The sequence below is a fragment of the Mus caroli genome, unplaced genomic scaffold (genome assembly GCF_978045245.1).
Source record: "Mus caroli unplaced genomic scaffold, Mus_caroli_1 scaffold_1, whole genome shotgun sequence".
NCBI classification, from domain to species: domain Eukaryota; kingdom Metazoa; phylum Chordata; class Mammalia; order Rodentia; family Muridae; genus Mus; species Mus caroli.
Genome location: NW_028227256.1, coordinates 140,951,580 through 141,095,758, shown reverse-complemented (window position 1 = coordinate 141,095,758; position 144,179 = coordinate 140,951,580). Strand labels below are relative to the sequence as shown.

At 39.4% G+C, this 144,179-nt stretch overlaps 3 protein-coding genes and 1 non-coding gene across 8 annotated transcripts; 1 reads left to right on the top strand and 3 right to left on the bottom strand.

Moving 5' to 3' along the window:
- Positions 1 to 69,251: 69,251 nt before the first annotated feature.
- Uchl5 (ubiquitin C-terminal hydrolase L5) lies at positions 69,252 to 104,380 on the bottom strand. Of its 4 annotated transcripts, XR_002377354.2 has the most exons (12): positions 104,164 to 104,380; positions 97,203 to 97,266; positions 94,756 to 94,861; positions 81,902 to 82,027; positions 81,760 to 81,821; positions 81,492 to 81,622; positions 79,457 to 79,520; positions 77,988 to 78,090; positions 76,431 to 76,544; positions 74,175 to 74,273; positions 73,330 to 73,479; positions 69,252 to 69,513 (listed from the first exon to the last, which is right to left on the bottom strand). XR_002377354.2 is itself a non-coding variant. In XM_021155763.3 (11 exons), exons 1-11 carry the CDS (start codon positions 104,237 to 104,239, stop codon positions 69,469 to 69,471), a joined length of 990 nt encoding a protein of 329 aa, XP_021011422.1. In that variant the 5' UTR covers positions 104,240 to 104,380; the 3' UTR covers positions 69,252 to 69,468. The 4 variants fall into 4 exon arrangements, 3 of the variants coding, with proteins under 3 accessions (XP_021011422.1, XP_021011429.1, XP_029336407.1); XM_021155763.3 differs by lacking the exon at positions 73,330 to 73,479; XM_021155770.3 differs by lacking the exon at positions 73,330 to 73,479 and having other exon boundaries at positions 76,431 to 76,541.
- On the bottom strand, positions 102,562 to 102,696 carry LOC115032540 (small nucleolar RNA U109). Its single transcript, XR_003838193.1, has one exon. It is a non-coding gene; the product is annotated as a small nucleolar RNA U109 (small nucleolar RNA).
- A 227-nt stretch (positions 104,381 to 104,607) lies between the features above and the next one.
- Positions 104,608 to 131,026, top strand: Ro60 (Ro60, Y RNA binding protein). Of its 2 annotated transcripts, none has more exons than XM_021161966.3 (9): positions 104,608 to 104,719; positions 110,605 to 111,205; positions 114,737 to 114,957; positions 115,622 to 115,768; positions 115,972 to 116,109; positions 120,125 to 120,241; positions 121,080 to 121,193; positions 121,457 to 121,603; positions 123,804 to 131,026. In XM_021161966.3, the coding sequence occupies exons 2-9, from the start codon at positions 110,626 to 110,628 to the stop codon at positions 123,954 to 123,956; spliced, it is 1,617 nt and encodes a 538-aa protein (XP_021017625.1). In that variant the 5' UTR covers positions 104,608 to 104,719; positions 110,605 to 110,625; the 3' UTR covers positions 123,957 to 131,026. The 2 variants fall into 2 exon arrangements, with proteins under 2 accessions (XP_021017625.1, XP_029335431.1); XM_029479571.2 differs by having other exon boundaries at positions 104,608 to 104,725.
- Positions 131,027 to 135,059: 4,033 nt separating this feature from the next.
- Glrx2 (glutaredoxin 2) lies at positions 135,060 to 142,994 on the bottom strand. The gene is given in 5 exon segments (XM_021162169.3): positions 135,060 to 135,222; positions 135,224 to 135,328; positions 136,624 to 136,800; positions 140,924 to 140,987; positions 142,767 to 142,994. Coding segments are annotated over 5 exon segments (474 nt in total). The 5' UTR covers positions 142,865 to 142,994; the 3' UTR covers positions 135,060 to 135,192.
- Between the last annotated feature and the right edge of the window lie 1,185 nt (positions 142,995 to 144,179).

Here is a 144,179-nt window from a genome sequence, read left to right as displayed (position 1 = left end):
TATCAAAGGGAATCTCGATTGTATAGTAAATTGGAGCCACCAAAACTGACACAGCTTGAGAATTTACTATTATTCAGTGAATTCTGCTGCAGAGGAAAGACATAGATATGTCTTTTTGGCATAAAGGGATCATTCAAGACTTTACCCATGTTATCATTACCTTCTATCCTTGAATTACTTCAGAATGATTACCTGAATTATGAACCCTCATAGGTTACCATAATTAAGTCAAGTACCAGAAATGACATAAAAGAAAGCAGTGCCTATACCTATGCAAGTTTGTAAGCTAGCAGTATAAAAGGAAGAATAAGAATATTGGTTGATTCAACTCAGGCAACCACGACATGAAAAAGCCAGACAATTATGCTTAGGTGACTTGGGACTTAGGTTTATGTGACTTCAAAGCCTATTCCTTCCTATGAATGTGCTACAGAACCTTTTGCCAACTCCATCACTGAATGGTTACCCATGAGATAACATCTAGTGAACAGAGCAAATTTGGCATGAGCTTTGTTGTATGACATTTCCTGGGAAGAAATTTCCAAAGAATCTACTCAAATAGAGAGTGCACCAACTGATTTAAAAAAGATTCTGCCCAAGTCCAGATTGGGAAGCCAATAAGATTTTTGAGCATGTGTAACTCAAAGGTAGAAGTCCCACCTCCTGCATGTCTGACTGATAGGGTGTTGCACTACTGAAGAGTTCTAGCTTCCTAGCAATCTTCCATTTCCTATGTAGTCTAGCATACTCCAAAACTCTGTGTCTCTGGAGAGTGATGAATGGAATCTCAGGGGAGGGTCTCCTGCCATTGCCACCTTCTTCCTCAAGGAAGTGCTAACAGCCTCAAGACTATGATCATAAGACATAGCCAATAGCTGTGATGTTTGCTTATTTCCTTGGGGTGACTTAGCTTCTGCGGATCACTGCAGCAACTCTGCTTCATGATTACAGAAGTCATGTCCTGCCTGCTTGGAGAAAGTAGCTGCATCACAGTTTTCATTTGAAGGCTGAGAAAAAGATGGCTTGTTTAGCAAGAGAACTCAGAAAACATCTGAGGAATGGGAAAGTAAGACGGAGACGGAAGCAAATGCACAGAGGCTGTGCTAATGCAAACTTACTTCTGTGGGCCAACAGGAACAAATCCCACTTTAACTTCTGGGAAAAGGTAGACCAAATTTCTCAGGGCAGTTCACTCAAAACAACCTATCCTCCATTCTTTTCTTTATTGGCTAAAGACTACATAGAAGGCTCCTGCTCCAGCCCCCTATGGACTTGGATGGGCCAAAAGAAGGCTCCAGACAGAACCTCTACTACTCAAGAGCCTTTGTTACCGATAATCAAGAGCCTTTATCACAGACAGCTAGTACGAGAACAGTGTGCACCAAGACAGTATGGACTGGGCAGGGACATCTCTATAGCCTTGAACAGACAAGATCAGTTTCGGCTACACTAGATGCTATATGCTTTATGGCTATGGACAAACAGAAATCCCAGCAAAGAACACACTTTGTGTTTGGTGATTATATCTGCCATATCTCTTCATCTAAAATACTCTCTCTTTTTCCTTCAGGAAAATTAATATTTGACTGACCTCAGGACCATTGCCTTAAAGAAGGTTGGATTTTAAATTTTGGCCCCCTTCATTTTTTGTTACATCATATTTCAGCAGGAGTCTCTGTTCCCCATATTTCCTGCCAGTTGTTTGTTGGATGTACAGACATGATTAGATCTACACTAAGTACTTTGGCGGGAATCCTTCAGAGGACAATTCTGTGCCTCACATTATGTTACATCAGGAAGCTTCCTGGAGCTGTAGCCATTAGTTAAGCTAAGATTCATCAGCGGAGTAAGGTGGTTACAGCCAGTTCTCGTTATTCATAATACAGAATAAAAATAGCTATACTGCTATGTTCCCAAGAGAACTAGAGGGTATATCCAAAGTACCTAATATGGCTCAAGAACACAATGCAGTGCATTAAAGGAAAGTCTGCTGCAGTAGAACAATGAGAGAGGGGAAGGGGGAACTCTGACCTTTAAAAAAAGAGACTATGGTTATTTTTAACAATATTTTAATTAACCTTTCAGGCTAGCATAAAAACCAATGAGTTCCATCATGATGTCTTCATATATGTGCACTGTTGTACTTTGTTCTCTTTTGTTCTCCTTCTCCATGTTCCCTCCCTTCCTCCTTCTGACTCCTTTCAATTCCTCAGTTGTTTCTTGCTTCCTCTCTCTTACTACATGCATTTTATTACTGTCTTGATTTTATACCTTCCCTAAAATCTCATCTTCCCCTCTCACGATCCTCTCTGTAGTTTCATAATGTACAAACACACATATATAAATGCACCTACACACACACACACACACACACATAACATTTTAAATCTTGTTCCATATTTGAGAGAAAAATGAAGTATCTGTCTTTATCAGTCAGGTTTGTTTCATTCAATAGTGACTGATAGTTGCACTTTTTTCCCTGAAAATGTTGTGTTTGTTTTGTTTTTTTTTTAATGACTCCATAAAATGCCATTGTGTGTATGCATGACATTTTGTTTATACATTGACAGACATCTAGGCTGGCTCCATTTCCTAGCTATTGTGACAAGTACAGCAATAAACATGGGTGTGCCCTATATGATATGTTCATTTAAAAGCTCCTTGTGTTTATGACCCAGAGTAGCTTAGCTCAGTCATGTTTCAGCTCTGTATTCAGTTTTGTGAGGAATCTCCTTCCTGATTTCTATAGAGGCTGTATAAAGTTTGCATTGACCCCAGGAGGGAATAATGGCTGCCCAGTCCCAAATCCTCATGTTTGTTGTCAAATGTTTTCTTGATGATGGCCAATCTAAGGTTGGATAGAATATTGTAATAGTTTGTATATGCTGGGTCCAGGGAGTAGCATTATTAGAGGATGTGGCCCTGTTGGGGTAGGTGTGGCATGTTGGAGTAGGTATGTCACTGTGGCGTGGGCTTTAAGACCCTCATCCTGGAAGTCAGTCTTCCACTAGCAGCTTTCAGATGAAGATGAAGAACTCTCTGCCTGTACCATGCCTGCCTAGATGCTGCCATGCTGCTACCTTGATGATAATCGACTAAACCTCTGAAAGTGGAAGCCAACCCCAATTAAATGTTGTCCTTCATAAGACTTGCCTTGGTCATGCTGTCTGTTCACAGCAGTAAAACTCTTAACTAAGACAAATATCAAACCAATTTTAATTTACATTTTCCTGATGGCTAAGGATGTCCTGAAGACTTTTTCATATATTTATGGCCATTTATATTTCTGCAAAAACTAAAGCATCCAAATAGTAAATGAGCTAATGCCCTGAAGAAATTATGCTCAAAGAGAACTATGATTTAGTGTGCCTTTTACCAAAAGAGAGAATTTTAAATGGAGTTGTAAAGATAGATGAGGTAGAATTGTTTACTGGCCTGAGTTACAAAAGAAAACAAATTTCATACAACATAGGTGGCAAAATATGCAAAAATCAAAACAGGATAGATGTGATGTGAGAAAATTGTATGAATATTTAAATATGTGTTATTGAATTTTATTTTTTCAATAATGAGAAGTCATCAAAGATGGAATTTTGTTTAGCTCCAACAATCATTTGAGTAAACCTCTCACTGGAGATGTTGATGAATATTAATGGTGGTCAAGATCTGAACCAGATATATCTGGGTCCTTGGCCTCTTATGCAAAGAATTTCAAACGAGGACTCACACAGATTCACAAAAGAAACAAGGTAACATTATAAGGAGCCAAGAAAGTGCAGATTGGAGAGAGAGGCACTGCCAGTGGGCCACAGGAATACGGCAACAGGAGGATTGTAGTGAGTCCACAGTCAACCTGGGCCTCAGGGGAAGACTTTGTTTAAATGAGCAGATAGGAAAGGAGAAGAAGGGGGGAAAGGGAGGGAAGGAGGGAGGGGGGAGGGGGGAGAGAAAGACAGAGACAGTGAGACAGAGACAGTGTGACAGAGAGAGGAGGGGAAGGAGGTAGGAGCGGGAGGAAGGAGGAAGAGGAATCATTTGGCTTGTGTTTGGGGAATATCCACAGCCCAGAGATCTTTCATTTGTCCTCTCACCTTTCTTCACTTGTTCCCTGCCCCTAAGAAGCTCTGATGATAGTCAAGTGTCATGCTTACACTTGCCATCCCAGCATACCAAAAGCAGGGCTGATGTAAACTCCAGGCCTCCCTGGCCCCTGTGCTACACAGTGAGTTGAAGGTCATCCTGGAACCATGTCTCTAAACAACAAAAAAGCTATTGTGCATGACCATACCAAGAAGTTTTCCCCCTATGGTGGCTGTGTAGATTAAACAAGTGGAGACTGCAGCAGCATCAGGAAGAAAGAAGAGTCAGGTGGGGACGCATTCCCCCAGGTCTTACCCTCCTGGGTCACTTCAGAATGACTCTGTCTCTCTCTCTCCAGTAAGTAGCTCTGGAAGCACGGTTTTCATGAATCCAAGATTATAAGAACAACTCCTTCCTTGATATATCTAGGGGCTGCCCTATTCCAGTAGTCTTCAGAATTCAGAAGCTATAGCCTGGCTCTTCTAGTCTTTGTGATAGTCTCTTTATTAATTGCTACTTGGATTACAACTGAGTTGGCATGTGTGCCCTGCTGCATCTATTATTAGTCTCCAAAGTGACCCCAGGAAACAAACACTCATATTAAGAGGCTGAGACTGATTTTTTATTTATTTGAGGATCTTAGAAGAATGGAAGTTTATGTTACCAGGAGAGAATCCCTGTCCAACTGCAGTACTGGCAAAAGGATAAAGAGACAGGAATAGAACATGTGGTAGAAAAAAGCACCCTGGGATGAGATGGGTGCTCAACTGGTAAAGTGTTGAGGGCCTGAGTTCATACTCAACAAAGCAAAGTATGGTGCTGCCCACTTATAATCCCGATCTAGAAACTGATGGAGCCCTGAGACTCATTGACCAGTGAGGGACTCTAAAGTAGGAGTGGGTAGGTTGGTGGGGTATAGGAGAGGAAACTAGGAAAGGGGATAGCATTTGAAATGTAAATGAAGAAAATATCTAATAAAAAAAATTTTTTTAAAGAAGTAGAAGGATACCCAAGACTGTTCTCTGACCTCCACATGCATGTCCACATAATTCATGTACACACTCAAGTGCACACACACACACACACACACACAAACCTGTTGGTCATCTTGTTCTGTGTCCACTTAATAGTAAGGGATTTCAGCTGCTACTTGTATTTTTTCCCTTTCTTTTGTTTCCTGCTACCTTACCAAGAGTCCCAGTGAGCACTCTCAGTTTCACATAAGGCATGGACATGAAAGAATTGGCATTGCCCCATCATGAATCAGTGGCTGGAGAGCTTTATATGTTCCTGTTGTAGACACAAGGATTTCCTGCAAACAGGAATGGATGCTGAGGACACAAAGGACTAATAGCACCAGATGTCATGTCTGCCCTCCAGAGTCCTGTTCTCTGTGAATTATACCAACTGAGCTGACTTCTCTGCCTCCTGCCAGCTGACTGGGGTTGTGCAGAGTGCCAGCAGGAGGTCTGAGGGATGGATGAGCCTGTGTTGAGAACACTTTCTCCTATTCCCATCCTCCAGGCTACCACTGATTGGCTCCTTTTATGTCCTGCCATGGAGCGTGTCTCTAAAAGCCCCTACTTTTTAAAATTCTTGTGATAGCTCAATCCCATCGAAGCCTTGGGTTTAAGAACAACACTGTGATATTCCTTTTCCTTCCTCTCACCCACAAGGACTCTCTAAAATTCCCTGTTTAAGTAACTCTGTCTTATTCACAAAACACATGAAACTCAAGAAGAAGGAAGACCAAAGTGTGGATACTTCGATCCTTCTTAGAAGGGGGAAAAATACCCATGGAATGAGTTACAGAGACAAAGTGTGGAGCAGAGACTGAAGGAATGCTCATCCAGAGACTGCCCCACCTGGGGATCCATCCTATAAACAACCACCAAAACCAGACACTATTGCAGATGCCAACATAATTTTTGCTGACAGGAGCCTGATATAAGTATCTCCTGTGAGGCTCTGCCAGTGCCTGGCAAATACAGAAGTGGATGCTCACAGTTATCCATTGGACGGAGCACAGGTTCCCCAAGGAAGGATCTAGAGAAAGGACCCAAGGAGCTGAAGGAGTTTGCAACCCCATAGGAGGAACAACAATATGAACTAACCAGTACCCCCAGAGCTCCCTGGGACTAAACCACCAATCAAAGAAAACACATGGTGAGACTCATGGCTCTAGCTGCATATGTAGCAGAGGATGGCCTAGTGGGTCATCAATGGGAGGAGAGGCCCTTGGTCCTGTGAAGGTTCTATGCCCCAGTATAGGAAAATGCCAGGGCCAGGAAGCGGGAGTGGGTGGGTTAATGAGCAGGGGGAGGGGGAGAGGGGGAAGGGATGGGGGGGGTTGGAAGGGAAACCAGAAAAAGGGATAACATTTGAAGTGTAAATAAAGAAAATATCTAATGAATTGATAAGAGATTGTTACACACAAGTGAAAGGAACTTAGCATAAAAAATAAGTGATGTGACTTATAGATGACCTGAAATGGTACAAATAACTTGAAGGGGGATTTATTAAAGTCATAAAGATAAATGGGCAGCAAATATATATTTTAAAAAGTAGTAACTGTCTTTATTTGTCTTACTTTAAGTGTGTCATCTTTTCCCTAATGTACCTTTACTGATTCAATGACTCCAGGATGGACTGGGGTTTATAGGGTTTTAGAACTCCAGAGGATTGACTGGAGTTCTCAAGAGAAGCCTGATACACCCACTCAGGGCTTCGACTACTGTCTTCCTCTTACATGCCACTCCTCCTCTACCCATGCTCATGGGTAAATGCACACTACAGAATTTCCTTAAGGGACTCCAAGTTGGCAGAAGAAAAGAAAGAGGAAGTGGGGGAAGAGAAGGAGGAAGAAGAGGAGAGATAAAATCTTTATCCTAAGGAGTGTATACCCTGCTATAGGAGGAGTCAATAGATTTATCATTTGCCAACACATAAAGCAAGTCCACTTCTGACTCTTGCCTGTACTGTTAAGGGAGTTTTGTGAGAAGGCATGGAATAGATGGGGTTGAAACTGGGTTTAAAAGGTTGGTCCAAGAGTTCTTGAGGAGATGACAGCATTGAAAAACTGGAATCAATCACACTCGTTACTGATGAAATATAAGAAATACAAAAAGAGAAAGGAATCGAAGATAATCCCCAGATGTCTACCTGAGGAACTTAGCAAAGAGCTTTGCGTATGGTAGATATGAAATAGGCCCATGTCCTCTGGCAGGGGTCCCAAACTCTGGATTTGTCTGCTTCTTTTGATAAGTAAATGTTACCAAAGCTTAGCATTCACATCTCTTTACTTTCTGCCTGGAGAAACTTCCCCAACAGCAAAGGTGAGTACTTACAACACACTACATGGACAGCTAAGCTCAAGTGGCCTTCTGCAGAAATTCTTTGTACTGATCCTTGGCACTAACATTGTATTTTGTAAGATCCTAAGGGTGGCCCATTCATTTTAGAAATGTTTAGAAGCTAAAATAATGATGCAGTGCCTTTCAATGAGTAGGAGACATATACATAGTCACACTTAATCAGCGTAAGAGAGATGGGTTAATTATCCCTCACCCTCAGATAGCCTTCTCTAGGAACTTCAATTAATAAACTCCATATCCACCTGGAGAGGTGGCCCAGTCAGTAAAGCGTCTGCCACGCAAGCATGAGGACTTCCTCTCAGATCTCTAGCACCCATGTAAGAATGCTATGCATGGTGATGAGCAATCACGTGTAAACCTACTGCTGGATACTTGAGGCAGAACACAGATCCCTAGAGCTTGTTGGCCAGCAGCCTAGACAAAGGCTGAGCTCCAGATTTCACTGAGAGACCCTGTCTAAAAAATAAAGGGGGCAAGTGATTAAGGAAGACACCTAACATCAACCTCTGACTTCTATATTTGAGCATGCAACACACACAAACACACACACACACACACACATGCACACAAAAACAGACACATGCACACCCACATGACCACCCACATGTATCTGCACGAACTTCTACACACCACACACTTAAAAGCAATAGAAGTAGAAGAAACGAGGGCAGGGAGGAAGCCAATGTCTATAATGAAAGGTACCAAGCAGCCAAGAACACTCCACCCCTCATCTCCAGATTTCTCTTTCTCAACCTGATGCTAGTTTTCAGGCGCCGCCCCCATTGCACTATTGGTTCTAACTGCTATTACCACATAATCCTCCCAATATCTACGTCAGAGATAATGATCGGAAACAGAGGATCCTCTCCCCACGTTCCACCTTGCTAGACCTCTGAAGACTATACCACTGTCTGCAGGCTCTGACGCTATGGAAACCATGAGCTTTCAGTCAAATGAGTCCAACAAGGGTGTCCCTTGCAAATTTATATGTCTGTTATGTTGTACCATCTACAAAGTAACTTGGTTGCAAAGCTGAATTAACATCAGCCCCAAGGACAAACTGCTGTTTAAAATAATGTATTTTATTTCAAAATAAGGCTGTGTCCACAAGATTATCCCCGCTCCTATTTTAAGATCTGAATCTAATAAACAGCATAGGCAGCCCGGCCAGTTTGCTTACCGCAGTGTTACTTCTTGTCTGTATCTTTTTTTGTGTTACTATTTTTAGCAATGCTTTTATCCACAAGAGTGAGTCTGAGAGCAGGCAGATGTAGATTTGGGATAGATCATGGTTTGAATTTATGCTCAAAGGATGAAAACCAAAACAGCCCTTTTGTTTTTAAAGGAGCATTCAGATGCGGTGAGCTAACTGCCAACTTGGGGCAACCTTTAAAAAACCGGTTTTAGCTACATTGTTCACGTTATAGGGCTTCATTTGTATAATCATGAGTTTATAAGCTTCACAGATGACCTCTGTGCAGAGATTAGGAGCTGCATGTAAAACACAGTATTCAGATATTAAATGATCTGCCATAAACTTCACCTCTACCCTTGCTGTTTATTCCACCCCAGACAAGGCACTTAACCTCTTGAGACTGAGATTCCTGTTTAGAAAATGAAGGGTCAGACTGAGTCAACAAAGCACTCTCTAGCACTGACAGCCTATGACTTGCTCTCTGTTCTAATTTAATCACTCGTTTTATGCCAGACACCAACATACACAAAGGCAGAATCCGACACGTGGTAATACAGATGAATTTAGAAACAGACACTTGCTAAGGGTTCAATAGTTTGCTTTGTATTAACTCCAAGCGTGGGGGCGGGGGTGTTTGTTTTCATGGTATGTGTGTGTGGTGTATGTATTATGTGTTTGTTGGGAGCACATGTAGGTGCATGTGAGTGTGTGATGCATGTGGTGTGTGTGTGTGTGTGTGTGTGGTGTGTGCTTTTTCTTCGATGTGAAGATCTCAAAATAATAGAAAACAATACCCATGGACCTGAATCTATCTTCATGTGAATTTTTACATCATCTTCCTAGAACTTCTGTCCTTGGGACAAGGAGAAACAGAACACACTCATTTCGTGAGCAAGAACTTGGGAGCTACAGCCACATGAGACCTGGGAACAGCTGATTCAGAACCTGAGAGCCTAAGCCACGGTGGGCTTTGTATTGACATTTGGATCTTAAGTCTTTCTCAAGTTTTCTTAGTAACAAATGGCTTACATACAAAGCTGGTGATTATCTGTCATTTTGTGTGTGTGTGTGTTTTCTTTAATTAAAAGCTATTTTCTTGGAGTCACTCACTGCTTTGTATAATGGCTTTATTGTGGCTTTGCTTTAATTTTACTGTGGAAATAAGATTATACCAATTTCCTTAACTTTAGAAGTCTTGAAGTGGAAAACTCTGTTGCAGGCACACATATTTGTTAAGTTTGAAAATAAGATTGTGCTTTTAAATAGCATAGGTCTCTATCACATGAATCACACTGTTAAGAAACAAAAACTTAGGAAAATGTGCTCAAAACAAAAATCAAAATTTCATCCAATGTCAAAGGCAGTTTGCAGCTTAATACTCAAAATGTAGAGTGTTTATTCAGAATACTTTGTTCCTGGATAAAATTAAAGTCAGAGTGTCACTGCACTGGAAGCAAATTATGTATTTTATAGATTAATTAGATGGACTGTGCCATATTCATAAAATGAAAGGCTATCTATCCCTGTATAGATAGGCTATCTTTATAGACCATCTATAAAGGTGTGCTTTATAGGTTTTTTGTTTTGTTTTGTTTTGGTTTGTTTTGGTTTGGTTTGGTTTGGTTTGGTTTGGTTTGGTTTGGTTTGGTTTGGTTTGGAGGGGAAGCTTGTAACAGATAAAAGTAAATGTTCTCACTGGTTAAAAAAAAGAAGTTACAAAACTGCTTGCACCCTATAGTTCCTATGTCCATGTGTATAAAATTCTAAAAATTAATCATATAACATTGTAGCACCAGGGACTGGAGAGATGCTTAGTGGATATAAGTGCTTGATACATAAGCATGAAGAACTGAGTTCAAATCCCACCAACCTCTGCATGGCCATCACCCTAGTACTGTTGGGGAGGAGACAAAATAATAGCTGGGGCTTGAGCCTGCAAGCAAGTTCAACAACAACAACAACAACAAAAACCCAACCCTGTTTTGGGGTAATAAGCCTAACAGTGATAGAGCAGGCCAGATAAAGTCCTTATCTAGCCTTCATAGGTGCAAACAGGCACACACACCCATTGTCGCACATATCCGTACACCACGCTTACCACACACCCCACACACAAAAGAAATATGGGATCAATTGTGAGCAAGTGTTTTCCTTTCCTTTTAATGCTGTCCTGCTGTTCTCACGAGAGGCCTTACAATCTGCAATGATTGCCTCTCATCTTCCGTACTTCCTTGCTTTAGCTCCACATTAGTCTTACCAAAACTCATAGGAAGCGGAAATTGCATTATTCCGTTTCTTTTTACACTTCATGTTTAAAAACTTCATCCTTGAATTGCAGTTAAAATTTGAGATCTATGAGGAAGTATGCTTGCCTGGTACTACTTAATAGAAACTGATTCAATATGAATCAACTTGCAAAATACCGTAAGTCATCGTCACTTCCATCGATAATGGGAAAATGGGAAGTCTACTCACACTTTGGCTAAAGTCCTAAATTCCTGGCCCTTAAGTATTTTGTGGGAGCACTCTGCCCCATCTAGGAGAGCCATCAGCTTATGGCAAGGAAAAGAAATGCCAAAGGTTTGGCTTCTGTGTGTAAAAACCATGAGAAGATTTTGTGATGGGCCCTGGCCCTGTTTTCTGGTGTGTGTGTGTGTGTGTGTGTGTGTGTGTGTGTGTGTGTGTGTGTGTAGGTCATAACGCTTGATCTGAACACAACTAGTCAGATAAAGAAAGTGCATAGCATTGAACTGCACAATAATAAATGCATCCATGTACTGAAATTATACTAGAGTCCATAGGGTACTTGCCTGGTGGTTCCATTAACTAAGTCCTAGCATTCACTGGCTTCTAGAACTACTGTCTGCCACAGGCTCATACCAGCTCCTCTTCTCCAAGCATTCTGCTGACTGGAGTCCAGCCTATAAGCTACTTCTCCCCTTTCTTCTCACCAGAGTCTACAACTCTTAGCTCTCACTGACTTCAAAAACTACCACCTCTTGCCTCAAGGAGGATCACTGCACCCTTTAAGGCCAATGTCCAGCCCCAATGCCTCACCCTCCTCCCCTGACTCAGGTCAGGCATAGAGCTCACAGACATGCAACTACAACCTTCCCAGCTCCGTTGTGATCTACCATAATTCTCCACCCCGGGGATTCCCTTCTCAGTAGACTGCAGGCAACTCTGCCTCTGGCACAGGCTTTGCTTCTAGAGAGATCATCGAAAGATGGATATTTGGTTTGGAGAGAATAATTGTATTTCCTATCTGAATCACACAGTATCTGAGAATGAATATTTGTCTTTGGGTCTGTGCATATCTGGAAGGCTGTCAGGTGAGGGTACAGGCAATTCAGCCCTTCTATTCTGCATGATTGAAGAGTCCAGGCCATGGAGTGCCACAGAGTCTGGCACACTGCCCACTCAAAAATGACTCTGATCACTGTGTTCCTACTGAGAAGGAAAAGCTCCCAAAGTATGACAAACTTAGTAGGAACGGGGTGTGAGTTCCTAAGAGAGACGGTGTTGGAATATTCTGTATACAGCTTCTGGGTCTGGCATCAAAATAGATAGTCTAGACTCTACTTAATTAACTAGTCTGCCTCTGAAAAGCATCCTTTATACACCTTCTCTGAGTTGTACCTATACCCTTCAGGGCTTGCTGTGCTCCCAATCTTCCATCCCTTAGATCATCCCAAACTCCCCTTGCCTCAGAAATCTCATCATCTCCCCCCAACTTCATACACCTGCGGTGGCTGAGATCATCTTTGAGCATCACCCTCTTGTTACAAGGCATTGTCCGTTATATCTTTAAATGTGTCCTTTCTCTCTAACGCCTGTCTCCTGGTGTCTGTGTGCCCCTTTGTTAACTCCTTTCCCCAGTGTCTGTACATATGTAACCCTTCTCTCTAAATTGTGTTCATGGCATCTTTATGTATGTGTCCCTTCCCTCTATCTCCTCTCTCCAGGGGTCTATATGTAAATGTCCCTACACTTTAACTCCCTTGGAAGGGGCTAAGCTTTACATAGAATCTGATCTCAACCTGTGGGTCATGATTTCTTTGGCAAACCTCTATCTCCAAAAATATTTACATTAGGATCCATAACAGTAGCAAAAATATAGTTATGAAGTAGCAATGGAAATAATTTTATGGTTGGGGGTCCCCACAACATGAGGAACTGTATTAAAGGGTCACAACATTAGGAACATTGGCAAGCACTGACACAGAATTTTGAGCAGCGCTCAGTGCAGAACAGAAATAATTATTAGCAAATGTTTATTAATGGTACTGACATTTATATTTATTGCATTTAAGCCTTCAAAATAGTCTATCTTAATATTAGTATCAGGATTTTTGTGAGAAGCTTCTAATTAGGATATTTTCTGCCTTGGAGGATTACCAAATGATTGCTGGAATTGCCAAGGAGCTAGTGTTTTCTTGAAAGAAGAAATATTACATTTAAGCTCAAGGAGGATTCAGCTCTTGTAGATAAAGCCCTGATTTTCCATTAGACACAACATGGGATGCTCCAAATCTGAGCCAAGTTCAAGAAGAGATTTGCTTTTGAAGTTCTGCTGTTACTATTGTTATTGCTTACAGAGCACTTTAGAGATTTATTTTTTTTATTTAGCTGTGCATGCATATATGCAACATGTAGGCAGGTACATGTGCAGGCCAGATGGTGCCAGGCCCCTGGAGTTGGAGTTACAGGTGGTTGTGAACTACCCAGTGTTGAATGATGGGAGCCAAAGTCCTGTCCTCTTCAAGAGCAGCAAACTCTTTAACCATTAAGCCAGCTCTCTGCTTTTGGAGTTCTTGAGGATCTCTGACATGGTGGTAGTAGCACCCCTACCTCTTGTGAGGAATTGCAGGCTGGTCTCCAGTTAAGCTGAGGTCTGAACCCCGAAGGATGATAATTCACCTTCATGACACAATAGGCGTTCCCTCATGCTCCTGGAACTCTGGCCCTTGCCTGAGTTACCGCCCCCCAAAACCCCCAAAAGAGAAGCATGGCTAGAAATCATGTAGGCAATAGCCCAAGCTTCTGACCTTCAGGCTAAACTCCTCCCCAGTTACCTAGCAACAGTAAAGACCATAAAACGGGCTGTTCAGCCCCTGCTTGCTCTCTTACTTGTCTCTCTTACCTCTCACTCCCTTACCTCTTACCCCTCACTCTCTCCCCCTCTCCTCTCTGTCTCCTCTCCTCTCCTCTCCTCTCCTCTCCTCTCCTCTCCTCTCCTCTCCTCTCCTCTCCTCTCCTCTCTCCTCTCTCCCTCTTACTCTTTTTCTTTCTAGCCTTTCCTCTCTCTCTCTCATTCTCTCTCTTTCTACCTTCTCTCTTTCTCCCTGCCTTTCTATAATAAAGCTCTAAAACCATAGACAGTCTATGTTCATCAAGGCTGCACTTAGTGTTGGGAACCTCTTCCCTAATTCCTCTCTCCCAAAACCCTGGTGGCTTTAGCAAAGTAGCTCCGGGAATCCCAGGTAGGGCTGTCCCTTTGCCAACCCCCGAAGAGTGGGTCAAAGGAATACCCACCTGGGGCTGAGTGAAAAGTGTATGGCAGCTCTCCCACGCCTGACAGACAAGAGAATAGGTAAAAACTCTGGCGAGGTGTGGGTCTTTCCTTCTCCTTCTGCCCCAGAGCCCCCTTTTTAGTTCCCACAACCTCTGACCAGATGTCCTCTGAATTATCAGTCTGCCACAGTTAAACTAGAGCATGATACAAAATTATCATAGAAGAGTAAGGTCAATCCCTGGCCAAGAGGACACAATGTGGAAGTTGCCAAAATTGCATCCACAAGTGGAGGCTTGGTTGGCCCACAGGTCATGCCTACTTCAGATGAGAAGTATGTGAAACTGTCAACTAGAGGGCAGCCAACGTGGTTGCCAGGCCCTGGGAAGGACTATGCTACCTAGGAGGGTTCTATGGGGTTCCATTCCTCAGCAGCAAGCCTGGGAAGGGACTCAGCCTTCCCACCCCACATCTATGGAACCAGAACAATTATGATCAACAACAGACAGCGAAGAGTACTCTCACATTGTTACCATGAGGCTGCCCCACCATTTTTTATCATCATTTAATGTTACAATCTCTGTATTAGGGGATAGTCAGGAGGAGTCGGTTGACTCTATTAGGTTCTAGGATTGCACGACATTTCCAGGTACCTGCTGCCCTTGGGCTCGGTAGCTCTCAGGTTCCCCCTTTCTGTGTACCCCAGGGTCCCCAGGGCACTGCAATCACAACATCAAGACACATTTCCACATCCCAGTGCAGTTGGCTAGGCATTGCTGGCACTGCTTGGGCAGGGCAGAGGCCATAGTCAAGAGGGCAATTATCTTCCCCTCTCTGCTCCTGCATTCTTACTAGATTTCTGATCCCAAGTCCACGTGTGTTCTTTACATTGTGTAGGATACAGAACTGAAGGCTAAATAAGGTGATACCTATAAATTGCATTTGTTCCTCTCAAAAAACCTAGACAGACTACTCCTGCCAGGACATAGTCTTCTAAACAGACTATGACTCAGTAATTTTCCTGAAGTGCAGATTGTCTGTCCTTAGGAGATAGTTTTTACCAGCAGTGCTCCGTGCTAAGATCCAATCTCATCCCACTTATATGGGAATATACTGTTTACCCATCAAAGCGGTTTGGGCTGGGGCCCAGAAGTTCTGAGACAGGCCAGTGAAGGCCCTTAAAAGGGCAAGAACAGAAAAGCCCAGGAGACAGATAAAAATCAAAATTCTAGCAAAGAAAACACTTTCAAAACGATTAGGAACACATACGGCAAGGTGCTATTATTTTCTAGATGTTTAATACTGCTTTTTAATATAAAAAAATTCTGAGTTCACCACAGGGTTATTATAAAAAGGCTTCTCTCTTTTTACTGTATAGACTATTCAAAGATTTTTCTTTTTTATCTGAAAGATGGTCTTACTAAGTTCAAGGATTTAAACCATAGTCTTTCAATTAAAGTTAGAAAAAGAAAACAAAACATCTGAACATGTGTGTTTAGACACGTGTTTCTAAAGCAAAGCTAAACACAATAATTTTAAGAGACTGAAGGGTCCTAGAAAAGGCTACAGTTCAAACCCATTATTCTCTAAGCATGGCTATTTAGTAAGATAAGTAATCTGCCCTGACTGCCACCTTGAAAAGGTGCATGACCACCACTCCCAAGGGTATCAGTCAATGTAGACAACTATTGGACACACAACCATTTAATGTGTACATATATACCTTTAAAGTTATGACTGTTCAACAATTACACATTCACAGTATTCACATATATCTTTTTATATGTGTTTTATATTGCCTGCACATGGCCCGAAAAAGCCATATAGAAAACCACATACACTGCATGCAGCTACTGATAATATAGATGTAGACATGCTAACTCATTAAGTATGTCCTGAATTACTTCTATATTTCCTACGGCACTTAGCAGAGCACTGTGTATGTATGTTGATCAGCTTTAAGGAATTGGTAAGCTAAAAGCAGTCACCCTTTAGGGTCCATGCGATGCCAGCACCCAGGAAGCAGCAATGGACATTCCAGTCTCCACAAGGGCTCTACTCCACCTCCATGTCTTCTGATGAGGAAATAGAAACGGAGCCACCTCCGGTGACAGCACATTAATGGAATTTCTGGAAGTACAATTTGTCATTCGGGACTTCTTACGTAAAGTGTACACTTGCTTATCTTTTTGTACGCAAGTATTATCTTCTCCAAATTGACTGTGACCTCTTTGAGGGCAGATGAAGTCATTTTTCTCTTGTACGGCTGCTTCCCATGCATACTCTTAGTATTTACTTACTTACTAACTTAACCATTGTATTAATTAGTTAAAAAAAATTATGAGGATTAGAGAACATAATGATCTTAAAGCCTTCCCAGAAAAGGGAGTCCAATTCACCACTGATGACAGGCAGTCTCGTAAGGCTCCAAAAGCAATGTGGCGTGCCTGCTGTGCCCAGGTTAGGAAGGGGACAGGGCACCCGCTCACACTCTCCCAGGATGCACGCTTTAGAAACTCCTCACAGACATGTGAGAAGTTTGGCTCCTGTGAACCTGCTGTACCAGAAAGACCACCTGTGGAGATGTCACAAAGCTAAAGAGAGACACACAAGATGCCCCACAGCCTAGGTCCTGGATGTTTTGAGTTTCTCCAACTCCAGCCCTCCAGTTTTAAGACCTTAACTTAGAGTGCCTCAGGGAAGTGGAGAGGAACTTTTTCTTCTGTGCCCCACTGAAATCACCACCTACAGAAACCAGAAAGAGAATGCGGATTTGTATCGTGTATTTGCTGTTTCGTGATATTTTGCTGCACAGCTTTAAGTAACCGAAACAAGCCATTAAGTGACTTTCCAAAATGACAGAGTAACAACATCAAAGCACTGGAATAATGCAAAAATGAAATGTTATTAAAATTAATCCACTCCTTTTCTTAAAACCAGAAGACATTTTATTAAACATAGTCTAAAGTCTTGGATTCTGCCTTAGTTTGACCATGATCTTTTAAATTAGTGGTTACTTACTTTGATCTAACTTTTGTGCTGAGCACTCAAACTATCTCAGGACAAAGTGACAAGAACTCCATGCAAACGTGTAAGAAGGACATGAGCATCAAAGGGTAATGATGCCCAGTAAAGCCTGATGTGACACCGACTTGCTTTTCAAAAGATTAAACTGAGCTATGGAGATCCGAAGGACCTTGAAGTCACAAATCAGAAAAAGGAACTAGATGAAGTTTTGTCTGAGTCTGCATCTGATACATGCTTCTCTCTGTGTCCGATGGCCAGCCAGTTGAGTTTTGTGAAGCTCAGCATGGTCCTTTATAAAGTAATTATAAATAAATACCCTGCCACAACATTGTAGTCTCAGAAGAACCAAATAGCAAGACAGATGGGCAATTCATCACCAACTCCTCTATAAATAGCACTTAAATTAGGATAAATTTAGAACTCTTTGAAAAGCTCTTCAAATTAATAAATATTTAACCTATTCTTAGTTTTGATTCATTGGTTACAGAACACTTCAAAATAAATTAAGAAGTGTATGCTGTGTTTATGTGAGTTCCAAATGACACTTTTGTAGCAAAATGCAACAGCGCCTTTGGTTTGCTGATTATGCTTAATTATTCAAACCCTCTACAGGCAAAAAGTAACCTGACCCCCCAGCTTTCAAACGTGGATCCTTGGAGACTAGCTTCTTCTCTAGACCTGCTCTCCTCATCTGTGTGTTTAATATCATTTACAGGAAGGAAGAGGATCATAGGTTCACTTGTTTGGGGGAAAGAAAACTGATACCTTTTAATAGATTCTCAAAAGAACCCAAGATTCAGAAAAGGTCAAGAGATTCTGTCCTAGAATATAAATAGAAACAGAACCAATGCGAAATGTCATCTTCCCCAGTCATCCAACTCAAAGTTAAGCCTGCCCAGAGTTTGCTACAATACCTCCAGAAATATTATGTGCCCGTCCCTTCACAGTTGATCCCCAGGGAAAATCTTTTTTTCCCCGCAATTTCATGCAGCCCTTGGGCTAAATTCCTGCACCTTACAAAATTGTTGCAAATGTTAACACTTTGTATTTACAAGTCTGAACTTGTGTCCCCATTTTCACCTTTAAGTCACCTGAAGACAATGTCATGCTCTCCCCTCTGCTTAGCTCATACAACCTGCTGAAAAAAGAGCCTCACAGAGCCCCAATGTCTGTAGATATTATCAGACCAGGTATAAACAGTGGTCACCAATGAACACAAATCACAGCTTAATTCCTTGTAACCAGTCTATGGATATGAATCTGACATTCTAGCATTTTGTGCCTATTAACAAGGAAATTCCACTGTATTCATTTAAAAATAAGAGATAGAAGGTTATTGAAGGGTCACGTTCATGGTCAGAAAGGAAAACAGGTTTCTTATAAGAACAAATAAACAAGAGATTTCCATGACTTGTTTTCCCAGTTATTAAATCTTTAAAAGAATTCCTCCACAGTACTTGGACACACACACACACAGGGGCTTTCACTTTAGATACCATCTATCACTAACATAATAGAAGACAATACCATACACCTTAAATTTATCCATTTCTGCAAGTTGACAAAATTATTGTAGGGCAACAATAGCAAATTATATATAAAATAAATAAACATCTGACAATAATAATGTCTGGAAATATATATATAAATAAATACTTAGATTCTTTTCAAACATATTTAATGATATTATATCATATTTTGCCTTCTGAAATCTTTCTCACTTCTCTAGTTTCCTGTTATCATAAGAATTTGAGAAGTATTTCAGTTTTTCAAACTTATTAGATTTCATATATCTCTGTCTTGCTTTTCTTAAACCTCATGCCAAAAAAAAAAAAGGTTTTAATGAGCAGTATTTCCCTTTGGAATTGCTTTACTAGTAAATTAAACTAGTCAGTTATATTACCACAACTACATCCCACCCATGAAACCTCTATGCCATTGTTTAGGAAGCAGAGAAATCTGAGGATACCACAATGTTCTGTGTCAAAAGCCAGCCAGGTCTACAGCTAAGATGATGACCAACCAAATGGTGACAGAAACTGCATTTTTATACTAGTCTGACATGACCCAATCAGCCCATTTCTGTGATGTGATCTTTATATGCTTTTATTGTAACACATTTCCTAATAGGTAATATATTGACAAGACTCTCTGCCTCTGTCTCTGTCTCTGTCTCTCTCTGTCTCTGTCTGTCTGTCTGTCTGTCTGTCTCTCTCTCTCTCTCTCTCTCTCTCTCTCTCTCTCTGTGTGTATATGTATGTATGTATGTATATGTGTGTATGTCTAACTTCTACTGCTCCAGTGCCTGTTTCCCACCATGATGATCACAGACTATTGTAATTTGAATGAAAATGGCTCGTTTAGGCTCATAGGAAGTGGCATTATTTGAAAGGATGTGTGGCCTTGTTGGAGTAGGAGTGGTTTTATTGGGGCAAGTGTGTCACTAGGAGTGGACTTTGAGATCTCAGAAGTTTAAGCCAGGCCTACTGGCTCACTCTCCCTACCTAAGGCCCATGAATCCAAATGTAGAATTCTCAGCTTCCTCTCCAGTACCATTTCTGCCTACATACTGCCATGCTTCCCACTGTGCTGATAATGGACCGAACCTCTGAACCTGTAAGAAAGTCCCAATTAAATGCTTTCCTTTATAAAAGTTTTCATGACTGTGGCATCTTTTCATAGTAATTACAACCCTAATAAAAACAACTATCCCTCTGATAAGCAAACCTTCCAATAAGATGCCTTCTTTTATAAGGGTTGCATTGGTGTTATGTGACAAACTATTCCCAGGAAGATGCTATACACATGTCTACTCAACCCAGATAAGGAACCTAGAACAGGCCAGACCTAGAACAGATGGTATTTGATGGTACAAATACCATCAAAGTCCAACTTGGTGAGTCAATGCATTGTATTGGGATTAATTATAAGCATATGGATGACAGGTTACAACAGACAGTTGTAAAGGGGGACAGAATGATGAATCCACTGGGTAGACTCATTAGAGGGATTTAAGAAGGAAAAATTATAGCAAGACTGTATGAAGTGAGGAAGAATTCATTACAGTAAGAGACTGAAGGATGGATGGTAAAATATATAAAATGATAATAACAGGACAGTTCACCTAGAGCAACAGCAGGGAGAGCAGGGTGTGTGGGCACAACACACACAAGAACAACAACAGAAGCAAGACAGGCTACATGTGGAGTCATCTGCCATTTGCTTCTACATCAGCACTCAAAAAAGCAGCACCAGAGGCGTAGGTGAGTTTGAAAGAAAAGTGCACATTTAGGGAGAGAAGAACAATTAAGCTGTGTTGCCAGAAGCTCTGAAGGATGAACTAAAGTTGATGGTAAGGAGTTTCAAGGGAGGTGAGTCAATGTGTTTGTGTGCATTTCTTTTTCTTTTTTTCTTTTCTTTTTTTTTTTTTTGGCTTTATCGAGACAGGGTTTCTCTGTGTAGCCCTGGCTGTCCTGGAACTCACTCTGTATCTGTAGACCAGGCTGGCCTCGAACTCAGAAATCCACCTGCCTCTGCCTCCCAAGTGCTGGGATTAAAGGCGTGCACCACCACAGCCCGGCTTTGTTTGTATTTCTTAACAAGATAGGTAGTTGGAAAGATAGATAGATAGATAGATAGATAGATAGATAGATAGACAGACTAATACATAGACATAGACATACATACATAGATACATAGATGATAAACACAAGTAATGGTAAACACTTCACTAATGGACAAAATATAATTGAAGTTTCTGGAGTTTGGGGGGAAGTATAAAACAGAGCACTAAACTCCTCCAGGACTTTATCTTCTGGCACACTTACCTTCCTCTATAATGGAGATAACCCCCGTAATGATGTTATGCATTGTGATGAGTATGCCTCTAATCTGAAGGAGGTGATTGCAGGTAGGCTTGACCCGATCAACCGAGTCAACGAGGACGGGTTAAGCTTTTCTTATGCTCAGCAATGCTTTACGGCTGGCCTTCTAGAAACAAATCAGTCTAAGCCTACAGATACAATCAATTCTGCTACCAACTCTATGATTCTAATCAATGCGATGGTGTAAAGCCGGAGTAGATTTAGCTAGGCAATGCTTGACATGCTGACCTTTGCCAGCTACACTGTAACACACAGGTTTATTTTAGAGGCAAAGGAGAGACTGTTGGAAAAACACCTATCATAACTAAAGATTGCAGAGAGAAGCTGAGTAAGGAAGAAGTGGGATGTGAGGAAAGTGGGGTACTGTGGATGAATGGGTTAAGATTTATCAATATTTAAAATGTGCTAGGCTCCATATGAGAAAGGGCTTCAAGGAAAACAGTGCTCTCTGCTTCGTAGAGGAAGAGCTGCATTACCGTGATGTTGGGGCAGTTCTTCCTGGCATGAACAGTGGCTGTCACAAAGCTGTGGTGATGTGGGCACCTCAGTGTGCTTTGGACCCCTCAGAGAGAGAAGCAGGTCTCACACCACAGTACTGTGCAGAATGTCTTCAGGTGTGCTGTCCTGTCTGAAAGGGCCCCAACTTAGTTCATAAAGTCTCAGAAATGTTTAGCTATTCATTTGATGCTGTGTACCTTGCAGCCACTTTGTGTAAGTGTGGCAGAGGAACACCCTTTCCAAAGAGCCTAAAGCAGAGAGCATGTGTACTGACTGGTTTTGTGTGTCAACTTGACACAGGCTGGAGTTATCACAGAGAAAGGAGCTTCAGTTGAGGAAATGCCTTCATGAGATCCACCTGTAAGTCATTTTCTCAATTAGTGATCAAGGCGGGAGGGCCCCTTGTGAGTGGGGCCATCCCTGGGCTGATAGTCTTGTGTTCTATAAGAGAGCAGGCTGAGCAAGCCAGGGGAAGCAAGCAAGCCAGTAAAGAACATCCCTCCATGGCCTCTGCATCAGCTCCTGCTTCCTGACCTGCTTGACTTCCAGTCCTGACATTTTTTGATGATGAACAGCAATGTGGAATTGTAAACTGAATAAACCCTTTCCTCCCCAACTTGCTTCTTGGTCATGATGTTTGTGCAGGAATAGAAACCCTGACTAAGATAGCATGTTTTCATGAAAACCTGATCGAATGCAAACACCAGAGGAAAGAGAGGAATCGGGTGATGGTGGGAAAAGAACCAAGAGCCTACTGTGGACTCTGAATTCAGAAAAAAAGAAGCTCAGTACAGACAGTCGTGTAGACGTAGCTCTGCCATAGAGCATGGCACTGTAAAACTCATGTTCCAGATGCCTTCATCAAAAGGCCAGGCTTCAAAGTGACTTTAAAATGACACCAATTCCTCAGAAATGTTCTCAAATTGAAAGAAATTACCAGCACCATTGCGCATTTGTTTTTCCTTTTGGCCCAGCTATTCCCTCGAGTGGTCTTACAGTGCTGCGTCTAGGACCAGGAACCTTCAGAAATGTGAGAAAGCTCAAAACAAAATTATATTTAATTCAAGTAGTCAAACTCTGCCATCACAGCCCTTTTGAGAAAGCGTGGAGTGCCACAGCTGACCAAAAACAAAAAGAACATCAAAAACCAGAGGCTGTTGTAACCCCGAAAAGGTTAGAAATCACTTGCTCAAATCTTTAGTGAATAAATACATAATGAAGTTTCCGACCTTATGCTTCCCAGCCATTTGTGTGCCAGCAGTGATCATCAGTTCATAACAGAAGAATACAGAGCTGACAGGCTATTTCAGTAAACAGTATTTTCCTAAATGCATCAAAGCACCATTGTTCATTAAGGCCTGGCTTTTGTCTTTCTAAAGCTGTTTGGGGCACTGGAGAATAGTCTGCTCAGTGTTTTTCCTGTTCTTTAGTTGCCCTTCACTGTCTATAGACTCCAAGAGAACACCTAGACACAAGAAAAGAAAATTCTAGAAGTAAGACAAAGGTAACTAACTGGACTTTTGTGATTCTGGCCTGTACCAAAATATTGTTTCTAAGTGATCGAAATGTGCATTAATTTGTCCATAATATGAAGTGCAACAGTCACCATGAGGTTTCTAATGCACCTTGACCTTTGAGTCTGCCTGATGACTATAAGCTGACACATATTGAAAGAGTTGTTTGACAAAGGTGATCTCAGCCTCATTCTCCAAGCACTCATCGTCTTCAGATTTCCACCTCTGAGGTTTCCTGCCCTCTGCTTCTGGCTTCTCCTCAGCCTGACTCACTAGGATGCAAGGTTATATACTTGGTACCTGCACCATGCATGGGTAAGCTTCTAACACCCTGTTCCTTCAATGCCACCATCATCTGAAAACTGCCGCATATCCAACCTCAACAACAATCCCAAATCCAAATTGGTGTGTGTGTGTGTGTGTGTGTGTGTTAATTTGAATGAAAATGGCTCCCACGGGCTCATAGAGAGTGGCACTATTAGGAGGTATGGTTTTGATAGAGTAGGTGTGTCCTGGTTGGAGGAAGTGTGTCACTCGGGGGTAGGCTCTCAGGTTTCAGAAGCCCAAGCCAGGCCTACCAACTCACACTCTCTCTCCCTGCTGCCTGTGGATCTAGATGTAGAGCTCTCAGTTTCCTCTCCAGCACCACGTCTGCCTGCAAGCCACCAGGCTTCCCAGTATCTTGATAATGGACTAAATCTCTGAACTGTAAACAAGACCCAATGAAATGTTTTTCTTTATAAGACTTGTTGTGGTCATGGTGTCTCTTCACAGCAATAATACCCTAACTATGGCAGTATATATGTATTTTGATATGTTTATATCATAAGATGGTGACCACCATTTCAAACTAGCTAATGAATCCATAGCTTCACATGGCTGTTGTTATTTTGGAGAAACACTGAAGATCTACTTCCTTAGTATATTTCAAGGGTACAGTGTGAACTGATATTGTGGTTAGAATTATTCCTTAAATAACAATCTAGTTGAGTTGTTTCTCTGCTTGGCGTTTTTAAAGCCTCTGGCTATATTTTGGATAAAATCCAAATGCCTCACAATGATGTTTTGGAGATCAGCTCAAGCTCTAGCTCCCTCATCTGCTGTACTTCAGGCACACTGGTACTTCTGAGCCATGTCCTGGCCTCTACGTGATGTTTCCCATCTCTGGGAAAGGAGCTTCCAGCATATCTTCTACCAATTGCTTCTTCCTACAGATATCTTCCTACAGATATCTGCAGCTTGGTATCCTCATCTATTATGGATCTGCTCATCATACTCTCTGGTTGCTTCCTCCACTTTCCTTTGTGACAGAATTCTATACTACTAAAAAATGACTTTTTTTACTTTTTTGTGTTCTCACATAAGCTCTATAATAGCCAGGGCATTCTTTAAGTACTATAACTGCCTGCCAAAAAATATTATCTGATACCATAGATATTCACTGTATAGTATTTATTTATAGCTTCTGGTGTGATGATTTCAACTGGTGATATTAGTAATACCCACAAACCTAGTCACTTAAAACATTTATTAGCAGAGTTAGGACTCTGACGGATACTTCAGGGGAAAAGCTTTGCCTGTTTCAGCTTCTTGCAATAACTTGGCTTCTGGCTGTTCCGTCATTCAAAGTATACCACTCCACACCCTGGGTCCAGGATCCCATCTCCTGATTTTTATTTTTCCTGTGTCTTATAAAGACCTAAACAATGACATTGTCTCCACTTGAATGATCTAGGGTACCATCACTCTCAGGGTCAACTATGTTAGTCAACTTTACAATGCAAAGCTTCTTTTGTCACATAAGGCGGCAAATTCACACATTTTGGGACATGAGTGTCATGGCATTAGGGGGACAACCTGTCATGGGAAATTTCATCAGTTAGCTCAACATCAAGTAGTGAGTAAGCAGCAAGGATTGGCCTTAATGCTAACCATTCCTTCGAGCTGTCATACAACTGCTACTGTTGATGGTTTCCTTTAAACTTAAGATGTACCACCACCCACCAAAAGTGAGGAAAGCTGAAGGGAAGACTGAGCACTGGGGCAGAGACATCCTTGGTTCTGCCTTATAAGTCCTCTTCTCTATCAGGCAATTTGACAGCCTATCACAGGCAATCCTCCTCATTCCAGAGAGGGGGTTAATGTACAGACTTGCTCTCCATATGCAAATAATGTACTAATGAGCGCATCACTGGCTTTGCCAGAAGCAATTGCTTATAGGATTAGGAACTATGTGAAAGAAGTGGTATGGGAGCCTCCGACATCTTCTAAACACTTGTTTTTCAGATTCACTCCCATGTTTATTATCTCTGTCATTTTTTTGATAAAGAGATTGATGTTATTCGTGTAGACTGAATTATCCACAAGTCCAAGTGAAGTAAAGAAAGGCCAAGTCTGATTCAGGTACCTGTAAAGACCACACCCTTTCCTGTATTCTCAAATTCCTGACAGAGCATAGGAGCAACTCGCTGCTGAATCTTTGTTCAATCCTAATAACTATGACAAGGAGGTGGGAGGGAGCGGGAAGAAAGCATGGAGCACTGGTAATTGCTTTCTTCACTTTTCCGTTAGGTATTTCAAAGGCCAGACAGTGACGTGGGCAGGTTTTGTCAATTAAGATCCTTGTAAGGGTTAGCTTAATACCTAGAATAATGTGAATAGTAAGTACATTTAGAAACAAATCTGCAACATTTTTCAGCGTATTATACATTATTCATTTCTTCAATGAGATTACATGGTATTAAGTTGAGGCAGAGAAGATAAGCCCAGGACAATACTAATAGCAGGATTCTGAAGGAGACCAGGGAAGCTTTGCTTGTCATCAGAGACTCCACGTTGTGGTGGGAATGATGGCTTTTGATGAAGTAGTTACTGGGTGGTAACCATTACTCAAGGCATCTACCAGGAATGGCTCAGAAGGCCTTTTTCCCCAATTTAATCACTGAACTCACCACTCTACTTACCTATCACCACCAATATATGAAATTTTCACATATACCTCATATATATTGAATCTTTACAATGAAATAAACTGTTGAATTCTGAAAGTGTGAGATTATTTAAAAAAAAACAGTTTTTGGCCTAAAAAAAGAAAAATATAATTATGATAAAATATGTAAAAATATTCAGGAAGGGTCTTTGTATATTTTCATTATTATAATGGGACCATTATAATGGTCATTCAGGGCAGGGTAGAAAACTCTGCCTCTGATGGGGAGAAGAGATGGAGTCAGGAAAAGACTTGAGGGAAAGTGGGCCTTTAAGGAACATTTAGATTCCTTAAAATTTGGCCTGAGGAGATGGGGAGACAAGCTTGGGTGTTCCCAGATCAGAGTACTAACATGAACAAAGGTGCAGAGATATGAAGAGAAAAAGAAAAAAAAGCCTGTACTATTTCCCTTGAGTCACCTACCACACACCCATCTCCACTCCATCACTCCCATGGAACATTCCAAGGAGCCACTGAGTGCCCGGCCGTCTTTTCTCACAAGAGCCAATCAGACCTAATTGAGGGAGTAGTGGAAAAATAAGCAGAGATATGATCCATCATTAAGTTAAAACAAAACAGTTTCCAGTTTTGTGTGTTTTTCCTATGTTCATAAGCCATAGGAATAAAACCGTGAGGTAGGTAATCAAGGGGTGAAATTCAAATTCTCACACTTTCATTTCCCCTCATTTTGTAGTAATTTATTTAATCTACAGTAAGAAAAAATCCATAATTGGGGAATCCCCTGAAAGATCACATCCACAGACAACTAAAAGTTAGACCTCTAAGACTGTTTTAGCTGCATGGCAAGCTTATCCAGGGATAAGTATCATGGAAATACAGTATTTCCAAGTCTAAATGTCAATGTGAGTGCAAAAATAGCTCACTGGAGTGTTTCCCTCAAGCAAAACAAATCTTTCTCCAAGGTCAAAATATCAGGGACATTCAGCGTTTTAAACGAGGACAGAAAACTCTGCCATAAATCCCAAAATATTGGCAGACCTATGAAAGATTTATAACTGGCCACCTAGTATGAGATTTTATTTTCAGTACATTCCTCCAAACAGCTGGACTCTGCATTAGCAATGAACGATCCTGGATAATCATCAGAAAGCTAATACCGTGGGTAAAGTTTCCAATAATAGAAATATAGTTAAGACACTAATCTTTTTTTTTTTAAGTTCACGGTACTTATATCTCACCACTTCCCACACTTATGATTTTCCTTTCTCTCCATTTCAATTCTCAACCTTTACATGCCACTAGGAAGTCCGGTTTCCCTTCCGCTTAGACCTCATTACTATACCGTAGAATCTGAGGGTCATTTGTAGTCATTCAATCCAAACCTTTAATCTCACACGTAGCCAGCTGTGTGGGGTACCTGCTGCAAGGTAAAGTGCCAGGGGCTGAGAAAGGAATGACTTAAAAAAAAAAAAAAAGGAAAATCGTGGCATGATTACTGCATTTCTGACTTAGAGAAATCTTAAACATTTCCTCGGAGATTGTTGATAATACATATAGAATAAAGCCAAGAGGGACAAAAGCGAAACTCCCTGTCCAGAGCAAGAGCTTTAATTCAGAGATTGCAGGAAATTATTTTGACTCCTAAACTGTAGTAAGGCTATTTCAGGTCATGGGTTTTCAAACAGACTGAGAATGTATGCACTTGCACTGCAAAAATGTACAATATAAAATTATGTTTGGTAGAGAGTGTTTGGAATAGTGTTAGTAAAAATTCATAAGGAGTAATATAAGAGTCTCTTGAAACTTGATTTGGGAGAATGAATAGGAGGAAGATCACTGGGGATTCCTGACGTCCTGACGGAGGCTAGCTAGCTATAGAGGTGCTCGGACTTCTAAAGGTGTTGAAACCCAAACTCAACAAACAAGGCCATTTTAGTGGCTTAGCAATCTCTCTGGTGAAACTTGGTTTTCCATTTTCCTATGCTCTACCACTCTTCAAACTTTGGGTTAAATCTCTTCAAGTCACAAAGTAGCCTCAGTCTCACCATCTCATTGGGTACCCCAGCATCCTATGTATAAAGAGGCCTTACGCTGCTTCAATCCTGGGTGTCCTTTTGTCGTAGGCTTACCCCACTCCCATTCCATCAAGGGAAGAAGGATTATCAAAACTCACGAGGCTTTTACTCTTGAGTCACAGCAGAAGTAAACATGGAAAGTCGGGGCTCGCTGACTTTTGACTATGCGGCTCAGCATTAAGTACCGTAGCGATTTCCTAAACCTTGTGGGAGAAGGTCAAATACAGACCCATTCTTTCTGCTCAGCCTGCAGCAAACAGTTGTGAGTTCCTCTTGGCCAAGACAGGTCTACCACGATAGACAGCAACTTGGGAGAGGGGCCTTAACAGCTTCATATCCTACTTAAATCCATCCGCTGTCAAGTGCATAAGGAGAAAGGCTGTGGGGTGGGGAAAATTGTAGGTGGTCTTTAAAGAAGTAAGGAAGTAGCCTTTTCTGCTTGTCCTCTGGTGTTGACAGGTGTGGTTCATAACCACAGTAAACAGTCTAGGGCACTCTTGAGGCTTAAATCTGCCCCAGATGCAGTTCTCTCGGCAGCCACTGAGTGCTTCACCTCTGTGTTTAAAGAATTTCTCAAATCAATTTATTGTTTTCTCAATTACTTTGTTTCATAACATGTCAGAATGTGAAAACCCCAGTGAAGGTAATGTTTGTGTTGAGGTCATGAGTGCCCTGCGTCATGAGGATGTAATCTGGATACCCTAAACAGCTTTCATAATTATATGTTCTTACCGTGTCCTTTTAGCGAGGAAATGATGATGATGTGTTGTGAAACCACATCTTCTTTTCTTTCTTATCCAGGCACTGTTTTTTACTTTATGATAAGAAAGAATTAAAGACAAAAACAAAATGAGTCACCCCATTGCTACGGCTCCCCTTTTGGTTCCCTTCCTGTTTTGCCCTTGGAAGTCGAAGGCCGTGGCTGCTCCACTCATTAAAGTCTCGAATCCGCCTCAGGGCAAAGCACTAAAGAGATGGTTCGCCCTCTCTTTCACAAATACTTATTACAGACAGTGCACGGGAAAGAAAAACACAAATCAGATATAGCTGTCCGGTGTCTCTAGGCAGCTATTAAGAATGATGAAAGAAAAGCATATTTATTGGCAGGAGAAGAGACTCTCCTTAAAGGAAAATACATGTGTCTAATAACTATTTACTTTTCAGTGTATGGAAATGGGGAGGGGGAGGTCCAAGTATGGCTTTCTTCATTATTCATATAGACAGGTACATACACAATGGGGATAAGATACATTACATTTAAAAGAAGACCATATTCTCTTCTAAGGGCTGATATTAAGATAGCAGAGACTGAACCAGAAAAGGGATGGAGCTAAAAAAGAAATTCACATAGGTAGGGTAGGTGGGGAGAGAGTTTTGTGTTACGTTCTTTTGCTAAGCACTAAGAATCTTGCCTCTGGTGCTAGCCTTTTATTAAAAGATGGTATTTTTGAAACCTAGGTGACCTCATTCCATTGATACACTTTATCTGCAGCAACATGCATTATTTACATAGGAGCACATAATGTTCTTCTAGCAGAGAATACATAAATGAAATATTAACATGCAGCATCATAGGGGGTGCTTCTGAAGACACTTCTATACATATTTATGAGAACACACAGAAGCACGATGTCTTTACCCAGAAGTCTCTCCAAGGAGGCTCTCCTCTGGGATTTGGTTTGTGGATTGGGTTTACAGGCAAAAACCTTCAGAAGGAATAGTGTTATGTCAAAGCACAAAGGAGCCCAACAACACAGGGGCTATCAAGAAAGGGTCCCTCACAGACTAGAGGGGAAAAGGCTGTGACTGTGGGTAGGGTCTGAATTAATAAAAATAGAAGCAGGCCTCATCCTACATAAAACCTCAATTTCCTTTAAATGTTTGCAGTTATAGAACAAAGGACATAGAAAACTGTGTTTATACATTGAAGCTAGATAGATTATTTCAGAAGTATATGAAAGGGACTCTCCAGGCTAGGATCCACCAGAAATCAATTTTTCACCAGCCTGGGAGGAATTATGAGAAATAATACAACAGACTGAATTTTGTATTTAATGATATTCTGAATTTTTATCTTTTATGTCTGTAGTCAAGAAAACAAAAAGAAAATCGGTCATCTTATGTTGCCATGCCCTGATTTATCTTCCTTTCTCAGCCAGGAAATCTTAAACCCAGGAATCCACTGGACTGTAATTGTCTCCTTTCACCAGTTACTCAAAATAGCCAGAGAAAGGAAACAGCACTAAGGGAAAACACAGGAAAAGTGGAATCAAAGTCAGAGGAAATTCCAGTGTCTGGGAGGTGCAGACACGAAAAAGGCATTAACCTAATAACAAATAAAACAGTATTTCCTGCGAGGTTGCAATCAATCTCTTTTCTTTCTTTTTTTTTTTTTTTTTTTTTCAATTTTCATGATAAACTTCTCCTTTGTGCTTCTGTGGTTTTTTTAGTGGAACATTACAGGATCGAAGTGCCAGGTGAATGTACAATCCCCTTCCTTTAGGAGGTATGTGACTTCCGCATAGCTGACTAAAAAGGGAAGCTCTACGTTTATTATACATTTATTGTCTGAAGTATGTTTAAAATAATCATAATTTTGAAATTTAAGAATTCCTGGGAATATTGAATTATTGTTCCCAACTCTCAAAAAATAACAAGCCAAGAATTTGAAAACACTGAGAAACTTGCCCCCTCGCCCCCCGCCCCCACTGTGCTACAATTCTAAAATGTATCAATGTTGCTAAAAAAATTAGCCTTTTAATTTAAAAAAAAAAACAAAATTTTTAAGAGAAATATTCATTTCCCCGTATTTCTAATGCTAAGAAGCTTCCCACTATAGCTTGCACTGAGAGCTTCAATGGAAAGGGAGTGGACATCATGTTCATGCTGTGGACTATGAAGGCACTGCAAGATGATGCTGGTGCTCTGATGTTAAAGTTCACTATTCATTTGCTCCATCCCTTTCCTTGCTTTTCTCTAGGTCAACAGGAACTTGGTCCCTGCTTGCTCTGAGTGGTTAATTCAGTCCTGCGACTAGGGACTCTATAAGGGTGGTTACATAGACTTCCTTGGTATCCCTGCAGGGCACCCAGGTGTCATGGGCTTGTGGACTCCCTGAGGGCAGTTATCTAGTTCTTTTACAATCCTATAGCACCCAGGTCCTCACCCTCATCTCTTTGCCTGCCGTATCCTTCCTTCACAGAGCAATAAAGAAAATGAACTTTGCTCCATAACCCTCTACCTCAATTTATAGAACACAACATCACATTAGTAGTTTTAATATTTATTCTGTCAATCAACTGTGTTTTGGCAGGATATCTCAAATTAAACATCATAAATTACATTTCATGTCAATTTATTGGTCTATACATGGAAATATCCTTTTCATATTTCACTCTCTGTTTGTATTTTTCCACAGACCCATCTGCTTCTAGCATATGGTGACACATATTTAGTTAGAGACAAGAATAAAAACCTATATTAGGGGGAGTAGCACCCAGGGATATTCCCTGCTCAGAAGGCAGAGGAAGGAGGATCACTGAATAGTAATGAATTCTAAACCAGCCAAAAGTACACAGTAAGACCCTGTATTAAATACAGAAAAAACTAGAGGTCAGAAGATGCGGATAGGCAGATCTACACTTTTCCTTTTGCTCCTCCAGTCCCAGTCTCCCCAGTCTCATCCCCAGATCTGAAGCAGAAACCCTGTTGTGGTCCCCTTTTCCTTTCTAACCCTATCACCAACAGACTACCAAGACCTTAACCTCCAGCCTTCCTTCCCCCAACTCATTCCCGTATCCCAGCCTCCAACACTAGCAGGTAACTCCTTTGAACACACCAGATGAGTATGCCAGGAAAACAGGCAACACATAGCCAACACAATCTCTGAAAAACCCAGAGAGGAAACAAAAACCAAGGAACAAAGCACCCACCCAACAAAGGCAAATCCAAAAATCAGTACCTAGACTTATAACCATCCCAAACCCAGAGGCCTGGATGACAGCATAAGAACATAATCAATAACAACCAGAGGAATAATGTTTCCACTAGAGCCCAGCTGTCCTACCACAACAAGCCCTGAATAATTCCACAAAGCTGAAGCACAAGAAAAATACCTTAAAACCAAGTATAGATGATAGAGGTCCTTACAGAGGAAGTGAATTAATCCTTTAAAGCAATCCAAAACAACACAAGCAAACAGTGAAAGAAGATAAACAAAACTATTCAAGATATGCAAATGGGAATAGAATCAATAAAGAAAACCCAAACTGAGGGAATTTCTGGAAATGAAAATTTAGGAATTCAAACAGAAACTACAAAGGCAAGCTTCACAAACAATATACAAGAGACGGAAGAAAGAATCTCAGGCACTGAAGAGATGATAGAAGAAATAGATATGTATGTCAAAGAAAATATTAAATCTAAAATTCCTTAGCACAAAACATGGAGGGCACTCTAGAAAGACTAAATCTAAGAATACTGGGAATAGAAACCCAAGTAAAACAAAGAGAAGATATTTTCAATAAAATCATAAGGAAGAAATTAAAGACTTTCTAGAATTGATTGAAAATACATACACAGCATATTCAAATTTAAAGGACACAATGAAAGTGGTTCTAAGAGGCAATTCATAGCACTAAGTACTTACATTAAAAAAAAACCTGGAGTGATCTCATACTGTCAACTTAACAGCACATCTGAAAGCTCTAAAACACAAAGAAATAGCCACACCCAAGATGAGAAGACAGTAAGATATAACCAAACTGAAGGCTGAACTCCATAACATCGAAACAAAGAGAATAGTACCAAAAAAAATAATAATAATGATAATAATAATGAAACAATGAGTTGGTTCTTTGTGGAAATCAATAAGATAGAAAAAACCCTATCCAAAAATAACTAAAAGGCTGATAGAGAATATCCAAATTAACAAAATCAGAAGTGAAAAGAGGGACACAACCACAAACACTGAGGAAATGCAGAGAATCATAAGGACCTACTTTAAAAGTCTACACTCGCATTTGAAATGTAAATAAAGAAAATATCTAATAAAAAAAAGTCTGCACTCCACAAAATTGGAAAATATAAAAGAAATGGGTAATTTTCTTAATAGGTACCACTTATCAAAGTTAAATCAAAATCAAATAAACAATTCGAATAGACCTCTAACCCATAAATGAAGTAGAAGCAGTCATTAAAAGTCTCCCAACCAGCTGGCCCTTGCCCCTCACCAGTTGCAGCACAAGGAAAGCAGGCCCTGAACCTTGCCTGGTTGGTAGAGTAGAGCTGGCCCCAATAGTGAAAGCATGGGTGAGCCAACCACAAGAACATGAAAGGAAAAAAGCTGACCCTGTGCCTTGCCAGCTGAAGCTTTGAGTGAGTTGTCCAGAGCAGGATGGCAGAGCTCATCCTATGGTACAGGCAAAAAAAGCTGGTGGGCTAGCCAACTCAGCTACCTCCCAGGCCCAAATCCAGAGCTTTGAGTTGACCCATATCAACATCTACCCCATCTATGACCTGCTATAGCTTGTGAAAGGGTCAATCCTGCAGATCCATACCTGTAGGATCTCCATACCACAAGGCAACACAAAGATATCCAAAAGGTCCTGTTAGGATCCAGTATAGATGGCGTATCAAAAGACAGAAGCCCCTTAGACCAACGACTCACTCCAATGAATATTTGCAAGTAAAGGTGTATGACCAGAAGTGTATATTGTATAACACACTGTGACACATTATAGCTTCCATGATAAGGTTTTTTTCTTTGGAGGCATGGAGGTTGCAAGATGGAAGGCAAATACGAAGGGACAGGGAGATGAGTGCAATTGGTGTGCATGATGTAAAATTCACAAAGAATCAATAAAAAGTTTAAAAAAATACTAATATCTTAGTTTGGGTTTCATTGCTGTGAAGAGACACCATGAGGATGGCAACTCTTATAAAGTGAAACATTTAATTGGGGTTGACTAACAGTTTCAGAGATTTAGTCCATTATTTTCACAGCAGGAAACATGGCAGAATACAGGCAGACAGGGTGCTGGAGGAGAAGCTGAGAGTTAGTTCTCTATCTTGATCCAAAGGCAGCATAAGGAGACTGAGTGCGACACTGGGCATAGCTTGAGCATTGGAGACGTCAAAGCCTGACCCAAGGTCAAGATCAAGAACTCTCAGCTCATTCTCCAACACCATGCCTTCCTCTATGCCACCATGCTCCCTTCCCTGATGATAGTGGTCTAAACCTTTGACCCATAAGTCAGCCCCAATAAATATTTTCCTTTATAAGAGTTGCCATGGTCATCGTATTTTTTCACAGCAGTAGAAACCCTAACTAAAACAGTCTTTTGGAGCATTTGTTCAATCATGTTCATTGCAGCTTTATTCATAATAACCAGAAACTGCAAACAACCTAAATGTCCCTCAGCAAAAGAATGGATAAAGAAAATGTGGTCTGTTTACACAATGGAGTGTTATTCAGCTGTTTAGGTTTTTTGTTTTTTTTTTTTAATGACATCATGAAATTTGCAGGCCGATGGGTGGAAATAGAAAAAAAAATCATTCTAAGTGAGGTAATCCAGGTCCAGAAAGATAAATATGGTATGTATTTGTTTATATGTGGATATAATATAGTAATATGAGTCATTAAGTAAATGATAACCAAGCTACAATCCATAGATTCAGAGAGCTTAGGTATAGTGGAAGGATCTAAGGCAGACATAATGGAAAGAAAAATAGAGTAGATTTTTTTATGTGGACTAGGGGCAGGTGAGATCAGGAATGGGAGAATCAGATGGGGAAGGGGAAAGCAGATAAGAGATGGGGGGAGAGGGAAAGGGAGTATGGGGAGAATTGGAATTGAAAGGCATTTGAGAGATGATATGGGAACCTATGCAGGGAAATCTTCCTGGAATCTATGAAGGAGATCCTAGCAAGATCTCTTAATAATGGGTATACAGAGTCTCAGCTGGCCATCTCTTGTTACCAAACGAGGCTTCTAGTAGGAAGGCTGAGTTTCATTCAGTTGACTTGTTGGCCAAGGAAGATCACATGAAAAATCCATTAACAATCCAGGCAGTTTCTAGGACAATAGGTTGCTCTCTGCAAACTGATGACAGGGCCCCTTCCTTAGGATAACAGCCACGCAACTCCTTGATCATGGAGACGTCATGCCAGAGCTTACCGGGAGCTTTTACCTCTACACCCCAGTCTCTCTGATTCCGGAAAGTACTCCACAGGCTACCAAAAGAGAAATGTAAATATCAATCTAACCACAAAACCTTTGACCTACAATCTTCCCTGTCTGCAAGATATGCCAGGACAATGATGGCACAGAACTTGTGGGAGTACCTAACCAGTGTCTGATTTGACTTAAAGCCCACTCCACAAAAAAGAGCCCATACTTAACACTGGTTGGGTAACTAAAAACCAGAAACTAGATAGCCCAGAAACATGGAGTAAACCAAACGCTACCTGTCTTTAATATATATATATATATATATATATATATATATATATATATATATATATACTGCCTCCTTATGATATTCTGCTATACTCATAGATCAGTGTCTTATTTAGTTATCATGAGAGGAGCTTCCTCCAGCAGAACATTGGAACAGGTGCAGAGATCCACAGCCAGAAATTATGCTACTTGGAGAGTGAATCTAAAAGGGATATCTCCATCAAATCCCTCCCGTCAGAACTCAGGGAATACCATAGAAGAGAAGGCAGAAAGAGTGTAAGAACCAGAAGGAATGGAGGACACCAGGAGAGCAAGGCCCCCTAAGTCAACTAAACAAGGCACATACATACTCACAGAGACTGAAGCAGCCAGCACAGGGCCTACGGGGGCCTTCACCAGCTCCTCTGTGGATATACTATAGATTTTTATAGATTTATAGATTTTAGTTTAGTATTTTTATGGGACTCCTAGGTTTGAGAATGAGTCAGTCTCTGATTGCTGTGCCTGCTCTTACGACTCTTTTCCTTCAACTGAGTTGCCTTGTCCAATTTCAATATGATAGGTTTTGCTTCATCTATTATATTTTATTTTGTCACATTTGATTGCTATCTTCTAGAAGCCTGTTCTTTTCTAATGAGAGACAAGAAAGGGAGTGGATCCAGAGTGCAGGGGAGGTAAGGAGGAACTGGGAGGAGTAGAGGGGATAATATAATCAGGATATACTGTATGAGAAAAAAAATCTATTTTCAATACAAGAAAAAGCTGAAAAATTTTTAAATGTAAATCATATGCCAAATATACTTATAAGCTTTATACACTGTCCAATGTTGAATCTATTTAAACAAAAATAAAAAATTAAAAAATTAAATATTAAAAAAAATAGGAATCAGAAGGGTAATTTTGAAGACAAATTTTAAAATTACAAGCAAATCTACTGTGTACTTTGAAAATCCCACTAGGCTATTTGTTTCCTTACAAATAAGAAGAGAATAAAATGTAAACTGCATACCACACATTGTAGAAACTTTACGTTCCATCAGCTAAGGAAGTGTGTTGGGATGCATAGCAGCCACTATTTTATTTTTCTTTTCCCCATAATCTTTTTTTAAGTGCTTTACAGAGTCTTTCCTCATCCCCGATGTCTTAGCTGTGAGCTTCCCATAGAGCCTGACCATAAAGGACCAGGTTCCCATTCCTCTCCAGACCGTAATCTCCAGGTTTCTTTTCTTCGTTAGTCTCTTGCTGGTATGTCCCATGAGCTCCTCTTTTTCTGATTATCCCTAACTATGAATAATTCTCAACATTCTCGCTGGATTTCTTCTATTCCCATTCTAACCAGTTTTTTACAAATCATTTCTTTTAATCACATGCCTACATTGATAGATGTCTCAAAACCCATACCTCCAGTCCAAAGCCCTCTCTTTTACCTGGAAATCCTACAACCAATTACTTTCTGGGGTCTTTTATCTAATATGGACTAACTGCTCTGAAGTCAAAGCCTTCCCATCTTTCCTAAATCTTGTTTATTGATGTGTTTGATTTCATTGTTGGGAATTGAACCCAAGGCCTTCCTTGTGCATGCTAAACCCTTCACCACTTCAGTACACCCAGCCCTCATTTTCCTGTATTGCTGCCTTGAATGAATGTGACTGCCACCCGCCCTCTTATCTAAGCCAAATATCTATGCATTCTCTGAGGGTCATAGCTCTCCACTTATACGTTATACAGTCCTAACTCTTTTTTTACATCTATGTTATGCTATGTAAAATGTCTTCACTTGATTAATTTCCATCCCACCCCACTACTTTAGTTACACAACAAACCTCATTTGTCTCTGTGCCTTGAGTGCTATTTTCTAAGAGTCCTCCTTTGTGTCCACCCCCAAACCAGGTCCCTCCTTTCACATTCTTGCTCAGCACTCTCAGCATAGCACTCACTGTGCTTCAGTGGAGATAAGTACAGAAACACAAAGAAGACTTAGTAATAAAGTAAACAATTCAATAAAGCTCCAAGGCTGATTTTAAATAAGCACTCTGTGTTACATAAATTATTTAGGCTGCTTCTTTATTAAAAGATAAAAATAAAACAAAACAGGCAGTAAAGCAGTCAAATATGATTGTATAACAGGATTACCTACCTGAGAAGACTATTCATAGGGTCCATTTGGCTAAGGCATCAGTTTGTACCACCATGTGGGGACTCTGAGGGGAACAGAAGAGTGTGTTGAAAAGAGTTGAACAAACCTAAACTCGAAATAGAGAAAAATTTTATAGCTCGTCTAGAAATATAAGTGGTTATATTCTTTCTCTAATTTCCCAAAAGGAACTCTAGAACAAATAATACGGTTTCTTTTTTTTTTTTTAAGTGATTTTAAATTGTAGTTTGTCATTAAGTTGGTGCAGACATTCCAGCTAAACTGAAATACTCAAGATTTCTTTTATTTCAGCATCTTTCAAAGAGACTTACATCTGCACAGTTCAAAATAGGGAGGAAGAACACGAGTATCTGGAATACTCTGGGCACATTATCAGTTATAGCCTTGTAAAAGAATTTGAATGTGAATTATGGGACAATGAGGGAACATTTTCATTCTTTCTTAAGGGTTTATTTGTCCTTAAAATGTGCATTTGAGGTTTTTCTTATTTTTCATAGGGGTTTGGTGGGAGATATTAAATATTTTCTTTTTAAGTGATTAAACAAATAAAGAGAAGTCCATGTCTCACATTAAGAGGGAAACCTTAAACGAAACCAATTTTCAGTGTTGGGTCTGGTCGCCAAGGTCCTGAGGTACCAAGGTGTCTCTGTCTGGCACTGCCACACTGAAACCTTTTAAAGACTTAGGGCAGGAACATCTCACAAAGACTTCTCTGCCTTAGTCATACAAAATGTTATTCAGAAAAGGCTAATTCATCAGACGCTAAGGAGATGATTCACTGAGTAAGAGCATTAGCTAGGAAAAGAAGAGGACCCAAGTTTCAATCCCCAGCACCCATATAAAAGCATATCTCCATATTGCCCCAGCTTTTCCAGGTGGAGATAGGTAGATCGATGGGACTCACTAGCCAGTCAGCCTGGCAAAATAGTGAGTCTCTGGTTCAGGGGTCTCTGAGAGACCTTTTTCCCAGTAATATTAATAATAATAACAGCAACAACGTGTAGATCAACAGAACACATTGGACATCTTTCTCTGGCTTCAGTATGTCCCACTATGGGCACTGCCATCTGCCTACATGTGCAAATACACTACAATACACACACAGGGTGGGGGGAGAGAAAGAGAGAGAGAGAGTTAGTTCTGAGAAAAGATGGGTGAATCCCAGAGGGAAAAACAGCACCAATGAATAGATATTACTATGAAAAACCATGGGAAACCATAGAAGCAATGCTGTCATGAAGTAGCCCAGGTTTGAAACAAGGGAAAAAGCTGGTAATTGATCCTTGGCATACTTCATGTCTTACATGATTTTCCTATGAATTATGCAGAAAAAGTCACCCTTAGGAGTACTTTTTTTCTCCTGCTGTGTTGTAACTTCCACAAGTCACCACACCCAATTAGTTGTTTATATTAATGTGTTAATATTTACATAGTATATAATATTTAATAGTTAAGACTAACTTCAGCCTTTTGTGCAGAAAATATAGAGGACAAAGCTGGGCAATGGTGCATCCCACCTTCTCCAATTTCAGATAGTCATAGGGACAGGGCTATTATCTTCCAAGGGACCAGAGTTAGGACTTAGCAAAGGGCATATTTGGTTGACAGCAGAGTGGCTGATGGAGAGAGAACAGGAGATTGTGAGATAGAGGCCAATTGCTGGAAAGAGAAGCTAAGAGCAGCTACTGACAGTCTTCTTTGACACTAGCATGAAAAGATTTTCACTGAGAAACAGAATACAGCATTTGGAATAATAACAGCTCTTTTAAATAAAGCATATGACATCCATCCCAGGTCCTGCTCACTAAGGGTCTATTGATGCCAAGAAATTTGGACAAGGGATGAACTCTGGGTACAATGCCTTCTGTCTGTCCCAAACAGCTCTGTCAGATTGTCCTTGGACTGAGATACTAAAGTCTTTCTTCAAAACGCTGCACAATAACTCTTTGCTGGTTGACCCTGGGAGTGACAGTCAGTGTGTTCTTCCTTGAGGAATTATCTTAATCAGTCTGTGTTGTCTTGCATAGCTGCCTCCTCTCACCAAGATTAATATTCTCTGTCCAACCACTTTGTTCTCTTTGCTCTGACAATGAAAACACTTTAAAGGTTCCCTAGCCAAAGAGACTGTTCCTGCCTGCAAACCACAATGAAAACAGATCTGACAATTGTGCAGAGTCTTAAAAACTCTTCAAGCAGTGTATATAGCAAATATCACTGTGTGCCCCTGAATCACTGCATCCTCCTCACCCTCCTTCCCATTTCCATCCATCCTGTCTACCAAGGAGGTGCAGCCAAGTCCCTCCTCTGGCATTACCTGAAGTTGAGGGAGCATATTGCTATCCTCCTCCCCACCCCAAGCAGCCTGCCTCTGTTTTGGGTGCCTCTAAGGGCCATGCTATCTATGAAGCTCATGAAGGATGAGCTGAGATCTCAGCTGCAATAACACAGTAAACCGGTTTTACCTTCTGATCCATTCTGCCTTCCTCCCTTTCTTAGGGGTCTGCATTTCATCCATCTCAGAATCAGCTTCAGAGAAACTAACCATGTCTTATGGGTTGTAGTAGTTCTATCACATGTGGAAACAGGAAGTAATGATTGAGAATGGGTTATGTCCCTTATGAGAAAATTACCTAACTCATGATTATCTAAATTTTGATTTTAATTATCAGTCACTTTATATTTATAACAATGCATAGTTTAATGACGAGTTTACAGGGGAGATGTAGAGTCAATGCTAGGTTTTAGCCAAGTTTATCCGAAGTACGGGTTTTCTCCTGATTCAAGTTTTACCCAGTCTTGATCTTGTATCTTGTTTTCTAATTTTAGAGTAACAAATTTTAATATTTTGATTTTAAAATATTATTGATAATCCACCTTTGTTTTTAGTCCCTTAACTTTAGATTCAATGTTAAACATGAAGACACTTTTAAAATTTTCACGGAAAGATTCAAATAGACCTATGTTTTGTCCGTCCAAACCTCCCTACTTTAGAACGCTCAATGCCCCTGTAGCTGGATGACCTGATAGATGGTCAGTCATTAATGCTCTGACTCCATAAACAGAGATTCAGGCTGGCCAATTAGGGCATACCATCTCCTTGGCATGGTGATTGGTGAGTGTTGAGCTAGTGACCTAAATAGCACCATTCTGACTCCCCGCTACCCCTCTGGGATTTCTCCACACTTGCCAGGGAGGAAAGTGGTAGAACCACAGAGCTGCTTAGGAGGGACATTTTTACTCTGGCAGGAGTTTCATAGATGAAACAAGCAATCACCGAGTGCTTGGAGACAGCCTACTGTCAGTCAAGGGCCCAGCCTGCCTTTTGAATTCCCCAAAGTTAAACAGCAGTAAATTCTATCTTATTTAACCTGTGTGAGTTGAGTTCCTAGAGCGTACAAAGAGGCCTAGGCCTGAGGTTTCCTTCCCCACCTAAGAGCTCATAGCATTTCACTGAGAACTCAGGTTCCAGCATCTTTCTTCTAAAAATAAAGACAAAGGCCACTATATCCCGTGCTCCGGTGAACTTTCCCCTACCATTTCCCGTCCACACATCTTTTTTTTCTATATGGTTCCTCAACTGCTGCTATTCTCTACTTGGCTAGTGCTTAAACTTATTCACAAAGCACTGCTGCCAATTTCCTTGCAAATGCCACCTCCTGCCTTCTGACCTAAGCCACTCTTTTGTCCTGAGATTTGAGTCCTGCTGTGTTACATTGCCCATGACTTACCATTTGCCTGTGTAAAGTTGAATTTTCAACTTGAAACTTCAACCAAAGGACATGCTTTTCCCTGATGGCAATTTTTCCAAACTGCTGACACAATGCTTAGGGGGGGAAATAGCCTGGATACTGCTAAATTTGTAGAACTAAATCTGTTGAGGTAGCAAAGATCACCCAGCTCACCAGAATAGTAAAGGAAATTCAGTACTGGGACAGCTAATTGTGGAAGCCTGCAGTTCAAGGGCATGACAAATAGGCTTCACAAAGTCTTTAGCATGGTATTTGTATGCCATTTTGAATGAGTCCTAGGAGAATTGCCACAAGATCAGCCTATCAACAAATGACTTATGTAGCTCTAGAGTAAAATTATTCTGCAATTGACAAGCTCATGGCTCTTATTATAAAACTAATTTAAGTTGATGCTCAAGCCATTTGTCACCTGCTGACATGTTTCAACGTGCTCACGTGGAGTGAGTGAGGAGTCTAAAATTGAACCAAAGATCACACACAGTCATAGCTCTTTGGTAGTCCCTGGGGAAGCTTTGCAACTTATATAAGACATGATTTGTATCTGATCTGCATAAGCAGTTCTTGGTTACAGAATTGGAGGATGCTAGAATCAACCAGAGAGCACGTCCAGGATCTCTAGTGTAATTACTTTGAAATGAAGTGCAGGGAAATGCAGTGATTCACTCCAGGTTCCTCAGCTAGTGGATGTCAGAGCCACGTGCAAATTCTGCTCTCCTGCCTATGTGTGGAGCCATCTTCCTGTACATGCTCTCCTCCCACCTCAAAGATTTATTACTTTTAATTATATGTACATGTGTGGGTATGGGCACAAGTCCTGACGCCTGCAGAGGAATCAGATTCCCTAGTGGTAGGTAGAGTTACAGGTGAGTGTGAGCAACCTGATGTGGGTGCTTAGATTCAAACTTGGGTCCCCTGCAAGAGCAGTTCTTAACCACTTTGCAACCTCTCCAGCCCATTATCGCTTCTCTCTTATAAATGTTGTTTCACCATAAGCCTTAGGTTTGTCCAACATCTTGCTTTGACTGGATGAAAAGAACACAAAGTCTAAGATCAGAGCACTTGTTTGTGGGTCCTAGATTTGATGCTCTCCATTTACATTCAAAACATGTGAATATTTATTGTACTTTTGAGGCAGAGTCTTGTAGTCAAGGCTAGCCTCAAATTCACTATATAGATGAAGGTGACCTTCAATTCCTGATCGTCCTGCCTCCAACTTCAAAGTTCTGGGGTTATATACATGTGTCACTCTTCTCGACTTAAATGTCCCTTTTCTTGCAAGAAGGAAAAATGAGATAGGGTCTCGCTATATAGCTCAAGGTAACATAGAAATTAGAGCCCTGCTGCCTCCATTTGCAAAGTACTGAGGTGGTAGGCATGCCACAATGATGCTCAGCCCAAAGCATGAAACCTTTCTGGCTCTGACTTCATTTTTCATCTGTCTCATAGGGCCCTGACAGATGCAATGGGGAAACTGTTTATTAATATATGTTCTGATCCCAGCTACAGCTTGTGAATTGTAGACCAGTAGGGAGTAACTCAAAATTAAATACTTTTGAGTTTTATCAGAATTCTGTTTCCACTATTGTACTTGGCAGTTTTATGTCAACTTGACACATGCTAACGTCATCTGAAAGAAGGAAATTCAATTAAGAAAATGCTTTCATAAGATCGGGCTGTAGACAAGCCTGTAAGCATTTTCTTAATTTCAAATTGATATTGGAGGGCCCTGCCCACTGTGGGTGGTGCCATCCCTGGGCTGGTGCTCCTGTGTTCTATAAGAAAACAGGCTGAGAAAGTTATGAGGAGCAAGCCAGTAAGCAGCACTCCTCCATGGCCTCTGCATCAGCTCCTGCTTCCATGTTTCTGCCCTGTGTGAGTTCCTGTCCTGATTTCCTTTGATGATGAAAAGTGATGTGAACATATAAGCTAAATAAAGCCTTTTTTCCCCAACTTGCTTTTTGTCATGGTGTTTCATTACAGCAATAGTAACCCTGATGAAGACAACTATACCTTGTTGTGATAGCCATTAAAAAGAAGGAGGGAAGGAGGGAGGAAGAGAAGAAAGGAGGAAAAGGAGGAAGGGAGGGAAGGAGGGAGGGAAGAAGGAAGAGAAGGAGGGAGGGAGGAAAGGAGGAGGAAGGGAGGAGGAGAAAGGGAGAAAGGAAGTGTAAGTAATTATGATAAATTTAACAGAACGTTTAGTTTTGTTTTATGAGACAGGGTCTCATCATGTATTTCTGGCTATCTTAGAAGTGAGAGAGTTCCCTGTCTCTGCTTCTCCATTGTTAGGATTCTCAGGTATGCACAACAATGCCTGGAAGAAAAACCACTTTAGATAATCTTGAAAAACAGCAGAAGTCTGTAAAATTGAGGACAGCAATGATCCTAGATAGGGGAAAAAATGGCATCAGATGGATGTTGGAATGAGATAGGAAATGTGATTGAAAACAGTAAGAACATCAAACTCGAGAAGTCAGAGTTCAGTAAGAAAGACCACTAACAGAATAAAGAGCATTTGGGTTCAATACAGTTTCTCAGAAACTGTAAATGAACATAAATAAATAAAATCTGAGACCCTGACTTGAGCCTTAGGCTACCAATGTGTGATGATCCATGAAGTAATGAAGGGGAGGATCTGATTCCTTCTAATTCCTAATTCCATATCCACATCCAAGCCAGTTACAGAAATCCAAAGAATCTATTCAATTCTAACAATGAAAACAAATTTTCTACACATTCAAAACCCATCCTGTTTAGCCTCATTTTATTTCGGGAATTTGATTATTCAGGTCTATAATATACTGTCAAATACAAGTTTCTCTACACTGTTATCTTCCAACCCTTCATGTTTTTAAGACTAACTCTTAGCAGAAAGAGCGAGCTTTGGTTCCTTAGTAGTAAGGTTCTAAAGAGCCCAGAAGATTGTGTCATGGCTTTTATTTCTACCTAACACCCACTTATCCTAGCCAATGTGTCAAAGATGGCTGGTTTTCATCTTGCTGTTAAGCACTCTGAATTGAGTGTATCATCTACAGTCAAACAAAGAGGCCTGGGTGATTTCCTATGCTTGGTCATGGGGGATTTTGTTTAGAGCTAAGATATTAACCACCATCATGCAGATCAGCTTCACATTATTCTTTTCCAGGTCTCCACTGGAGGTGAACAGTGGAAACAGTTCACATCACTGTGACTGCAAAGAAAACTAAAGTTGCTTTCTCTACATTATCAAGTTAGAACGTTGATTGTAGAGCTGGTAAACTAATTAAGCATACACAGATGCATGGAGACAGGACAAAAGTACCTGAATCTATTTTGAGCCAGGGACAACTCTCAACCATTTTTGGTGGTGTGAGCAGTTTGCATGCATGAGGTCTCAGCTCACTATAAACAGAAGCAGTAGCTCCGACTTGTTTCTATGGTTTCAAATCACTGCCGATGGCATCTGTGCTGTGGCTTACATTAACACCTCCCGCTAGCACTCTGGTTGCAACACCCTCCTCCATTCTTTAAGCTCCACTATCCTGCCCTTCTGAGTTTCTGAGCACTGTCTTTCTTCTTTATGTAACCACTGCTTTGAGAAGGTGGCTCCAATTACTGCTTGACATGCCTATAATCAGTGCACAGCAAAAATGTTGGTGCAGAGTTGATAAACTAAGTGTTATATAAGAGAAATGTAAATTTTCCCTTTCAAGAACCAAGCATTAAGCTGAATCTTGATTGAGTACCACAAGTGTTTAGTGAGTTCTCAGTGAGCCAGTTCCAATCTTTTGTTAATATGATATTCTGCTATATAACCATTCACTTTAATCAGATAAAGATTCAATGGGATACCCTAGATATTAAGCTGGTATTGAATGAGCCAAAACAAAGATTAGATGAATTGATTCTGAATGTATACAGAATAAAAAAAAGCTTCTGTATTCTGAACCCAGTCTTCATTCCACAATAGACTTATAACAGACATTACATGAACTAAGAATTACATTGGTTCCTTTGGTTCTTGGGACTTTACACTTGCCCTGAATAAGATCACCAGTTTCCCTAGAGCAATAGCCTATGGGTGACATAACATGGGAGATGTCTTGGCCTCTTAACAACTGACTTTTGGGAGCCAAAGTGATGGCTCAGGAGGAAAAAGCACTTGTTGTTCTTGAGGAATATCCTTCAGTTCTCAGCATCCACACAATGGCTCACAACCATGCAGTTCCAGGGGCTCAAACATCTTTTGAGCTCCTTAGGCACAGGCACACACACACACATATACTCTCTCTCTCTCTCTCTCTCTATATATATATATATATATATATATATATATATATATATATACATGCACAAGTAAAACACAAGCATACATATATACAATATGAAATAAATTTAAAATAAAATTTTAAAAAACACAACTGAATTTTATCCTTTAGCACTATGGGCAAAACCCAGGAATGAGTGTTGGGCCAATCTGAGTACATGACACTTTGAGTCTGGATTGTCTATGTAATGCCTATGATGGCTAGTAAGCGATCATCTTATATAGCCCAGACTTTATGAAATAAACCTGAGTTCAAGAGTTAGAAAGATGCATCTCTAGACAGCAATCAACCCATTGGGGTTGAATAAATTAATCATAAAAAGTGAGTCCACTAAAAGCCAGGATAAAACCCTAGAGAACATGTACACAGAAAAAGGGGGAGACCATGAAAGGTACCAAAAATAAAAATGGAAAAGTAATAGCAACCTGTGATGCCAACAAAAGAGAAAATAAGCATGAATAGGCATGAATCAGTGTTGTACTGCATATAGGAAGATAAGTGTTGTGTATTGCTGGAACTTAAATGGCAAGAGTAGACTGTGCTGTTGAGGGAGACAGGACACAACATGTACAGTGTCATCATTCCATACTGTTGAATGCTGAGCTTCTTTTTAATAATGATAATCCATTAGTTTTAAAGTAAGAAAGGAAATATACAGTAACCAGTACTGTCTTACTTTGAATGTGGCAATCCTTATGCTAGCATCAGCCCTCTTCCCCTTCCCCTCCCCCCTCTTCCCTCTACTCCCTCCCCTTCCTCTTCCTCTGCCTCTTCCTCTCCCTTTCTCTCCCTGCCTCTTTCTCTGGCTTTGAGGGAGTTTTTCACTGTCTTTGAATCTTCTCTTCAATACAGCATAAAGGACTGGCCTAGCTGACTTCTAGAAGTCCTTTGGATCCTGTACAGATATGTTTTCCTCAGGCTGTATGTTTAGGTATCTCACACCAACCCTTATTTCTATTCCTTGAATAGTAAACTAGTAAAATGTATAAAAGAAATAAAAAAAGATTAACTACAGATAGTTGAAAAGGTTAAAGTCTGTGAATTTGGACATCATCCAGTTAATACCTTTATTTTACAAGTGAGAAATCCAAGACCTAAACAGTTCAGGCAATTGTCCGCTCCCATGCTGACAGCAGGCAGGAATCAACATTTGCACATAGTAGTTTTACTTTATTGCTTTTACAACTGGAAATTTCAATCTCTGTCCCAAAGGAGCTTACCTCATAGGAAGACTGAGTAAAAGTTATAGTCATTAAATAACTTAAGAATAATTTTAAGGAAATATATAGTTAACACAAAAGGTATAGGTCTCTTTCAAACTGGTTAATTGGCATCTAATAGTTACTCTGATGATAGCAATTTCTAAAGCTTCAGAATTCAATTGAAGAGTGAGGGAAAATCCAAGTAAGCCTTATGTTTACAGATCACATACACACAAATTCAGATTCAGTTTGTTTCTAAGTTATATCATCCAAGAACTTCCTATCAGTAAGAGAACAAAACCAAATTAAAAGTGTAGACATCATCTTCACAAGACAGGAGAAACTGGAACCAAGCCTGTGATGTCAAATTTAAGGACTTTGAGATTTAAGGACTGAAAGTTTTTTCCATGTTGACTGATATTGATCAAGTAAACATGGGCAAATTAAGATAGGCTATTTAGTTTTAGAAAAAAAGTATCATCCATCAAATTTGCAGAGAATTCATGCTATTACTTCTAAATATAGCATGAAGGATATCATGGAATACAAAGAATATCAAAGGGGAAATAGTGACACACTACACTGAGTTTTTAATTGCAAATGCCTGCTGTCTACTTTGAAATATCTTGGGTCCCCTTACACTGGAGAAGCAACACTGAAGACAGTAAATTAAAATCAGCTCAACATCTCCCTGGAGACTTGTAAAGAGGCTCCCAGATGCTCACTAATCACTTACAGTTAGACTCACTTCACTTATTTCAGTTTAACAAAAGTTCTTGATGTGTCCCATTCACAACACACTGTAAAATCTGAGATGTCACAAAGACAAATAAGACAGCAATTCCATCCTCTATTTTAATCAGAAAAGAATGGGATTTTAAGTGGAGTAGCATTTCTTGAACTCCTCTGGGTATCCACCATACACTACAGTTAAATCTCATAAGGTTCTTTGACATACTTGACAGAAGAATTCGATAAAACATGGTGAGGACACCCTTGCCAGGCTCCTGTCTACAAGCACAATATGTCAGGGTTTGGTGTGCGTGCATGGGGTGGATCCTAGTTGGGTTGGTCATGGCTATCCTCTGAGAGGCTCTACCAGCAGCTGACTGAGACAAATACAGATACTTACAGCAAACTATTAGATTGAGGTTGGGGATCCCTAAGGAAGAATTAGGGGAAGGACTGAAGAAGCTGAAAGGGATGGCAACCCCGTAGGAGAACAACAGAGTCAACTAACCCAGGTTCCTCAGGGCTCCCAGAGACTAAGCCACCAACCAAGGAGCATACATGGGCTGGTCCATGGTCCTGGTGTTGGCATTCCTTCTAAGATCTTCCCAAAAGTTACCTGGCAACAGCCAGGTAGGCCTGGCTTGCTATACAAAGGGCTGTTTGGCCCCTTCTCTTACTGTCTCTCTGCCCCTTCTCTCCCTGACAACCCCTCTCTCTCCCTCCCTCCCTCCCCCCTCTCTTCCTCTCCCCCCCCCACCTCCATCCTTCCCTGTCTATGCTCCCTTCTCATGCCCTAAATAAACTCTATTCTACACTATACCCTACGTCTGGTACCTCAGGGGGAAGGAAAGCCCATCTGAGCATGGGCCCACGGGTGCACCCCTCCACCTCACCATACCTCACTCTATAAAATGTATCTTGGCTCTTTTTATAAAACAAAATACCTGGGCACATGTGTAGCAGATGTCTGCCTTGTCTGGCCTCAGTGGGAGAGATTGCACTCAATTCTGTGGAAACTTGATGCCCCAGGGAAGAAGGATGTTGGTGGGGGAAGGGGAACAACTTCTTAGAGGTGGGCAGGATGGTGTGAAAAACTCAGGCAGGGGGAACCAGGAAGGAGGGCAACTTTTGGAATGTAAAGAAATGAAATAATTTTAAAAAACACACACACACAATAAGGTGGGATGGTTGCTCAGGTGCACAGGAACCATAGAATAAGAGCTGTGATTTGAATCCAGCTAGTTCTGTCCCAATTGCAGTCACTCTTTACCGTACCACATTTGCCTATAATAAGTTTATTAATCATTGTACAAAATATTGGGTTTCATTATGATAACACATACACACATCCCACAGAAGTGATCCTGAGAACTGAAGCAAAGTGTGTCAAAACAAGATAAAAGATAACTTAGAAACAAATTGAATTTATAATATGTATAGTCTGCAAACAAGACTTACCTATATTTTCACTAACAATTCAATATGGTATTAGAATATATGTGTGCATGTGTAGATATATATATGTATGTATATATATGTATATATATGTGTGTGCATGTATATATATATGTATGTATGTATATGTATATATATATCCATTTGAATAGTGAAAATACATATATAATAGTAAAATACCTCTGTCATTTCCCACTTTATTTTCTGAGTCAAGTTCCCTTATGAATGTGGAGCCCACTGATTGGCTAAACTAGCTGAAGAGTGGTACTCTGACCCATCTGCTTGTCCCTGGACCCTAGCATTAGGATTATAGGTACATGCTGTTGTGCTGTCACACTCAGTACTTACACAATAGGCACTTTACCCAGTGAGCCATCTCCCGACATTCATGTCATTGTACTTTGTCATATTCCCCTCCACTGTGCTCTCTTGTCCCTGCTCCCCACTCCTGCTTAGTCCTACCCTTCCACAGCCCCCCTCTACTTTTATGTGAAGTATACACATAAGAGAAAATGTGTGCTATTTAATCCACACATCATTACCCTCTCTAGTTCAAAAAAGAAATAAAATCATTACCAGAGAACAGAAGTAAAAAATTACAGATAAAGTGCAGAGAACAAAATTCCCATCTGGCAAAGCCTCTGTAGACCACAAGCAGAAGGGGCACCATTTAACCAGTAAAGGCTGAGACTGGGGTAGAAGAGTGGAGAACAGAGCACATGTCTAGCTCTATTGTCCCTTGTGGGGCTGAGGACAGAGGGAGAAGATTCCACGGAGAATGCTGTCTTGAGACTCAGGATCATTGGACTGGGTGGGGAAGATGGTAGAGGAACACACCTGCTACATTTGATAGCAATTCTCTTGAATTTGAGGACAGTTCTCATGAACACTATCCTTTCTATTTTTGCTATAGTTTCAATGTTAAATGTTCTCTTAGCTCATGTATATATTTTTTTTCCCTGTCTCTCCACTCCCTGCCCCCTGTTTGTGATATGAACTTTCACTTAAAAATGCTCTCCTGGCATGATATGACTTTGTCTACCACTCTGAGTCCTACCTGGTCTTGAACTTTGAACCTTCAAATGTATGAGCTGAATAAACCTGTTGCTACTTCCTAAGTAGCCTGTGTAGGTGTTTTATTACAGTGATGGAAAGATGACTAATAGAAGCCTCTACCTTATTTTACCTCCGCAAAGAAAACACAAATCAACAAGAACACAGTGCTTTCGCACAAATACAAATACTTTGTATAATCAAAATAATGATTTCCTTATGGTGGGTGTCTGGCTTAAGTGGCAGAACACTTACCTGTCACGTATGAGGTCCTAGATACAAGCTCTGGTCTTATTTTCGATTCGGAGAACCAGTTTATGTTGTTTATATTTTTAACCCATACTTTTTAAAAAAACGTTATTTTGTAAATGAATTAGAAGAGAGTTTTGTAGTCTTCAAAGAATGTTTTATAACAGGTTTTCTCCCCTGAATCAAGGTGAAGAACACACACACACAGAGTTCCTTGTTTTCATCCTAGCACAACAATGGTTTTCCAAGTGCTGACAGTGGTAGTCTGGAGCGACTCCCGGGGCGACCATCATTGTTTCTGCTGGGTCAGGTCACCTAGAAATTCCCATGTTTTCAGTGTTCTGAGGATCCAAGTTATGTGCATCTAGGAAAGAACTAGAAGCAAACTAGGAAGTGTTTGTAAGTTCCACATCTTCTCTCAATCTTGAAACAGAACAAAAAGTTATTTAATGGCCAGAAAGTACATCCTAATTGTTGTAGTGATGTCACAAATTAGCACATGATTATTGTTTGTAAGAAAAAGTCATGGCCATAAATGAAAACTTGGGCAATGAAGACATCTAATAAACTGTCCTTTCCAATGACATTTAAGCCCTTCATCCTTTAATCTTCCATTCATACAGTAAGTTTTATTAAGAATGTACAGTAAGCAGCAGAATAGCCTTTGGTCAAGAGCACAGACTATATTCAAATCGTGGCTTCTCTTTCTGTTGCTTATTTGAACTTGCTTAGATCACTTAGCCTTTATAATCCTTCATTTTCTTATTGGTAAAAACAGGGCAATAGTCAAAGGGCTATTATAAACACTCAATAGTTGACACGTAAATTAAGTAGACGTACAATAAACAGGTAGAATATATTTATGACTTCGTACTCATAATCATTGGTAGATAGAGAAGTCCAGAAATGCTTTGTAAAGAGTGGGATATAGCACTGGCTTACACAGGTACATTTTATCTCCATGTAACTTATTTCTTAGTTAGAAAATGAAAATGACAGACATTAGCCTCATAGATACTATTGATAAATTCTCTGTTCTTTTTCTATATATTTGAATTTTTTGTTTCATTTTGTTTGTTTGTTTGTTTGTATGTTCTTCAAGACAGGGTTTTTCTGTGGAGCTCTGGCTGTCCTGGGACTCATTCTGTAGAACATGCTTGAATTCAGAGATCCAAGCTGCCTCTGCCTTGCAAGTGCTGGGATTAAAGGCATGCACCACCACTACCTGGACTATATTTGAAATTTTTAAAATGTTGTTTCTTTAAGAAGTTGTTTCTTTTTAACATTGCTGTGTACCAGCTCTGGCACTCAGTTTAGAGTACACAGACAAAGAGAAACAGTCTTGGTTCTCCTACAGCTTGGCAAGATTTCTCGGTATGTTCATCAGAACATTAGGTTCAGGAATGCTAGCCGGTGGAAATAGTAGTTTCATGGTCCAATAAAATTGGGAAACCTCAGGAGCTAACATCTAGATTTAGTCAAATTAAGAAACTGTGGTTGGTCGGGACTTCTTGGCGCTTTAGCAATTAGTTAACTTTGTAAAGTCTAAGAGAAAGACGAATGTCCAGTGTTTCCCATATTTCCCAAGTCTTTTTGCTGAACATTTTTTTCTCTCTTTTTTTTTTTTCAGAGTCTACCATCTTCCACAGAACAATTTGGGCATGAAGTAATGCCCTAGCTTCTGGCCTTACGTCAGAGATTCATGCAAGAACTTGTCCATATGTAATTGAAATCAAATTGGGATAACAAACAAACATCATCTTTAGACTAAATATGAACCTGTTACACAAAGCCATTTTCCAACTGTATTATGCGGCACGGAACTAGAAAACACAAACTGTTAGCAGGACCAGGACAGCTTTGACAGTACACACTACTCAAACACTGGATACAAGGATATCCACTATCATAATTGTGTCTATGAATTTTTAAAGTCTACTACTATTGAAAAGTCGTGGACAGAGTCTCAGGCAGCAGTTGCTTGGCAAGACCCAGGTTCTCGGCCTCCGTGCCTGACCTACTGAATCAGAATGTAATAATATAAAGCAACCATAATGATAGCTGCCCTTTATTAAGCACTCACTGTTTCCAGCACTCTGCTAATTGCTTTACATGACATACTTCATTTCATCCCTACAACAGCACCGCAGTGAGTCAGCTACTCTTATTATGATGTTTAAGTAAGGACACTGACTCAAAGTTAAGACATTCTAAGGTTGCGTACACACTGTATAACAAATTCTTGTTTTTATTCATTTACCTTTGCTTTTATCAAATTATTAGTAGTAAGATTTTTACAATATTAAAAGACCATATAGAGAGAGCCAGAAACTACTTCCCAATCCTTAAGAAACCCAACAATTATAAGTGAGAAAAGAATCTGCTGTGAGATGAATCGGAAAACAAATTGCAACCTTGCTTGCCAATCTTTGTTGCACAAAATGAACTCAAAAGCACGTAGTCCACTGGCAAAAAGAAGTTATCCCACTGGGTGTGGTGAGAGAGGCCACTCATTAGCAGAGAACAAACTCCAGCTTCCCTGTGCCATCCAGGCTATTTCTAGCCTTGCTCTGGCAGTACCAGAACCCTATGTCCTAGATGACAGCACTTCTACACGAGAGTTGGGATGAAGAAAGGAGTTGATCAAAGAAAAAAGAAATGTGGAAGGTCTCAGGCACCATCAGCTGAGCTTCTACTCCATCTTCCTGTCCAGAAAATTCTTGAACACTGACAGAAAGTCTATAACACCAAGAACAAGGAGACCGTGCTTCCTGTAGCACCAAAACACTCACTTTCCATTTCCTGAGACGCTTAGCTCCAGCACATATTCATAATCTTGTTTGGTCAAACTCACTCTGAACACTCAAGGAAAAGAATTCTTTCCTTACATAAGAGAGAAGAACTAGATTAGACTTCCTTTTGTGTTTCCCTTTTTTTATAAATTGTGGCACCAATTCTTCCTTAAGAATTCTTTAGATGTTAATTGAAGTAATGGAAAGCAAGCTATTACAAGTGTAATTAATGTGCATGTGAAGACCACAATTGTAACAAATCAGTTGAGCATCATAAGCGGAGTAATTGAATCAAAGGTGCCGCCTCTTCTGGGGCAAATAAATCCTGCTTTTGTCATTCATATTCCTTAGTAAAATGAAGCACTCGGGTTTTCTCTCTTCGAAACTAGCACCGTTAACCTTTAAAGTTTTCCTTAATTTTTTGAATATTTGAAATAATGAAAATGATAAAATGGCCTTTAGAAGCTGGGACAATGCTGTTAATAGTTCCCTAATTTTAAAAGTGTTTTAAATGGACAAATGTTGGTTTTTAAACAGGGGGAAACCTACCTTTAAGTAGACTGATAGTAGTGTTTTCATGACTAAAAATGTTTACCTCATTCAATAGCTACATCTCTGTAACAGGTCCCTAGACCTTAGTAGGTCTCATGACCTTAGCACAACTGCCTCCATGATGGAAGTACTATGCATGCTGTAAAACTCAGTAGACAGCACCACCTGCCAAAACTAAGACAAAGGCTATGGATATCAAACACCATAGTTAGGGAAAGTCTCTAAAGGTGCTGACCTTGCCTTTTAGCTTCGGAAGTTCTGCTTCAGGCTAACTGTTCCTATTAACTGAAGTAAGCCAAGCCAGGGCGTGGTTTGTGTGCTTAAAAGCTCATTCTGAGAAAGGCTCAGGACTGCACGGGAATCCTCAACACCCAATATAGTTGCCAATATATTTGAAATGGCTCCTGAGATATAATGAGAGTTTACAAAAAGATTTGAGGGAATGTGGAAAGAATTGGGGTATGGGGTTCTTCTCAGAGGACTTCCGCATAAGACAAGTTTAGAGGAAAAATAATGAAGCGTTCCTCTGGGAGCTAATCCAATACAAATGGAATGTGAGACACAAGAAAAAGAGGGGCAGCAAAAAGCTCAACCAGCTAAGAAAGTCTTTCTGGTGGCTTAAACCCATTTCTGAGCAGTCCTCTCTGGATAATATCCCACAACAATCTTTTTTTTTTTTTTTTTTTTTTTTTTTTGGTTTTTCGAGACAGGGTTTCTCTGTATAGTCCTGGCTGTCCTGGAACTCACTTTGTAGACCAGGCTGGCCTCAAACTCAGAAATCCGCCTGCCTCTGCCTCCCAAGTGCTGGGATTAAAGGCGTGCGCCACCATGCCCGGCTCCCACAACAATCTTGACTACACTGATTATTTTACTAAAGAAAAGACTCCAAACATATTTACACAAATACTAAAAATGCTGTCAGAGCTAGACCGGCCTTGGGTAAAATTCTGACTTTCTCACTTGGCAGCTGTATGACTCAACTAAATCCACTTAACCAAGCTTAATTTCTTTCTGTGTTAAGAACTGTAACACTAGTCACATATACTTTCATAAGTAAAAGGGACAAAAAACTAAATAATCTACACTGTATATTTAAAAGGTATTTTCTCTGGGTAATTCTTCTAATGAAAGCTTTTCATTCCCCTCCATAAAACAAAAAGAGCTGCCTCAAGCTGTACCTCTAACAATGCCAAACACAGGTGAGAAAGTAGCATGTTCCCACAATCACTCAAGGGGTGTGTGTGTGTGTGTGTGTGTGTGTATACACAATCTATTCTGATGACTCAAAAGTGAAGCATTCAGAATTTTATTCCCTGCAGTAGCAATAGGAAGTTATTCACTTTCTTGAGAAAATATAAAATCCAAAACAGCTTTTGAAGACTGCACGATACGTCTGTTGAACACTCTCATCTGCATAACTTTGGGAAACTGACACACGTTTGCCTTTCTTTGACTTCTGCATTCAAATATCTTATTCAGTAAATGAATTATTCTTCCTCAAAATGAGAGACATAAAATATTTAAAATGGTAAAAATCATATAATCATGAAGCACAGGACTATTACAAAAAAACAGTACAATGTTGTTAATTACCAGGAGACTTTGTTTAACGGTAACTGGTTTGCTACTGAAATAGCACCACTCTCAAAAAAAAAAAAAAAAATCCATTTCTTTTTTTCCTCTCCAGCAGACAGTCTACATAGGAAAAGGCTGGAGACTGACTCTGTATAAATAGCACTGCCTCTGAGGAATGCATTGTGTAGATCTGACCACAGCAGAGCACAATGAATTAGCAGTCTGGCCTGTGCCTTTGAAAGAAGTCATATGTAAATCTAGATAGGATACAAACTATGCCAACTGCCATGAGGGAGCTAAAGAACTGTATGAGACCTGAGGAAACCTGGAGCTCTCCAGGTGTCTTTGTTTGCTTGTTTATGAGGTGACAGGAAGCAGATAAGAAAAAAAAATATTTGAAATGGCTCCTGAGATATAATGAGAGTTTACAAAAAGATTTGAGGGAATGTGGAAAGAATTGGGGTATGGGGTTCTTCTCAGAGGACTTCCGCATAAGACACGTTTAGAGGAAAAATAATGAAGCGTTCCTCTGGGAGCTAATCCAATACAAATGGAATGTGAGACACAAGAAAAAGAGGGGCAGCAAAAAGCTCAAAAGGGGAGCTGTATCCAAATGGTAGAGATGCTGTTGCCATGCTCACAGCATGTGGCTTATTTGGTGTGTTAGAGAGAGTGTTTCAAATGTCAAATGTGTATGAAGAAAAGTTCTGTGACCAGGGAAGCGAGTCAAATAGAATAAAACAAGCCACAGGGAGCAAGTGCAGGAAGAGAATTAAAAATCAGAACTTTTATTAGTTGGACTACGGGTAAACTATTTCTACTGATGATGAGTTTAAGAAACAGTAAACTAGAAGCATAAAGAACATTTTTTTTTAAATCACTTTTAGCAAATGCATACAGCACAGATTTGATTTGATTAATGCACAGGGGAGATGGCAACCTTACAGTGTTACTATGGCTCTACCAGTTTAGGGTGGTGGCCATGGAAATGCAAAGAAGGTGAGATGATGAGTCATTTCAAAGGTGAACTCACTCCACAGGACAGCCGCAGAGTGGAGGAAGAGCAGGTAAAGGACTACTCAAAGATGACTACATTTCATTTTGGGTGACTACTTGCCAGTAAGGGAACAAGTACGTCAGGAGGAGAGACGTGAACATATTTTGGGCCATGACACACTTGAGATTACAGAAGAATATCGAGATGAAGAAGCTCAGTAGGTTGTTAGGCAGGAACTTAGGAGAGAAACTAGACCTTGCGAATTATCTAACAGATGAGTGAGTTAAACCTCTGGAACAGAGGAGGCGAACGAACACAGCAGAACATCAGTTGAGAAGAAGCAATACTATTTTCCTTTAAAGATGCAGAATGTCCGCTTATCTTACCCTAATAGAAGTAAACATTTTGCTCTGCTAATTCTGTGTGTGGGAGAGCTGTATGCAGGTGATCATTTAGTATGGATGTGTGAATGGGGCTTGGGAAAACAGAAGACAAATGAAACAGAGCCTTTCATTCATCATTTGCTTACTGTGTCTTTGCTTGCACAGGAACCTGTATTCTTCCTGGGCACAGTCAGGAGCAGAATATTTACTGATAGGAAGTTGTGCTTCCAGGCTCAATGGGAAATAGGTTACTATGACTCTCAAAATGTCTCACCCTATGTGTGGGCAGATTGTGAGAGGATAACAGAATGGTCCTAAGGACACCGTGGGAAGGACAGGTAAGCTGAGATGCATGAGTCACAAAACAACTCTGTCATCTTTCAACTATGTTAGAAGAACGTCACCAAGCTGAAACAGATGGAGACATCAATGGACCAGTCACTGAGGTGGGGAGGAGCCAAGAGGGGAGGAGAAAATGGGGAAAGGAGATGGTAACGTAGAAGTAGTTATGTTACGCACTTGGCAATTTGGCTGTATGACTTTATACAAAAACATGTTCTAAAGTAGCTTTGAGGAGCCACACGAGAGGCTGTTAGCCTTGACCAAGGCAGGTGCTTTCTGGTTTTCTGTAAATAGATCACATATTTGGAGGATTTGATTCTTATCAGACATCAGTCTTAACAAAAACCAGCCTTAACTCTTAATAACCCTGATCACCCACTGAAACAGAGATGGCCTATAAAACAAACAAACATCAAAAACAAAACAAACCACAGGAGGAATACTTATTTTCTTCTACTGTATGATTCTGATACTGAGGGTCAGCATCCACAGAAACAGCCCAGGTCCTAATGTAGCCCTTTGGGATGGACCTGGATCCCATGAGGTCAGCCACTAACTTCAGTATTTGCTTCCCTCTGCTTCCTTCCCGACACATTGGCCAACTGTTTCTTCATTACTCCATCGTTTTGTAACCAAGCAATCCATACATTAATTGGACAGAGTAGTGGAAAATCATTATTTACAAGCAGAGTATGTTTGGAAAGCTAAAGCCCTACAAACTGATGTCATTGTTAATGTGAATTAACAATACACTATCCTCGTGTAACACGCCTTGAAAATTATAGGCTTTCCATCTTAGAAAACCAAGGAAGCAGACAGAATACTGAAACGCGGGTTGGGTAAAAATGCACATGGGTGTAGAGTCCTTGTAGAGCCTGGTCCCTGACGGCAAAGGCTCTCCATCTCTCTAGTTCAACCACACCTGAAGGCCAAACCTAGGAATGTAAGATATCCAATCCTTTAGCAGAATAAGAGAAATAAATGAACACAGAATGGCTATTTCAGTCAAAGAATTATTTTAATCATAAAGATAGCACTAGCTCTGTAAGTAAGAGCAAATACTGCTCTACAGAGGACCTTAATTTGGTTCCCAGTATCCACATGGTAATTCACAGTCAGCTGTAACTCCAGCTCCAGGGAAACCCATCATCTCTGGCCTATAGAGGCACAGGCACTCACATGCATGCACCTATACACAGACACAGACACATAATTTAAAAATAAAAATAAATCTAAACAAATTTTGGTTATAAAAGAATTGCTAGATTAGATTAGATGTTCCTCAAAAGATCTGTGTGTTCTAGGCTTATTGCCCAGAGTGATGTTATTGATAGCTAGGATCTAAAGGAAGAATTTTAGATAACTGGGGTCATATTCTCCAAGGGGATAGAGGGGGTCCAACCCCTTCCTATTTCTCTTGTTGTCTAATCACGCACTGAGGAGTTTGGTTCTTCCAGACAGTCCACCAGGATATGCTGCCTCACCATGGTCACTAAGGGCCCAAAGAGTCATAGACCTAAATGTCTAAATGTCTAAAACTCTGATATAAAATAAACATTTTCTTCTTTACAAGTTGATTGTTTCAAGAATTTGTTATAGCTGGGCTTGAAGTCACATGCCTCTAATCCCAGTATTTGGGAGGTAGAGTAAGGCAGATCTCTGTGAGTTCAAGGCCAGCCTGGTCTATAGAGAGTTATCTCAATAAAAACAAAAATTGTTATGTGATAGACCTTAGACTGGTCTATTAATAGGGTCTATTAATTGGTAGCATGAACCATTATAGCACACATCCAGCCGTGACTAACAACAGCAGCAAAAGCAAATTAGTGTTTTCATACAATAAGACTTTCAGAGCTAGACCATTCCAGGGTTGATGGAGCAGCTAGTTCTTTCTAACTTCTGGTCCTGCATTCTTAGCCTTCAGATCAACAATCAACCCACAATGCCATATCAACATTCCAGGTAGATAAGGAAGGAATTCTGAACAAACCCAAAACCCAAATTAGATAAAGATCAAGTTCAAGTTTTTTCTTATAATGATCTAAGGAAAATAAATGAATATAAAATACAGATGCCTAATGCTAAGACAATTTTAATTAAAAGGTAAATATTAAATAGCTTGATCAGAAAAATAATCAAAACATCTAAAAAGAGCAGAGAACATACTACATACAAAAACACATAAGATGGGGCCAAAGCCTTACTTAATATGAAATCCTAACTCTTAAATATATACATTAGTAATTATATTACTAATAAATACTAAATTTTATAAAATTAAAATATTTAAGATTTTAATTGAGAAAATCAATAAACTAGAAAATATAAAAATAGAACTGATGAAAATCACTTTAAAAGGGGGAAATAAATAAATAACTAAAAGGTGAGTAAAAGATTATAAAGAAGAAAAATAATTATAGCAATGTGTCTATGTCTCTATTTAGAGATATAAAATATTAATAAAACTGGCAGTTTCTTTTAAAATATGTTTTATCAAATATGACCTAAAACAGAAAACTAAATAGATCCATAAGTAAAAGAAATGAAGAAACTGTCAAAGAATAATTCCTTTAAAAAGAATATTGTATTATTTTGTACAAGCCTACTTGTGCCAATGTTGATCAAAACAAACTGACAAGAACTAGTTATTGTTCTATTTAAACTGTTTTAGTCATAAAACTTAATTTCTCCGGTGATTTTATGGAGAAATGATTATTTCTGAGGATGGTATACAGACACATATTCTGTTTGCTCAAAGCTTTGTCAATTTGAACTCAAGATAGGCATTAAGTAAAATTGTGTCTCCTAAGTTTTATTAACATTCGAGGCTAATGATGGGTGTCCTGTGTTTCCCTGTAAACCTATGTTTTCTTCTACTCAACACCTACATATCTTTCAGATCTCAGCTCACAGCTAAGATTCTCCATTAGGTAGACCATATCTCCTCTTCTACGGTTTCACTGAATCTTTCACTTTATTAGACTTAATGCCTTATTAAACTTTTTGTGCTCATATGCACATGTGTGTGGTGGCATTAGGCTTCTTGCTCTACGATATTCTACTTCAGTTTTTGAGGCTGGGTCTTTCATTGGCCTTGCAGTACATTAATGGGTTAGACTGGCTGGGCATCCACTCTGGGGATCCACTTGTCTCTGACATGGCACCTTTTATGCTGGTGCTGGAGATCCAAACTGAGGTCCTAAAGCCTACACGGCAAGCACTTAACTCACTGAGCCATCTCCCTAAGGCCACTTTGCTATTTATGTGAGTATTTAATGTCTCTAAAGCCTAATCTGCATGAACATATAGATTGTACCACTGTTGTTTGTACCACTATACAGACAGCAACTAAGTCCCTGGTAATTACAATATATTAAATATGAACTGATCCAGGGAACACTACTATAGCTATCAGCAATAGCTGAGAAATGACCTTAAATGGGTGTCACAACACTGTCAGTCTGGGCAAGTGTCCTTGTTGAAGAACTCTCATTGTTTTCAGTATGCCACAAGTAGCAGCCCTCCTTGACACAGACAGAGAGGCCTTATATTCTGGGTTATGGTCCTGTCCAAGCTGCCTGGGAGACATGTGATTCTCTATACTACGCCTTTCTATATTTATGTTGTCTTTTCAATTCACCCTTCACAGTTCATTCTCATTTCTTTAATTTTCAAGTTGATGAGACGCCCATCATTTGATCAGCCTCAAATGTAAATAAAGCTTAGGAGACACAATTTTTCTTAATGCCTATCTTGAGTTCAAATTGAAATGTAAGAAATGTCCCTGTCATTTCTCTCCCCTCGTCCCCTCCTTTATCAAATAAGCTGTTAACATACACTCAGAAAAGATGAAAAAAAAATCCTTCATAGTAATGTTTACAGTGTGGCCACAAAACATCACTATAAATGGTGCTTTGAGTGGAACTGAATCTTATAAACATTTATTCAAACTACAGAAACATTATTTGTGCTTATGAGGCTAAGTGCCTCTTATACACTGGTCTGTCACATGCACAGGAAAGTTACTTATTCTGATGCTGTGCCTCTGGAGAAGTTATACTCTACTGAGTATTACAATCCCACAGGTTTCACACACACGCTCCAAAAGCAGTTGAGGAAACACCGTCTTCACTCAGAGTAGCTAATAAATTAATTAATAATAAATTAATGAAAAAATGAATGAGTAGAAGTTGTTGCAGCACAGCTTCATGTCTTTTCTGCTGTGAGGATGGTCTTGTGACATCTTGTATCTTAATATCTATTGACTCTCACATGCTACATTAATTCAAAGAACTAATGTTAATTCTAACAATGGGCCTTAGAATTGTCTACCTTTATTTAAAGGCGTATCCAGAAGGAATTTGATTTTCATTTTTTAGTGAGAACATTTTGAAAGACACTGTTAAGGTTAGATGTAAAAGCTTGGCATTCTGACTCATGTCTATAGTAAGCCCAGCAACTGGGAGTCTGAGGCAGGAGAACTGCTGGGAATTCAAAGCCAGTCTGAGTTTAAATAGCAAGTCCCAGGTCTGTATGACTACAAAGAGTAAGACCCTGTTCTCAAGGGAAAAAAAAACTGTCCGGTGGGCAGGTGGAAGAAGCCTGTCTTTTCCTACCCACAGCAGGAACCACTATGAGCAACTATATGATGGAGAGATGAGAAAGAGAAGATGAAGAGTTTGTGCACTATGAAAAAAGGATGAACTGGAGACATGAGGGTGGTGAGGAACAGTCTGATATAAGTAGCCCGTCACCTGAGGCCATGGTGATAAACCAGCCTGTACTACCACTGAAAGCCATGTCTGGTTCCGTGGCCATGCTGAAACAGGGGTCTGGGTTAATGTCCATGGCCCATGTTATCACCAAAGGTCATGTGGAAGCCCCTGCTGCCTGAAGCCATGTCGATGTCCAAGGGCTGTGCAGAGCTGGCCCACCCTTCACTTGCTGCAGTACTTGGGAGAGCTCCCCCTGGTGGTGCAGAGGTGCAGGAGACCCGGTAAGCTGAATAACTCATGTACTACCCGGGGCCCAGATCCAGGGCTTTGCATTGACTCCCCCCAACATCTATCCCATCTATGAACTGAACTGCTGGAGCATAGGAAGGAACTGGCACTATACATCCCAAGCTGCAGGATCTCCATGACACAAGACAATAACAGGATAACTTGAGATGTATTGAGAGTATAGTAGAAATCCTGAACTAGACCATGATTTAGTACAGTGAACATATGTAAGTAAAGTTGTTTAGGCAAATGGGTACACTGCGTGACACACAGTGACATACCACAGCTCCCAGGCAAGATGTTTGGGTTTTTTGTTTTGTTTGTTTGTTTGTTTGCTTGCTTGCTTGTTTTCTTTGGAGTGGGAGGTTGCAAAGGCAGAAGGCATATATGAAGGGACAGGATTAGGGTGCATATGGGAAATTAACAAAGAATCAAAAAAGTAGAGAAAACAAATAAGAAAAAAGGAGACAAATGAAGTTGAACGGTTCTGTATAGAAATTCCTGTATATCGTTTGGATCATAATGCTTATACCAACGATGCTTTTGTGCATCTATGATGGTGCTAGGAGCTCATGCATGCCAGACAAAGTCTAACTCTGAGCTACATGCCCAACCTCTTTGTATCATTTTGAAAGTTAAAAATCAACAAAAATAACTTCTCCAAGACAATAATTACATTTATAAGCATATGTGGTTATTGAAAGAGAGAAAATAGAGATTCTCAAATATAGAGATAATCTCTTGCAAAAGGTGACTGTCCTAGTTTCATATCTGTTACTGTGATAAAACACTCTGGCAACAAAGTGACTGAGTGGAAGAAGAGCTTATTTGGCTTACAATTCTAGATCACCACAAATCATTTTGGGTAAATTAAGGCAGGAGACTGAGACAGCTGATTATACCATATCAACAGTGAAGAGGAGAGAGAGAGAAAGAGAGAAAGAGAGAAAGAGAGAGAGAGAGAGAGAGAGAGAGAGAAAGACCAATCCCGTCTGCTTGCTCACTAGCTCAAGGTCTAGCCTAGGGAATGGTGCCACCCACAGTGGGCTGGATCTTCTATCAATTAACAATCAAAACCATTTCCCAAAAATATAATCATAAGCCAATCTGATTAAAATAATTCCTTATTTGATGATCTCTTCTAAGGTGATTTTAGGTTATATCAAATTGACAATTAAAACTAACCAGTAGCTAATTTTTTTCCAAGTCTTTTAAGTCTCCATTCTTACATTTAGACTCATCTATGAGGAAACAAGGCACAGAAGTATAGGTCACCTTTAAATAGATCGTCTTGATTTGAATAGCCTGTTAACATGTTTGATTGCTAACTGATGGTGAAGGACCCAGCCCACTGTGGGAGGTTAGAGCCCAGAGGAGTTGGGAGTGGGGGGGAAGAGTGTGGTAGAAATATTGTAAATATTGTACTCATTGATGAGCTCTCAAAAAATTTAAAATAATGTAAAAAATATTTCTAAGCTCCACCACCACCACCACCACCTACAGGTTATATAGTCAACACAAATTGCTGCCAAGGGAGTATATTGACTGGCAGAGCTGCCTGCAAGTTGCTCAGGGAGCTCCAAGAACACAGTTTTCATGAGTTTGTGGGAATGGTGAACCTTTTAATGCCATGGCTATCTTTGAATCGCAAAGGCTCCTATAACTTCCTAACCAAAAATAAACCTTGCTGGCTTGCTAAGCTGGACTTGAGTAGAATCATTTCATTTGTCTGTTACTGATAACCTGACATTTCTTCACATCCTTCCAGAAAAGCCATGCAATAAGCTCAATTTACACCTGAGAAGGGTAATTTCTTACACATAGAAGTTGCATTGTTTACAGGAACTAGTACTCCGATCGAGGGATAGTTTAAAAGAAAAACAGAAAAAGAAAAAAGTACCTCAACAAGGCCTCTACTGAGGACCCAAAATACCAGAATAAAGTAGTTTTTAAAACTGCATATATTTTTTTAAATTACATCACTTGAGAAACCTGCTGGCATAGAAAAGCAGGAAAATGTCAGTCATAAAAGTAGAAATTATGGAAGTTTCAACACGTCTAGGATGTGTAAGTGAAGGACACAGTGAGACTTGGATAAAGGCACGTATAGGAGAGCAGGGGTGGGGAGCATTGGTTAGTGTCCATTACAGCAAAGCTTGGAATGAGCTATCATCACAGGCAGCATTTGTAAAAGCCAAATCATTTCCTTTGGGCTAGACTCACCCAGCCTTCCACTCTTAATCTGGTTTCATTGGTAAGTTTATCTCCCAGGGAAAGGGCATATTGACAAGCTGACTGGCAGTTACAATTGTAAACTAATAAATTGCATTTTTCAGGTATACAGTAATGTCTTGTGAGTTTTATTGAATTTGATTAACTATCTAAAGTCCTTAGCATTTTCAAATCAAAAGCTGAAAGGTCAGTTCTCAGTCCTTGGTAACCTTACTAGGAGACACTACCTAGGAAGCCCATCCTGGATAGTTTATTACCTTCTAATCATTACAATTACCAGCCTTCAGGGAGCTGCTGGATCCCAGAGCTCACACGATTGCCACTTATACATTCCTTAGTAACTTGGTCAAGGTCATCCATTAAGGCCCCTAGAAAGCACCTAACAGACCCAGAGTACTCTTATCTGAGTACTTCCATCTTCACATAGGCCCAGCTTGGGCTACAGAGTAACAAACTCTTCTAACACAGAGTGATTGGTGTATGTGCAGGAGGTACACGAGAGTGTCACACGGGAGGAACAGTGAAGTAGGAAAAGGAGAGAAGGCAGGCAGGAGAAGGTAGGAAATGCACTTCTTTAAATGCTTCTAGTTTCTCTATGACTAGTGGGATATACTGTGCATAGTAATAACCATTTGAATTGCCTTGCAAATTGCTTGCTCTTATCACTTGCCAAGTTTTTAAAAACTTTCTTCCCTCTCTTTATTTGCTGTGGGTCTTCTATATTTCACGTCAATATTTTTCATATATATTAAACATATGGCAAAATTCTATTGACAAAGTTCTTAGGTTTTATGGCATTTGCTACTGTACAGAATTACTTTTATATTTTTAAGTATTTCTGTTTTATTTCTTGGGAAGTTTTTCTCTCTATTCTCAAGTAATTCTGTCAGATTTTTTTCTAGTAATTTCATTTTTTTCAGTGTTTCATTTCTGCCTCTAATAATGACAAGAGTTCAAATTATTTTTAAAAAACCACACCTGCCTCAGATTTCCTTCTACTACTTATGCCCACTATTTTAATATTATTATTACAACAAAGGGCCAAAGACAGGCATGGTGGAGCATGTCCCTAATCTCATACTTGGGAGGTAGAAGCAGTAAGTTCAAGAGTTCAAAGTCAACCTTGGCTACCAAGTCAGTTCAAGGCACCCTGGGATCCACAGGACTATCTCACAAATGGGAAGGGATAGCTTGAGAACTATAGTATATATTATAAAAGGCACATTGTGTAGAGATCCCACCCTTTTCTGCTTATTTAACTGATTTTGACACTAACATCCAGATCAACCTTCATACACCTTTTAACTATCAAACATTATTACATAATACAACTGTGAAGTATAACAAACTGGCTATGTATAGGTATACAGGCTGTGCCTATACAATCCATTTCCACAGTGCTGCTAAGTACCGGAGAGAAGAAAAATCTCTTCATTTATGTTTCTGCTTAAAAGACCACTTCTTCAAGGGCCTCTGTGTGGCCATCTATAAATGCTCCGCTCACAGTATTCTGCACTGCTGTCTTTTCAAATACATTTCTTTCAATTATTTGACACATATATGCCATCTCACACTTATCCTACAACAATAGCAATGATCTTGTTTACCTCCATGTATCTCCAATAGCTATGACTACAAGGATGATTTCTAACAGGCTGAACAAATAACAGTTGAGCATGTAATCAGGAAAGAGCAAAAGTACAAGGCAACCATAAACCAGAAGCTGCCCCGTTACCCAGCTGCTCTCAGGGGTGTGTGTAGATACAGAGGTCACTTTCCTTTTTAAGATTCCAGTTGTCTATCAGCAGATCCCTTGTTCTTAGAATACAACAAGAGCATGTTGTGACTCCAATACCTCCAATGACAGACACTATCATTGTTGTTGAAGGAATATATCCCATGAGGCCACTGTGCTTTGCTGGGAGTCAATTCTGGAAACATATACTTGAGCCCACTCCTCCAAACCTCTCAATAGCTTTACGAGGAAAGGATGGTAGCTTCAAAACTCTCATTAATATTCTTCATTCTCTCTGTAACAGCTAGCATGGCTTGAGACCTACAAGTTATTAAAGATATAAAGATGAAAAACTGTATATTATCAACTTCAAAAGTATTATGTATTATATAATTCTATAATACAATAGAGAACACATACAAAACTAGCATAAAAGCATGGATATTTATACAGGAAAAAAGAATTACTAAATACACTAAAATATTCTTGTAGTTATCTCTGTTGGTAAACTGTATGTAATAAATTCTATTTTTGCTTATGTTTTCTCTAATATTTCTTTTAAGGGGGGAAAAAAACCTTTATCCCCCTCCTCACCATTTCAAACAAAGAAAAAAAGCCCTCCAAAAGGGGAGAAGGTCTAAATGTATTTTGGAATGTTATAGGCAATTTAGACTGAAGGTACTAATCTGAACACAACATCGTAATTTATTATGTATTACACCCCTAAAGGAAGAGCAATGTGCCCGATAATCCAGCAACCAAACATGCACCTACTTCAGTGGTACAAAGGGCAGCCAGCTATCTTGGGAACTAAACCTGAGGTGAGAGGAGGCAGGCTGCAGCTGTTGGAAAGTCTGCTGTTTACTGTAGAAGCACATCCCTTAGAACTGACTACAGTAAACAGAATGTCAAGTGCCTTTCTCTACCCAGTGGCTCAATGAGATTTTTAAAAAGGCAAGATTCACTGAGTTCCTTTAAGACTCCTTCCAAAACCATGTCATTCTAACTAACATGTATCTATTTCTGGGTTGTTAACAGTTCAGCTCTTCATTTTCTCTACCCATGAGCTACCAAAAACTTGTAGGACCAAAACAAGGCCTTTATTCGCAAGCAAAAATGGCCATGAAGTGCCCCACATTCATAATTGTCAAACTTTCCTATTAGCTCTGAATCATTGAATAATACCACTATCTGATACTTTAAAATAATTCTTAAAAATAAATTTATAAATGGGTCAATGAACCAAACTGCGTTTTTTTTTTTTTAAAGAAATGAAAATGACTAATAGGTATTTTTAAAAGTATTCAACATCTTTAGACATCAGGGAAATGCAAACGCAAACTACTTTGAGATTCCACCTCACCCCAATGAGAATGTTTTCTCATGGAGAGAACAAAGGCCAGCACGCTGGGCAGAGCTCCTGGTCTGTGTGTGGACTGCTGCTACTAGGAGTATCAAGAATAGCCACTGTGGAACTCTGCTGCAGTCTTCTCCAAACAAAACAAAAACTAGAAAGCCAGGCAGTACTGGTGCCCTTTATCCCAGCACACTGAAGGCAGAGGCAGGCAGATCTGAGTTCAAGACCAGCCAGGTCTACAGACAGCCAGGGTTTCACAGAAAAACCCTGTCTCAAAAATAAATAGATAGATAGATAGATAGATAGATAGATAGATAGATAGATAGACAGACAGACAGAAAGAAAGAAAGAAAATAAATAAGTAAAAATGTAATTACCATGTGACCAGCAATATCACTCCTGAACATCTGCTCAAAGGACTCTATAGCTCAGAGATACTTGCATATTCATGTTTATTACTGCTCTATTCATAACAGCAAGGAAATGGAATTAGCCTAGATGTCTGTCTACACCAAATGGATAATGAAAGTGTAGTACTGAGCCTGGTGTGGCAGCACATGCCTTTAATTCCAGCAATCTGTAGGCAGAGGCAGGAGGATCTCTAAATCTGAGGTCAGCCTGGTCTACAAAGTTCCAGGGCAGACAGGACTGTTACACAGAGAAACTGTCTCAGAAAAACGAAACAAACAAACAAACAAACAAAACCAAGTAGTATAGAATCTGCAGAAGAATGAATGGATCTAAAAATTATTAAGTGGGATAACTCAGACACATGACACATGTTTTCTCTCTTAATGATAAATGAGAAAAAAATCATGAAATTAGGAAGGGAACACAAGATAGAACTGGTTTTGAGTTAGTTCGGTGATCAAATATATGTTTTATGATTAAGTACAAGAATGAACAGAAAGGAGGAAGGTCAAAAACAAATTATGTAATAAAATACCAAAATACAAACTACCACTTTGTATGCTAATTTAAGTAAGTTAAACTTGGATCAAAGCTGAAGCTAGAAAATGGTATACAAGTTACCTCATAAAATAAATTACATTATTTTTACATAAAATGTAAAAAAAGTCATGTATCATTTCTTTTAAATGTGCTTGGATGACTAGTTTTTTAACAGTAAGTTTAAATTTTTTTCCTTTCAAGTTTAATTTGGAAAGAAGTTAGAAACAAACTTTTGAAAGACAAAGATGCTGGAAACTGTGGATCTAGAATGTACGTTCAAATGGGCATGGGATAATCCTCTGTCACCACTGTTATCTTTTAAAAGAATTAGGTAACAAACTGTTAAACCCTTAATTTTTAATGAATACACATAACGTTATCTTGAAAAACAGGTTGTCAAAAAACTCCCAATATTTATGTGTTCTACAGTTTTGTTTCAAAGCAAAAAAATATCCAGGGCTTTCTAGAATTCTACAATATATATACAAATAATCCAAGAAACTTTGCTAAAATATAATTGGGATATTTATTGTCTTCTTTACATATTCATAAAAAATCGTATCAGTCTTTCCAAATGGCTGGCCTTAAAAATCAAATAGGTGTAAGATAAAATTCAGTTTTAAGATCTGCAAAACACACCCCAAAGACAAAAATACTAATTATTTTTGCCACAATTAGAAACAGATGACCCAGTTTAAGTAAGATCTGACATTTATAAATTGAATATATTAAGCTAATAAATAAAAGTATTAATCAGAGCAACTACAGATAAAGTATATTATGTGTGTATTTTCCAGGTTCATTAATATAGTTGTATTTCTAGAGTACCAAGAACTCTCAGATCCAGAATTGAAGAATGGAGTTTAGCCAGCACTTTTTCGTCACTTTTATTTAAGATGCACTACATGCCCATGATGCAGGTAGGGAAAGAGTTTTAACTCCATGCATAAAGGATAAGACAGACTGGTACTATGCCAAACGTGCACTGAGTCAATTAAGATGTTGTTCAAAGTTTCTTTTATTTAATGGTGTCCATGAAATTAAGTGCAGCACACTGTACACACGTCCAAATATCCTCTTCACTTAGTTTCCTGAGCTTTCTTTGCATTCTGTTTTTCTTTTGCCTAAAAATTAAAGACAGCACATTATGAACTCCTCAAAGATTGTTTTAGATCATACTAAAATAAAATGTATCCAATGGTATTTGCAAGGGATAAGGCTTATGCAGCGTTCACACTACTAGAGCCTGTGTGGTGGGACTGTAGTCCTAGTTACTGGACACTGTGATGTAAGAGAGCAGCCGGCCTGGCAACATAGAAAGGAAAGGTATTAATGAATAAACAAATGAAAAGTACTGAAATACCCGAGTGTGTTCTGAGACACTGAGAGCATGGCAGTTTATAACTTGAGACTTGCAACTTTTGTTGAATTGTAAGGTTATTTACCCTCAGTAGAATGATCATTTTTGGTTTACAGAAGATCAAATGTACTGATTATAATAATTAAAATACACTCATTCTATAAAGCTAAACAACCATACATATTTGTCCATTTCTTACTCAAACTAAGTCTAATAAAATTATTTATACTTCCATTATATTGAAGTAAATGAACTTAACATAGTTCTGATGAGCTTATTAAAATATCACTAAAAGAATACATATATATATATATATATATGTGTGTGTGTGTGTGTGTGTATGTATCAGTATACATATATATACATATATGTATATAGTATTAGTAAATTTATTAGACCTAAATGTTTTTCAACATGATCTCATAATTACAATATTAAATGCAGTAATTCTATTTGTTACTAAAGTAACCAAAGAAAAGAAGAAAATGCTCAGAGACGTTATCAAAGTTGACCAAAATCACACAGTTAACATACAGTGAAATTTCAATAGATGTCAAAGACACTTGTTCTCAAGCAGTGCTTTTCAATATGTACGCCAACTGGGGTCCCTATTTAAATGTCGGATGATAATTTAGTATAAAACAAATTCTCAGGTGACACCAATTCTGCTGGTCTTTGAAAACGAACCATAGGGGCTGGTGAGATGGCTCAGTGGGTAAGAGCACCCGACTGCTCTTCCGAAGGTCCAGAGTTCAAATCCCAGCAACCACATGGTGGCTCACAACCATCCGCAACGAGATCTGGCGCCCTCTTCTGGAGTGTCTGAAGACAGCTACAGTGTACTTACATATAATAAATAAAATAAATCTTTAAAAAAAAAAAAAAAAAGAAAACGAACCATAAATGAGAATTCCACATTATATAATCCAAAAATAGGATAATTAGAACTACTTTAACTTTTTGACATATCAGGTACTACTATGCAGCAGTATGATAAAACTAAGAGCTTTGCATTAGACTTAATGGATGTGGTGGCACAGGCCTATAATCTAGCTACCTGCGGGGGGGAAGCTGATACCGAATGGTTAGTTCAACACCAGCTGGATAAAATGGCTAAAAATAGTTGGATGCAGTTCAGTTGTAGCCTGTGAAAAGCCCTTGAGTTGAGAGAGGGGGGAGGGGGCAAACCACAGAAAATCAAAAGCAAATTATTAAAACATGTATACATAAAATACACGTATTATCTAAAGTCTAACTACTACATAAAAGTAGTAAAATTAGTTACCTATATAAACATTTTTAATCAGTAGAATGACTTGGAATTTAATTTGTATACCCTATCCTATACAAAATTTCATTCCTTTTCCCATTTGGATTCTTTATTTTTGAGACACAGTTTTATCTTCTAACCCAACCTGGTTCTACAGCGCACAATCCTCCTACCTAGGCTTCCTAAGAGCTGAGATTACAGACATGCAACCCCACCTCTAACAAAGCTTCCTATACAAATGGATTTCAGTTACAATTGAAATTCAATTAACAATGTAAAGAAAAAAAGAGAAAAGTATTTAGTATCTTGCTCTTGGTCTCTAGAGTTTACAAAATGTTTACTAAAATTAACAAAATTATTGTGATCGTTGTCCTACTTTCTTTATTTAAGAGACAGAAGTTGGTTTAAGGATCAGCTACTTATTATCAATTGAGTCTAAATTCAATTCATTTGTATCCCTTTATCAACTACATTCATGGTTTTACAAAATAAGGCCCAGAAGTTTAAAAAGGTGAAATAGACAATGATTTAGAAGTACGCATACATATGTATATATACATACATATGGTGAAACTGAATTTCTTACAGTATTGTGAGTGTAGAGGACTCACAAATAGAATCTTAATCTAGCTAATTTTATGTTTCAGGGGACAGATTTGGTTTATGGTACAATAAGATTTACAACTATTTTTAGGTTACCTCCTGAGCAATGTATACAACTCTCACATAACAAAACCATGAAATTTTACTCAATGTCACTAGAGTCACAAGACCAAGGGAAAATTAGTTGTCTTTTGCTTTTTACTCAATATAATGAAAATTTTTTGCCCCAACTACTTTCACCATTGACTATATACACAGCTGTCTCAGTCAAAGTCCAACCTTAGATAGACCTGGCATCTAGCACCACTAAAAGGCACATCCTTTCTGTGTGGTTCCTCCTACCCCTTTCACACTGTAATAGCCAGTTTCTTTAACGGAGGGCTGGGGGAACAGCCAACCAACTAAATTCCACATGTTCCAAATCCGAATCCGAGTCTAGATTCTATACATAATTGTTCTTGAAAGTATTATGATTAAGAAATTCCTTGACAGCTTTTTATTGTGTTTAACTTTAAAATATAATCTATTTTACCTGCCTTTCAATTTGCTTTGTTTATTAGCAGAGAGCTCCAAAGTGGTATAACTTCTTTAGTTTTTTTTCTTTTTTTCACAAAAGGATTACAAAAATACATTTGCTAAGAAAATTATTTAGAACTTAATATATTTGTCTGAAATTTTTCACGACTTTGTGCTGAACTAATCTCAAGATACTATGCAGCAGGCTATAATTGTTTTATTCCTTGCCAACCCATGCCACAAGTTGTTTGAGATTTACATCATAACAAAATGTCTAGAATATAATTTGCAGCTAGACAAATGAGATGAACAATTTAAAACATTTCAATCAAATGTTAAATCCAAATACCCTCAGAACCTAGAAGTTAGCACTGTACAGGTAGAAACAATAAATATACATCATTTGTATAATATTACAGGATAAAAACTTCTAAAAACTAGGTAGTCTAGACAGTCAATAACTACCTTCCTTAAAAAACTGCCAACAGAAAGCTCTCAACAGAGCTGGTTACACTAACATTACATAGTCATATACTGCCACCTTGTGTCCAAAACAGTCTTTACAAAGGTTTACTCTAAGCTCACAAAACCACCATCAATCATCATTTGGGGAATATAGTCATGGACAATTTAAAAAAAAAAATTCACACCAAATTTTTTCCTAGTCTACACAAAAATACTGCATTTTAAAACAAACTTTAAAGAACAGTTTGCGTTGAATAAAGTGATAACCTGTCCATAAGTTTCAATGAGAAATTGTGTTCAGGATAACTCTGAATTCTGAATCCACTTGCGTCAACTTCCAAGTACTAAGACCATAGGTATGCACCACCACACCCATCACTATTTAATATTTTTAAAACAGAAAGAGGTCATAGTGTCTCAAAGAAAACCATCCAGATGTCCTGATAACAATTTGAGGATCACAGGGTTCAAGTTGATAATACACAATTGAAAATCAGTTTCCCATCTTAGAATACCCCGAGGAGCATGAACATAAGTTACCAGTCTTCTACAGTATGTTTAAATTTAATGCTAAAAAGTGAGTCGTATGTTTCAGGTAATAAGGCACACACAAATATATTAGGAGTTCAAATCTCAGTATTATTTTATATTTATAGTATGAAATATCTGGGACAAAATGTATGTTTGCTCTGTATACTTTAAAATCAATAAGAAAAATATACCTACCATGTATTCTTGTCTTTAAATTAATGGTCCAAATTTTTATTTGCCTAGTAGTGTCTTCTCAAAGTGTTTCTCAAAATGTGGTACACAGATCAGTTGCATTAGAATCACTTGGGAAACTTATTAAAGATTCTTTCCCCTACATGGGAATATCTGGGGAGGGGGCCAGGTAACATGTAATTTAAAGAGCATCCAGAGATGGTCATTTTCAGAAATGCTGATTTACAATATAAACGTATAAACAATTTAATTGTAATTCATTTATTCCTTGAATATTTTATTAAGTGCTTAACACTGAAGAGTAAATCTTAGAAATCAGAATTTTCCACTTATTTGTTAGTTATCCCTCAGTGAGAAGGATTCTAGATTAGGAATAAGAAACCTGTGTGCTAGCCAAACTATTCTTTTATCCCCATCAATGTCCATTCTAGTTCTAAATCCTGGTATCAATGCAAAATTTTACAAAATTAACTAAGGAAAAAAACCTATTATTTCAGTTATTAACAATAAAAATTTATTTTTGTTTAAAGAAAAAAATAGTGTTTTAGTACAGAACAACCTGCGTTGTAAACACTAAGACTTACGGGCTGATACGGTAGTGGGGCAATACCTGTTTTTGTTTTAAAATACCAGGCTACATTACTTCTCTTAGAATGCAAACACCAAGCAAAAGAATAACACTACAAAATACAAAACCCTAGGCAAAAAATAACTACACAATGCAAAACACTAAGCAAAAGAATAAATCTACCAAAGCCCCAGATATTTTATCACCATTCATGTTCATAACAATGATGGACTGGGGGAGAACCTAATCTAGCTTGAGTAGTCACCAATAAAGCACTTACCTTTTCCACAAGCGGAATCAACTGCTGGTGTTCAGCTAAGGTCTTTAACAATTCCATAATGAAAGGCAAGTAATTATGCTTCCTTCTGATATTTTCAATCTGAAAATAAAACACATTTTCTGATTCTATCATCTTTTTGCATTCAATTTAAAATCTTCATTCTCATGAACAGTATTAGGAATAAGATTTGATCCTCCTGATAATAAAGAATGTAAAACAAGTAGTAAGTATTTTCTAGGCACAACATTTTCCCCTCAGCTTAGCAAACTGGTTTTTTAAAGTCCTTTCTGAACAATCTTCTGTAGGAAAAAAAGAAGCCTATTGCAAGGATATTTATAAAAACATAAGCTGTGAAAACCAACTCACCAAGGTCTACAAGATAAACACCCCTGCTACTGTAACTACACACTACTGAAGCCAAGACTAATGAGAGCAGCTCTAGTTTTAAGTTTCATACATTTTCTTGAGGACTTTTATTACTCAGTGAGGATGGATGGTAGGGTAAGTCTGTGCCTGTGAACACACTCTCCCGAGTCATGTGCTGCTTCCTTTCACTGAGCTATAATACATCCCATCTAGTAGATGCTCCTTTCCCGTTTGTAAGTCACTCCATTTCCTCAAATGAATTTGAATTTTTAATTTCTTTTAAACTAGGTGTAATTTGTTATATGTTCTTACAATTAAGTCATAGGTAATGTGTGCACCATCTTAGTATTAGTGACAAGGAAAATAATGGTTGAAATTATCATCTCATACTCCCCCATTGCCAAAAACTTGTCCCTTTAACATCATTAACAGTGATTTGTTGCCTGTTGAGTACAAGGTAACATTGGGCTGACAAAGTAAGCAAATGCAACAAAAACCTAGTCCTTGCCTTGAGCATCACATGAAAAGGGAATCTTGTACTACTTCGGTATATAACCATTAGGCATCCAATATCTAAGTCCTCCTTCTACTTTCAGCTTACTGAACAGACTCTAAGTGAAGGAAGTCAGCAGTTACATAACTGCTTGTTATAACTAAAGAAAATTAAATAAGGATTCTCAAAAGCCTTAGAATTTTAAAAGAAAAAAATCAAGAGACAGAATTTCATGTAATTTGAAGGCATAGTGATTTGGTTATACACTTAAGATAGAATATATACTAAGGAATAAGACAGACTATAAAAAAACTTCACCTGTTAATACTAGTGCCATAGATAGACAGATAGATAGATAGAGATAGGATGAAGCCGGGCAGTGGTAGCGCACAACTTTAATCCCAGCACTTGGGAGGCAGAGGCAGGTGGATTTCTGAGTTCGAGGCCAGCCTGGTCTACAAAGTGAGTTCCAGGACAGCCAGGACTATACAGAGAAACCCTGTCTCAAAAAAAGCCAAAAAAAGAGAGAGAGAGAGAGAGAGAGAGAGAGAGAGATAGGATGAGATCCATTACTTTCTTACTATCTTAAGAAATTAATTTAAAAAATTTAAGTATTATTATTCATGAAGCAAATGAGTAATGTTCAGAGGAACCAAAATTTCCATATTAATATTTAAGGCTAAGAAGTACTGAACTGTAAAAAAAGAAAATATCCAAGAAAACAAGACTAAGAAGTAGAAGTATTATATTAATTCATCTAGCACTAGAAACAAAAATGTACTTCTTAACCTGAAAAAGCCCTACAACAAGCAAGCAGCCAGGCAAGCACCTAGTGCGTTTTAAACCATTTTCAGCTAGTTTGTGGTAGCATGCATCAGTATTCCAGCAGGAGGTTTACCACAGGTTCAAGGCTATTGTCCTTTATATACAGTTCACTACAGGCCAGGCACAGTCACACAGCCAGGGTTACATTTGAGACTGTCTCAAAAACAAACAAAAAAACAAAACCATAATTTATTCATTTTTCTACTACAGAAACTCAGAACTTTGCAAAAAATGGCTGCAAGTCTTGATCAAGGCACTACACAAGAAGAGTCATCACACTACACAGCACAGAAGCTGTCAAAGCCTACAGACACAAGGTCCTGATTGTCCCCAGTAGTCACAGGTAGGAGGACACCCTGGACATCAGGAAGAATAGTAGGTACAGTGAACTGAGACATCTAACAGGATAAAAGTCTGTTCATAATAGCATTTAAAAAGTGAAACTCTGTCAAGTGCCTGATAATCAATACATTATTCTGAAAACTCACCAATGATGGAAAGCAATCAAGCAGCCAACATACTTTCATCAAAAAATTTACTAAAATATTATAGCCTATTTTTTAAAAACATACCTTATATCTCTTTAACTTTTGTACCTCTTCTTCAATAAGCATCTGGTTTCTGGCAACTTCTGACTGAATAGCACTTAACACAGTACTACCTTGATCTGTATCCATGGGTTCCTCCTTAGGGGGAAAAAAAAGAAACAGTACCCTAATGACTGTGACTTAAGTCCTGACAACATTTAAATGATTCATATAATTATTTTCATATTTCAACTTTGTAGACAAGAATATTAGCCCAATAAGAAAACAAATTAATAGATAAAAGCCTTAAATATACCTTCCATATTTCTGTTCTAGAATATTTGACTTTCACCTACTACCAATATTGTAACATATATTCCTAAAATCTATTAAATTACAAAATAAATTTGCTTAAACTATCTGTACTGGCTAGTTTTGTGTCAACTTGACACAGCTGGAGTTATCACAGAGAAAGGAGCTTCAGTTGAGGAAATGCCTCCATGAGATCCAACTGTAAGGCATTTTCTCAATTAGTGATCAAAGGGGAAAGGCCCCTTGTGGGTGGGACCATCTCTGGGCTGGTAGTCTTGGGTTCTATAAGAGAGCAGGCTGAGCAAGCCAGGGGAAGCAAGCCAGTAAAGAATATCCCTCCATGGCCTCTGCATCAGCTCCTGCTTCCTGACCTGCTTGAGTTCCAGTCCTGACTTCCTTGGTGATGAACAGCAGTATGGAAGTGTAAGCCGAATAAACCCTTTCCTCCCCAACTTGCTTCTTGGTCATGATGTTTGTGCAGGAATAGAAATCCTGACTAAGACACTATCTTTAAGATATGATCAAAGGACTTTTTAAAAAAATTTTCTCTACCGTTAGCTGTCTTTTCCAACCATATTTATAGCCATAAAAAGGTAATCATTAAGATTGGTAAAAATTATATGTACATTTACATATATGAAATTAACTCCTACAAAAATACACTCTTGATTAATTGTAAGAGAAAATAGCTAAAATAATTCATTATTAACATTTAGCATCTGTCATGTTACTCTTTTAGTGATTTAATTTAATTCTCATGAGAATATTTTATGAGCACTATAATATTCATGCTTCATTAAGAAACTGAGAAAAATATCAAGTGTAAAGTAACATAAATTCAGAATATTGCCCCTTAATTAAATCTATTATGAATATGAAAATCAATTTTTTTCCCCTGAGCGCATACAGTACCTATGCAAAAAACTTTATACTCAAAGCCCAAAGGGAATGCAAAGAAGTGAGGCTCAACTAGCAAGAGTGCTTCCTGTTCAAGCATGATGACCAGAGTTCAGATACCACAGACAAAGCCAGGAATGGCCATATACATGCCTAGAACACTGGTGAAGTAGAAATCAAAGACAGGAAAATCGTTGGGACTTGCTGGCCACTAGCCTGGTTCCAAACTTAAGTTACAGACCATCCCTCAAAAAAAAAAAAAAAAAAATAGCAGTGTGTGATAGAACAAGATACTACATAGCCTCCTCCAGCTTCCCCACATATCCACTCTTGACAGTCCCCCCCATCCCACCATATACACAACCAAGGGTGTGTGCCTGTGTGCCCACAAACCTCTGCAAGTTGTCTTTGTAACTCTGCTATCTTCTGTTCATATATCATTTTTCTGTCAGATACAATGGCCATTAAATTAAATCGAATTTCTCCTTCACTATACCTATAAAAAAGTTTTAAAATGCAATAAAAATTATAAAATCACTAGTATTAAGATAATTCATTGTGATTACTACATAATGGAGTAAGTAAAATTATTAGTAGCCTAATAATAAAAACTGGACATTTTAATAAAGTTTTGTATATGAAAGAGCATAATATAGCAAAAGATTATCTAAATTTCATCAACTGCAAGTACTTTAAATGTTCCATACTACTATGAATTTTATTTAAGACATTAGAAATAACATGTTTTCATCACTCCTCCTTATAAGAAATAGGGCAATTATTACTTCAATTCTCAGAGAAAAGAATTAAACCAAGACATTACATTTGCTAGCGTCTACTGAATGACACTAAACATTTCTCTCAAGTCATGATGTACTGTTGGTAAGTGAATTTTAAACTTTATTTATAACTCACACATAAATATAAAATATTAATTTTAATGTATAATTATAGCAAGTAGTAAAATTACTACCCTGATACCAAAAAAAAACCCCTCATAACAGTATGAACTGCCCTAATTTTGAAATTACCTATAATACATAAGAAGACTTAATCTAGATAATAATATACTATAAAACATAGGCCTATATTTGTATTAGTTCAAGACAAAATACTTCAAAAGTGTCTTAAAATTCTAGTCATCAGAAAGAATATGATCAAATATATCTAATGCTTTAAATTATGTGAAAATGTTTAAAATTTTCTAGGCCTTTTAATTCTATGTTCCTAACCCTATCAAATATAACTGAAATTTGTGGAAAAAAAATATATTAAAAGGAAAAAGAAAAAGTGGGTGTCAGGGGAGGAAACTCACAGTAGATCTGAAGAATCCTCAAGTGACATGGAATTGTGCTGGGTCTACCTAGCTGTGACATTACAGTGTACCTTTTTACGATTACAAGATAAACAGTACATATAACCCACCACTTCCTATAACTGAACATGTTTATATAACTATTTCAAAATAACTTCATCTTGAAAATCCTCAAACAACAGTCCAAAACTACCTGAACAAATATTTAGCAATAGTTAGCAGCTCATTTAGGGCTGGTATTGTAGTTCAGAGGTAGATCATTTGCCTAGCATACCTGAAGCCCTACGTTCAAACCCCTGCACTGCCAAAAATTAAAATGAAATAAAACAGAAATCCCCACTTCATGGATGTCAATGTATTTGTCATATCATTAAATAACATTTCTAAAATACATTTGTTCAATACATTAATTCAATCAAGAGTAGGTCAGATATTTAACATAGAACATTAAAAAATTGAAACTTTTATAATTAAAAAAGAAAACAAAGAAACAAACAAAAACCTTAGAAACGAGATTTATATATGAATGACATTAGTGGAGCATTACTTTTGAATCCTTTTCTCTATTACTGGCCTCACTGCAGTAATCCAGTCATCTTGATTGCATGCACCTAGAAGGAAATGTTAGACAAGAAAAGGCAACATTAACTAACATTCAAAGTTTTAATCAACAATACTTAAATAAATTGAGGGCTTACACAAATGTCTTAAAGGTCTCAGAATGTAGCTTACTCTATCTGAAGACAAGAAATACTGATGCAGCCTTGGCAAAGCTCAAATTTTAGGTGTGAGCCACCATGTGTTGTGGATTCTTTTTAGTGTAATTATGTTAAGCTTTAATTCTTATTTTTTAATAAAAGAATATATTATCATTTGTATTGTTGTACTATCATTTAACATCATGTCATGCTATCATGCAACAGACATGTTGGTAGTCACTAAAATATTTGAGAAAGCAAGGAATCAGTTAGGAAATTAAGTCACTTAAATGTACAACAATGAGATAAAGATCAATACACTGAGTAATAGAGTGCTTGCCTAGCACACTGTAGCTCAGGTATGTTCATCCTCTCAGTCTCTCTCATCCCTTCACTCACTAGGTCACCCTCCCTCCTCCCCTTCTGTCACACAAATTCTTTAAGCAAATTTTTTTAGGTTATCATGTTTAATAGATGACAAAACTAAAAACTAGGGAAAAAAAAGAAACCAATACGCATGTCAGTGGTAAAATAAGGATTCAATCCTTACTGTGTGATTCTCTAAAAATATAAAATTAAAAAATTGATAAGGAGTAGTAGAGTGAAAAGTATAAAAATATATCATATGCATGTATGGAAATGTTATAAAGGATAAAAACTACTTTTTACAACTACTATATGTTAGGAAAAATTCAAACAAAATTGAAAACCACTTATAATACAAGGTCATTTAGCCAAAATGCCTTAATCCTCGTTTTCCCAGAAATCACATAACAGCTACTCAATAAATGTAGCGACTCTGTATTGTACTTTGTTTATGTAAAATAATTACAATTGCTGGTCAACAGAAGACATAAGAGTTCAAATTAATTATCAAACTAAGGAAAACTAGCTTCTTAAAAATTATTTTAACAAGGAATATTTTTAGATACAAACCTCTTCTATATGAATTGTTAGTTATAAGTGTGGAAAATGATCATAAATTATGAAATTATAATCAAAACAAACCTACTTATTTGTTGTAGTGATAGGGAACAGGGAACAAGCCTCGGTTACCACCGAGATACATTATAAAATTTAATCAAAAGCATGTATTAGATTCAAATAAAGCAAAGGTTTGCTGTATTGCAATCTAATGCAACAAAGGAAATTTAATGAAGTCACAAAAAAAGAATTACAATTCTTTTGGGAGGAGCCTGGAGTGTAGTTCAGTGATAGAGGCCTTGCCTACCACATATTTATAAGACTGTATGTGCATATGGTGTGTCTGCCTGAAATGTGCATGCTCTGTCTCTGTCTTTCTCTGTCTTGGATGTGCGCATGCTCTGTCTCTGTCTCTGACATAAATTGTTAAGCAATTTTTTAGGTTATCATAAAAAGTGCTTTTCCACACTACCCTACCCTGTGACTCCTCCCCACTCTGGCTGATTCTCTTCATTGCCCACCTGTGCATTCTCATTACAGGTCCTCCAGGGCCAACACCCTTTCCCTCCCTCCCAGGTTTTCATTGCAGAGCTGGGCTTGATGAACTGTCCTGCTGTAACCCCAGAAGGGGGGAGACTGAGGCAGGAGGATCACAAATTCAAGGTCAGGTTATTCAGACACAAAGTCATTATCTCAAAATAAGTAAATTAACTTATTATAATTAAAAATAAATTATGTGAGCTGTGTGTTAAAAACAAATTCATAGGTCCCAAATGAATAGTATAAGTCCTTGCTATATAATCATATCATTTAATTCCATCAAACAGTCAAGACCATATTATACTACCTCAAAGTAGCTTTCATCCTCAAAATTTAAGCAGACCTGCAGCTAACATAAGGGAGAATATAAAATCGTTTTTTTCTTATCCAAAGTAAATACCAGAAGAGAAAACAAATTACCTAAATCAATTGGGCCTTCTCTTAACCCGTCCAGTTCATACAGTCTTCCATTGACTGGAACATAACTGACAAAGTGAAAAGCATCCTCCTCTTTGGCTGGTGTCTTTGTATCAAATTCAAACATCTGCTGTCTGCAGTAAAGAAAAGAGTAAGAGCCCCCAAAAAAGCAAATACAACAAAAATAAGAGATAGAAAATGGTAAGATAGAGAGTCAGGGACAGATAGATGATAGGCAGACGGACAGAGAGACACACATACAGTTCTTTACCTGGCAAAACTGTTGTGCACTTGTCGAATCACATCTGAGTTACTCAATGCCAGCCCCTTCATCTAAAACAATTTTGAAAAGTAGCCTATTATAACAAGAACAATCACAAATAGGTCATTTTAAGATTAAGAAGGCTACTCACAGCTGCATCAAAACTTTGGGAAAATTCTTTAAATTCTGATAATGTCTCTCCTAAATGCACATCTTGATGTGTACAGTTCAGTAGTACACTTACGATAGCCTGAGTGGCACAAGCATTATTAATTACCTATAAAATATAAAAAGGAAGAGTATTATGAGTCTGTTTTAATTTTTTTTTTAAGTTGATCATACACCCTTCAAACAGAAGTAGTCTTCAAATTCTATTTCATATAGCACTGGCATAAACTTTTAGTTTCCATTCTGGTCTACTTTCAGGAACTTGATAAAATTCTTGTGTGGAAGATTCTAGACAGTCAAAGAAATTTAGTAACCATTAAGACTGCAAACAAGTCCAGTCAAGGCAGCATGACCAATCAGCCTAACCTAAAACAGATAACTACAACAAAATAACTTGTCCTCCCTCCTAACTTCCTTCTTCCTAAACTTACTCTTCTCCAATTCAGCCATATCTAAGTATTCAGCCCAAGCTTTAACTCCTCTAGATGGCTTGTAGACTGAAATTCTGCAACAGCTCATTCCCACTCTCATTTCAATCTCTAATACAAGTATATACTGTCCATAGATAGCCATAGTGTTACCATCATACAGTATGTTCAACAGATTACATGGACCTTACATATACAAAAGCAAAAAAAAAAAAAAAAAATTAAAAAGAAAAAAGGTGCCTCCTTTTGTACCGGAGTTTTCTGGGTACTTTACACATACCAATTATTTCAATCTTCTCAACGAACTATAAAAATGTATTCTTATTTTACTTTACTTTTACTGAAGCTGAGACACAAAGAATTAAGTGGCTTCCCAAGGACACACAGCTAACCAAGAGACAGTCTGATTCTCCAATTTGTGTAGCAGACATCACACCAAGCTGATTCTGTATGTGGGCTTCTCCAATAAGATCATAAACTATTTTATAAAATCTTATCTTCCACACAGTTCACAACACCTAAAATGTTAAGATTACAGAACTGAAAAACAGAAAAGGAGGCTGGAGAAATGTTCATGTTGCTGCTCTTCCAGAGGACCTGAATTTGGTTCAAAGAGACCAAATCAGACAAATCACAACTATAGCTAATTCCAGCTCCAGGGGATTAAATGCCCCTGGCTTCTGGACTCATGTTTACAAATATACACACTTATACATAATTACGTATAAAATAAAGAAAAGGAAGGAAAAGCTCTGTGAGTTCAAGGCAGGCCTGGTTTATACAGCAAGTTCAATGCCAGACAGGGCCCCCCAATAAGATTCTGTCTAAAAACAAACAAAAACAAAAACACAAAATACGCACCCAGCCCCAATCATAAATGAGGTAAAATGTGGCTTCTACAAAGAAAATAATACTGTTCAAAGATATGAGGAGATGTTCATTATGTACACACCACACACACACACACACACACACACACACACATACACACACAAGGACTAGGATCAAAATAACAAGAATCCATGTAAAAACTACACATGCCTGTCAATACTGTATGAGGGGCATAGATGGGCAGCAGATCCCAAAAGTTCACTGGGTAAAGTTTAGCCTGGCTAAAAAGGTGAGTTTCAGATTCAAAGACCTTGTCTGCAGGCAGTAAGGCAGAGAGAATTACAGAAAGATAACTGATATTCTGCTTTGGCCTCTGTATGTATATATGTGGGATATATGCCTACAGATTTACATACATGTAACATACACACATACAGAGAGAGAGGGTTCCTTAAGCTTTAGTGTTCAACATCATGAGACCCTATCTCAAAAATACAGAATTAAACTTAGTACTGATAAGAATGTTGCTCATGAAGAAACTTGTGAGAAATCACAAAGATACATGAACGACAGGAAACCAAACTAATATAGAAGATAATTTTAACTGACATATATTATATCTTTTCCAAATACAAAATTTTTATAGCTTTGAAAATTTGGGCAGACAATAAAGCAAATAGAATGAATATCTAGAAAGATATGTAAAGAGTTTATATAAAGGAACAAATTGCAATGATATAATTAAGAACTAAAGAGCACTTTTGGTTGTATTAATGTGGTTGCAGCCATAGGGGTCATTTACTAATTTATAAATCAATGATCTTAAAAATTTTTCTAACATATTTTTCATAGAGAAACTAAATAATAAAAACTGAGAAGCTGGGCGTGGTGGCACACGCCTTTAATCCCAGCACTTAGGAGGCAGAGGCAGGTGGATTTCTGAGTTCGAGGTCAGCCTGGTCTACAGAGTGAGTTCCAGGATAGCCAGGGCTACACAGAGAAACCCTGTCTCAAAAAAAAAAAAAAAAAAAAAAAAAATTTAAAAACTGAGAAGGATTCGGTTGAGATTAAAGAAAGGATTGGAGAGGATAGAAAATAAAAACAAGATTGACTAGGTTATTATCCTAACGCTAACAAAAGTGTTGAATACTAAAGGGAGACTATTAAGCCCACTTTTATGTAAATATGCAAATAAGAAATCTAGAACTCAACTAGTTAAATAAAAGAAAACCATAACAGAGCCAATCATAAATTTGTTATAAATCAAGAATAATTAAAACTCCATTCCATGTACCTTCAGCAAATTAAGAAAAACATAGGCATCATCAATGTCTTCCTCCTCCATTTTCACAAGTTTACCTATCTATTACACACTAAAGGTGCTAACTCTATTCAAATCTACATCCACCGCTACTTTCAGTCTTGCTTCCTCTCACACAAGTATCTATGCTTATAGTCTGTACCATGTTTAAAATGCATTCTTACAGTATAACCAAGGTAATTTTCTAAATGAAAATCTAATCACCATCCATCTTGAAAAACATTTTGATAACTTACTATTACTCATAGAATACAGAGAAGAAAAGAATCTTAATCACATAAATTGCTGCACATATGAACTCAGTTGCTATGGCTAAATGATTAAGACCTGGGCAGATGGAGCCATCCAGCATCCCAGCATGGATGGGGAGGGGTTCATGAAGTCCTACACATATCTGAGGAACTACTGCAATTGATGGCTGTTGAGGAGAGGAGTTGGGTTTTTTTTTTTTTTTTAGAAATGTGGTCCTTTACAGAATACCCATGCTCTACCAGATGGTCCTGTCCTCTTGCACATATAGGTGAGTAAACTCAGTGGGCTTAAAAGCAGAGTACATGACACTGGCACAGAAAGCGGTTGTAGAATGAGACAAAAGAAGGAAGTGAATTGAGGGAAACAGGTGCACATTGTATGCTTGTGTAAAACTCTCAAGCAGTGAGTGTCTAAAATAACACAGTTAAGATTTTTAGAAGTTCCTAGGAATACTGATTGATTTTCCCTGACGCTCAAAGAATAACAAAACAGGAATTTGAAAACCCTGAGAAACTTTTTTTCACCACTATATAATTCTAAAATGCATCACTGTTGCTGAACTAACTAAAAGAAAGTCTCAATCAGCTAAAATACACTGTGTGGTCTGTGCCTTTCCTCCAGTTATAATCTGACAGTTGTTCTCCAGTATCTACTTATTTTCTTTTTATCTAAATGAAATGCCCAAATTTTGGCCTGATCTGTGGCCACCTGGAATAAAAACAACCTTCCTAACAAACTTCCTAACTATCTTTGCTAACTCAGGTTATGAAGTTTTTTAGGGTTTTTGTATGTTTTAAAGTAAGCATATGCCACTGACAACTTATATAAATGTCCATAAAAGCAACAGAATGTGCTGCCCACTTCAGAGTGTCTGACATCTGCAATTATGATAGAATAATTGAAGCTCTGGCAACAGTTTTGGACCATGAAGAAACCTCTCAAATAGGAGACAGACAGAAAGGAACAAAACTGTTGCCTATAACCTGGATACTTTGTAGAAATTACAAAAAAAGAAAGAGAAAGGAAGAGAGAGAGAGAGAGAGAGAGAGAGAGAGAGAGAGAAAATACTTACTGTAAGACCACTATTTCTCTAAACCTGTAGCTAACCTAACCTGGTTCTAATATGCTGCCTACTCAACTTCAAATTCCATGACAATCTCCCTACTCTTCTCCATAGTTGGCCTTCTTTCTTGTAGAATATTCTACTAGTCACAATTCCTTTTACCATGAAGCTGCAATTAATCTAGAATAACCCTCAGCCTTTTCCTTTAGTTAATACCTACTTAACCTACAGTTTCAGCTAAACTACTTGCAACTTACTCAGACTTGTTTAGCAAATTACTTCACCATCAAACGTTTGACTCCTTAGTCCATTTCTACCTAGGGGGTCTTGAAAAGTGATGCCTGGGAAAGATGTCTTTCTAGGGGGGTTTGTGCCATACTCGTATTCTAATAATGTGCCTTAGAGTGGGCTCTTTGGGTCAGCTTTAGCAGCTGCCTTCTGTGGGGCAGAAGACTATGGTAACCTACATGAATCAGATCTATGAAAACCGTCACCTCTACAAATTAGTTCAAATTTCCCTGTAAGACAATACCATGCATACTGTCAAAAAGCATTGTGTGAAAAGTCAGTACCATCGTGATCCCACTGGCAGAAGACAACTGGAAGTTCCACCCATGGAACTTTTCTGGATTTTGCTTCACACAACCCTTTCCTTAATTGATTTTGAATTATATACCAGCTCTAGTAAACCAAAGCTGGTAAGTGTAACACCCTTTGGTGAAGTCCATGTGTCTTTCTACTACTCAATCGCCTCTCTCCTGAAAGGCAGAAAGGATGGAGTCAGACAAACAGAAAGGAAGTTAATAGACCATGTCTTCACTGTCAGTAACATGGCATGTTTTGTAGAAAAGCATTACTGTAATCAGCCTTTAAGGTATGATCACACCTAGCTCAAATGGATTTAGATCCTGAAAATACTCCTAAAGTCTACACACTCTTTCCTGAACGCTAAGTCCTTAAAACATAATATCAAGGATGATGTATTTATGTAATAATTCTCTTAACAGGCTCACATGAAATATAAGATTAGCAAATTAGTAAATTTTAAAGTGAAATTGACCTGAAATACACAATAAAAAATTATGGGGAAGTAATTAATTTGACACCTTAAGAGTAGTATAATAATAGTACAATACAAATAAACTATTAAATTACAGTAAGATAGAAATGTAACCCCTGGGGGCTGGGATGGGTCTGGACAGATGGCTCAGGAACAGAAGAGCATTAGCTGCTCTTCCTGGGGATCTGGGTTTGGTTCCCAGAACTCACAAGATAATTAGCAACTAATTGGAACCACTGCAGTTCCAGGGGATCCACTGCCCTCTTCTGGCCTCTGCAGGCAATGCATGCGTGTATTGCAAAGGCATGCAAAACACATCATTTTTTCTAACCTCAAAAAAAAAATTTAAAAAGAAAGAGAAAATGTAATGAATAACTAAGAAAATAATCAAAGGACACCAGAAATTATAAGGTTTTACCCCAGTAACATCTCTCTTCCATCAAACTGTCTTTTAAACCTTACCAATAGCAAGGCCTCTGGCACATGTCTGTAATCCCAACAGCTGGGAAACTGAGACAGAACAGCAAGTTCCAGAGCAGTCTATACTACACAGGGGCTCCCTTCCTCTCCCCAAAGTTCACACCAACAATAAAGCCTACTGCTGTAACAACAAAAACATAGTTAAGCTTGATTAAACCACACATCTTAATCTTAATGACTGGATGGTAGTGGGCTCAAGTTCTTTAATCATGATAGCCTTAGATACAAGCAGTTCAGTCTCCATTTACTGAATGCATACTACATGCCATGTACTATATTTCAAAGCAAAATTCCCAACTCTCAGATTTACAAGCTAATGTGGAAAAAACAACAAATACAGACATAGAAAAGCACACACATACAAAAACACAAAGAAAAATACAACAATTTAATAGTGGCCATCTCTGAAACACTCTTTCGGTTTCAATATCATATCTTTTAAAAGCTTACAATTTGTGTAACAGATACATAGTCTACTTATTGCCTAGATGAGTCGAAATATTAAAAGTGGCTAGCGCAAACATCCGGCCACTCTCCCAGCCAGGGAGGACAGGAGTCCGCCCGGCACGGGAGCCCTCTGCCTCAGGAACAGGGAGCACCATCTTGGTTCCGGGACTCCATCGAACTTAGGAACTTAGTCTGCACAGGTGAGAGTGTGCACCACAGAAGCTGACAGCTTCTGTGACCTGTCAAAGCAACACAGCATCTGGGAAAGGTCCTGTTTTGGGCTTTCTTCTTCGGCCAGGAGGAAGTCCAAACACCGGATATCTGCACACCTTCCCTGTAAGAGGAGAGCTTGCCAGCAGAGAGTGTTCTAACCACTGAAACTCAGAGGAGAGACCCTGTCTCCGAGGTCTGCTGATAGACGGTAATCAGAATCACCAGAAGAATAATCTCTAAACAGAGACAACTATAACAACTAACTCCAGAGATTACCGGATGGCGAAAGGAAAACGTAAGAATCTTACTAACAGAAACCAAGACCACTCACCATCATCAGAACCCAGCACTCCCACTTCGCCCAGTCCAGGGCACCCCAACACACCCGAAAAGCTAGACCTGGACTTAAAAGCATATCTCATGATGATGGTAGAGGACATCAAGAAGGACTTTAATAACTCACTTAAAGAATTACAGGAGAACATTGCAAAAGAGTTACAAGTCCTTAAAGAAAAACAGGATAACACAATCAAACAGGTAGAAGTCCTTAAAGAAAAACAGGAAAACACATCCAAACAGGTGATGGAAATGAACAAAACCATACTAGACCTAAAAAGGGAAGTAGACACAATAAAGAAAACCCAAAATGAGGCAACACTGGAGATAGAAACCCTAGGAAAGAAATCTGGAACCATAGATACGAGCATCAGCAACAGAATACAAGAGATGGACGAGAGAATATCAGGTGCAGAAGATTCCATAGAGAACATCGGCACAACAATCAAAGAAAATGGAAAATGCAAAAAGATCCTAACTCAACACATCCAATAAATCCAGGACACAATGAGAAGACCAAACCTACAGATAATAGGAGTGGATGAGACTGAAGATTTTCAACTCAAAGGACCAGCAAACATCTTCAACAAAATTATAGAAGAAAACTTCCCAAATCTAAAGAAAGAGAGGCCCATGAACATACAAGAAGCCTACAGAACTCCAAATAGACTGGACCAGAAAAGAAATACCTCCTGACACATAATAATCAGAACAACAAATGCACTAAATAAAGATAGAATACTAAAAGCAGTAAGAGAAAACGGCCAAGTAACATATAAAGGCAAGCCTATCAGAATTACACCAGATTTTTGACCAGAGACTATGAAAGCCAGAAGATCCTGGACAGATGTTATACAGACACTAAAAGAACACAAATTCCAGCCCAGGCTACTATACCCAGCCAAACTCTAAATTACCATAAATAGAGAAACCAAAGTATTCCACTACAAAACCAAATTCACACATTATCTTTCCACGAATCCAGCCCTTCAAAGGATAATAACAGAAAAAAACCAAAACAAGGACGGGAACCACACCCTAGAAAAAACAAGAAGGTAATCCCTCAACAAACCTAAAAGAAGAACAGAATGCCAACTTTAAAAAGAAAAATAACAGGAACAGAATGCCACAAGAACAGAATGCCAACTTTAAAAAGAAAAATAACAGGAAGGAACAATTACTTTTCCTTAATATCTCTTAATATCAATGGACTCAACTCCCCAATAAAAAGACATAGACTAACAAACTGGCTACACAAACAAGACCCAACATTTTGCTGCTTACAGGAAACTCATCTCAGAGAAAAAGATAGACATACCTCAGAATGAAAGGCTGGAAAACAATTTTCCAAGCAAATGGTAGGGAGAAAAAAGCTGGAGTAGCCATTCTAATATCTGATAAGATTGACTTCCAACCCAAAGTCATCAAAAAAGACAGGGAGGGGCACTTCATACTCATCAAAGGTAAAATCCTCCAAGAGGAACTATCAATTCTGAATATCTATGCTCCAAATACAAAGGCAGCCACATTCATTAAAGAAACTTTAGTAAAGCTCAAAGCACATATTGCACCTCATACAATAATAGTGAGAGACTTCAACACACCACTTTCACCAATGGACAGATCATGGAAACAAAAACTAAACAGGGACACAGTGAAACTAACAGAAGTTATGAATCAAATGGATCTGGCAGATATCTACAGAACATTCTATCCTAAAACAAAAGGATATACTTCTTCTCAGCACCTCATGGTACCTTCTCCAAAATTGACCACATAATTGGTCACAAAACAGGACTCAACAGATACAAAAATATTGAAATTGTCCCATGCATCCTATCAGATCACCATGGACTAAGGCTGATCTTCAATAATAAAATAAATAACAGAAAGCCAACCTTCACGTGGAAACTGAACAACACTCTTCTCAATGATACCTTGGTCAAGGAAGGAATAAAGGAAGAAATTAAGGACTTTTTAGAGTTCAATGAAAATGAAGCCACAACATACCCAAACTTATGGGACGCAATGAAAGCATTTCTAAGAGGAAAACTCATAGCTCTGAGTGCCTCCAAAAAGAAACTAGAGAGAGCACACATTAGCAGCTTGACAACACACCTAAAAGCTCTAGAACAAAAGGAAGCAAATTCACCCAAGAGGAGTAGACGGCAGGAAATAATCAAACTCAGGGGCAAAATCAACCAAGTGGAAACAAGGAGAACTATTCAAAGAATAAACCAATCAAGGAGTTGATTCTTTGAGAAAATCAACAAGATAGATAAACCCTTAGCCAGACTCACTAGAGGGCACAGGGAAAGCATTCTAATTAACAAAATCAGAAATGAAAAAGGAGACATAACAACAGATCCTGAAGACATCCAAAACACCATCAGATCCTTCTACCAAAGGCTATACTCAACAAAACTGGAGAACCTGGATGAAATGGACAAGTTTCTAGACAGATACCAGGTACCAAAGTTGAATCAAGATCAGGTTAATGATCTAAACAGCCCTATATCCCCCAAAGAAATAGAAGCAGTCATTAATAGTTTCCCAACCAAAAAAAGCCCAGGACCAGATGGGTTTAGTGCAGAGTTCTATCAGACCTTCAAAGAAGATCTAATCCCAGTACTTCACAAACTATTCCACAAAATAGAAACAGAAGGTACTCTACCCAACTCATTCTATGAAGCCACAATTACTCTGATACCTAAACCACAAAAAGACCCAACAAAGATAGAAAACTTCAGACCAATATCCCTTATGAATATTGATGCAAAAATCCTCAATAAAGTTCTTGCTAACCGAATCCAAGAACACATCAAAACAATCATCCATCATGAACAAGTAGGTTTCATCCCAGGGATGCAAGGATGGTTCAATATACGGAAATCCATCAACGTAATCCAGTATATAAACAAACTCAAAGACAAAAACCATATGGTCATCTCGTTAGATGTGGAAAAAGCATTTGACAAGATCCAACACCCATTCATGATAAAAGTCTTGGAAAGATCAGGAATTCAAGGCCCATACCTAAACATGATAAAAGCAATCTACAGCAAACCAGTAGCCAACATCAAAGTAAATGGTGAGAAGCTTGAAGCAATCCCACTAAAATCAGGGACTAGACAAGGCTGTCCACTCACTCCATACCTATTCAACATTGTATTTGAAGTCCTAGCCAGAGCAATTCGACAACAAAAGAAGATCAAAGGGATACAAATTGGAAAAGATGAAGTCAAAATATCACTTTTTGCAGATGATATAATAGTATATATAAGTGGCCCAAAAAATTCCACCAGAGAACTCCTAAACCCGATAAACAGCTTCGGTGAAGTAGCTGGATATAAAATTAACTCAAACAAGTCAATGGCCTTTCTCTACACAAAGAATAAACAGGCTGAGAAAGAAATTAGGGAAACAACACCCTTCTCAATAGTCACAAATAATATAAAATATCTTGGTGTGACTCTAACTAAGGAAGTGAAAGATCTGTATAATAAAAACTTCAAGTCTCTGAAGAAAGAAATTATAGATCTCAGAAGATGGAAAGATGCTCATGGATTGGCAGGATCAACATTTTAAAAATGGCTATCTTGCCAAAAGCAATCTACAGATTCAATGCAATCCCCATCAAAATTCCAACTCAATTCTTCAACGAATTAGAAAGTGCAATCTGCAAATTCATCTGGAATAACAAAAAACCTAGGATAGCAAAAACTCTTCTCAAGGATAAAAGAACCTCTGGTGGAATCACCATGCCTGACCTAAAGCTTTACTACAGAGCAATTGTGATAAAAACTGCATGGTACTGGTATAGTGACAGACAAGTAGAACAATGGAATAGAATTGAAGACCCAGAAATGAAGCCACACACCTATGGTCACTTGATCTTCGACAAGGGAGCTAAAAACATCCAGTGGAAGAAAGACAGCATTTTCAACAAATGGTGCTGGCACAACTGGTTGTTATCATGTAGAAGAATGCAAATTGATCCATTCCTATCTCCTTGTAGTAAGGTCAAATCTAAGTGGATCAAGGAACTTCACATAAAACCAGAGACACTGAAACTTATAGAGGAGAAAGTGGGGAAAAGCCTTGAAGATATGGGCACAGGGGAAAAATTCTTGAATAGAACACCAATGGCTTGTGCTGTAAGATCGAGAATTGACAAGTGGGACCTCATGAAACTGCAAAGCTTCTGCAAGGCAAAAGACACCATCAATAAGACAAAAAGACCACCAACAGATTGGGAAAGGATCTTTACCTATCCTAAATCAGATAAGGGACTAATATCCAATATATATAAAGAACTCAAGAAGGTGGACTCCAGAAAATCAAATAACCCCATTAAAAAATGGGGCTCAGAACTGAACAAAGAATTCTCACCTGAGGAATACTGAATGGCAGAGAAGCACCTGAAAAAATGTTCAACATCCTTAATCATCAGGGAAATGCAAATCAAAACAACCCTGAGATTCCACCTCACACCAGTCAGAATGGCTAAGATCAAAAATTCAGGTGATAGCAGATGCTGGCGAGGATGTGGAGAAAGAGGAACACTCCTCCATTGTTGGTGGGATTGCAAGCTTGTACAACCACTCTGGAAATCAGTCTGGCGGTTCCTCAGAAAATTGGACATAGTACTACCGGAGGATCCAGCAATACCTCTCCTGGGCATATATCCAGAAGATGTCCCAACCGGTAAGAAGGACACATGCTCCACTATGTTCATAACAGCCTTATTTATAATAGCCAGAAGCTGGAACGAACCCAGATGCCCCTCAACAGAGGAATGGATACAGAAAATATGGTACATTTACACAATGGAGTACTACTCAGCTATTAAAAAGAATGAATTTATGAAATTGCTAGCCAAATGGATGGACCTGGAGGGCATCATCTTGAGTGAGGTAACACAATCACAAAGGAACTCACACAATATGTATTCACTGATAAGTGGATATTAGCCCAAAACTTAGGATACACAAGATATAAGATACAATTTGCTAAACGCATGAAACTCAAGAAGAATGAAGACCAAAGTGTGGACACTGTGCCCCTTCTTACAAGTGGGAACAAAACACCCATGGAAGGAGTTACAGAGACAAAGTTTGGAGCTGTGACGAAAGGAAGGACCATCTAAAGACTGCCATATCCAGGGATCCATCCCATAATCAGCTTCCAAACGCTGACACCATTGCATACACTAGCAAGATTTTGCTGAAAGGACCCAGATATAGCTGTCTCTTGTGAGACTATGCCGGGGCCTAGCAAACACAGGAGTGGATGTTCACAGTCAGCTATTGGATGTATCACAGTGCTCCCAATGGAGAAGCTAGAGAAAGTACCCAAGGAGCTAAAGGGATCTGCAACCCTATAGTTGGAACAACATGATGAACTAACCAGTACCCCGGAGCTCTTGTCTCTAGCTGCATATGTATGGAAAGATGCTACAATCCTCAGTTCAATCAAGTTCATCAGTGTCTGAATGATGATCAACAGTGAGTTTTCTATAACTGAAGTTGCTACCCAATCATGCAGAATCAAAACAACAAAGGATAAAACAATCCAAAGAAATGTAACGGAGCACATGGCACATTTCATAATGCAACTAGTATTTCTGTTTTGTTTCATGTTTGTTTTCTGATTTCCATACACTGTTAAGAATATTATAATTACCTAAAAATAATCTTCTGTACTCCTCTCCTAATTACAAGCATACTGAAGTACATACAGACTTTCTTAACTTACTTCAACCAAAAGCAAACCAAAACAAAGACAGACTAAATGGAGAAACAGAACAGACAATCTTTGTAGGAGCCATTAACCAGGTAATATACACATTTGAGAAGATTTAAAACAATGGATTTTTTTTAAGTACTCTTTAATTTTGGTTTGATAAATACAGTTTTGATTTAAAATGTTATTTGAGGTTTAGAACATTTCTTTGTTTTTTGTTTTTTGGGGTTTTTTTTTTGTTTGTTTTTTCGAGACACGGTTTTTCTGTGTAGCCCTGGCTGTCCTGGAACTCACTCTGTAGACCAGGCTGGCCTAGAACTCAGAAATTTGCCTGCCTCTACCTCCCAAGTGCTAGGATTAAAGGCATGCGCCACCATGCCCAGCCAGAACATTACTTTGTTATGGAGTGATTGCTTGTTATACTAGAAACCCTGAGTTTTCCTACAACCTACTTATATTAACATGTAATTTAAATTTTGCATCAACTTGTTCATTTTTAATCAACTGATCACTTTTTAAATGTCTCAGTTTTATTGTCTATACACTATATAACAGAAGATAATCATATACACAAAACGTGTTTCTGGCAATAAATTTTAATGTGCAAAGGGACTGACCCCACAACAAAAGAAAGTACTAAACTAGAATCTATAGACCATACCTGCTTGGCAAAAAATATTGTTTCAAGTCGGGAATCCTGAACCACAGAGCCAGCAGGTTCTTCTCCTGGCTGCCACTTGAAAAGAAAAATTAACCCATGAACTGGCCTACAAAATAAAAAACTAAATTAGCAACACCAAAACCAGATTCTTACCATCAATATATTAAGTCATAGCTATGTAACAAAGAAAATGCAAATTAGCTAAGTTAAGTGAATATGGAAATTTAACTAAGACAGGCATTTATAGTCATTACAATGTTGGCTTAAAAGCTAGGAACACTAAAACCTAAATCAGTCATAACAGAATTTTTTTTTTTTTAAGATTTATTTATTTATTATATATAAGTACACTGTAGCTGTCTTCAGACACTCCAGAAGAGGGCGCCAGATCTTGTGTGGATGGTTGTGAGCCACCATGTGGTTGCTGGGATTTGAACTCTGGACCTTCGGAAGAGCAGTCGGGTGCTCTTACCCACTGAGCCATCTCACCAGCCCCAGTCATAACAGAATTATATAAAGTTTATTCTCAAGTCTGTAGACAATTCAACAATTCATTTATCTTTTATCAGCTCACTTAAAAATTAGAAAAATGACTGAGTATGGTAGCACAGGCCTACAAACCCAGCACTTGGGAGGTACGGGCAACCTGGGCTCTGGAGTTTGAGGCCAGCCTGGGCTACATGTGGCCAGGAAATTTTTTTTGGTTTTTCGAGACAGGGTCTCAACTAGTCTTGGCCATCCTAGAACTCATTCTGTAGACCAGGCTGGCCTCGAACTCAGAGATCTGCCTGCCTCTGCTTCCTGAGTGCTAAGATTAAAACATGCACCACCATACCCAGCTAGTGGCTCTGGGTTAAAACAAAGGAAACCAAAAATAAAGTATATATCAAAACTGGAAGCTATTTGCTCACATCAAATCCCAGTATATAGGGTGCTTATATAAAAGCAGCAGACTGCATACATATTATTAACTCTAGGAAATCACTTTTTTTTTTTTTTGGCTTTTTTTGAGACAGGGTTTCTCTTTATAGCCCTGGCTGTCCTGGAACTCACTTTGTAGACCAGGCTGGCCTCGAACTCAGAAATCCGCCTGCCTCTGCCTCCCGAGTGCTGGGATTAAAGGTGTGCGCCATCACGCCCAGCTAGGAAATCACTTTTGCATAACTGGGAAATCACTTTTGCATAATTATTGAATCTATGTATAATCCTCATGACTACTGCCATCTTATGCATAATGAAATTACTCATTCTTAATGGAATAAACATTAAGTCATTATTTTAAATTTCTTATTTTGACAGCTTTCTTCAGCCAGAATTAGTCTCTTATTTTGTCTGCAATCACTGCCCTTTCTATGGAGAAGATGAAAATAGAGAAACTCACTTTTTTCTCACTACTAAACACAGTACAGTAACTTTAAGTACCCATTTCCCCTTTAATTACTTTACAGGCTTTTTGTGACAAAATCTCACTCTGTAGCCCATGTAAGACTCGCTTTATAGCTAATTTGGCCTCAAACTTATGACAGTCCTTTTGCCTCAGCCTTCTAAACTCTGAGAGTACAAATAATCAGGCATCAGGCCTGGCTGCCATTTTTCCCTTGAAAAGCCTCTTCTTGTCCCCATTATAAAGCTATGAACGTTCTCAAAATGGAAACTCATTTGGGCCTCCATCCGCAGTTAGTCAATGTGTTTTTGTCTATATGTGGAGACAGAACCTCACTCCACACTCCAGGTTGGCCTGGCTGAGAACTATCTACACATTCAACACTTTCCGGGAGTTACCACTCCTCCTGCCTTAGCCTTACCTCGCACTTCAGCTCTGGGAGGCGATTCTTATCAGAAAGCTGGTGAAAGATTCTTCCTAGCATCAACATTTGGAATTTGAACTTTTAACCTTCTCAGGAAACAATACCACAGCATATGATCTATCTGTGCTTTCCTGGCCTATTATTATTTTAATGATAAAATACATTTTAGGGTTTAATGCTATTGAACTGTAAGTGAATGTTGTGAATTTATAATCATAAAAATGTAGATAATTTTAATTTCTTGCATATAACATACCCATGAATCGCAGATTCTTGGTTATGAACTCAGGATAATACTTATTCTACAGAATTGAAAACAATAACAAAACCAAAACCTAAATGCACTCAGCCCTATGGCAATTCAAGTAAAATGAAAAGAAAAATTGAAGTATCTTTTAAAAGTGTGCTGAGGGCTGGAGAGATGGCTCAGCAGTTAAGAGCACTGACTGCTCTTCCAAAGGTCCTGAGTTCAATTTCCAGCAACCACATGGTGGCTCACAACCATTCGTAATGAGATCTGATGCTCTCTTCTGGAGTGTCTGAAGACAGCTACAGTGTACTTACATATAATAAATAAATATATCTTTTTTTTAAAAAGTGTGCTGAAACATAGATAAATACAATTAAAACTTCACTTACTTTAGCTTTTCAAAACTCTCAGGTTCTAAGCTCCATATTTCTTCTACTTGGGCCCCTCGGCAACCTGAAACAAGAAATTATTTTCTTTAGAAAACAAAAAACATATTTTCTCCTTTACCAGGAGATAAAATACTAACTAAAAGAAAGGCATATGCTAGGGCAACAAGACATGACAAATTAGAATGGTAAAAGTGCTAACACCCCCAGCCAAGCCCACTGCTTCCTTTATTGTTTCCCAGAGCCTTAGTGTGAGATCATAGTATTAAGATTCAAGAGTTTATTTATATCAAATAGAACCCTGTAATGTCTGTATCTCAATCCTTGGCTCCTTGTTTCTTACTCTGTCCTTAACTCTTTTTAATAAAATCACTATACTTTTCTCTTCTATGAAAGAATAGCACTTAACAATGACTTTCAATCTTTAGTTTTGATACATTCCAAGTATATTCTCTACTAACCCCTTTCCCTAACCCAAGCACACTCTTCTACACCATTGTTTTCCAACCACACTTATTATGATTATTTTGTTCTCCTGGGAATATGCAGCAATATCTATAGCCTTTTCCTTTTCTTTTTTTTTAAAGATTTATTTTTTATTTTTATATGTAAGTACATTGTAGCTGTCTTCAGACACACCAGGAGAGGGTGTCAGATGTCATTAAGGATGGTTGTAAGCCACCATGTGGTTGCTGGGATTTGAACTCTGGACCTTTGGAAGAGCTGTCAGTGCTCTTAACCGCTGAGCCATCTCTCCAGCCCTCCTTTTCTTTCTTTTCCTTTATTTTCTTTTTTCTAGTCAATAGCATGAACAATTCAGGTGACTTACCACTGGCATCTAGTAGAAAGAGATGACAAATTATCTGACTAGATAGATAATACATCTATAATTCCAGGTACTAGGAAAGCTAAGACAGGTGGATGATTCAAATACAGTAGTTGAGAGCCTCCAGGATTATCTAAAACAATAGTTTTAGCCCCAGCCAAGAAACTTCATTCTAGAAGTACCACAGTACTCACAAAGTAAGCATTCAGCTTCTTGAACTGCTAAATTTCAATCATGGCTCAACCATTACTACATATGACCATTTTGCCTCTATATTATTCTCACACAGCTGTGAAGGCAAAAATGAGAGAATAAATAAGACATATAGTGCCTAACACTAAAAGCCACTAGATGGCAGCTAGCATTATTACAAGACATAAAATAACTATCTACCAGTGTCTCTGTGTGTAAACAGTTTTGGATAGTGTTTCTCTAAAACCTACACAATATGATGTCAACACAAGAATATTCAGGATATTAACTTGTCTGAATTCTCTATAGCTACTACTAATTAAAGTCTACATTTGCTTGCAGTTGTCTGGAAACCTAACTCCTGATGTTCAAGTGGGTACTCAGGAAGCCTTCAGATCTCCTTTTCTTTCTTTTTTTTTTTTTTTTTTTTTTTAAGTATCTTGTCATATAGAGTATTCTTTTTTGTTTTTGTTTTTGTTTTTTGTGTTTTTTTGTTTTTTTGTTTTTTTTAATTAGGTATTTTCCTCATTTACTCTCCTTTTCTTTTAATGGTTCTCTGTTAAGGTTAGCATACCTAGATTCAATCTGGAGCACAAAAGAACTAAGTTCAAGTTCACATCATCCCATGTCTCTTGCTTCACTCTCTCAAACGCTAAATTTATGGGTATGAGCCTAGCTGTCTTTGAAGCTCAACTTTTGAGAAAGGAGACAACAAATCTGAACTTTGCTTTCCTCGTGTACATACAAATCACAGTCAGTATCTGTTTTGTTTAAAGGAGAAAGAGAGAGGTTGATTGAGAGAGAGATTGAGAAAAGTTTTCCTGTTATATAGAGAGTGGTAAGGGAGAAAATACTATGCACAAAGAACTTAATGCAGACTCTCCTATCATTAAATAAAAAGTTGAGGAGTGTCAGGTGGTAAAGTGTGCATAAGCAGGAGGGCCTAAACTTGGATCCCCAGCTCCCACATAAACAGGCTTCCATAGCGCTAACCCTTGGGAGGCAGGGGGGCGGCAGGCAGGCAGGGTTTTGGGGTTTTTGTTTTCTTTTCTTTTCTAGAGCTTATTGGCCAACTGACATAGGTAACAGGTGAGACTCAAGCTCAATGAGAGACCCTATCTCAAAAACCAAAGTGGAGAATAACTGAACATACATTATCTCCCTCTAGTCAGTACAAAGATGAATAGATACATACTACACACACACACACACAAGCTGAGGGAAGAGTTTTGAAAGTTAATGAACTACTAGCATTCATCAAGTACTTTTTGTAGGCCATGTACAGAAACATAAACGATTGTAACACTTAGAAGCCCTATGATCCAATACAGTAAAATCAAAGACAGTGCAGGATGCATAAATTATATATGAAAGATACGTAGGATATATTCTACAAGTTCAGGGCTCGACAGATCACTCACTGGTTTATGAGAACATTTTCATGAGTAACTGAACTAAATCCTCCACCATATGATCATCTAATGTCATCCAAACCACAACACTCTAAGGAGGTTCTAAAATTTAAATGACAGAATTCTTTAAATATTTATGCACTAACATACCATACTGATACTACGGATCTTTCTTATAGAATTATATAAAACTCCAAAACTAATTTCAAAAGTATTCTCATTTTCTTCTCTGCCCCCTTAGTTTCACTAATCAACTGAAACTGACCTTGAACTTCTGACTCTTCTGCATCAGCCTCCCATGCCTGATCAAAAATAGTTAATAGTTTTGTATGGTCTGAAGAATGATTTACAATAGTCATACCTTTGGTTTTGAATGAGTGATTTTATTAAATATATAGCAAGTCGAAGTAAATGAACAATCAGTAAATTACAGGTAGACAGCAAAGCATCATTAGATTGGCCTCACTCAACTTGTCCAGTCGGTTTCTGCTGGGTTCTGTGCATGTCGTGATTTGTTCCTGTACCTGGAAGGCTCACTGGAGGGGACATTCTGCTCTGCCGGAAACTCTCTGAGGAACTCCAGCCAACAATCTCAAAGGTATTTCCCCAATGGATTTCTGCTAGATCTATTAAGAACCTGATAGATGTTTAAGTGCCTGGTTTGGATTTTAAGATTTAATTACGTGTATAAGTATTTTGTCTGCATGTATATATGTGCACAACATGGATACCTGGTGCTTATAGAGGCCAAAATAGAACACTGGTCTCTGGGGACTAGAGTTGGAGACAGTTGTGAGCTACCATGTGGGTGCTAGGAATGGAATCCATATCCTACGCAAGAGTAATCAGTGCTTTTAACAGTTCAGTCAGTGCAACTCTCCAGCCGATGGTGATGCTCTTTTTAAGTGTTTATTTTTTAATATTTAAATTATGTGTGTGCATATATGTAAGTTCAGGTGTCCTTGGGACCCAAAGGATTTCATGGAGCTAGAGTTAGAGGCAGTTAGAAGCATGTATGTTCTTATCCACTGAGCCATCTCCCCAGTCACAATTTGATGTTTTGTCTACTTCATCCTTTGCTATGTATTCTTTTACTTTAGCTTGCTGTGTACTTAATAAACTCACTTATTCCAAACCAAGAGTATAGCAGTATCAGGATGATTATCCTAACCGTATAGGATAATAATTTTCTTAAAAATATACCTGGAAACACCACCCCTTCCCTATGAAATATACTTTGGTGTTCTCCTAAAATATTACTAGTGCTTTTTTAAATGACGGCTAGAGTCTCTATCTTCCAACAGATGGAATCTCAACAAGTTTTCCATCAACAAGTTTACCAAAAGCAGTAGGGAAGACTCCAGCTTCTGCACCCCTAACAAAGAAGAGTCCAGAAGTTTTCCTCAGCCCTGTTCTCAGCTATCCCATGGTATAAAGATCATGGTGTACATACATGACATGTGGCTGTATGTACATGTGGCTGTGGTGATGTGAGCAAACAGCTAACCTCTCAAAGGATCTGTACAGTTTGAACTTGACTGAGAGCCCTCAATTAGAGACTAATACCCTTTAAATGAGTCAGTGCTGCTTTGGGGAATTCAATTATAAACAATACGTATGTACTTCCCAAGACTACATTTCTTGTGTGAAGCCAAGTTTTATCTTCTTTCTTTCCTCAGAACAAAGTAAAATACACCTTAGATGTGATCATAAGTGACTTAATTTCAAGGACCCAATTAATTCCCATCCATTTTTAAGCATGAGTCAGTAATTACAGATGAAGAAATACTCCAGACTTCTCTCCTGTCAAAGATATCTGTATCTTGCTACACCTGTGTCAACACAGTGAAGGCTACGTTACACAGTGAGTTCATTTCAAAAACATTGCAATCGTATTCATAATAGAAACAGATGTTTCACTTTCAGACAAATAAACTTCCAAACCCTATTGTAAATATAAGAACTGGACAAGGAAAAAATGAAAATAATTAAAATAAAGCATTTTTTCCTTTGAAGCAGCTAATGTTATAAATTACCTTCATGGATCTGCAACCCTATGGTTGGAACAACATTTTGAACTAACCAGTACCCCGGAGCTCTTGTCTCTAGCTGCATATGTATCAAAAGATGGCCTAGTCGGCCATCAATGGAAAGAGAGGCCCATTGGACTTGCAAACTTTATATGCCCCAATATAGGGGAATGCCAGGGCCAAAAGAATGGGAATGGGTGGGTAGGGAAGTGGGGGCGCTATGGGGGACTTTTGGGATAGCATTGGAAATGTAATTGAGGAAAATATGTAATAAAAAATATTAAAAATTTTAAAAAAAATTACCTTCATTTAATGTGCAAAATCCTTCTACACTAGGAGTCAGCAATCCGTTACTGACGACTGCTTTACTCAGTATGTGCAGATGCACTTATATTACTAAAATGTCTAACTTTAAATTATTTTCAAATTCCAAGTTTTCTGTACATGTGAAACTGAAAACAGCAGCTAGTTTCTGGTCTGCACTAATGTCTTTCTTTTTATTGTGTATGTGAGTGAGAGAATACTAAGGTGCATGTGCCACAATTGAGCGGGTGGCTTTAGGCAGGGTTAGCTCCCTCTTCCACGGGTCCAGGAGCCATCAGGCTTGGGTCAGCAGGCTTGCTATGCCACCAGCCCTAGACTGCATTAGTTTCAAAATAAACTTGGGCCACTATCTCTGAACATCAACTTTTCAAATGACAGTTAAAGATTTTGAAAGTAAAAATTATCACTTAACCTGTAAACATTTCAAATTCTGTAATGTCCAAAACTGATCTAATTTTCTTTCCTATCAAGTCTATTCTTCAAATTATACTTTATTGATCCACCCAAGCCAGAAGCTGAGGTCATGTTTGACTCTTCTTTCCTACAGTCAGTCAACTCCTGCTAATTTTCTTTTCTCTTTCTGTAGGAGAAATATACTACTACCCAACCTCTACTGTAAGGTTGGCAGCCCTGAGAACTCCTCTTTTAATGTAGCATGTTCTGGATGCATTCCTGCTCCTAAGAGAATGAGGAGAAGGTATTTCCACATGCAACCTGAGATTGAAATACTACCTAACTGCTGACTCTCCTTTCTCTGTACCCCAGGGCTTAATGTCAAGCCAATCGCCCACAAACTTACCATTTTCAAAAAGAGTCATCTCATTCTAGCTTAACTCTAGACACTGTAAGCACAATCAATGTTAATCACAAACTAATTTTAATTATGTTTGATCTCCACATCTTTTTCAGAGTAAGTCCCCAGTGACTGCCAGGCAATCTAATCTATACAATATGGTATCTGATTTGGCATGGCTTTACCTTTTTACCTAAGATCTCTACACTGCCTGCCTATTCATTACACCATATTTTAGTTACTTTGCTGGCTGCTCCATAAGCTACCTTTAGGTAACCACACTAGATCATGCTTCCCCTTTTGCCCAGCTCCTCTGTGATCTACACAGTTAAAACACTTTCTACATACTCTTAAACGGAAACCAACATGTTACTATAGATTGACTCTCAGTTCTTCAGACCAGCATTCCGATTATTCACATTAAAATTTCCAAGTCCGTAACTGTATGCCCGAAGTACAGTTGAACATATGTTACGTAATGCTCGAAATATTCAGCCAGGTACAGTACACAAAATCTACATTAACGTTTGCTATATTTTGGGTACACATTTTAACAAAACAGTTAAAAACATTATCTTAGAAAAAATCAAAATGAAAATGGAGAAGAGAGAAGAAGAAAAAAAAAAAAAAACTCCCTCAAAACGTTGGGAACACGAGGAAGGATAAACTGTCCTATTGGTTGACTAGTACGGAAGGAAAAAAGTCAAGAGAGAAATTCAGAGCTAAGCATGTGGCCTCTGAGCAAAAGCACTACCTCAAGAAAACTCAACTTCACAGGAAGTCAAAAAAGGAGGGAATAAAAGAATTGCGGGAAGCAGCGTGCAGACCCGCGTAGACGGTTATCTTTGGAGGTCCGGAAGAGGTGCCCACATACGAAAGGTGAAAGTTCTGCTTTTGGGACACTAGAATCTCGAGTTTCTGGGCGGCTGGAGCCTCAGACACCACCCGGGGAAACACACGCCCTAGACCGGCTGCTCCGCAGGACCGACGGCCTGAGCGATGCACCTGACCACACTGGAGACAGGGAGGCTCCGCAGGGAAGGGACAGCGGAAAGGACAAGAGAAGCGCGGAGGAGATGATGAGGGAGGGAGACAAGGAAGGAGGACGCTCGAGGCAATTCAAGTGTCCGAGTCCCAAGTCCGGAGAACACAGCAGTGCACAGGCAGAGGGACTCCTTCCCCTCGTGGTGTGGCTCCCAAGATCACTGCGGAGACGCGGTCGCCCCGGGCCGAGGACGCGGCCGAAGCCCTACATTCCACACACGCCGACTCCAGTCCCTGAAGTCACTTCTCCGACGCCGGGCGTCGGTGGCGGCAGGTGACCGCCTGGCCCAACGCGGGCCTCCTCCCGGAACCCCCGGCCCAGGACGGTCCCCCTGGTGCTCACCGAATCCTTTAATGAGCTCGGTGAAGACCCCGGGGTCGCTTTCCATGAGACACCACTCCCCGGCATTGCTCGACATGGTCCCCGACCACACACACACCGCCCCGCTTCCACCTCGCGCTCTCCGGAGCCCCGCAGCACAAGCTGCCACCGGCCGCAGACCTCAGCAAAACCCGCCGCCGAGCGTCAACCCCACGTCACCCCGCCTACTTCCCGACAGCCTCCGGGCGCCGTCACCTGCCGCGCGCCGGAGCACAGAAGGACGCTCTAGCCACCCGGGAGACGTCGAAACGCCTCTCCTGCCTCTCAGGATCCGTAGCGCCCTCCGCCGGTCCGGAGAAGGGGCGGGGCCTCGGAGCGCCGGAGGGAGGCACATCCGGGACCCTTGGCACCCCAGAGCTGGGGCGGAGCGATAGGAGGGGCGGGGCTGGAGACGGGACGGGGCGGGGCTCGCTCCGACCCGAACCTGGAGCTGTCCTCGCCCTTTCGGGCCGCCGCCTATTCCCGGTGCGACGCAGGGTTTCTGTACGCGCCGCGGGTCCTGAGCATCGCCTTCCAGGTACAGGTGGGTCACTGCAGGCCTGCTGCGGGCCGGGGAACCGGGTTTTGGGTAGTCCCAGCGATCCTGGGCACTTGAGGACTGGCCGGTGCGTACTCTCTTCCAGCCGCATCCCACCGTCAGAGGCCAGGCAAAGCCTTCGCCGCCTCTGTGCTCCCGCGCCCGCCGGAGGAGAGCAGGGACCCATTTCGCATCCGAACATTTCGAACCTGGCCTAGTTGCTCCGGGAGGATGGAGTCTTGGGGAACTCAGGTCAACTCTCCCGCTTGCAAAGCTCCTGGCGAGCGGGCGTGCCAAGGCCCCTTTTCACTCTTTTCTCTCTTCCTGCGGCTTTGGCATAGAGGCGTTGTCTCGGATACGGGTTTGGGAAAGAGCTTTGTGGGAAGACCGAAAGGAAATTATCTTAGAGGAATAATAATCAAGAAAGGGAGAAAGATTTCTCGTCCAAGGGATGAGAGACTCATATATCGGGATGAAGTGCCTTACGGAGAAATGCGCACCATCGCAACCCAACCCCCCCCCCCCCCATTAATTGTGCATTATTTTAAAAACACTTGAAATGGTTTGATGAATAAAACAAAAAATAGCTATTTGTAAATAATACTTATCATTCTTCGGAGGTGGTTTTATTCATCATTTCATAAAAGTATGTTCCAAGGAAGGCTTTTGGCTTTCACAGGAAAAATTTTTGCTCAGGGCATCCTACCATGGTGACATCTTGCCACAGTTCCTCAATACTTTTCATTGCATCGCCCTTAATGGAGTTGATATTTTCATTACCTTTGTGTATGGTATATCCATTTGACCCTGGCTTTGTAAAGTATTATAGCATCATTACTGTAAATTAGCCTTGGCTTTCATTTTTAAAGAAACTGCGTATTTGCTTGACTTCTCGGGGTGAAAAAAAAAAGTTAGCCTTTCCAAATTACATGAAATATTGGCTTAATGTTTGTGTAAATTGAAGGAAAACATGGTAATCTTTGTACTAGTAATGGTAAGTATATAAATTGTAGTCCAGAAGACCCTGAAGCAGAAGTGTTATTACACCAGTGTCTTACTACCTGTTTTACATTCTACGTTAAGAGAATGGACAGCATATGGAACAACACATCACTGCTTGACCTTATGGCTAAGAACAAGTGTAAAACGTTCCAAATGTTGCCATAGTTCTAACAGTTAAAGGCTCTAAAGCTTTAATTTATAGAGATGTTAGAAAACTTCAAGTGGTATAAATTCGGGAGACTGTTGTTGTGTTTAAAGAGGTCAGAACAACTCAAAGAAGAACTCACTTGATTGGTTTTGACTTAGGCTTACAGCACTTGACTCCATAAGACTAGAGTACCAGAACACCAGACTTTGGTTTGCCTCACTGCCCAGCTGCCTTCTAAACCACTGGACTGCAGCTTAGGGTCTTGAGAAAGGGGACACTGGCAGTTGAAGAAAGAAGAAATTAAGCTACTGTTAGTTGATGGACGTCTTGAAGCTGTCTTGGAACTCAAGTTGAGTCACTTCATTAGTATTACTAAGATACTCCTAGCGCTTGGTACATTCCAAGAGATTTTGAAACTATCAGGAACCATTAGTATCTCCATGTCATCTAATGTTGCCAATTTTAAAGTAATTGGTATTTTAGCCCTTAGTAATAAAAAGGAGAATAAATAGCTTGAAGTAAACTGCCATTCGATTTTCTATATTTAAGTGTTTTTATTGAGACTTATATATGCAAAGAAGTTCTGTAGGTGACCTAGTCACCAGCAGGGCAAGGTGCAATTCCAAGGTGCCTACTCTGCAGCCTGAAGGGGTTCTCTCTAGGGACTTCTACTCAGGTATAGCTGGGACCCTGACTTAAACTGCAGAAGACAATTTCCAAATGAGTCGGTCTGCAGGCATGCTGGGCACTGTAGGTCATAGGCACCATAGCTGGGTAGCATTGTTAGTTGCTTCCCCCACTTGGAAGTCTTCTGGGATCATGAAAGCTAGTCCTCAGGCTTTCCAGTTTGAGACCTCTTGGTCATGTGTCCAAAATACATGGTGTCTTCAGCAATAAGCACTTAACCTTCCTCCTCTGAGAGGCAACGACAGGCACTAACAATAGCCTAGGATAAGGGGGAAATCTCTTATTAGACCAACCCTGACCAACAAGCCAAAAAGGAACTAACATCTTATACGTAGTGTTGGAGTTTTTGTAAAGTGGTCTCTGGATCTTGGGGAAAGTGTTGTCAGCTAGGGTGAATGAATTTCACTTAAACTATATGTATACACAGACTTACATGTAATATGTGTAATTTTACGTAAATAGATAATATGACTCCTTATGACTTTTTCAGACCCTAAGGCTGCTATTTTACCTCCTCACTGCCTCTAATTAGAGTTCCCGCATCATCACGGTTTTTCAAATTCCCGCTTCAGACTACCTGTACCCTGCTATTCCTCTGTGTATTGCTCCTCTCTTCCCTGCTCACCCCTGCCGTGGTCCATTTGTACTTTGCTGTTTTCAGCTGTTTCTGCAGACTGTGTACTCACATCTGAAGATTTGGAGCCAGGGAATCTAGATGAGAAAAAAAAAAAAAAAAAGTAGGGCATTTATCTTTCTGGGTCTGAATTACCTCATTCAATATAATTTTTGCCAGTTCTGTCCATTTGCCTTCAGAATTCATGGTTTCATTTTTCTTTACACTTGAATAGTATTTCAGAATGTATCAGTGCCACAATTTCAATATCCATTCATAAGTTTGAGGACATTAAGTTGTTTCCTTTTTCTAGCTCTTGTGAATTGAGGGACAGTGAAAGAGGCAGAACAGATATATGTAGGGCAGAATGACGAGTTCTTTGGGCATCTGCTGTGGAATGATAAAACTGGGCAGCTGAGTCATATGGAAGATTTATTTTTAGGCTTTTGAGGATTCTCCAGGCTGAATTCAAGAGGGCGTGAACCCGTTTGCAGTCCCACCAACCTTGAACAGGCAATCCCTCTTCCCCACATCCTCTCAAGCATTTCCATCTCCTAATTGCTAAGGACCATGACTGTTTTTAAAAATACTTCTTATCCATTTTTATTTCTTCTTTTATTTTTATTTTATTTTTATTTCTTGAGAACTCTCTGTTTGGATTCCTAGCCCATTTCTGAATATATCATTTTGCCGGGAGGGTCTCTTTTGTTTGTATATCTTAAATACACATAAAGATATCAAATGTACATCAGTCAACGATTCTCTCCTATTCTGTGGGCTTCCTTATCACTCAGTTGACTGTTTCTTTAGTGGGGCAGAAGCTTTTAGGTTTTATAAGGTCCTACTTGTCCATTGCTGAACTTAATTTCCGGGCCAAAGCAGGTTCTATTCAGAATGTCCTTTTCTATACTTAGATCATGTACGGTAGTTTTGGTGTTTTCTTCTAGCAGTTTCTGTGTTTCACGCTTCACACTTAGGTCTTTGATTTGTTTGGATTTAGTTGTGTCAGTTGTGCAAGGTGATGCAGGTCTAATTTCATTCTTCTGCATGAGAGCATCTAGTTTGCACAGCAGTGTTTGTTGAAGATGCCGTCTTTTCTCCAGTGTATGTTTCTGACAGCTGACCGAGAAACTCCCACTCAAGAGCATAGGGCTATTTAAAGGACCAGGCATATGAAATAGATCCTAATACAGTAGCAGAAGTGAGTCTCCTAACAAACACCTGTAATCTCAATACATGGGAGGCCAAAGCAAGAGGATTATGTGTATCAGGCCAGCTTGGCCAGTGAGACACAGGAAAACTTAACAGGGAAATACTTCATTCTGTAGATATTTTGCCCAGCTCTTATTACCTTACCTTCTCTTCTTGGTTGTATTTCCTACATTTAATACAGTTACTATTTTATTGGCAGAATTTATCATAAAGAATTGTTTGTAGTAAATTTTTCATCATGAATATTGAGGCTTTTTCAAATGAATGAATTATAAAAAAAATTTGTGCGGAATTCTTAAGCAAATCAGAAAACAAATTTTGATGCTATTTCATTTTGCTTTAATATGTACTAGCTATGATGTTCTAGATGCCGAAGAAAGACTTTAACATGATAAAACCCAATTCTTGCTGCCCTAGGAGCCAGTGATGTCTAGATAGATAGGCTTGGGATGAATAGCACTAGGGAAAGAATGAGAAAGATCTGCTTTAGTGTGTGGACTCAGCGCTTGAAAGCCCACCACTTTCACTTTCGGGAGGAAAGCAGAATAATGTGACATCAATGTCATTTCAGTGTTACTCCACCAACAGCTGTCCAGTTTATTCGCATTGATGGTTAAAAAACCATCACGGTATTTTTGTGAAAGCTAAGATGGGGCTGGGAATGGCCAGGCAGTTGTGTACACTCAGGGGGCAGAGGTAGGTGGATCTCTGAGTTTGAGGCCAGCCTGCTTGACAGAGCCAGTTCCAGGACTTCTAGGGCTACAACAAAGAAACTTTGTCTGGGCTGAGGTGGGGTAATAATGGTAAATTTATTGTAAAGATCATATGAGAAGAATTTCTACTTGGAGTTGTGTGTTCATAAGGCTCTTCATTTTTGTAGGTGTGAACTAACTGGGGGTGAGTGGTAGACGCTTTAAGCAGCACAGACTTTACCCCAACTCCGATAACCGTAAGCCCGTCCCTAATCTGTAATGCGGTGACTTTGTCCTGAGACACACAAAGCCTCCCCTACCCTCACCCTAACACAGATAGCTTATAAGTTTTATTTGTAAGGGTAACTCTGGTATTTCAAACATAAATTTGACCCCTTGGTCACATGCAGAGTGTCAGCCTCTCCAGTTCTCTCATGCTCTTAGCTCTGCACAGTTGTTTGCTGTGTGATACTCCAGGTCCCCTGACTGCCCGGCTTCCCTGCCTACCATTTGGAACTTTTCATTTCCTGCCAAATGAGAATTTCCTCATTTCTCATCTCTGAGATCTCTTTTTAGCATATATTTCACCCTCAGAGAGACAGCAATGTCTCACTTTTGCCTTCCATGGGCCAGTGTCAAACTCAATGCTGAAACCTTTTCTGTCCTGTTTCTTTTAAGAGGCTCACTGGCTCGGTTACCCCAGTTCTCTATTGCCCTCCGTTCTCCAGGGTGACCCTTTGAACACCAACCTCAATATCATACCCTGAAAACAACAGGAACGTTTTCTTCTAGGTCTCACCTTTGTCTTACCTTCCTTCTTAGCTTACAGCTGCACTTCTGTAAAGGGAGCAGCTCTGTGGAGTCACTTCCACACTGCAGTGTCTCCTGTCCTCGCAGCTGCACTCCAGCTTGCCAGTTCCACCGATTTCCTGAGCCATTGCAATAGTTATTTTCCATCATTTTATTCGTATCGTGATCTCCAAGCATTTGACATTACCAACCATTATTAATCTGAAATCCTCGTCCCTGTGGTCCCTGTGGGCAAATGTTGGAATGATGACCAGAAATGCACAGTTCTTTGGGGAGCTGACCTTTCTTGATGTATATAGTTGTTCTTTTTCTGTCCCTGTCAGGACCTCAGATATCATACAGTCTTATTGATTAATTGGACATAATATACTGTACCTTTAAAACTAGTTGTTATTTGTAATCATTATACCACTTGCTAGTTCTTTTGAAAAATTGGGATTCTCTAGCTTATAAAAAAAATATATGAATATATAATAAAGGTTTTAAATTATAAGCAAGGTCTTTGTCTAAGACACTATAGGATGGTCACATGTGATTGTATGTGTGTTTCTTTCTAATTTCTGCCTTAAGGACATTTATAACCTTTTACTGAGAAAAACTAACTGGGTTCAAAAGATGTTTTTAAATTAAAAAGATTCATAGCATTTCAATAAGCAAGAGTTTTTGTTTTGTTTTTTTATTGCCTTCACTTAATTGTAGTTACATTTTGCCTTTTTGATAGGTTCCCCAAAAAACAAGGAACATGGAAGAATCTGCAAACCAGTTGCAGCCACTGAGTGAGACTCAAGTAGTTAACTCAGAGGGCGGATATGTATGGCAGGTCACCGACATGAACCGGCTGCACCGCTTCTTGTGTTTTGGCTCTGAAGGTGGCACGTACTATATCAAAGAACAGAAGCTGGGCCTTGAGAATGCTGAAGCCTTAATTAGACTGATTGAAGACGGCAGAGGATGCGAAGTGATCCAGGAAATCAAGTCCTTTAGTCAGGAAGGCAGGACTGCCAAACAAGAGCCACTGCTGTTTGCACTGGCCATTTGTTCCCAGTGTGCGGACATAAACACAAAGCAAGCAGCCTTTAAAGCTGTCCCTGAAGTGTGTCGCATTCCGACCCACCTCTTCACTTTTATCCAGTTTAAGAAAGACCTGAAGGAGAGCATGAAGTGTGGCATGTGGGGTCGCGCCCTCCGGAAGGCAGTGGCAGACTGGTACAATGAAAAAGGCGGCATGGCCGTGGCGCTGGCGGTTACAAAGTATAAACAACGAAACGGCTGGTCTCACAAAGATCTCCTCCGACTGTCCCACCTTAAACCTTCCAGTGAAGGTGAGCCTAGAAAGACACAGACGATCGAGACACAGATGCACTTGATTTTCTAGAATTAGCTTTTATTCACAAAACGCAATGCTGTTGAATTAATCGAGACCTATTTAAAGCCAGCCTGAAACTAAACGCCTGCCGGGTTTATACTTTGAGTCATTAATGCTTATGTTTTAATCTCCCTTCTCAGAAAGTAATTACTGTACTACATGTCCTTTTCTTCAGGCACTTTCATACACTAATGTCTCAAATGTGTAGTTCAGAATAGCCTTCAAGATTTCCTTGCAGGCAGATTCTAGCAAGAGAGGAAATAAGTAGCAGTCTAGAGCCCCTGCTATCAAGAAGGTGTATGCTTGCTAAAACCTGACCTTGTCTATGCTGTATTCAGACCATCGTCAGTTGGTGAGCACCCTAGACAGTGTGGCCACATCTGAGAATATATAAACTAGTCACCTATCAGTGGGTCATGATTCTTGATCATTAATGACTGGATCATCTGTAGCAAGTATTTGGTTTCCTGCTGGCTTTAAATATATCTGATTAATGAATCAACATTAAGTTTTGTAAATGACAGTGGCTGTCAGGTGGCTGCTGACATGGTGCTGGTATGGGTACTGGGTCCCAGACTCAGGTCCTCTGTAAGGTGTCTTTAACCACTGAGCCATCTCTCCAGCCACTCCCTCACTTTTTTCTAGGTTAAAAAAAAACAACAAAAAAGTTCCATCCTAAAATCAGAAAAAAATATGGTTTTTCTTAAACATACCATTTTTTACTTTCAAATCTGATCCAGTATACACTGGACATTCTTTTACTCTGTGTTTTGACATCAATAGCATAAGTTGGTACTCAGGTATAGAAAGACCCCGATTACAACTGATACCGAATAGTCTCTAAACAAGAGATACTGTGTGGGCTTTGTTGTCATGGTCTATAAAGTGAGGACGAGATGTTCCATAGCTTACACCTGCAGGAGGTTTTCAGTCTAAGCTATTGAGGGCAAACCACACACTAAAGTTCTGTTAGAAACAGCGTCATCACGGATGATCCCAAGGTTCCTCATGTGGAAAAAACAAAATTTAAACCAACGCTAAACAACTGAGTAAATAATGTGTTAATATGCTAACTAAAATGTGCATTTATAAAGAAAGACATTAAGTCAAAATATCATTGTCTTAACTGGGTATCTATTATGTTCCTGTGAGACGGGGGGATTTTTATTTTTTTGGAAAAACAATATAGAGGACTTTATGTGAAGCATGTAATTATTAAGACAGCTTTGTCTTAAATCTGTAAGATAGCAAGAGATGCAATACTGTAGAAATTCCTGCATGTCAGTATTAACTTCTGATTGAATTATCTAAATTTAAGTTCAAAAATAGCACAGAGACTGTTTCAGTTTTACTTAAAGGTATGTTTTATTTAGCCTGTAAAAAATATTTTAAGAAAAAAAATGAAGTTTTTATCAGGATATTAAAAAATCAGACTACATATTAAAAAAAAAAATCTATATTCTGACCTGCCTTTAGATCCACTGACCATGGTGCTAGGGTTGGACCTCAGACTATATACATGCTCTGCACATACTCTACAAAGCACTGAGCTATATCCCCAGCCATTTTTATTACTTTTTTATTCATTTGTTCATTTTAAGCTTTCCAGATCAGACCTAAGGTACACACATTCGAGGTGAATTTTCTATAACTGAGCTGTATCTCCCACTCTCTCAACTCTTTATTCTGAAGCAAGATCTCACTAAATTAACCAGGCTGGCCTTGAACTCAAGATCCTCCTCCTACCCAAACCTCTAAGCAGTTGGAATTAGAGGCCTGTGCCCCTAAACCTGCCTTAAGATTTATCTTGAAGCCAGGCAGTGGTGGCACTTGCCCCAGCACTTGGGAGGCAGAGATTTGTGAATTTCTGAGTTCGAGGCCAGCCTGGTCTACAGAGTGAGTTCCAGGACAGCCAGGGCTACACAGAGAAACCCTGTCTCGAAAAAACAAACAAAGAAACAAACAAACAAAAATTTATCTTGAAAGTTCTTTTTTCTTTCCTTCCTTCCTTCTTTCTTTCTGTTTTGTTTTTGGGGGGTTTTGTTTGTTTTGTCTTTTTTCCAGCACTAAACCACACTCTCTGACCATCACAATCCTGGTGACTTTTAGATTACCCTGGCCTGTTTCTGTATTTTACCTACTGCTCTCTAAATCAAGCCAAATGTGTTAATCTCTACACTCTTTACAGATTTGGAGATTAAGAGGTAGAAAGATTAAGGTTGATCAGGAAATGTACATTAAGGAATGAAATGGCTACCTACTTCTTCTTGCAGTACTTTAAACTGAGTGAGCCCAAATTTGAATTCTGTGCTTCTCCCTTGTCTTTCTTCAGTCCGGAGTTTGTGGTCTGTGGCCTATCTATTGTCTGTCTGTCTGTACTTTGTGTCTGATCTATTCCTGTTGTCTGTCCTGATAAAGGGCTTTGCTCTGTATTTCTTGAACAGCAAAGAAAGTGTGCTTTGTAAAAATCTTTTTAAAGGTTTACAAAGGAAGAAGTTACTTTACTGATCCATATTGACCAAAATAGTTCTCAAAAACCAAGCCCAGATGTTACCAACCTATAGTCATATGTTGCTTCCCACATCTTTGGCATATTGGTTGTTTTAAATTGCTTTTAACCTATGTAATTACTACAGTACACACATAAATACATTAATCTGGGTTAGGAGCGTGGAAAATGTATACTTTAAGATTAAGATTTAGCTTAAATTGCAAAAGCTGACCACAGGGGAAATCCAAGGCAGAGAAGGTTGGTTACATTGTTTTTTTAAGGCAGGTTGAATTTAAAGCTAAGTACACAGTAGTATAGCAGGATGTTTTAAATCATCTCAAGGCATATTTAATAACACTTTCAAGATCTGACAAATGTTTATCTCTTCAAAGGCAAGAAGTATTTTCAGCAAAAGATATGCCATAAGCAAAGTATATGCTTAAACATAGATTTCCTCATGCCAAACTTTTTTTAACTGTTAAAAAAAAAATGTAAAAGGAATGCACAAGTTATTTTCCTTTTTAAAGTATTGGGCTTCTCATAGTTTCTGTTGCTAAACAATTTAATAGCCTGTCTCCACATAATCACTAGTGTCAGAAATCCATATTTATTCAAAAGCACAGGATAAAACAGTGTGATAATCATTGGAATAGATGAATATTGTGAGTGAGGTTTTGCATGTGAAGTAGGCATTGTCTACAAAGTTTCTAGTGTCAGTATCTCTGCAGTGCCCCTGTAATGCAATTAGTTTAAACTACAGGTTGGATTTTCCACCACCTTATATTTAGACTGTAATTACTAATGGTGTGTTAGAAAAAAAAAAAAAAAAAACACTTCATTTGCTGAAATGTGTTTGTTATGTGACAGAACATAGCATCCCATGTTAAGGGAGTCAGCTCCTGTCCGTCTAGTTAAGCTGATCATGATGCAGTCTCAGGAACCCTGTTCTAGTTTCACTAATCCTACTTGCCTTTTCAATTCTTTATCTTGTTAAAGGACTTGCTATTGTGACCAAATATATTACAAAGGGCTGGAAAGAAGTTCATGAACAGTATAAAGAAAAAGCGCTTTCTGTGGAGACTGAGAAGCTACTAAAGTACCTGGAGGCTGTGGAGAAAGTGAAGCGTACAAAAGATGACCTGGAAGTCATTCATCTAATTGAAGAACATCAGTTAGTTAGGGAACATCTGCTGACAAACCACTTGAAGTCTAAAGAGGTGAGTACATCTCTTTAAAAAGAGAAAGTTGAAGTTAAAAACCCTGGATTCAGTCCCAAACCCTACCAAAATAAGAGAGGGGCCAGGGAGATGGCTTCTTATTTATAGCTCTTGATGAACAGGCAAGAGGACCAACCCGTGTTCAGCTGAGGGGCGAGAAGACAGAGATGAATCCCCAGAGCAGGTAACTAGCGAGACTAGCCACATCGCATATCTGAGACTCTGCCTCAGAAGAAAAGTGACATGTTAGTAAGGAAGAGTCCCAGCTTCAACCTCAAGCCTTAAAACACACACACACACATTTGCACACTCACACACACGGCAGAGAAGAGGGACCAAACATATCTTTAAAGTGGTACTTATTAAAATATTCAGCATTAACATGATACCAACATTATTCCATACACACTCACATACATAGACACAAGCTATATTGAGAATTTAGGAAGCTCTGTATTTTCTCCACAGAAATCTCCTTTTCTTATTTGACAACCTTTGATGAACTGATTTTCATTCTGGAGGCCCTTTAAACCCTAAGGAAAGGCTTTACAGGATGCATTGTCAAAGCGGCTGACTTCACTGCGTTCCACTCTGAGCCATTTCCCTTCACTCTTCACATTTCTCACTAGCTATCGCCCTTCTGCTGTTTGTTTTTCCTCTGTAGGTATGGAAGGCTTTGTTACAAGAAATGCCCCTGACTGCGCTACTGAGGAACCTGGGAAAGATGACTGCTAATTCAGTGCTTGAACCAGGAAATTCTGAAGTATCTTTAGTATGTGAAAAACTGAGCAATGAAAAGCTGCTCAAAAAGGTATGTGTGAGCCATGACTCGGTTAGCTCTTGGGGGACCTAAGACTTCTCTCGTGAAAAATTACGTTCTAATTCTTAAAGCTAAATTTAATATTTGTTCTTCCTTTCCTGTGTGTTTTACCTTTAGCAGTATAAACCTCTGAAACTCATAATTGTTATTTTTACTTAAACTTGGCAATCATCTTCTGTCTGTCTTGTTTCTAGGCTCGTATACATCCATTTCATGTTTTAATTGCATTAGAGACCTACAGAACAGGCCACGGGCTCAGAGGAAAACTGAAGTGGATTCCAGATAAAGAAATCTTACAAGCTTTAGATGCTGCTTTTTATAAAACATTTAAGGTAATAATTTTATTTTGTTTATTTAAAAAAGACGGGATTAATGTATTCTGTAAAAAACACATTTAGTGGTTTTTTTTATATTATTCTATATTAATATCTTAGCCATTTTAAAGCATATACCCATTGCTTTTCTATAATTGGTATGAAGGTGATTACAAAGTTGACTTGAGTAATTCTTGTCACGCTCAGTAACTGCTTCTTATCCCAAGATCATTTTAATAATTTTTAAAGTCATACTGATAAGTAACTGAATTTGAATATTTGCATTTTGGTGGATTCCTTCAACCTAATACTCTTTTTTAGTTTCAGTGTTAATTGGGAATTGCGTCTTGATAATCTGTCTTTTGGAATGGAAATCTAGCTATAAGTTAAAATTTTTCATTTCAAAATTTTTTGGATATACCACAAAATCTAACATCGATATTGTGTAGCAAATTAAAAGGGTTCTGCATAATCACCAAGTGACATTTATCCCTGATGTGCAAGGACATTTCAACACCATGAGTGTAACCTTGTCAGCAAAGGGACATGGTATCAATTGATGTATAAAAAGCATTTGGCAAAATTTAACATTAAAAACCAAAATGAAAACCAAAAACTCACTTACTAGTAAAACTTCCTCACTATGATGACACTTTTAGATAAAAAAAAAAAAAAAAAAAAAAAAGTTCGTATGTGGGACTAGAAGGATGGCTCAGCAGTTAAGAGCACTGTCTGCTTTTCCAGAAATTGTAAGTTCAATTCCCAGCAACTACATGGTAGTTTAGAAACATCTATCCTGGAACCTGATGCTCTCTTCTGGCATGCAGATATACATGCAGATAGAGCACTTGTATACATAAAATAAATAATTTTTTTTTAAAAAATCATAGGTATCATCAGACTTGAATAAAATAACAAGAGATTTTTTCCTTAAGTTTAAAAATAAGCGTAGCTACTTTCCTTGCTTCGGTGCCACAGAGTACTAAAAGTTGTGGTAATTATATAAGAAAAAAAGCCTCACGTGGCATGCCCATTATTCTATCCAGAAAACCCTAAGGAACTCACATACAAGCCCTGTTAGAGTGAAATATATTCAACAGAATTTCAAGTTATAACGCAGTTCATTAAAAAACAACAACATGGGAGCTGGAGAGATGGCTCAGCGGTTAAGAACACTGACTGCTCTCCCAGAGGTCCTGAGTTCAATTCCCAGCAACCTTGGTGGCTCACAACCATTGTAATGTGATCCAATGCCCTCGTCTGGTGTGTCTGAAGAGAGCCACAGTGTACTCACATACATAAAATAAATAAATAAATCTTTTTTAAAAAACAGCAACAATAAAAACACACAAAATCATTGGATGGGTCAGGGATGGTTGTACAGATCTGTAATCCTGATACTTGGGAAATGGAAGTAGCAGTCAGAAGCCAGAGCCTCCAATAGCACAGCAAATTCAAAGCCGTCCTGGGCTACCTGAGACTTTGTCTCAAAAACTAGGGATGAAAAAATAGATAATAAATAAAATAAATTTAGTTGTATACTATAGTAATAAATTATTTGAAAATAAAATTAAGAAAATACTAGTATTTCAAGTAGCACTAAAAGGAAATGAATATACTGACATGCAAGAGTTATACACTGTAAACTGTAAAACATGCCTCCGTGAGAAGAGGGTAGGGCCATCCAAAGCCATCTACAGATTTCAAAGTCCCAATGGCATGTTTTGCAGAAAATTAACAGTCCATGCAAGACTCCAAGTGATTCCAAATAACCAAAACAATCTTCAAGAGCAAATTTGCAGGACTCATGTCTGGACTTCAGAACTCAACAGTAACCAAAGTACCATGCTGCTGTTACAAGGACAGCCGTGGTAGCCAGAGGAAGGAAACAGAGTCTGGAAACAAACTGACACTGATCTTTAAGGATCCTAGAATGAGTTGATCCAGAAAGGGCAGTTTTCAACAAACTGTGCTGAAACAAGCCCACAGTCCCATGCAGGAGAGGAAGGTGGGGCATTCATTGTCTTACAGCATGCGCAAAGCCATTCCAGAAGAGATCAGTCACTTACATTTAGGAACTAACTAAACATAAAAAGAATAATAAAGAACAGGAGCTAACAACTAAATAAGTTGAACTTCAGAATTTGAAACATAGGGTAACTGGACAGTGGTGGCGCACGCCTTTGATCCTAGCATTCGGGAGGCAGAGTTTGAGGTCAGCTTGGTCTACAGAGTAAGTTCCAGTATAGTCAGAGTTACACAGAGAAAACCCTGTCTTGAAAAATAAAAACTGAAATGTGTGCATCATACAGTGTTAGAAGAAAGTAGGAAAAGCTTACATAGTGGGAGAAACTATTTGCAGATTATACATATATAATGAAAAGTGTTTAATATCCATAATATAAAAAGCCCTGAGGTTCAATAATACAATTATAAGCCAGTTTCAAAATGGACAAAGTATTTCAATAGATAGTTTTTCAGAATTATATAAATGAAAGATGTTCAGTTTGATTAGTCAGATCAAAAGCACAAACAAAATGCCACTTTGTACCTAACTGAATGAATAGGTGTTAGCAAAACAGGAACAAGTATTAGGAAGGTGGGGAGATTGGAACCCTTGTGTATTATCAGGAATAAAGTGAAATGTCTCAGCCTGTGAACATGAGCATCACAATGCTAATCATGGAGTACTTGGAATGCTGCACCTGCCTATAAAGCCCCACAGTGGGCTTGGTGGGAGAGACCATGAGTCAGAGTCCACCGTGCCTCCATAAAACACCCTGTCTCAAAAGCAAACATCTAGAGCAAACGAACAAACCTGAAAACATAAGTAGAATACCAGCCTGGTAAGCTTGCTGACACACACCTTTAATCCCAGCACGCACAAGGCAGCGCCAAGGGGCCATCTCTGAGGTCAAGGCCAGCCTGGTCTACGTGTACAGGCCTACATAGAGAAACCCTGACTCGGTAAAAAGAAAATAGGCCCCCCCAAAAAATAAAATAAAATAAACTATGATACCATCAAGAACTCAGCCTCAACGGGCGTGTTGGCACATGCCTTTAATCCCAGCACTAGGGAGGCAGAGGCAGGTGGACATCTGAGTTTGAGGCCAGCCAGCCTGCTCTACAAAGTGAGTTCGAGAACAGCCAGGGCTATACAGAGAAACCCTGTCTCAAAAAAAAAAAAAAAAAAAAAAGACCTCGGCCTCTGTATATGCCCAGAGGACTGGAAGGAGGTCCTTGATCTTGGTTTTGTAGAGTAGTCCATCCCAGCTCTACTAACAGTAGCCAAAAGGTTCCCAGGTTGTTCTAGGACTGCATCTTGTGAAGTACACACTCTAGTGCCAGAAAACAGCCTAGGAGGTACTAGACTCCTCAAGGTGACTGTGTAAGCTTAAGGCTCTGCATAGGTCGATGACTCTGCTGTGACAATGACAGAGTCTCGATATAAGACAGTGTCTATGTTCCATGAAGATAATCAGGGCTGATCAGTTATACTCTTCAGAATGGCTACAGAGTAAATGTTATCTTTCACCACAGTTCAAAAGAAATTCTTTTTTTTTTTTAAAGATTTATTTATTTATTATATGTAAGTACACTGTAGCTGTCTTCAGACACTCCAGAAGAGGGCGCCAGATCTCGTTACGGATGGTTGTGAGCCACCATGTGGTTGCTGGGATTTGAACTCTGGACCTTCGGAAGAGCAGTCTGGTGCTCTTACCCACTGAGCCATCTCACCAGCCCTCAAAAGAAATTCTTAAAAGTTCCCATTTTACTTCAGTGAAAAGAGATGTTTAAAACTAGGACCTTAACTTCTTTCAGTAAAGTTAAACAGATTACATCTTTCTCTTCATTTTGCCAGTTAATAAGAGGTAGAATGTTAAAGATAATAGTTAACTTATATACCAACAAAAACAGGCCTTTCTTCTAGGAGCCTCTTGAGTGAAAGATAAATACGATTTTTTTTTCAGTCTAACCTACTTAACGATCTCTCTGACTTTTTCATGACTACTTTATTTTGTCTTCTTTTTAGACCGTTGAACCAACTGGGAAGCGCTTCTTGCTCGCTGTTGACGTCAGTGCCTCTATGAACCAGAGAGTCTTGGGTAGTGTACTCAGTGCTAGTACTGTTGCCGCAGCAATGTGCATGGTGAGATCCGCTAAGACGGCTTAGTGTTCCACCCCTAAAACGTGGTCACAGTAAAACTGACAAGGCCAGCATCACCCAGGATCAGCTTTTCACTTATCGTTTCACTTATGTGACGTCTATCATTTTCTATCTGAAGACAACATTATAACACAAAGTTTTACTCATGCTGAAAAGGGGTGTTGTATAAGGAAGGACCAGAGCTGATCTGCCAAATGTTATAGTGAGATTAAATGTTACTAGTATATGCAAAAATACATGATGGTTAGGGGGGGGGAAATGGTTTAAAAGCTCCAGAAATGAGTAATGGGCATTAGAGAGCTTCTCGCCCATGCTTCCTTCACCACACAGTAAGGATGCTCTTCTCCACTTGTCTGCCTTCATTCCTCATTTGTAAGATGAGCATTGTGTGTGTGTGTGTGTGTGTGTGTGTGTGTGTGTGTGTTTATTTGCCTAGGAGAGTGCTGTAGATACCAGCTTCTCAGAATTGTTTTGGGTTATGGCTTTTGTTAGTTCGTTTTCATGTATGGATTGCATTGGCCCCTGGACAAGGACCCCCCTCAGAGGACAAGACAGCATACAGGAGTTATTCTGTCCTTCCACCCTGTGGACTCCAGGGATTGAATTCAGAGCGGCTGGCAGCAAGGGCCTTTTCCCACTGAGCCATCTCCACAGCCTGTGCTCCCCAGTGCTGTGACTCTCTATTCTGAAACACAAAAAAGGCAAGCTTAGGAATACTAAGCATCACACTGTTTCTTTCCGAGGTAACGTTATGTAAGCCTTTAAAAGACAGACTGATAATTTCAGAATGCTGAAAATGGCTCCCATTGTGCTTTTCCAGGTGGTTACACGGACAGAAAAAGAGTCTTCGGTGGTTGCTTTTGCCTGTGATATGGTTCCGTTTCCAGTGACTACAGACATGACATTACAGCAGGTTTTAACGGCAATGAATAAAGTAAGACACTGTTTTACTAAAATGACCTGTAGCTTTGTATTGGGGCATTGCATAGTATCTAGAGTAAAAAATTGTTCTAACTTCTCATGGCAAGCACAATCAAACATAGATCTGTGCAGACATGGTACGGTCTGTATATTGGTTTACATAAAATGATGCTCTGAGGATAAGAGCCTTTATGTTAGGTATTTATTTCAGACATCTAATGGACACTGACATGGTTTTATTTTACTGCGATTCCTTCTCTTTTTTCCCTGAGATAGGTTCCAGCAGGCAACACGGATTGCTCTCTCCCAATGATCTGGGCCCAGAAAACAGGCACAGCCGCAGATGTCTTCATTGTGTTTACTGATAATGAGACCTTTGCGGGGCAGGTGCATCCTGCTGTTGCCCTGAGAGAGTACCGAAAGGTAAACAGCAACCCTTCCATCTGTTACTGGTCCTCTCTAAACACACTCCATTAGTGAGGCTGTTCCTTCATTTGTGTAGGAAAGCCAGTGTCGGGTGGGCTCAGCTGTACTTGAAACAGAAAAGTAGGAACTATACATACAGCATCCAGTTCCAGTGGTAAATACTAACAGTGCCCTTTGCCAGTGCTTTTGATAATGACCTAATATATATATTTGACCTCAGCTATAATTTATAAGATATATTGCATTTCTTAAAAAATTAACTTATTTGTAAGCTTAACTAAAAACTATATGAAGTTACAGCAAATTTTTGAGTCTGTAACCTAAACTTTATCTGTCTGATCATTCTCTCTCTTCCTCCCTTGGCCAACTCAGATGACAGAATGTTTTGTTACTATTCTGTCCAGTATGATAGACACTGATGTTAACATTTGGCTCATGTGACTACTAAAATGTAAAAAGAACTTGCTATGAAGAACAATGGTTCTCCCAAACATGATTTTCCTACCAACTATAGCATCATTTGGTGGTCAGATCAGAAATGTACATAGCAGACCCCATCAGACATCCATCAGACTCTGTGAGTAGGGTTCAGGATTCCCATGAAGGTTTACTTTTGAGCGCCATAAAGGAGAGACTAGAATTTGGACTAAAAGCAGTCTAGATGTTAGTCCTGAGTCTCTTCTGCTAAGTGTGGGTCTGAACAAGTTAGTTAACTGACAAATGTCATAGTAGGTAATGATGCATATCTTTTAGGGTTGATGCAACAGTTATACCTGTCTCAACCCGTTTGGCTGCCTTTCTTCCCAAGGCACAAATCGTCCCAGCATGGGAAAGATCTCCCTCCCTCCCTCCCTCCCTCCCTCCCTCCCTCTCTCCCTCCCTCCTTCCCTCCCTCTCTTTTGACCCATTTTCACTCTTCCACCATACACTAAATAAAATAAAATAAATAAATAAGAAAAGAAAAACAAATTGGTCATTAGAACTGGTCATGGTAGCTTAGCATGTAATCCTAGCATTTGAGATACTGAGGCAGGGGCTAAAGAGATAGCTCAGTGGCTAAGAACATACATTGCACTTGCAGAGGACCTGAATTTATTTTCAGCACCTATGTTGGGTGTTTCACAACTGCCTATAATTCCAGGTTCAGGAGATCTGATGCATCAAGTCTCTGCAATAACTTGCATTCCTGTGCATTCAAGCATATACACACATGCTCGCTTGCGCACACACACACATACATTAAAAATAAAATCTTTAAACCAAAGAGTCTGAGGCGAGAGAATCCTTGCTATGCTACATAAGGAACTTAAGAGTGGCCTGGGCTACATATATCGTGATAACTTATCACAATAAATGAATAAATAAAGGCTGGTAGAGTAGTTGTCTACCATACATGAAGCACCAGGCTTGATCCCCAGCCCGGAAAAAGATCATGGTGGTACATAACCTACAATCTTAGCATTTGGAAGGTGGGGCAGAAGTATCAGAAGTTCAGCTCTTCACCTACATACCAAGTTTTCGGTCATCCTGAGCTACATGAAATCCTGTCTCAAAGAAAGTTTATCCAAACAAAAACCTTAATTTTTTAGTTATTAAAAAAACATTTTAAAGCCGGGCATGGTGGCGCACGCCTTTAATCCCCGAACTCGGGAGGCAGAGGCAGGTGGATTTCTGAGTTCGAGGCCCGCCTGGTCTACAGAGTGAGTTCCAGGACAGCCAGAGCTATACAGAGAAACCCAGTCTCGAAAAACAAACAAACAAAACCATTTTAATAGGTTTATTATAATGACTGACAAAACTATACTTTAATTGATTGTTTCTTCCGTAATATTTAGTGATCTTAAATACATACAGAGAGACTGGGAATATAGCTCAGTAATTCAGTGGTAGAGAACTTACCTAGTATGTGCAAGGTCTTGGCTTGATCCATAGCGCAAAGGATGGCTAAGAAGAATAAAGAGAAACAGATGGGAGGTGGACCAGGAAGTCAGGGAGAGAAAGGGGACAGAATTAGAGTTCTGAAGAGCACAATCTATTTACTGTATATATTAAAATTGTAACTGGACTTGGTGTAATCCTGCATGTTGGTAGGAGGAACCATGGTTGTGAGTTGTAGTCTTAATTTTTAAGGATTTTTGTTTGTTTTTCTTGCATATAATTTCATATGTAGTTACTTTCTCTTATATTTTCTGTACAGAAAATGGATATTCCTGCTAAATTGATTGTTTGTGGGATGACATCAAATGGCTTTACCATTGCAGACCCAGACGATAGAGGCATGTTGGATATGTGTGGCTTTGATACTGCGGCTCTGGATGTAATTCGGAATTTCACGTTGGATGTCATTTAACCCTGAGTACCAGAATGATCTGAGAGGGGCACTGCTGTAGTGGTTTTCATTGAAAATACGCAGCTACTTCCCAGCTAGACACAGTAGTAAAAAATGTCATCAGTATGTGCATGATAGAAATGCACTTTGGCAAGAACAGAAGGAAGGAGGCAAATGTTGAGCCCAAAGGTGCATGTACTCAGCTAGCTCTTGAGAAGCCTTCGGGATACTGTAGCTTCCTCTGTAGAGAACTTCGTTTCAATAGACACTGTACAATAGTGGTGTTGTACTTAACTGGATCACACCTTTGTACTGAAAGTGAGATACAGAGTATAAGTAGCCTCACATCATGTCACTTGTATGAGAAGTGTTTGTTTTCTTAAATGTCTTCATTGGAAAAGGACAGTTTTAATAATGTCCAAATACTCTGAGGTGCACTAGACCATGTGACTGTGATGGAAATGAACCTCACCAGGTAAATTTTTATACAAAGGGGTTTAAAAAAAAAAAAAGACATTTGGTTAAACTAAATTATGAATGAATTTTACAAATTCAGAGTTTTCTAAGATCATATGAACAACAGCTTTCTTACTCAATGAAAAAGATGTTTTCCTTCAGATGTTTCATTTGTACTTGTTAGGATTTGTTACTATTTTGGCCAAAACAGGGTGGAAATCCCTAAGGGACTTGTTGAGTTTATATAGGCTGAGGAATTTGCTTTGTAGCCTTGTGTTAGCTGAACAACAACAGTGTATCATGCACTTCCGCTTTCCTGGGTGTTTCATGTATTTAACTCCCCTGTCCATAATCCTGACAGTGTAACAATTAAAACTCTACTGTAAAGACATAGCTTTTCTGTACCCCTAAAATACCTTTAACTAATTTTCATATTTTTCTAATATTAAGTTGGTCTGAAGTCTTTTAAATTTTTGCCCCCTATGCATTTTGTGTCTAGTTTCTTTTTTGATAGAGTAGAGAAATAATACAGCCAGCTAGATCCTTCGAGTTCAAAGGCAATTTTAGAGTAGCCATATCAACCAATCAGTGTATGTAGAAAATCTAAGAACTGATTTTGTATAAATTAAACTTCCTTTTCACCATACTAAAATACATTCTTTTCTTGAGCAATTACATGTTATCACTGGGAAGCTTAGCATGAGAATGGCCTATTGAAACACCAGTAGTTTTTCTCTTGATTCAGTAATGGTATCTAAGGTAGTTTATACTAAAACTCTCATTTTTATGTATTACTCTTTAAATATTAAAGGTTTACTGGGGGCGTATAAAGCCCTTTCAGAACTAGTATGTGTAGGTTACATACCCTTTTAAGTGTTTAGGGGGTGAAGTTCTTTTATTTGGGAGAGAAAGGGGCTTTGCTAGTGTGAGGATTTATGTACATATTTTCTTTCCTAAGAAATTTAGTCTCAGAGAATAAGAAAATGTTCCCTTCAGGTGATTTGACATTAATGAAGTTTCATATGTAGCCATTCCTCCAAGACAGTAACAAATTTTCAGTGTTATTAGCAAAGATAGTATCAGCTCCAGTTCTAAACACCATTGCTTCTGATGCTGTTCTGGCTTGACCACTGTCACATTTTAACTAATTCTGATATATTAAAGTTTCATGTTCAAATTGAATTTAAAGTTTTAAACCCTAGTAATTACATGAGATCTATTGAATTTTTTAAACCCAGGATCTAAGTTTTAATATGATCTAACTTATTATGAAATTTACATGGCATATTATATAAAAGCTTATTTCTTTTTTTTTTTTTTAATGCTACTTAGATAATGCTTTTAGGCAAGCAGAGTATATCTAGGAGCTAGTATTTAACCCATCAGGGAAATAAGGGTCACCTCCCGGTAGCCCTTCTACAGTATAGGTAAACCTAATTAAATAGATTAAGATTGAAGACAGAGGCCAAGTGTGGTGATGCATGCCTTTATTCCTGGGGAAACAGAGGCAGGTAGATCTCTTAAGTTAGAGGCCAGCCTGCTCTACATAGTGAATTCCAGACCAGTCAGGGCTACTTAGTGAGACCCTGTCTCCAAAAAGAAAAAAAGGTTTAAGAGGCAGAGGCAGGCATTTTTCTGAGTTCGAGGCCAGCCTGGTCTACAAAGTGAGTTCCAGGACAGCCAGAGCTATACAGAGAAACCCTGTCTCAAATTGCAAAACTTCAGAGTAGAAAGAAAATTTAGAAAAAAATGTATTTGATTGATAAACAGAAACCAGTCTAGATCTTCTGGATGTGTGTGTTGGTTATTTTGTTTTGTTTTGTGACAGGGTCTCTCTCCATAGACATAGTCCTATTTTAGAGCTCACTGTGTAGACCAGGCTGGCCTTGAACAGAGAGCCTCCTGCCTCTGCCTCCCAAGTGCTAGGGCTAAAGGTGTGCAACACTATGCCCAGGGTAAGGCTGGATGGTTTTGGAGAGGGGTCTGCCTCTCTACTCAGAATTCTGTCTTTTAGTCTCTCATCCATGGGGCATGTTGACTTAGTAAGAGAAACAGTAGAATTATGAAGCCTTTTACCTAATTTAGACGTTAGGAATTGATGATATGCATGATTACTTTAGAAACCTGTGAAGGTGTGTGATTTTTTTCTTGTTTGTTTGTTTTGATTTGGAGTAATTCTCAAACACAATTATGTCTCTGCAGCCTATGTTGCTATGGAATCTAGCCACATAGAAAGGCATTATTACCTCATTAAGCATAGGACACCCTCAAGTGGTAAACAAGTTTTATTTCCAAATTACCACTAGAGTGACTCTTAAGTAAATAGTATGGAAAATACTGCTTTAAAAAGCAATCTTAAGAACCTTAAGTATCTTTTCTTAAGATACTATGTAAATATTTCTAGGATTTAGTTGTAACTAATAACACAAAACACTAATCTTTTCATCTCACTGTTTTTGATTAGTGGATAGTCCATCCACGTATTAAAACTGTTACTTAGTAACTGTTTTCAGGGTGTGTTAGGAAGGGATATGCTAGTAAGTAGAACGTACTCCATCCTTTGGAGCTTCTTGGGTTTTTTTCATGTGCTGTGTCATTATGGACAACCAGTTCAACATATGTGGTAAAATTCTGCTCTCCTACAAATTCATGTATCTTAGTCTCAGATCATAGAAGAACAAGCTGTTTAATATTTACTGAATATTGAGAATGGAAAGGAGGCCTTTCATTACAAGTCCAAACTTCATTTATAATTATAAACACTAAGATGTCCTTATCCCTGATAAAAAGGAAGAAAATATTAAAAAAAAAAATGAAAGCAAAGCTCATAGTCAAACTAGGACCATGCTGTTACCAGCTTATCTATTACTGCTTATATATTACTTTATTTGAATAACAATAAGTCTACAGCAGACAAAATGGCAGGTTGCTTCTCACTTTCCTAGACTTCGACAAGAAAAATTATACCAATGTAAATTTAAGAATATAATGATCTTTAGAAGCACAGTAAGTGTACATCTAAGCAGGAAATGAAAGCTAAATCATTGTAAATTCTTGGAGTTATTTTCCTGTGACCTAAACATTTTGTCCCAAGGCAAGCAAGATAGTCATCGTGGGTAAAGACACTCACCACCAAGCTTGATAAATGGTTCCCAGTCCCTGGACCCCACAATGTAAGAGGAGAAACCAGTTACTGCCGGTTGTCCTCTGTGCCATGGCATGCATGGGCGTGTAAAAGTGAAGAAAAAAAAAGATGCCGCAACAGATTTGGTCGTTGTGTTGTTGTGTGGTGTGCTTGTAGTAAAAGTATCTCAAGATGCAAAATCGTCTTGGATTCCATTGGTTTTGTTAGGGTACAAATTGTCGTCTTAGAGAAATGTCACACAGCCAGAAGGAAGGATCAGCAAAGATGACAGGTTCTTTGTGAGACAAGCCAGTGTTAACTCAGAAGTTATTGTGTTCTCTTGATACCTGCTCCATCATCTCTTCTTCCATGGAAGATTACTTCTCGCGCATTTTTCTCTTTTGCAAAGTCTTCTCCCATTTTTGTCTTTTTTCCTGTTTGATCCAGTTGGGTAATAAATTGCAGGACCAGAAAGTCATCCACAGTCAGGTTGGGGGTGAATCTACTGCAGGTTGTTTTTTGTTTTATATAAATTTAAGAGTATATTTTTCAGAGTTGGAGAGATGGCTCACTGGTTAAAAGCACTGAGGGCCCAGGTTCAATTCCCAGTACCCACATGGCAGCTCACAACTCTCTGTAACTCCAGTTCTGGGGATCCTATACTACCACACAGACATACATGCAAGCAAAACACCAATGTACATAAAAAATAATAATAAATAATTCATTTTTAAAAATTTTTTCCAAATTACTGAAGTAATATCCGGATTGATATGTTCTTTGCCCAAATCAAGTCATGTTGTAGATATTCCAGAAATGTTATAGCCATTCAATAAGGTCAGTTATTCAGAATCTGTATAATCATTGATAAACACTGAAAAGAGAACCGTTATACTATATATGCAATCTAATTGACTGCAATTTCAGTAAGTGACACATATATCCTCTCAGTTCTATAATTACACTCCTAGTTTACAAAGTCTTTCAACTAAGTGTCTGCCCATGCATGCATACATATATGTACCCTGAACTTACAAAAAGCCTTATAATGACTTACGTTGGCATTCAGTATCTTACTGGTAACTATTTACTCTTTTGAAAAAAATCACTATGAAATTTAAAGTTGATTTGAAAATATTTTCATATAGAAAACTAATAATGTAACTAAGAATGCTATTTGAATAACATTATAACAGATGACACAGTTTTCCTAAACCCTAAAGTAACAAGAGATATTAGAAAAAAAGGGAAAGGAAAATCAATGAGATTCTATTCCTAGAATTGTGATTATTTTCACTCAGCATTTGTAAATATAATGAAGATAAACAAAAGCTGTTTCATATCCTTCAGAGATATGTTTGCCTTTCTACTTTATCCCTGCCTTTAATCATCAGAACTTTGTGAACACAGGTGAACTTTCATTTTAAAATGTTTGAACTTCTGTACCGTGTATAAGTTAGCAGAATCTGGATTAAAAAAAAAAAAAAGAAACTAAATTAATTTCATTTCTGCTGGTTTCACTTTACTGTATTTTTGGTTTTTTTTTTTTTGTTTGTTTGTTTTTTTTTTTTTGGTTTTTCGAGACAGGGTTTCTCTGTGTAGCCCTGGCTGTCCTGGCACTCACTTTGTAGACCAGGCTGGCCTCGAACTCAGAAATCCGCCTGCCTCTGCCTCCCGAGTGCTGGGATTAAAGGCGTGCGCCACCACGCCCGGCTTATTTTTGTATTATTAAAAGTAGCAAAAATGAATGGGTTAATATTGTTGACTATGTGTAACTGCTAAATTATATCAATGAAATCATTACATTGAAACTGTATCCAAATGATTTCTCAGGCTTTGTTTGAAGTGTAAACTCCAGCCCCATTATGACCAAATTAGATTTAAAGATAGTGAATGAATACTAATGAAGAAAACTGTTCTGTTGCACTGTTCTAAATAATAGAATATATATTTGGTATGGTTGGTGAAATAGCTTTTGTTATTATTTAAGTTACAATTTCTTATTGCAAATTTAATAATGAATTCTCCAAAGGAATGGGATGAATGGAGTTATATTTGAAAGAATTGGAAGAAAGTATTACAATCTGCTTCTAAACTATTTGTTTTATTACAATGACATTTATTTCTATAATTGGCCAATTGATGGATCTTTCAGGTATCCAGAATTATGTCTGCATGGAATAAATTATAGTTATATTAAGAGCCTTAAAGTGGGGGAAAAAGGACTCTTTTGACTGCCTTAACATATGACAAGCTCTCTTTTCCAGACATACTAATTTCTTTAGGGTCTGTTAAATAAGCAATGCCTTAATAGTGTGCTAATGATCTGAAGAGTAGAGCTTTACAGGGTCTTCTAGAGCTTTTAATTCTACATAATGAATTTAACTGTTAGGTATTATACCTGATTGCACATTAATAATTTAAAACAAGAAAAAAATAATCTGGCTATGCTGATGTGTAATAAGTACATGACTGTAACATCAGTATATTTTATGGTTGCTTAAGGTTTTGTATTGTTTTGTATAACCAGTTACCCAGAAGCTGGACTTGCTGGCCATAACCTGACCTCCAAGGACCATGTTGCATATTTAACACTGGATGAAAAGTACAGTTGTACAGCTCCAAAAAGAACTGCTTTGTAAGGGAAATTTTTGAGGCAAAAGGCAAATGTTTTGGTTCAAACCTATGAGCAAAGTCATTTAGAGAATTGAAGATAGTATTAAAACCTTGAGACTCTTGCAATAAAAATATCAGTCCAGTGACTTGTTTCATTGCATTCACATTTTGCATTTGCTTTGCCTTTCAAAGCAGAAAAATCTTACAAAACCGAAAGAATGCTTTAAAATTGTCACGCTGGTGCTTAAAGATCTATTATGCTTGATGTATAACTAACTTGTTTCCAAGAACGGAGCCTGGGGAAGGCTTATAGGCCTTTCCTAGTACTTGTGATTATTGTCAAGTCTTCCAAGTTTGCAATGTAAATAATGTGTAACAATGTGACATTGATGTTTTCTAATGAGGAGTAGATGAATGCTTCAGTTATTACTTCTACTTCATGATAAAAGTTTTCACCAATACTGAGAAATCTTGATTTTGTAACCTTGCAAAATAACCTATTACATACAAGTTGATTGTCTCTTACCTGAAATGCTTGGAGCCTCAAGTATTTTAAGATTCTTTTTTCCAATTTTGGAATTATCTGCAAATGTATAATGGAATACCTGGGATTTGCTGTATGAGCCTTGTATGTGTTATGTGACAGAAAAACATTTTTTAATGGACTTGCTTTGGCTGTGACTTTGCAATTGGTCTATGGAACTTTCCACGGGCATTATGTTAACACTCTCTAGTTTCCAGTTCTGGAGCTTTCTAAAATTTTATATTTTCAAATTGGGGATGCTTAACTTGTAAGTCATTCCAGATATGGAGTGGGCACTACACAAACTGTTTGTCACCAGTTTATTGTAGAAATCGATAGGTGTACCAAATAAATTGTATGCATATCAAATAACTGTCTTCTAATCATTTTTAAAACATGAATTTTAAGGTTATAATATGCCTTATATGTAAACCCCTGAAGCAGTCTGTTACAACTCAAAAGATAAAAAAAAAACCTTTCCATAATTAATATTGTCTTTTTGATGTCTGTGTGTGTGTGTGTGTGTGTGTGTGTGTGTGTGTGTTTGTGTGTGTGTGGTATATGTAGTTGAGGACTCTTTTCCAGCTGAGTACCATCACAGGATGAAGAAAATTGATTTTAATCAAAATACAAATGTTTTTATCTTTAGTGTTGTGTTTGAGTATATGTGGGAGGCGGGGGAATGCATGTTACAGCACAAGGTGTCGGTTCTTTCCTTCCACCTTTATGTGGGTTCCAGGCATCGGATACAGGTCTTTAGGCTTGGCACAAATGCATTAACCTGGGTTTTCTTTAACATATGCTAAGTACCATAACCCCCCAAAATAAAAAATAAATATTGTATCCTTTAGGCTAAGCGATAGCACAGTGGGTAAAGGACAGTGGTTGCACAAGCCTATTAACTGAAGCTCTATCACCAAAATGAACCCATACTAAGGTGGAGAAAACTGACTCCACAAAGCAGTTCTGACCTTCATATGCATGCATGCCTCATGCAGTCCTCCTTCCAGCACTAACACAAGTTGTATCTTGTGCATGTGTGTGTGTGTGAGTGTGTGTGTTCCTGAGTTTTATCTAGCATTTCTTTGTTATCTGTGCACACATACATATGGACATGGCCTATGAGCGTGAGCTCTCACATGGACAAGTCAAGAAGGACTTTCAGGAATCATTGCTCTCCACTGTGGGTCCCAGAGACTGACCTTAGATCATTGGGCTTGCTTGGCATACAGCCATCTAGACTCCATTATTGTAAATGTTCACAGAGGTTAAGTCTTCTGTTACAGTCTTGGGTCTTTTTGCAAAGACATGTCAATGACTACAAAGACTAAATGAGGTCAGAGCCCTTCACTTTCAACTCTTGGTATCTGTCAGTGAGTAGAGTCCTGGTTTGCAAATTCATTCCTTTTGATGCAGTGAATCTTTTTGTTTAAGTCACTGAGAATAAAATTCAGCACACAATTGAGCAATCATTGGAAGAGTTTCTTTCTTTCTTTCTTTTTTTTTTTTTTTTTTTTTGGTTTTCGAGACAGGGTTTCTCTGTGTAGCCCTGGCTGTCCTGGAACTCACTCTGTAGACCAGGCTGGCCTCGAACTCAGAAATCCACCTGCCTCTGCCTCCCAAGTGCTGGGATTAAAGACATGTGCCACCACGCCCAGCTTTAAGAGTTTATTTCTTAAATAAACTTATAATTGAAAATTAAGATACCCTGTTACCTTCTATATTCTTGAGCCTTCTGATGATAAGGATTTTTTAAGAGCTGGATTATTTTAACATCTGACCCTAACCAAGAATTATGTACCACACATCCTCTTGTTTCCCACAAGCCTAGGAAGAACTGATAAAACATTCTTAAGAATTAGTTGTATAGCTAAGTGGTATATTAGCCCAGTGGATATTAGCCCAGAAGCTCAGAATACCCAAGATACAATTCACAAAACACATGAAACTCAAGAAGGAAGGAAGACCAAAGTGTGGATACTTTGATCCTTCTTAGAAAGGAAAACAAAATACCCATGGAAGGAGTTAGAGACAAAGTATGGAGCAGAAACTGAAGGAATGACCGACCATCCAGAGACTGCCCCACCTGGAGATCCATCCCATAAACAACCACCAAACCCAGACACTATGGCAGATGCCTAGAGCCTGATATACCTGTCTCTTGACAGGCTCTGCCAGTGCCTGACAAATACAGAAGTGGATGCTCATAGCCATCCATTAGACAGAGCACAGGGTCCCCAATGAAGTAGCTAGAGAAAGGACCCAAGGAGCTGAAGGAGTTTGCAACCCCATAGGAGGAACAACAATATGAACTAACCAGTACTCCCAGAGCAACCAGGGACTAAACCACCAACCAAAGAAAACACATGGTGGGACCCATGGCTCGAGCTGCATATGTAGCAGAGGATGGCCTAGTTGGTCATCAATGGGAGGAGAGGCCCTTGGTCCTGTGAAGGTTCTATGCCCTGGTATAGGGGAATGCCAGGGCCAGGAACGGGAGTGGGTGAGTTGGGGGGAGCGGGAGGGGATAGGGAATTTTCAGAGGGGAAACTAGGAAAGGGAATAACATTTGAAATGTAAATAAAGAAAATATCTAATTTAAAAAAAAGTCTAATGTAAAAAAAAAAAAAAAAAAAGTTGTGTAAGTCAATGGTAAGGCACCTGCACACCTGCCTGCAGTTCAAGCCCTGGGTCTGAGTCTGAATACCACAAAAAAAGTTCCTCAAAGCCAAGTACCATATTATTACGTGGTTGGTGTAGCTGTGCATTTAAGTAACCTGCCTCTGACCTTACATCCTAATAAGATTACTAGTGACAACAGGAACAGTGTCACCTTTCTCATACATAAGACTTAGTCTAATCTCTAATGTGAGTTTTAGAGCATAGTAAAATTATACAATTTCTCATGATATAGTGTAAAATAAAGGAATAAAAATACACCGTCTTCCTTTCCTACCAACATGACAGCTCAAATGAACTATCAGGAGAGCTGAGCTGTCTTAACTTCTCACTATGTCAAGGTATCCAAAATCCAGTTGAAGTCCACGTAGGAAACATCTCTGACAGCAAGTCACTGTCTCCCTCCAAACTCTGCATGACTCCCTAGTCTAGCTGAAGCGCTCACTCTGGGAAGTCCATGTTCTTCCTACCTGAGAAAGGCTCAGCGTTTGATAACATTTCCAACGTGACTCTGAGAATCTGCAAGGAAATGCATCACTTCTTAAGCACTTAAAATATTCTTGACCAGAGGCTGAAACTATGACCAGACTAGTAAAGCATTGGAAATGTTTTCAGTTCTTTTAAATATTACTTCTTAAAGGTTAATTCTGTTTGCTAAGTTTATCTGAAATGAAGTCAATGTGAACAGTGTCTTCCTAGTTAGAAAATAGTAAGATAACAGAAGTGATTTTAGGGACGCTCCATCTGTGGGACTCAGGCAAAATACCTGAGACTGAGTACTTTATGAAGAAGAGATGGACTTTCTCTAGGTCATCGGTTGGGAAGGTGAGGTTAAGGCACAGCATCTAGTGAGGATTTCCTTGCTGTCTCAGGACACTGCAGAGGAAGAAGAGGAAGAGCAAAGACGGGAGAGGTAAGGGGGCAAACTCATCCTTTTAGCAAGGACCACTCTAATAGAGCACTGACCCATCTGCCCTCAGGATTAAGTACTTCGTAAAGGCCTCACCTCGTACCATATCAGGGTATGTCATGTGTTTCCAACACAGGATGTCTGTAATGAGGCACGTTCGGAATATTAACAAGGACCTTTAGTCTAAACTCTAAGTCCTGTTTCTCTTAAACATCCTCAAGCTGGGTGTGGTAGCTCAGCATATAATCCAAGCGTGGAAACAGGTAGGAGGACTGACTTTTGCATTTATGACCATTCAGAGCTACAGAGTGACCCTGTCTCCAAAATGAAAAAAAAAAAAAAAATTCCAGTAGCTGTTACACATCCTGAAAGGTAGAACGTCCAACTGGCAACAGAACTAAATAACATTTCTGAACTGTTTGAAAAGCTCACTCTCACTCTATTGAAACCTTTTGCTTTCTGACCATGAAGTCACTAGCAGTTTGATGCCCCAACTATAAAGTTCATCACATCCTACATATTTAGTATGTTTGGTGGTCTAGAACATAAAGGGTTGTCATGATATGGTATCCCAACCTACTGCACATCTGTACCACATTACATTTTAAAGAAGCCACATGTCAGTCCTCAGCCCTGACAGCTAGTGAACGTGAGAAGTTAATTCCTGAATGCCACAGGGAGCAAGAGTTTAAGTGCGTACTTCCTCTTTGCTGTAAAATTCTTAAATTCTTAATAAACATTCTTGACTTTTGATGTAACTCCACCTCCTTTAGTTTTTTATACCATCTCGTGCTCAAAAACTGGCCAGTCGGGAGATGAAGGGTCCAGGGAAATTTATTGTTCATTATTTTGAATCATCTTTATGAAGGCAATCCACACACTGAAAACAGCCTCAAGTCAAAGGTACGACTGCACTAACTAGCATTTACTGGTATGGCGACTATCCACATCATTCAATGTCTTTCCTCTTGTTTTTTTTTTAAATAACACTGATGAACCAGAGGCAGCAATTTCCCTTCTTTGTGAAGCCTGTGAGTGTCCGCTGCGCCTCCAATAAATCGTCCATTGACAAATATCCTGGGAACCTGTTGAAGAAGGAAAAGATAAATAAGGCCTAACCATCGGTGTCAGAACTGGTCCAGTTTTGGAGGGAAATGAGGAAAAGTAACTTGCCGAATATAGCAACAGGAAAAGAGATAGGAGGCAAATCTAACGCAATCTAATTCTAAAGCCCCTCCTCCTACAGACCACACTAATTTTAAAAAACAAAATAAGGCGAGCCCAACCAGCCTCCAGGAGGTTCCTCGGGGTCTGCCTGCCCTTCAGAGGCCTGAGGCAGAAAGGATCAACTTTTCCTTTTTTCTGCCTCTTTCTTTGGGATGCTCCTCAGAACCTAAGTACATTTTTTCTGATCCTTTGAGCTTCCCTACTTTCTCTAAAGCCTCCTTCCCCGACCGCCTGCCAGCTGCTTGTCTCCCTTGTGTCTGACCTCTGTGCTGGCTTAACCAGCTGGCTGCCTTTCCTTTCCTCTTCTATTCTTCTCCCTTGGGCAACTATTGAGATTTTTTTCAGCTTGTGTGACCCAGCAGTTTTTCTTTTAACCTCTAAAAAAACTGTCCTTGAGCAGCAAGAAAGGAAGGGAAGGTAGGGAAGTATTAATAATGTTTCTGTGGTTCCTGTCTACGTGTTTCCAGGTATCTCCTACAAACCTTCAAACAAGAAGGAAAGCGGCAACCATGACTAGTCAGTCCTCTGCCTGTTCATATCATGAAAAAATATGCAGATTTCCAGAAGCTAAAACAAGAAGCAGAATACACAGATATGCACAGAGGCTGGAGAGTCCATTCCGGTCTGTCCTGTTCCAGAGTGGAAGGATGAATTTACCTCACAAAGACCTCCAAAAGGAGTTTTTTTTTTTCCCCTTTCCTTTTATTGGATATTTTCTTTATTTACATTTCAAATGTTATCCCCTTTCAGCATGGCACCCCTAATGGAGGAGTTAGAGGAAGGACTGAAGGACCTGAAGGGGGTTTGCAACCCATAGGAGGAACAACAATATCAATCAACCAGACCCTCCAAGAGGATCTTAATGTTCCACAAATACTCATGACATCATCACCTGCCTCATGCCAGTCTGTCTCTGTCTCTGTCTCTGTCTCTGTCTCTCTCACACACACATACACACATACACACACACACACATTCACTATGCTGTTTCATATTCTATGAGGCTGGTTTCTTTGTAGATCTGCCATTTATTTATCAACGTGTAATCCACTGAAATGTCAGGCTTGCTTTTGCTAGCAGGAAAGTCTAGTGTCCGAGGACTGGTATGGTACTAACCCATCTCCAGGAGCAGCAGAGCTGAGACTATACTCACAGTTCTTTCCCCAGTCATCTTGTGAAGCGCATCTTGAAACTGGTTGCCATATTCCAGCATATCCAACTCCACAGCCTTGTAGTTGACATTCATGTCATGGAAAATCTTCTTGGCCATGGAACAGTAAGAACAGGATGTTTTTGAGAAAATCACCACACAATTGTTAGAAATTGTTTCCTAAAATAAAAAATAGATAAACACAAACAAAACCTTTTCATTCTCCACATTACCTTTTGTAATTAAATCAAAATTTGTAAAAGGATTATGATTCTGCAGTGTAGAGCACAACTCTGTGCTCCAGTGAAGTTTCAATCATCTATGTGTGGTATCTGTAGATTAGGGATAGTATTCATTTCAAACAATGGCCATGGCCACTAGAAACAACAACAAAAAAAGTATCAAAACACTGGCTTCCTGAGTAGTATCAAGAATGAAACCAATGACAGCCAAGTCTTTGGTTTTGATCTCTCATATATTATGACAGCCAATTCTTATACTACAAACACTCCTGCATATTCTTGATGTCAAGAAGTCATTTCAGCCTCACTGTAATCACTATAGGTTCACCCTGTATTATTTAAACGTCACAGATAAGAAACTGTGGCACATAGGAAGATAAGTAACTGTCCTGGTTAGGGTTTTACTGCTGTGAAAAGACACCATGGCCAAGGCAGCTCTTATAAAGGACAACATTTAATTGGGGCTGGTTTACAAGTTCAGAGGTTCAGTGCATTACCATCAAGGCAGGAGCATGGCAGCATCCATGCAGGCATGATGCAGGAGGAGCTTAGAGTTCTACATCTTCATCTGAAGGCTGCTAACAGAATATTGACTTCTAGACAGCTAGGATGAGGGTCTTAAAGACCCCACCCACAAATACCACTCTTACTCCAACAAGCCCACATCTACTCCAACAGGGACACACCTTCTAATAGTGCCACTCCCTGGGCCAAGAATATATAAACCATCACAGTAACCTACCTGCTATCCTTGATTAATAACTATGCTAGCTGTGAGTTCAGGTGAACCCAGCCCTATAGTCCAGACACTTAATCTTTATTGTACTTCCCAAATGTTTTAAGAGGTGCTCAGGAGGCATTGATTCCCTACTACCAATAACTTCCAGTCGCAGGGAAATAAGGTGACCTTTCTCCTTAAAATGCTCAGCTTTCACCAAGTATGGACAATAGCGTACTGCCTAAAAGCTACTGTGATAAGCTATGCTTTTCAGGTGATCCTGCAAAAGCCACTTCAAGATTGACCCACTTGCTCAATCATTTGAAGCCCAAGTTATAAGCAAGTTTCCCAAATGACTCTATGATAGCTACCTGGGTAGCACTCTTCTTGGGTCTTTACCATAGTCTCAGCTTTGGTGTATGTCTAACCAGCCTACCATGCTTTCTTGTAATTTTGTTGCATTCCTTTTGTCTTGATTTGGTTTGGTTTTTTGAGACAAGGTTTCTCTGGGTAGCCCTGGCTGTCCTAGAACTTACTCAGTGTCCCAGGATGATCTCAAACTCATAGAGATCCGCTTGCCGATGCCTCCCGAGTACTGGGATTAAAGGCATGGGCCACCACTATCTGGTGTGTCATTTCTAAGCATGAGGATGTCCAAGTTCTGGCATCCACATAGGTTTTCAATGGACAAGAGCTAGCATCTGAGCACCCACCTAGATGGTTCTTACAAGATGCAGTGTGGGCATTGGGCAATGCACAGACAGGGTGCTCTCCAGTCAAGCTGAGGTCTGAACCCGGAAATCATTTGTTTGTTTGTTTGGTTGGTTTTTTTCGAGACAGGGTTTCTCTGTGTAGCCCTGGCTGTCCTGGAACTCACTTTGTAGACCAGGCTGGCCTCGAACTCAGAAATCCACCTGCCTCTGCCTCCCGAGTGCTGGGATTAAAGGTGTGCGCCACCACACCCGGCTTGAACCCGGAAATTGTAATTCACCTTCATGACATGGTAGGTGTTCCCTCATGCTCTGGGAACTCTGGCTCCTGCCTAAGTTACCACCCCCCCCCCACAGCCCCCACAAGAGAAGCATGGCTAGAAGTCACATAGGCAATGGCCCAAGCTTCTGACTTTCAAGCTAAACTCCTCCCCAGTGACCTAGCAACAGTAAAGACAACAGTAAAAATTCTGTTCAGTCCCTGCTTGCTCTCTTGTCTCTCTCACTCCTTTGTTCTCTTACCTCTCACTTCTCTCACCCCTCTCTCCTCTTTCCTTTCTCTTTGTCTTCTCCTTTCCTCTCTCCCTTACTCTCTTTCTCTCTAGCCTTTCCTCCCCCCCTCTCCCTTCTCTCCTTACCCCCGGCATTTCTATAATAAAGCTCTAAAACCATAGAGAGTCTCTGCTCCAATCAAGATCCACTGCGCTCACTGGTGCCTGTGTTGGGAACCTCTTCCCTCATCCCTCTCTCCCATAACCCCGGTTGGTTTAGCAAAGTAGCTCCAGGAATCCCACCCAGGAAGGGCTGCCCCTTTGCCAACCACCGAAGAGTGGGTCAGAGACCTGAATGCCCACCCAGGGCTGAGTGGAAAGTGTATGGCAGCTCTCCCACACCTGACAGACCAGAGAATAGGTGAAATTCTGGTGGGGTGTGGGTCTTTCCTCCCCACTCCCCCCCAGAACCCCCCCTTTTTAGTTCCCAGCAATGCAGCATAAACAGTGACCTCAAGAGGAAGACAGAAACACTAAGTGGGATACCCAGAGAGCTTCAGAACGTAGACTCACCCTGAGGGGTCAGAAGTGAGTCACAGCCTAGACATATGCGTGTGATCTATTCTATGTTCTTTCTCCTACTTTCTCAAAATATTTAACATTCTATCACAGCAAGGCCAGCCATACATGATAACATACTACATTACTGAGTCAGTTTTACAGACAACAGAACTGAGGCTGAGACGTTCATTGTCTCATTTCCTCCAACTCCACACTACACCTGAAGCCAGTAATCTTCCACCATGCTATTTAGGTTAGAGGCACTCAGGGCCTATCATTTAGACTTGAAGGGATGAGCGCTGACTCTGAATGCTTCCCCAACACAGAAGCACTAATGAAGAGAGTCCAAAGTGAGTGGACCTCCAGATGATAATGCCAGGGTTTCATAGACACTCTTCACTTTCAAACCCACCCTCACTAAACATTTCATGGTGCTGTTTCATATTTTAAAATAGAGAACACCCCGTATAAGAAGCTTCTCGAATTGCTGCTGTACTCGGAAGACAGTGAGGCAGCTAAAACAAACTCAGATTCCCTCTGTGTGTTACTGGAAAGCAAAGGCCCAGGCTTATGGTCTGCCACTGAGCTGCACCCTGAGGCCATAGCAGAAACAAAACATATGCAGAAGGAAGTGAGGGAGACAAAGATGTGCTTCATGAGCAGGAAGAGAAGAAAAATACACGTATAAGAGAAATCAAAATGGTTTTGATTTCATTTTTGTTTGCAAAGACGGATCTCAGAAGGGGGGGTTCCGAAGAAGGCTTGAATTTTCTCTCTTGCTTCCATTTCCCAACTGCTAGGATGACAGGAAAATGAGGCCAGATCCAGCTTAACACAAAATTTCTGAGGCAGAAGTAATTAAGATGGACAGTGAAAGAGAGAAGAAAACAAGAGAATAGAGCCATGTACGGTACCCCAAAGAGAATAATTTACGGAGTAATTATTACACAGTAGGTGCTCCTCGTGCCAAAACCACACAAAAACCCTGGCTCTGAAAGCCTCACTCTGAGGTCAACAGTAGACTTCGAGTGGGCATGATGGGAAAAAAAAAAGAAATTCAACCTCATAGATGGATTAAGAATAAGTTTCAGCCAGGTCTGGTAGGACAGGTCTGTAATCTCAGCTACGTAGGGAGCTGAAGCAACATGTCAAGTTCAAGAGCAGCCTGCCTAAGAGCAGTTCACCGTTATTCCAGGCAACTCAAGGAGACCACACCTATATCCCCAGCTCTGGGAGGTGGGGGTGATAGGGAACGTAGAGACAGAACTGGTGGAGCACTATCTCAAAGGAATAAAGCAGAAACTGATAGAGCAGGACACTGGACATCCCTCCTCTGGCCTCCACACAAGCATGCAGCCATGTGTATACACAGAAACCACACAAAAAGAAAGAAGAAGAAATTTCAGAAACTTTAACCAATGAAATGGTATAGGACTTGTCACAAGGATAACTTTGATAGCAATTTTTAAAATAGATAATACTTTAGTGATATATTTTCCCAACTATGTCAAGTCTGGCCACAAAATAAGTACATTAACAGTGTGAGCTATTTCTTCTTCCTCTGTCTTCCCCATCACTCACTTGGATCTGGTTCACAGGAGTAGCTGCAGACTTCCCCCAAAACGACGACGTGCTGTTTCCCATTCTAAAACAAATGAAAGAGATCAGCACAGTTAATGAGGTGACCCCCCAGCAGGGAAGACAACCTTAAATATGAATATGTCCAAATACACAAAGCAGGAAGAAGCTTTATCTGCACAAAACACCAGTTCTCATAGTACTTGTCCGCTAACACCAGCAGGACCCATGTGCTTCTCTAAGCAGCCTTTCAATAAATTTTACCTAGGAAAACCAATCTCTGGCTCGGTTGTTCAGTATACTCTTATTCTTTTTCTTTTTTTTTTTTTTTTTCTTTCTTTTTTTTTTTAAACAGGGTTTCTCTGTGTAGCCCTGGCTGTCCTGGAACTCACTCTGTAGACCAGGCTGGCCTGGAACTCAGAAATCCACCTGCCTCTGCCTCCCAAATGCTGGGATTAAAGCCACCACACCCAGATACTTATATTAAGTGCAAAGTAAGCTATTTTAAGTTTAAAATTTAAAGGCCCCAGTGAAAACACGTCCTAAGTCACAGTGTAGCGTTTCAGTCCTGTTTCTGAATGAATCTATATCAAATGGCCTTTCCCAGCTCATGTTAGCCCTGGATGATGAATATCTGCTCTACTTGGTCACTCTGGACCACTTCAAATAAGCTTGCATCAAGCATCACCTTCCGTAACAACAAAGATGAGTTAGAGAGAGGAATCATTGCAACTAAATGTGCATTTGTCATTAGCATTCCTTGTTCCCCAACAGACTAACAAGGAAACCACTAAAAGCACCATGGGCTTTTTCCAGGTAGAGAGAGGGTAGGAGGGAGTAAGAAGCTTGGAAGACTGCTCCCTACTTTGTGGGAGGCAGCTTTGAGAAAAAAAGCTGGCTGGGTTTGTGAAGTTCAAAGCAGTAGGAAAGTGCCAGTTGGCTTTGACCGGGAAGAACACTGGATGGCATCAATCCAATCTAGTTGGGTTTTCAACTCTAAAAACAAAATCTCTAATCTAGCATTTACCACCTCCTTAAACCTATGTAGCATTTACAACGGGTGAGCTTTTCTAAGAAATTAAGAGGACCAAAGAGGTATATTCCCTGCCAAAGAAAAAGCTCCAAAAAAGCACCCCTACCTTTCTTAAGGCAGTCCCTTCGATTTCTGGTTTAGCTTTCCTATTAAGGAAAGGGGCAGGCACCGCATAAATGCCCAATGAAATACCTCAGCACTGATAAAGCACCAACTAGTCGCGCTCCATTTATGAAACATCTACTAAGAGGTGGTAGGTGGGCAAAGCAGGATATACACCAGATATATCCAATAGGAAACAGTCCTAATGATCTGTCAAATGGTTAACATCACGTGATCAGCGCTTTCAGAAGGTAAGTCAGAGGAGTATAGGATGTTGAGACAGATGTCTTGACAGCTGCCTAGGCCAGGCCTGATCGGCCATCACTGGTATGCCAGCCCAGGGTTATGCTAAGGAAGGAAGCCAAGGAAAGCAGTGCTCCCATCAAGCCAGAAACCACATCTACAGGATGCCAGAGTTACTAGCTGCAAAGCCGGCATTTAAAAGCATGAGTCAAGTTCACGTCCTGCGACAGGATAGCAAAGACTTACAATCAACCTAAGAACGACAATGTAAGTTCCCACAAGCAGGGGAGTCTCTTTTCAGGGTCATCCAGGTCTACGCTGAGTTAAAACCACATGCTGTATATGTGAAGCTCAGGCTAGGACGTCTGTTGTTTGTCTCAAGCCGGCTGGGACCACTGGGGAAGGTCCACACTAACACTACCGCAGGGATCCACGCGCCCCGCAGGCCCGCCCCGCCCCGCCGCGTACCCCGAGCCCTCAGCTCCAGCCGCGCCACGCCGCCCCACCAAGATCCTCCCGCTCGCCACCAGCCGCCTCCCCACCGAAGCCGCGCGGCGCCAGGACATAGCCAAGGGTCCCCGGCAGCCTCCGGGAGAGCAGCGGGCGAGCGCGACCACGACGCCGGGAGCCCGCCCCTCCGGCTGCCTCGCTCCGCCCCATCGGGCTGTCCGCGCCGCCGCCCGGCTCGCCGCGCTTCCTGGCTTCCCCCGTCTGCGCGCGCCCACGCGCCCGCGCGTTCGCATCCTCGACTGTAGGGCGAGGGACTCACCTGCCTGCCGAGTTCTTCCGATCTCTACCGAGTTCTCCCGAGCTCCTCACGCCGGCATTCAGGATTAAGAAAGAGGCTTAGGGAGAGCCACAAGAAAAATTACTCGAGGCAGGGTGGTGGCCCGGTGTTTACCTGAGGGTGGTAGGTAATTCAGTCACCGCCTCCGGTCAGACAGGTTTAGGATGTGAAAGATGGACCGACCGGAATGTCATCTTAAGATTAATTTATTGATCAGGAGTCCATAGGCAGGTTGAATTGTACACTCAGAAAGAGAATGTTTAATGTTCTTTCCGAAGAAAACAAGTTGGTGTTTTTAAAATAAACTGAAATTAGGAAACGAATTAGCCCAGAGACAGTTCATCATGGCTTTAACAGCCATGGCTGCCACAGCTCCTAATGACAAACCTACCCAAGCCTCTCAGTGATGGTAATAATAGCACTTTGTACGTGTTTTCATAAGTTCAGGGGGATCCGCCCTTAGCTGTATACACTGAGGATGCTGAAACTGAAAGCCAAGGTCTAATGGTGTATCTAAAACTATGAACAATGTTTGGAACTATCCATACCTTTATTGAGCCTCCATGCTGAACCCAAACTTAAGATTCATGTTGCCAAGGTACAAAATTAGAACTTCTGTTTATGGGTGCTCTTTTTTTACTTCCCTTGGTCTGTATATCATCAAATCATAAAAGATTTTCATAGTCATAAAGTTAGTTGCAAAATCAAATCTCCCAGGGGTATAACATGTTTTTTTTAAAGCCCGAATTTACTTTGAAAATCAAAGTTTGCTATTTACATATAATTTTACCAAGAGATAGCGACTTGGGAAACTTACTGTGGCTTTTGTTGTTTGTTTGTTTTGAAGTAGAACTTTTGAAGAACAATTTACCTATGGTTCAATTAAGCGTAACAATGTAAACCCCTCCCTCTTTCTAGAGATACATTGTTTATCCCCATTCGGTCTCAATTTTACAATCCTCCAGCACCATCTCTTAAATGCTGGGATACCATTCACTACCATGTCTTCTGCACAATTTAATTTTAATATACTGTAAATGAGATTTTTTTTTAGTGAGCAGTTGCTCCTTTAAAAAACATCAGAATGCAAGTAC

Coding starts and splice junctions, on each gene's coding strand:
- Uchl5 (XM_021155763.3), bottom strand. CDS start 104,239: ATGTCGAGCAATGCCGGGGAGTGGTGTCTCATGGAAAGCGACCCCGGG. Junction 79,521..81,491: donor AGAAGGCCCAATTGATTTAG/GTAATTTGTTTT, acceptor ATTTCCTTCTAG/GTGCATGCAATCAAGATGAC. Junction 74,274..76,430: donor AAAAGTTAAAGAGATATAAG/GTATGTTTTTAA, acceptor TTTTATTTTCAG/ATTGAAAATATCAGAAGGAA.
- Ro60 (XM_021161966.3), top strand. CDS start 110,626: ATGGAAGAATCTGCAAACCAGTTGCAGCCACTGAGTGAGACTCAAGTA. Junction 120,242..121,079: donor TTGCCGCAGCAATGTGCATG/GTGAGATCCGCT, acceptor GTGCTTTTCCAG/GTGGTTACACGGACAGAAAA. Junction 121,604..123,803: donor CCCTGAGAGAGTACCGAAAG/GTAAACAGCAAC, acceptor TTTTCTGTACAG/AAAATGGATATTCCTGCTAA.